We start from the raw sequence: 144,179 nt of genomic DNA on the forward strand, positions 1-144,179 counted from the left end.
TTTGACACCTTATGTTCACAAGCAGACACATTCATGGTGACAGTCCCTGCCACATGTTACTCGTTCATTCGCCATCAGGACGTTCTATCATCTCTCACTCCATTTTTTATACGGATGAACAAGACAAGTGGCTTTTTTCTCAGCAGTCACTTTGTCATGTTTTTTATACATATGTCTTACAATGTGTGAATATATAACTATGTGTTATTGTCCTTGGTGAATATGAATATTAGAGCCAGGCCTTCAGGTCAGGCCTTGGTCAAAAAACGAGAAAAAACCCTCCTCCATAATAATGCTAATTTGTGCTAACACCTCTGTGGGATTTCTATGTTAGCATTAAGCTAATGATGGAGTACATGAACATTTTTTGGCCATTCTAGATTAAATGTGGACACTTGAAGCTTGTAAGACATTCTATATGTGGTATTTTCAACCAACAACTGGTGGGATACTAGTTCTCTCTCCACAAAACTCTCCACAGCAGTTAGCTTTAATGCATGGAATATCAGGCACTATATACACACATCACTGTGTGTATCCTCCGCTGGAAGCCAATTCTGTGTTTGGTGCAGCTTCTTTCCTCTGATATTAGAATAGCTGGTAAGATGGCGTCACAAAATCACTTTCTGGTTCAAGAAGGGCACTGGATCATTTGAACGAAGTGGTAACTTTTAGGGTTTTTAGATGCAGCCACAGAGTGAACTTTTTTCTCATGAAATTGCTCCCACTCGTTGAAAATCAAAACATTACTGGTTGATTTCACTCTCGCTTCCTAAATGTGTTTTATATGTTTATATGTTAGTTCAACCTTGTTTCCAAAAAAATTGGTATGCCGTGCAAAGTGTAAATAAAAACAGAATGCAATGATGTAGAAATTAATTAAACCATATATATGATTGAAACAAGTGCAAAGACAACATATGAAATGTTGAAACTGAGAAATTTAAAGTTTTGAATTTGATGCCAGCAACATGTTTCAAAAAAGTTGAAACAAGGGCAACAAAAGATCGGTAAAGTTGTGTAATGCTAAAAAATTGGCAAAACATCTCACAATTAATTAGGTTCATTGGCAACAGTTCAGTAACACAATTAGGTATAAAAAGAGTATCACAGAGAGAGTCTTTCAGAAATAAAGATGGCAAGGAAAGTCCACCACTCTGTGAAAGACTAAGTGGACATTGCAATAATTAAAAATAACATAAAATAGCAAAGAACTTGTGGAATTCATCATCTATGGTACATAATATGATTAAAAGATGCAGAGAATTTATAGACATCTCTGTATGCAAGAGACAAGGCTGAGAACCAATACTGGCTGGCCATGGCCCTCAGGCAGCACTGCATTAAAAACACGCACAATTCTGTAAATCTGGAAATCAATGCATGGGTTCAGAGACACTTCTGAAAACCATTGTCTCTGAGCACAGTTCGTTGCTGCATCCACAAATGCAAGTTAAAACTCTACCATGCAAAAAATATATAAACAAGACCCAGAAATGCCACCACCTTCTCTGAGCTCATTTAAGATGGACTGATGCAAAATGGAAAAGTGTCCTGTGGTCTGACGAATCAAACTTTTTTTTTGGAAATCATAGACGCTATGTCCTCCAGGCTAAAGAGGAGGGGGATCATCCGGCTTGATATCAGCGCACAATTCAAAAGCCAGCATCCCTGATGGTATAGAGCGGCATTAGTGCACATGGCGTGAGTGACTTGCACATCTGTGAAGGCACCATTAATGCTGAACGATATGTACAGATTTTGGAGCAACATATGCTGCCATTCAGATGACGTCTTTTTCAGGGATGGCTTTGCTTATTTCAGCAAGACAATGACAAACTACACTCTGCACTTATTACAACAGCATTGCTCCATATTAAAACAGTCTGAGTGCTGAACTGACCTGCCTGCAGTTCAGACCCATATATGTATATATATAGGTAAGGTCTAAGGTCTTCGGTCCAGCTTCTGAAGGCCTAAACAATGGAAAAGCTTGCTAGTGCTAGGCTATATCTGCCTAGATACAATGGGGGAAAATTCCTGTTGGGATCACTTTCCATTGTGCATTTCAAGATCTTGTGGGACAAATTCTGTTTAAAATAAAGATTTGTGAAACAGATTGCTTTTTTCTCTCAATCATTTTATTTAGAAGCTTCTCTGGTTACAATCCCAGGGGAATATTCGCAATTGCGTCTACGGGCATAAGCATACACGCAAGGGGGCATTGGGACAGACAATATGTATTTCCATAAATGGTTACAAGTACATGATTGGCCAAAACAGAAATCCAAAACATGATATATAGAGACAGAGCCAGTTTGTTCTGCCAATTAATACAGTAGGGTTTTTAGGTATGAAACTAGCACATTAATGTTAGCTGCAAGTTTGTTTCCTGTTCATTCCTGGCAGTTATTCTGAACTCTTCTGTGAACTGTCCGTAACCTTATAACACTAACAGTGAGCTGAATATATGATCAATGCAAGACAGAAAACATTAAATCAATCTAGTTGCATTTATTGTATTGATCACTGAATAAATCAATTACCACAATCTAAACAATATTTATTCGAAACCAAAGCTTAATAATGAAATAACAGTATTACTTCAATACCATGCAACAGTCATGATGATTCTATAAAATAGATTCTATAGATTCTATAAAAAAGAATAGAATCAATACCTAGAAGGCCCAGGCAGTTTCCCACTGGTAACTGTGTAAATAACATTATGTGTACATACTCAGGATTCAGTGCTCTTCTGCTGCTGCAATACCCAAATTTTCATCTGTCCATCTGTCCATCTATCCATTTCTCTATTCATCTGTTTTGCTAGGTATCTGGCCTAAAATTGGTCATATTATTTGCATTGTGGCAGAACTGATTTAGAGACCATAAAGGAAAACTGTAAAGTATTTTTGCTATAGCAGATGCTAATATGCTGTACACTAATAATGAATGGCTAGTAAGGACTGTATTTCATAATTTCATTTGTTTAATGCTAACTGGCACCAATTAGCTTTCATTCTTTAACAATCATTTATCATTTTTGAGTAAAGTATTCTTCTGTGGAAGCTCTGTATTCAGCCTTAGCCATCCTGAGTTATTCCCTGGTACACCTATGGGAGCCATGTTTTAAAACTTAAATGAAGAAAGATTTTGACTGATCTTTCAGCTGAACAACTACTGATGTAAATTAGAAATGGTCAGTTTCGTGCATGCTGGAAAAAACGAACAAGATTAGTTGGCCTACAGCACATATAAAGGTTTACATTTATGAGAGGCAAGCACTCCTTTACCCATCAAATCTCTGGTAAATTCCAGTGAACTGCAGCAGAGAGCTGAAAGCGTCCATTTTGAAAATGCTAGAATCTATTCCACGCTGCCTTGTTCTGTCTCTGCTCTTCGTTTCCTCCCATTGGAGTAACTCTCCTTTGATTGCTAGCCTGCCCACTCATCCGTAGCAACATGTTGCCGTATCATGGTAACCACATTTACGCAGAGAGAAGAAATTTAGGGAGGGTTATATATGTATCTTTCTCTGACCACCATGCATATGAAGAATAAGAAGATTTGCAGTGCTTTATTTTGTGAATGTGAGGAGCAGGTTAGGAAAGACTCCACTGGAGAAAATGGACTGAATATTAATCTACATTATGAGACAGGGCAGCAGAGATTTTGCTTACTAAAAAAGGGAATAAAAAGTAATGTTCCTTTTTTGTGTGCCATTCCAGAGTGGTTGACAATTTGCAGCCTATTAACCCAAAGCAGGCAGCACTCTCAGTTTGAACTTTGCATTCTATCAAAGATTGCAATGTTCCCTTAATACAGATGCTTCTGTTAAATGTGAGGGAAAAAAAGCTTCCTCTAAGGTCACAGGCTGTTTTTTTTCCAAAACATGACTTTCTGTTCGTGGAGTCAGGTGAAGCATGGATAGGTTCCTCACAACAACCAATCAGTGACGAATAAGGTAGATGACTCTTGTTGTCAAAGTCATTGTAATTTAGACAAGGCTTTAATCAAGACACCCCTGCCCTAGTCAGAGGTCAAAGCAATTCGCTTCAGCACACGGCTCAATTATGGGTGACCAACATGTGTCCCCCCGTGTTCTCTCCCACAGGAGTGCCTCTCAGCCCCCCCGACTGCTCTGTGGTAATGAAGTTGCAAGCCTAATTAGACACATTAATAGGGGCAAACACTGTGATCTGTAATAGTCTGTTTGAATGGGTGGTTTCTTTTCACAGGCCCTGCCAGCCGCTCTGTGTTGTCTCGTAAAATAACCAGACAGGCACCTATATTTGGAGTTGCTATTTGGGATCCTCCATCAGCCCTTTTTATAAGCCCACATTGCCTTGTTTATCTGCCTTTTAAAATTTGGGGTCACATATATAAGCCAAAAATAAAAATTAGAGTTTCCTGTCTGCTAATTTTGGTGTGTTAACTCCCCCTTTTCCCCATTATGCATGCATATTTATGAAATATTTACGATCCTCATATCTCCCTTTCTGTTGTGATGTAATTAACACTGCTGATGTCACCGTTCTTGAGTGCTTGTTTTGTAATGGTCTACTGTGGAGCTGAATGAGTGGGTGGAGGGCAACAGTGTTTTATTGAGACAGAGTAGTTATTTCCACCTTTTCTTTTCATATGGAAGTGCCATGACCAGCCAGGTAAACATGCTGATATTCTACAAGTGATACCAATAGTTTTGATCAATATTGGTCACTACTGAGGGAATCATGGCACTCGTCGTCAGTTGGGATGCACAATAATATCACAATCATATCAGTATTGGCAGATAATTGATTAAAATGTATGTTTGAATTTGACCAATATTTCAAACTGATTGTGCTAAAATGTCTAGATTTTATTCATTGTACTGCATTAACTATATTATACAGCAATGTTACATTTCTATGCCATTCTTATCCAGGTAGATCTAGTTCCAATTTTTACATTTTTATAAATGTTTATGTAGTGGTATCGGCAGGTATGTCTCTGAGAAGTAGCAGATATTGACATCTACCCACAATTCCCATACCAGTGCATCTCTAGTCATCTTAGTCAGTAGTTTCTCCATCTCAATTGTTTTAATGATGACTTAAAGCCAACAATGTTCCCTCTTAGCCAAAATGTATCCCCTATCAGCCGTAACATGTTTGGTTTGATACAGATGTCCCAAGATGATACATGCTGTGAATCAAATACAGTTTGATGTTATAAAATGTGTAATGGGAATATGTTCTATAGTTCTATTTATCATAATCCATAATGCTCCTAAAAGTGATAACCATGCACAATCATGGGCAAAGAAAGATATAGATTGACCAGCGACAGTGTGCCAACATTGCTCATCTAGAGAATCAGATACCCATGCTAATACCTCAAATATGCTTACTCATTATTGAAGACAGCACCCAAATGTGTCAGTTACCAAGCAAAGAGAAAGCACAAAGCTAAAGTTTGCCAGCTTCTTATTAAAGATTTCAGGTCCATCTTAAATGGAGCAGCAGTTATATGTTACTGACAAGAAGCTGGAGAATTGGAAGCAAACTTAACATCAGCTGCTTTTCCCCTCGGGATTCAAGCAGCTGCTAAGTTACGAATCTGAACGGGCAAAACATTTAACTCATTCTACAGGGATGCTTATAGCTTCTGATCTGCACCTCTACTTGGTCGTAGAGAGTCCTGGAATCCACACTTTGTTAGGAATGCTTGAGCCACTTCAGAAAAATCCCCTCTCTCGCTCATTTCAGCCAAATGTAAGAGCCACACTTCATATACAAACACAAGATCGGCTTACTTTTTGTTGTCTTTTATATGGATACTGCCCTTTTTTTAATTCTGGGGTTTTTGTTTATTTTATGTCTTCTAAGAAAATTATGTACCCAAGCTAGTACTGTTGTCTTTTTGGGATAGCAGTGGGAATAAAAAAAAACACTTTTTTGGGGAATTATCAAAATTAGATGAATAAAAAAAATAAATGTGACAATGATGTTAGCACTTCTTTTTTTAGTTTGGTATCAAAAATCTATCTTTTCATATTGCAAAACAATAAAGCATATTGTGAAATCTGCATATTGTTACACCCCTAGTTGTTAAGTAATGGTAGTAATGGCAGCTTATAGTTAGCATCCAGCAAACTGTATGCCTAAATCATCACACACTTACGTGGTTTCTAATATGGACGTACCATATTAGAATATAGTATTATGTACTGTTTTCTAAAATTAATAAAACAATGCACTTTGTATGTGTCATGATTTAGGCTTGCAGTTTTAAACTAAACACAGTTATAAGCTGATGACAATAAGCTTCCATCCATATAAGCTATATTAGATTAGTAACTCGAGCGCTTAACTAAAGAAGCAAACTTTGGACACCAAACATGTCTTGGCTGATCAACTACATTTAGGGTAAAAGTAATCATGGCTTTAAGCCTGGAGGAAAGACTGCTCTTGCTGCATAAAGGAACTGCCTATAAAATGTTTTCTATCTGTTATCATCCCTGCACACCTGAAGGCAAAGGTGTCTGAAACACATCTTTCGGCATACTGGTCTTTTCCCACCATATACATCATCTTTGGCCTGTGTGCTGAGCAGGCCAGGCTATAAAATGTGGCCCTGATGTTGTTTCTTTGTTTGTGGGTAACAGTTGAGGTTATAGCTGAGGTCGGCAGATGCTGGTGGGTAGAAACGCTGATTCTATTGTTAAAGGCAAAGAGTAATCATATTAGCTTTTTTCTCTCACTGTTGCCCACGTAAGTGGCTCACAATTTTTATTTCATTTTCCCTGTTTTTTCCCAGTTTCATTGTAGACAATATCCAATGAATTGGTCTCCCTCCATCATCTACCTATAGCATCTGTGTATAAGCTTAAAGGCCATCACACACTACATCCAGTGAACATTAGGCCTAGCTCTGCATATTTATGAATTACCAGCCTCATAGACTTGTCAGTGACTGCGCATGGCGCAGCTAGAACGTGAACCTGAATCCTGCTTGCAGGCTACACTGATGACTGAAATGATGAACTGAGTGAAATGATGATCCATTTTAAACCACCTTCCCATGTTCTTCTCTAAAATTTCAGAGGAGGACCACCTGTTGGGTCGGAGGCCAACAGCTTAGGGTCCGTATGTTTAAGATCAGTGATTGATTGATCTTGTTTCTCAGGTTTGTTTTTTTTGTGAGTGATTTTTTAACATCTTCATTGTGGAAACGTGATCTGGCCATTATATCAAATGAACAGCATTCTGGTCACATACAGTGTTGAGCAGTGGTCACCAACCCTACTCCTGGAGATCTACCTTCCTGCAGATTTTAGCACCAACCTTAATCGACCACTGATTGACCTAATTATTGTCTTCAGATGTCCTTGGTTAGATGGATCAGGTGTATTAGATTTAGGTTGGAAGTGAAAACTGAAGGAAGGTAGATGTCCAGGACAAGGGTTGGTGACCACTAGTGTAGAGCTTGGGATAGTATCCATTTCTCATGCAACACATTGCCGCCATTCCGCAGCAGTGTGAGGTACATTCGGGTTAGTTTCAGGTTACAAATTTAGCAGTTACAGTCCGGCCTGGTCATGTTGGATCTCAAAGTCGTGGGTACAGGTTGAGAATAAATTGGATCCTTTCCGTGGTTCGGGGAGTTAAACATTTTTGCTAATATGATGTACCAGGCAGGTGTGCAGATTTGACCTGAAAAGTTAAATTAGGCTATAACTCACATAGAATGCTAGCACCAAATAAAAGTAGCACATTTCAGTCATAAAACTAGGTAAACAAAGTATGCCAAGTTACCATGTTCTTGTGATATTAATGCTTTATATGTCAATGTTAAAATGCAAAAACAAACAATATTAATAACAAAAAAAATAAATATGTGGATGCTTCATATCAAAGATAGATAATAACCATGTAATGTTACCACAAATAAAAGGTAGTGTCTTTTATATACTTTACCAAGTGCTGCTGCACACTGATCGAGACTCTTTGTAGCACAGCTCAGTTGCAGTTGTTCTCTGTTTTAGCTTGTATGAAAAAGCAATGTGACGTGAGATTTATTGGAAAATATTATCAAAAATATAAGCTGTGTACATTTTTGACAGCCATCCTGCTACCCCACATAAATTATCTTGCGTAATTTAAAAAAGTGGGAGACACATGACACATGACCCCCTAACCCCCCCACCCAAACCTTGCCCCAATAATACTAGGCCTACTACATTTTTGTATTTTGAAAAGTGCGTGGATGTCTCTCATGGACCACCTTGTTGCTCTCCGGGGACCACTAGTGGCTGCACAATCAACAGTATTGTTTCAGACCATTGGAAACTGCTTTTTAACCTCTTTCACAGTACACCTCGGGCAAGGGTCAGCAGAGTTATGTACATGAAGTGTTGCACATGTCTTGTGCCTTTAGTTATGAACTCATCTAGAAAAGTGGACACGGACAGTCAGATACAAGGAATGAACATGGGCATGGAAGCCCTATCTAATCCACTGCTGGTCTGTGGCTACTTAAGTTGACTGTGTTTCCTAGTCTTGGAGTTCTCTCCCACCCCCTCCCATTCACCCACCTACACCTACATTTTGGAGGGGGACTGGCCCAAACTTAATCTTTCTGTCTCTCTGTCTCTCTCTCTGTCTCTCTGTCTCTCCCTCTCTCTCCCCCTCTCTCTCTTTCTCACTCACTTTCTTTCACACACACACAAAACTCAGCGCACATCTTTAAATCGAATCTACACACAATTCACCGCTCACAGCCTCCTCCGCATGCGGGGGCATGCTGGCACCGCTCTTCCTGCCCACCTCTCCGCGTGCCCACTGGGCGGGTACAGCACGGCTCGCTCCTGCCGCTGCGCTCACGGTTGGGTGTGTGGTTTGTCGGAGATCCAGCAGGAAATGGCATGAGCATGTCCCGTCCTCACACATCCTCCATACACACACCCACACACACACACTCCTTCAAACTACACCTCTTTGTCATGATCCCCAGTAAGAGGTGCTGATCTAACGGCCCTGCTGGAGCCATCTGGAGTATGTATGTATGTACAGTACTGTGCAAAAGTCAGAAAACACACTTTCATTAATTCAATTTCAGTTAAAACGCCCATTAAGTACAAGTTATTAATTTTTTCAGTGTCAGGGGAAAAAGAGAAGACATATATTTAACAGAAAATTACACAGAAGTATAAGAATAAGAAATATAATTTTTTTTCAGTATTTAATGTGTCCACGCTTTGCCTTTATTACAACTTTTATTTTTTTCAGGAGGCTTTCAAAACAACCTGCAAGGATCTTTTTTACATCTACAAAGTTCAGTATTAGAAGTTGGTTGCATTTTTTGCTTCTCACTATTTAAGTAATCCCAAACACATTCAGTGATGTTGAGGTCTGGACTCGGACAGTCCATTCTTCTGAGAACACCAGCAGCTTCTTTTTTTTTGTCTAATACATTTTCTCAGTAATAGCTTCTTGACAGATATGCATACTTTCAGACCTATAGCGTTGAGTTTCTTCTCACAGTGGAAGGATGGCAAGAAACACCTGTGGATTTTTTCAGATCAAAAACAAAAGTGCAGCTCAATTTTTTTGATCTCTCTAAAATGAAAGCTTTCAGTACACACTTAAAAAAGATAGTATTCAAGGGTTCTATATAGAACTATAGACACTCAAAGAACCATTTGCATGATTAAAGGGTTCTTTGCGTAGTGCATAGTTCTTCAGATTGATGGAGAATGTGCTGTAGAAACTACATAGAACCTTTTTAAAAATGGTTCTATATAGCACCAAAACAATTTCTTCTGTTGTTACAAGCTTGACATGGTAACAATAGAAAAAACATTATTTTCAAAACAGGTTTTATATAGAACCATCTACAGACCATTCTACATCAATCTGAAGTACCCTCTCATGACGCAAAGAACCCTTTGATCATGCAAAGGGTTCTTTGAGTGTTATGGTTCTGCATAGAACAATTTTCTTTAACTGAAGAACCCTTGAAGAACCATCTTTTCAAAGAGTGTTATCTGATGGTGACACTTTTGGTGGTCTACCAGATCTTGCACGGTTGTTAGAAGTCCCACTTCTCTATATCTTTTAATCATTTTTTTGAACTCCAGTTTTAGAAACTTCTTTTTATTTTATTTATTGTCCTTTGACTTTCCCTTCCTTAAGCAAATGGATTCATTTATATCTTATCTCCTCAGAAATATCTCCTGAAAAATGATTAATTTGTTACTAATGAATGTTTTGACTGGAAATAAATGAAGAGCGGTCTCCAACACTCACTGTACTGTATAGGTGAGTGTATGTTTTTGGGGAGAAAGCCTAGTCTATGGGATCCATCAAGTGTGGTTTTCTAAGTCTGTCTGTCTGTCTTAGTATACATTAATTTATCCATGGCCAAGGTGAGCATACACAAGTCCATCTGTGCCTGTAACCAATTACTATCCACCAGCATTGTTCAGTAGTTCATGGAAAGAAGAGTGGGGAAAAATGGGTTCACTGGTCAATTAGGTTACAAAACTAGCAGCAAGATTCCATCACTTCAGTTTGTTCCTATTTTGGGCTCAGCTTTGAATCGGTGTGCCACACTGCCCCCCTGTGGCAGACAAGTGTCACAATCTCCCTGCTATAATTATGTAAGACTTTGCAGAGAATGAGTCATCATCAGTAAGAAAAGAGAATGGGGGAATGTGTGTGTGTTGGCGTATACTGGGAGGACACTGGGATGGTGCGTGGTGCTGGCAGGCCGCTGAAGCTTTGACTTACGAGCATCACCGCTTATCTTCTATCCTGGATTCGTGTTGTCTCTTTTTTAACTTAATTGACTATGTTGGTTTTTGAGACTGGCAGTCTTAAAAAGCACATGCAGTGTTCACACTTAGCCCATCTATAACTGCACTCATACACTATATGTCTATATGTAGACCTGCTCATCCCACGTTTCTTCTGAAATCAAGGGTATTAATAGAGATTCTGTCCCCCTTTGCTGCAGTAACAGTCTCTACTCTTCTTGTACTACATGTTAGAACATTGCTGTGAGGATTTGACTGCTTTTAGCCACAAGATCATTAGTGAGGGTTGGTACTGATGTTGGATGATCAGTCCTGGATCACTCCAACTCATCCCAAAGGTATGGGATGGTGCTCCATCACTCCAGGGAATGCAGGTCCACTTCTCCACAGCCCAGTGCTGGGAGTCTTTATACCCCTAACTGGCACTTGGAATTGGCCATGCTGAACTCACTGTCTCATTCTATCTGTGATGCTTTCAGAAGTGGATTAAAGGGAAATTAATACATTTTGAGATTTTCTACATAATTCAAACACTGCGATGTGATCAAAGTCATTCAGGTTGGCTTAATGTGAAATGGTTTATAGTAAATGAACTACACTAACTCAGATTTCTTTACAGTAGTGGTGAAAGGACCAAGGGTTATGACGTCTATGCAAATATAGCATTTACTTTACCTAGTCTTCATATGTAATGTTGATAATAATAGAATAGATGTAAATTTGAATAAAACAAGTTTTCTTTGGGTACTGTTTTGCCTTACAATGCCCTGCATATACCTCTCTGCTATTAAGGTATTGAAAAAGGCAACGTGTTCATAACCAGTTCGTATAATAAATTTCTGTGAGGTAGCTTTTAAATGCATTAAACTCTTTAGACGTCTGGTTCCTATCACCAGCACAGTGAACAATTCTGACTCTGACAGAGCTTGTCGCCTCAAACCACTCTGAATGTCTCTGTTTACTTCTTAACCACTTAATAATGCAGAAATCATGAATCGTTCATTTTGATGGAGGAAGATTGAATTGGTCATCCTTTAATGATTAGAACACACCCCCCTTTGTTAGGTTACACTGGTCACATGCACGCACACTTGTCTTATGAGATTATCCCACTGTCCTACTGATTATCTCATTATCCCACATTTCCAACTACAGTCATCCTATTATGATCCGGGCTCTTCCTGTCTCTTCGGCTCTGTGTCCGTAACAGCTGCCTGTTGCCAAGCAGGAAAGGATTCCCTGCTAGCAGAGTGGGATCCCCCATAAGGCATTATGCTGCTGAGGCTCCCGGGAATAGCTCTTCATGGCTCACTCGCTGCATCCGATCCAAAAAACTCTCCTAAGCTGCTTTGGCAGCTTTTGCGAAAGCAGCACTGAAAACAAATTACACTGGCGCACAAATGGTCTTTGCTTGAACGGTGCCAAGAATGTGGATCTAAAGATGAACTAAGGCTGGACCTCAAGAGCATTTTGATATCAGATTGTTTGTTTGTTTATTTGCTTGCTTGTTTATTGTGCCTGGTTCTAAACAGTGAACCCCAGGCAGTGACGCCGAAGGCCTCAGCTGTGCTGTTGCTGGTCAACAGGTTCCACATCAGAATTTTGATCTATTGTGTAGTCAGACGACTCAGGAGGGAGAAGTTGGACAGATTCAGTGTGGCACATGCATAGAGTGAGTAGGCAAAGCACAGAGATAAAAAAAGAACCAGGATTAGCGTCAGTGCTAAATTTAGATCCTGATGCAAATCAAGTCAAGGCACACACATACGGATCTGTAGCCAGATGGGTTTGGTATTATCATATTTATTACAGTAATAATTCCAGGACATAAAAAGTACAACACTGACAGCATGGTATGACAACTACAAAAAAACAATAATAATAATAATAATAAAATGAATATTAGTGATGGTTTTGGCTTGGTAGAGGATGTAGAGATGTAGATGAGGACTGAGTGGTTATTGAATAACGGCAGCGTCTCCCAATGTACACTAAGCTCAAGAGGATCGATCATGATCATGACTGAAGGACAGTATGCAGAGGCGCATATAGTATTTGTGCTTTAACACTGCTACATATATCTGAAAAAGAGGGAGGGGGAGGTGGAACGTAATGTAATTATGCTGGTCCATCAGTGAGTGCTATGGCAGAGGAACTAATCAGTGGAATGAGTTTGCACCAAGAGGCAGACATAGAATAAAAAACATCCTCGGGCAAAAGTAGCCATCTTGAAAATGAGCCTAGATGACATGAGAGGGATAAGAAAGGCCAGATGAAAGAAAACGAAAGCCTATATAGGTCGTACAGCAGATTCTGAAATCATAGTGCAGCTGCTATCTTCGCTATTTCTATAACACAACACAATATAGTAGCATCATGTGTTGTGTGAATATATCTGCAAAACATAGTGCCTGTCTTCAAGACTTTGTGATGTAGTAGTTGTGTAGTTTTGTTTGATTTCTCAGGAGACTGCTTGGCAGACCAGCAAACTTAAAGGAATACTCCAGAATTTTTTAACCTAGTCTCTATCTGCTGCATCTGTAGCATATGCTTGATTACCAGGGACAATAACTTTTAACACTTTTCTGTTTTTAGTAAAATAACTGAAAACCTGTTGACTTGAATCATACCATTGATGGAAGCCAATGGGCAGGTGCTGGCTGAAGTACAGAGAAAAGTGGGGATGCGCCTAAATGGGAATTGTGGGCCGACATCCAATATTTTTCATATTTTTATGTTGATACATAAGCTGTATAGAATACAATGTAGAAATTGGGACTAACAAGTGGGAAACCTACCTGAATTAGCATGAATAGTGAAATAAAACATTCATTTCTGTACATTCTGCAGTAAAATTTATTAAAAAAACACACATTTTAGCACAGCACCCCAGGGTCACCTAAAGACCTATAACTTTTGCTCTTCTGGAGTAGAATTAAAGCTGCACTGCGTAAGATTTTTGGTTAAAATTTAAAGAAGTAGCATTACTGGGTCAGGAGAAAGACTCTAAAATATGGGGTATGTGTGCAGTGCTGCGAGTCACTGTGAAGTCTGAAATTTGGTAATTTAAATATCAGAGGTGTCGGGTCGGATTTTGCAGGACCACATCATACATCATTAGTAATTAAAGTCACATGTTTAGGTTAACAGCTGAATGTTTAGATTGCAAATGCAAAATCAACATTATACTGTGGAAGATGACAGTAGTAGATAATTCACTCACATCGTCAGAAGACACATCCTTCACCTCGTTTTGAGTTCTCTTTGAATACTTTATGTGCGCTCACAATCATGAGATTCATCCACTCATGGAAGCACAACCAATATTACAAAATGTTCTTCCGGATGTTGTGTGCAATTACACATCACAGATAGCTCCAAATCCCCCAAACTTGTGTAGGCTTCAAATACTAGAAAAATGTGAAATTTACGTTTTTTAAAGCAAATATCAATATGATTCTGAAATCATTGTGCATCCCTATGGAAAAGTGTCAAATTTACTGTCTAAGGTAATTGTCAGTACGGTATTGATGTTCCAGATAGGTTAGGTTGAAAAAACACTGGAGTATTTAATCATGCCAATATCTCCCTCGCCTTTACTTGATATGTTAGTCGTCCTTGTGTCCACACCTCTACCACTTTTTCATTTGCTAGCCATTCACCCCCCACCCCTCCCTCTGTGGCTTTAAATGGAATCCTCTCTTAGAAAGCATAAGGCCCCACGTAGACTGTTAAGCGAAGAGCAGAACTGGTCTGGTAGCTCATGAGGGGGTTGACCGAAATCATCTCTAAGTCCAAAACGTACTCTTTGGGTCCATTCACGGCACGGGCCAGCACCAGCATGGCACTGATGTTGTTGATTTGCTGAGAGAAGAGACCACAGGGTGTGCTTAGAACATGGCATTACTGAGAAATGATTAATGGGAAATAATGGCCTGTTATGAGTGAGGTGTAATCTCTACTCCTCTGGTCATAATGGACTTTGTGAGAGGCTGCACTAAGGCTGTAATTCTTCTATGCTGGCACATGCAATCTACTTTACTCCACACACTTACAGCTCCAGCTTGGCACACACACTAACCTACAATATATCAGCAATCTTGCCTTGAAGTGCCCCCCTTCTCCTCAGGCTATTAATAGCTGTAAGCTGAAAAGCTGGCACCAAAATACGACTGCATTGTCCTCAAACATTGGCTTTCTTCCACTGTTAACAGGGCTTTTTCTTCTCTGGGCCACTTACCCTATCAGATTTTGGCTTCTGGATTTGGTTAAATGTCTGAAATTGCCAGATTGCAGGACATAATCTGATCCAAAAGCTACAATCTAATGGGGCAACTTTTGGAAATCCAACAGCAGTGAAGAGTTAAGATCAATAAAAGTGGATAATTCAAATCTCACCCTGATGTAGAAGTCTCCATTGTCATCTCCTGAGCGGATGCGGAAGGTGTTGTAGGCTCCGGGATAAACGCTGGTGGCCTGAATCTGGAAGATGTCGGAGGGGACGGAGCGCTCTGAGGTGATGCTCATGTAACGATGCACAATAGAGAATGGCAAGTCCCGACAGCCAGGTTTGGTAACAGGACACACGCACCGACTGCACAGACACGAGAAAGTTACAGTACAGTGTTTTGTAACTTGCAAATGGCTCAAAAAAGCACAGTTTTCCTAAAGAAGTGAGAGCACAGCAGAAAGCTGACCGGAATTGATATGCCTCATGGAATCCTGTGATGATTACAACAAGGCCTTGCTTATGTCTTCATTTGTCAGAAGCAAACTAATTCACACTCATACTGTTCTTCTCATCTACCGCTTCAAGATGTTCCATGACTAATGATGATTTAAGCCACGAACGTACCAAATTACAATTGAATGTGCACCGCATGCCAGACAAATTAACTTAAAATGTTGGATGCCCTCCATTTACCTCCAGACATTTCTTCAAAACGTAAATCTGCCTGGGCCACCTGTTATCAATTTCAGACTTTGTGGAAATATGCTGATTATATTGAAGTGTGCTCAAAGGCAGGGGTTGAGGAAACAGGCCAGAGATATGGAAAAACAAACAGCGCAATTTCGGAAATCATCTAAGGTATGCCTCGAACAGATGCATCTGACACACATAGATTTACAGAAGAGGCCCCAGAGAGAGTGAGTACGTGCGTGTGCATGTGTACGTTTGCTTGCTCACTTGTCCGACACTTGAACGTAGGGCTCCTGACAGCGGTTCGTGTCGACACACTGATGTCCGCCGTGAATGTTCACACAGGTCTGGCCATCAGCGCACTTGTGTGTGCCTGTCTCACACTCATTTATATCTGCATTCAGGGAACAGCAATGGAGCCAAATGACAAGATACAGTTGAGTAACTGTATTTCAGCAGTGTCCTTTTAAAGCAATTTGGCAAAAAAAATCAATTTGCACAATTTCCTCTTCTCTTAAATGTAATCCATCAGTCAAGACATGATTGTTGTCTGAAGTTTGCTTCTTAAGGTTTGCACTAGAGTTACGATGCCAATGTAGCTCACAATTTGTAACCCTAATGACTTTGTATTGTACAGAAATAGATCTTATATTTCTCTGTAATGCTAATCCAGGTGGATCTAGTACCAGATTTATACATTCTATAAATGCTGATGTATCAGCATCAGCATCAGCAGATATGTCCATCAGAATTACAGCATATCAGCAATTCTCTTATCAGTGCAATCCTACTTGCTTATCGCTGCATCTCCAAAATGTTCAAACATTCTTTGATTTTAATGTAAGTTAATGTAAAGTAATTTAGGAGCATTTATATTGGACCATTCATCATGCAAGTTTCAAACAATGTAAAGGGAAGCTGCTGTGCTCAAATTATGTAGAAAAATCAAAATAAAAAAAAATGAAAACCTTTTTTTTTTTTTTGAACAGCAATGTTACATGTTTCTGACCTTGTATAACTATAAAATAAAATGGACAAAAGTATGAGCAAAAATTGGACTGCTGCTACTGCTGTTTTAACAATGCTAAAATGTACTTTTCTATAAGACTTTGTATAAGCTTCCTTGTCTTTTTAGATACATTACGCTTGTAGATTTAGCAAAACTAAAGAAGTAAACTTCAGATACCAAACATGTCTAAGCTGATCGGCTATATTTGGCTTAAATGGAAATTTTGCAGAAAATAGAATTCCAAAGTATTCCTTCAAAAGAAGAAAGGAACGAAAGGGAGAAGAGGAGAGGTAGAGGCTGACCTTGGCAGAGGCGAGTCCCAAGTAGCTGGTAGCCCTCTGGACAGATGCAGGAGAACTTGCCAGGCTCGTTGACACATTGATACTGGCAAAGATAACTGGAGTAACTGCATTCATCTATGTCTACAGGCAGAGAGAGAGAAAGAGAAAGAGACTGAGTAAGGCTCCGTTCACATTCTAAGCCTTACTGCACCATTCGGTTTTTTGCCCAGATCCATTCTTTCTACCTAAATGGTTTGTGACTCATATTGGACATTAGTGTAAACACACCCCTGCCCAATCGGCAATTTAGCCACTGCTGTGATATGTGCACATGCAGTAAAGAAGAAAAAACACAAGAATATCAGATACGTGTCCAATCCAACCAACATATAAAAGTGGTTCAAATCTGATTTGAAAAGATCTCATTTCTGTGTTCACGCAGCTCAGTAAATAATCAGATCTTTATCACATTTATAAGAAAAATCAGATTCGTACTCTAAAAATAACGTGAAATCTGGGCTAAAGAGTAAACAGCAACTAATTGGTAAGATTTTTCATCTTACCCAAAAGAAAATGTTCTTCTTTTAATTAGAGATGGTACAATCCAATACTGGGTATCTGTATTGGGCTGAAATAAGTATAAAAAATGCTGGATCGGATAACGAAGGGGAAAAAGCATGAAAGCATGAATCCAATCCTGTAGCAAATCAGGCCTGAAATAGCACATTGTGTGATGTGATGTGATGTGATGTTTATGCTGTTTATTTCTTACTGTGGGGTAGTGGTGTGTTTTAGTAGTTTGAGCATGATAGCCTATTTTTATTTGCTTAAGTGTTTCAATTAAAATTGGTAAAGTTTAGTTTCTAAAGATGTAAAAAATATTGGATCAATATGGGAAAGGAACAAATGATATTATGACACCTCTAGTGTCAACTACTTACCTTTGCAGGCAAATCCATCAGGCCCCAGCTCATAACCTTGCTCACAGCGGCAGAGAAAAGTGCCGTAAGTGTTATAACACCTCTGACTGCAGGGGGCGCCCATGTTACACTCATCCACATCTGAATCCAAAGAGTATGACACATCAACACAGATTACAGACATGGAGGAAAAAGCACATTTTCTTGAGAATAATGCAGTCAGTGCATTCAGTAAATGCTAATACAGAACCCTGTTTATTCTTAAGACATCATTGACTAAGTAATACACAGTACCTCGGTGGTCACATGCTCTTCATACGGCCCAGCGTAAGTGTAATCATGGTACTGAGCACAGGAATAGCTCAACATAGTTTTCCACTCATTGTGTCTTCTCCAAATGCTTTAATAATGCAGATAAACCAGTAGTGGAGAAGATCTCACCCCCGTATTTCAGAATACCACAGTAACTACTCCCTTAAGCCTCTGCAGTGTCCCTTATTCACCTAATTGGAGGTGTTGCAGCAGTTTGTTTTGACTTTGGCCCTCATTCAGAGAAGCTGAGGTGTAGGATGACATTGTGCAACAGTGTGTGGGTTTGGCTTTCCGAATGATTGTATGTGCACAGCATGAGTGTGTGGAGAGTTGGGTGGGGAAGGGTGGGGGGGTACCGGCCTATGACTCAGGGTACGGCGTTATTGGCTATGTGCGGGGGTGGCTGCGCGTGGGCACACTCACCAATGCAAGAGCGATTGTTGCCAGCCAGCTGGAAGCCAGGCTCGCACTGGCAGGAGAAAGAGCCCGGAACATTAACGCAGCGGTGCTGGCAGTACCGGTACCGACACTCATCAATGTCTGACAACAGAAAGCAAAGCAAGGAGTTCACATGAAGGATGAGTACAGTGCATTCCTTTATCCTTCATCAGCATGGACAGGATCACTGCTGAATCATTTTTCTTCATTTGCCTCTTTCAGTTTGGTCAATATGTGAGACTAAGTTTAAGGACAGAGTCTCCCAGACCTGGTCCTGAGCATTTCAGTGTTTTCTTAATATAACTCACCCACATCAACTCAAAAAGGACTTGTAATTATATAATTAGTTGGACTTATAATCATGTGTGTTAGAGCAGAGAAAACTTTAAAATATGCAGAGCAAGAGGTAATCCTACAGCAGGACTGGAAAGCTTATGTGCTAATGACATAGATCAGTGGTTACCAACTCTTGTCCGAGAGATCTATCAGTCATTTCAACACTAGTTTTGACAAGCCCTCATTCACTTGGCCTCAGCACTTCCCCTCAGAGGAATCCCAACGCCATCTTAAGGGCTGTTCCCTTAAGTTTACTACATCAAGTGAAGTTTATTATTTATAATCAAAGGGGCAAAAGGGCAACACCACTGTCGACTTCGGGAGAAGCTGTTTATAAGTAATAGCAGTAAAATACTATAAAAATGCTTAATATTTCAAAACTGTGACATTTTATTTGCTGGGCTTTAGGTTGCAAACTACTTCTTCTGTTATACATGGCTGCTGTTATAATTTCAACACTTTACTCTGGTAGCTTGCTATTTAGAAAGCTAAAGGCTTTATACAGCATGTTTGTAAACTAAAGCTTTCAGCCAGAGCCATTATTCAGCTTCTCAAAAACAAAAAAAAAAAGTTTTGCATTGCAAAGTTTGCACATCTAGCTTATTATCACAATAGGCCTAAACTAGCATTCAGAATCAAAAAATCCATTCCTCTCTCCTCCTTTTCTGCTTGGAGTGGCCACTTGTGTAACGTGGGTATGACATACTTCCGAGTGGTGAGTCAAAAACTTTTTTAAAGGGCATGCTAAAAAAAAAAAAGTACTGAAACGAGGAACTACCTTCCTGCAAAGTCTAGTTCCAAGCACAATCTGCCACATCTGCTTCAGCTAATGAATTTCTTCAGAAGTCCTTAAGAAGTGCTGGATCAGATGTATTGGTGTTAGATAAGGGGGGTGGGAGGCATCATGTTAGATGCAGGTTGGAACTAAACTCTGCAGCAAGATTGATCTCCAGGACCAGGGTTTGTGATCACTGATAGATTTTCCAAACTGATGAAAAAACAAAATGTTAAATGGCTCTATACTGTGGCCTAACTGTGGCCTAACAAAACCAATTAAACACACCAATTCAACAAATGAGTTGAATCAGGTGTGTTTGAGCAATAAAATCAGCAAACTGGGCTCAACACCGGTCCTCCAGAACCAGAGCTGAAGACCCCTGATCTAAAGTCACTGATGCCCTTCTGAGCCATTGGTTAAATACAGTGGTTCCCATCACCTGGTCCTGGAGTATCCCAGCCCTGTTTTCCTTGCTCTAACACACTTAATCTAACATTCCTGAGTTTACGTTGTCATGCAGGAAATATACTCAAATGTGCATGGGTACTCCAGCACCAGGCTTGGGAACCAATGGTGAAAAATAATGCTCATTAAGGATGTGATCTACTCACATTCTATGAACATTCATCCATTCATCAACATTCATCATATATACTCAAACTAAAATAGGACTGTGTATGGAAGTTTGTTCTATTGTATGACTTTCAGTATTAAAGCTAAGAGAATAAGTTGTTTCACCAATGCATTCTGTTCCCACTTTGCGGTATCCACCCGGGCACTGGCAGGTGAAAGAGCCCTCTGTGTTGATGCAATCCTGGCTGGGTTGGCAGTCGTGCTCATCACGTTCACATTCATCCACATCTGTATGTGTGTAAGAGTTAGCAAGACATCAAGAAAACAGACCACTTTTCAGGTTATAGTATGTGAAAAATAGGGGTATATGCATCAGTGCGTCGTGAGACATCAATCTGAAGATGGCAATTCAAATTATAGTTTGCAAAATTCTGAAATGTCACACTTTGCTCAGTTACAGTTGCTATGTCCAGCAAACTTTCTGCCCAGGCTACCTGCTAGCACCCATAGCACTGGACTTAAAAGCTCAGTCGCACAAAGAAAACTTTAAAACAGTAACACAGATAGGAGTGTACCTGAGGACATTTAATTATTCAAAAATCAGCAGGCTTGCTCAGTGCAGATGTGTTTGAGAATTGCCAATATGAAAACATCTTAAGAAAAAAACATGTTTACATTAATCTGACCAGGAAAAACGTTTAGCAACGGGACATTTAAACAGCACATCTTCATTTCTAATGAAGAAAATTTTTGAGCTAAGAAAGCTCTTTAAAATCTTTTAGATGAGCTAATGCTAAAGCTAACATTGGAGCTAGTCAGAGCAGTGTTAAATACTGAGGAGGATTTGTCGTCTTGTACACAAGGTATTTTATCCAACTTTAATGAAACAATGCAAACGATGATGTACAAGTACATTTAGGTTTTTTTTACACAGAATAAATTTTTCTCAAATGTAAACACTCTACAGTTCTGTTTTATGTGGCTAATTTATTGAGCTAACTGTCAGCAGCAGAGTTAAGAAAATCTAACGTGATTAACCAGCTAATGCCCACTGCAGGTTTTTTGCAATGAGTTTGTGAGAGTTTTTCCTACTCTTGACGGAGGAAGTAAGGCTTAGAGATGGCTGTGATTGGCTGAGAGGCATGTCAGTCATTATTTTGCAACTGGCCAAATGCATTGATCTAGAGTGTTGTAATGCATCACAGCCAGTTAAAATAATAGTCAATAATGTATGCACTCACACATTATTTAGACAAAACAAAATGATCATTCTATTTTTAAATGTAAAAATAATTATTTTTATTGTCTACATTTCATTAGAATTAATCAACTTGTGTATTGAGTGTATTTTCAAAGATATTGTTGAATTGTACCAAAAGAGTAAAATCAAATTGTGTTGAAATTTGAGTTTATGATGCAGTGAATCATAATCAATTTGTCAGGTCAGAGATTTATACCCCAGAAGAGACACATTGTTGAACACTATATGTTGTGTTGCTGTGCTGGTATTTTGTTATTACAACATGAGGCCACTTACTGTTACATGGCAAATGGCTTAAAGAATCGGAATACATAGACAACTAGCTGAGTGAGCTTCCCAGTAGTGCAACTGTGGTGTGTGTTAATGAGCTCTTGACTGCTGATAGCAGCTGGGAGATGTTAGCCTTTAAATCCCCTCGACCTCCTGCAGACCAGCCCCCTGCCAACCCCCAGCAACACTCCCACGATCGTGCCCGAAAACTAGACGGCCCCTGCCCTACATACCACCTGTTTGTATCTGAATCATCCAGGCGCCCATAAACCCCTCAATAAACACTCTCTCACGCACATAACCCAAAAGCCTGGGTTAAAATTTCTGGGTCTTTTCTTAAATCCAGCTATGGATGCGAACGCCCCCACAGTGCCTTTACTCAGCAGTTCCTCAACACGACGTTTTCATAACAGCCAGCACCACACACACACACACACACACACACACACACACACACACACTCACTCACTCACTCACTCAGTCACTTACAGCCACCTGCCACCTGTTCACTAACACCCACAATCACAGTAACCCCCTCAAACACACACACTCCCACACCCACGCACTCACCCACGCAGCTGTCCCCCTGCGGCTCATAGCCGGCAGGACAGGGATTGTAAGGCTCGCTGGGCGGATTGTCCAGGCCAGGGGGGATTTGGTTGGGTGGGTCATGGGCTGGGATGACTGAGGCCGAGCGAGGCAGGCACAGGTAACCACCGTAATGGTTGAAGCACTTCATCTCACCCTTACACGCCTCTGGGATGGTTTCACATTCATTTATGTCTGAGGAGGAGAAGGAAATGTAGTCAGATTATTAGGGCTTCATTTGGAATGCATGCTGTTTTTTGGGCTCATATATTGGAAAAACAAGTTTTGTTTATGTTGTTTGATGTACTAAATAAACATTGTTATAGTTTCAAAATGTACCATCTGCTCCATAGTCCATATATAACACATACAGTTCATGTTTGGTAACTAATCTGCAAAAAAAACTGAACTCATCATGACTGTGATGTTGCAAGGGGAGGTACAATTAGGGCTCATATCATGCATTATTCTTTTATTTTTTCTCTGGGATTCACTTATAAGATTTGTGAAGTTTTGTGTATGACAGTTCATTTTTACATGACCATTTTCCAACTTTTTATTTAAGTCTTAGAATTAACAGGCTGTTTTTGTTACTGTGCCTTTAAGACTGGTGTATGTCATTGAGCTGTCTTCCTATGTTGTGCCACATTCGAAAAACATTCCAGGTTGAAACACTTTTTATAACTCCCATGTGAATGGATGGAGCTAAACTGCCATAAGCCGAAAATGTGGATATATGTAAATGTGACGCTTTGTGTGACATCACAGTGAATTCAAAACTGGCTGTTTTTGCAGCAGTTATGATATATACTGGATGGACTGGGGAGTATACAGTATCTTTTGAAATATTTAACAGTGTTTACATACACAGTTTTCCATGATATGGGCCCTTTAATTGTTGTGCCATTCATGGCTGTCAGGAAGCTATTATATCATTGCAGCCTTCCAAAGGATTCAGTACTTAATGAAGTTACCAACGTCCCTGATGTTTTCAGTCTAAGTTTAACAGCACTGTTACCTGCACTTTCTCAGTAAGGCACAACTGAAACAGTGCAGAACAGAGAAGTGCTCATGAACTGAATTATGACAGTTTTTGGTACAAAAACACACAATTGTAGCTTGTAAGTGGACTAAAAGGGAAAAATAACATACATGACAAATGTAGGATATAAGCCCTTTAAGGTGCTCGTTGAGAACTTCAAAAATGTAAGGACATGAATGTTTTGTATGCTCTGTGACGAGGAAGGATGGACATGGTTTACCTTTGCAGTGTTGAGTCTGTGGATCCCAGTGATAGCCATCTGTGCACTCCTGCAGAAGAATGTTTAGCCAGAGATACGGTGTATGAATACAAATGCTTTCTTACTGTATGATTGTAGACATACGGATGAGAGAGACAGACAGACAGACAGACAGAGAGTGGGAAACTGCTTCCTCCCTCCTTACCGTGTAGGTGTCACTTTCTGTGGGCGGCTGTGAAATAGCACGGTGGAGGAACATCGAAACACACACACAAAAAAACAAAACACACATGGAGCGCATCCTCGCACACAGACACTTTCACCTGGCTCTTTTGGAGCTCAGAGAAAACTCACACCGGGAGGGTGTTGGTTACACACACACAAAAAAACAAGCGTTCACGTACACACACACACGCACGCACGCGCTGACACACGCTGCAGGGCCTCAGGTAGGACTGAAAGCAGCTGCTGGCTTTAACAAGGGTCTAAAATCACACTTTGGGCCCTGCAAGAGAGAGAAAAAGAGAAAGATAGGAGAACCTTAGTGACAGGTTTGAATTCTTTACCAGATGTAAGCTTCTTATCACCCAAAGTTAGAGCAGATTGTCAGTATCAGAATGTTCTGTGTTAAAGGGCCAATAATCTGTTTTTTTTACCTTTTTTAACAGCCATTTCGACATTCCCAACCTCTCTTTATCCCTTAGAATTAAACAGGCAAATGCAAATGTAATGGTTTGCGTGACATCATATATGTTAATGAACTGTGTTCTTATTGGCTTCCCTGTATTGTGCCTTATTCAGAAAGCAGGCTGGGCTGAAACACTCCTTATAACTTCAATGAGAATAGGTGGGGCTGAAATGTTCTACATTGAATATTTAAATGTATTGGTCAGTTGTGACATCATGCAAACAATACATTCAAAACAGACTGTTTTTGCAGCTTAGTTTCCATATATGGACTGTATAGACAGGGGAGCCAACAGTATTGAAAGAATGTTTACATACTACATACTACTACTACAACTCCAGTTTTTCCAAAAATGGGCCCTTTTACTCAGCATACACTCAGCTTTAGTGCACTGTTTTATGTGTGTTTTTCATACTCTTTTTCATACCTGCTTGATCTCCAGGTTTGTAAGTTTTGGACTGTTTTACTGATGCATAGACACTCGGTTTGTTGAAAAGGATCAGTTTACATAGGTTTCAGCTGAGAATTAACATTTTGATTGGAGCTGTAACACAAGGCCACTGTATGTATATGGTAACCTGACTCCCCCTGGTGGCAGAATTGGAACTGCAAAAAATTAGCCTTACTCTTTAGTGACAATTGGATAACATCATAGTGGATTACATTTTACAGAAACCATACTCACTAAAACCTGCCTAGACTGTAGGTCTACATGCTTTTTGTTCCATCTGTCATTATTCTACATGGAAAAGGTTAGAGAAACAGCAGGAAGGCCTGCGTGAAAGGCCTCTTTTAGGCAGTGCTTCATTTAATGTTCTTGGTGAGAGAGAACTGAGATTTGTAAGTAGTGCCATTAGCTTGAATAAGTCCTGTCTTTCAGGTCTCTCAGCTAAAGAATAAATAGAAAACCAGCCAAACGCAACACTTATAAAACATTTCTGACTCTGGGCTGCATAGCGCAAAGCTGCTAGCCGGTTTGCACTGTGTAGAAAATAGCCATGGAGAAAGATTGTAACCACTGTCCTCCCTGAAAACACACACGTACACAAAGTCTAACACTATGTGCACGTCATACAGAAAGCAGGAGTTATCTCAACTCCAAAAATACACATATGCGCAGACATTTGCTCTGTGAGCCTCCAGGCCAAACCTCAGAGGTAGTGTGGAGAGTTCTGCGCGTCCACTTGTATTGTCATGTTGACTCAAAGTGACAAACAGCAAGCCGCAGGGCGACGTGCATATCCACACACACATTCTGCTTCTGTTACATCAGTGTCCAAATGTAATTATTGTGCTTTTTGGCCCAAACCACAAGGGGATGTTCATCATGGCTTATGGTACACATGGGGAAATGCAAGGCAGCCTCAAATACAAACATACTCCAATATCATTAAAAGGATGAATGCACTGAGAAATAAGCCTTTTGACTTTATTGCTCTGTTCCTCTGACAGAATTACAGTATTTTGGCCATCAAGCTGGATGACTCTGACATAGAAACCTCTGCACAGTCACAAAAGAGTCTCTACTTTTTCAGAACTCAAATGAAAGCCTCTGATGACTGGACAAATATCATTAAAAGGATGAATGCACAATGAATGAAAGTTTTTGACTTAATTGCTGTGTTCCACTGACTGACTTGCATTCTGTTTGTGACCTTAAAAGCTCTTCTGAGGGCCTGCAATGTAAGTAACGTCTAAAGTCATCCAGAATTACAGACAAACACATTCTTAAAGATAGAAAAATGCATACAGTATCATTGAGCCACTGACCATTTGACATTGCTCCCTCTGACTTGCAGGTGTATAAAATCAAGCACATAGCTATGCAGTCTCCATAGACAAATACTGGCAGTAGAATGGGTTGTACTGAGGAGCTCAGTGATTTTAAGGTGACACTTTCATAGGATGGCACCTTTGCCTTGTTGGTTTGTGAAATTTCTGCCTTGTCAAATGAAAGCAACTAGGAGCAACAGCAGCTGAATCAAAAGTGGTAGACCACGCAAACTCACAGAGGGGGCTGCCGAGTGCTGAAGCACATAACACATAAAAATCTGCTATTCTCTGTTGCGTCACTTACTGAAGAATTCCAAACTGCCTCTGGAAGAAACATCAGCACAAGAACTGTGCATCTGGAGCTTCATAAAGTGGGTTTCCGTGGCTGAGCAGCATAAGCCTAAGATCTCAATGCACAATGCCAGTGGTGTAAAGCACGCAACCACTGGACTCTGGAGCAGTGGAAACGTACACTGGAGTGTTGAATCACACTTCACTATCTGGCTGTCTGATGGACAAATCTGGGCTTTGCAGATGCCAGGAGAACGCTACCAACTGGAATGCATGGTGCCCACAGTAAAGTTTGGTTGAGGAGGGATATTGGCCTGGGGCTAATTTTCAGCGTTTGGACTAGGCCACTTAGTTCTAGTGAAGGGTGATATTAATTAATTAATTAATTAATTTCATTACGTGGACACTAGATACATTATCAGAAGAAGGTTTTCCTTGTCTTTAAACCAGAAAATCTGACTCACCACTTTTGAAAAAAAGATACAAAACTGTCACTGGGGTGGTACCCTCAACGGTATGTCTCAGTACCTTTAGTCAGGGAACATAATTGTACCATAATCCACTGAAATTATATTTTCTAAGATGTACTGACTCCACATACCCGTCTCATCTCCAGGCTTTTTAATGTATTGTTCTGTTTTAAACATTAGGTTATGAAAAGTCACAAATATGTACTTTTCACCTGGGAAAAACTTATTTAAGGTACAGAACTGGACCTTAAAACCACTGTTGTACCTTTGAGGGTACATTTACATTGTTCGTACCTTGAAGAACGAGAAACGCACCTTTATTTCTAACAGTGTAGTGGCACTGCAGTAGGAGGTGAATAGTATGTTTGCAACAGATGTAGCAGTGGTTAAATTCTTTATTATTTTTATTATATTCTCATTAAATATCGTAAACTAGACAGTAAAAGGCATTTTTGGATTTACATTGTGCAGCCCTAGTTGAGTATTCTGCGACTTTATAAAAGGTCTCCATGCCAGAGGGAGCAAGGTCAAAATACAGTGGTCAAGTGCTCAGTGGTCAAAATGCTAGAATCTTATTTGTAGATCGTTTGTTAAGGACATGTCCCAGTCTGCCCTCAGATCAGATGTGATCAGATTTGACCATACATGCCTTCGATAAAGAGAAAAGCCAGTGTTTTTACTGGGTGCTGTGAACAATCACAGTTCCAGATGAGTGTTTCTGTGACTGTTTCTATGAATCAAGGTCTTCATCTAATTCGACAAAACTAAATAATTTTTTGTCAAGCAGCCTAATTTACAACCATTTCACATTATTAGTTGACCACTGCATGTGTAATACATTTAAACTATAACCAAATCACAGTATGTAGCAATGTAATCGCAATACCACTTTGTTGCCCATATCACGCAGCCTACTTTTCTCAGAGCTCAAATGAAAGTCTGTGACTCTGATGACTAGACTGCTGTTCCCACATGCCAGTTGCCAAGTGTCCCCACTGTGGCCTTATTCACAGGAATCTGCACGGAGTGTTTACTGTCTCCCTTATTCACTCTCATAGCTTCCCAGGCCAGACTGCCACTGTGGCAGACACATGACTCGGGAAAGCCCGAAATCAACCACCATAGCAAACCCAAGGCCAGGGCAGGTCCGTGCCGGACACTAGGCCAGGGTATGGGCAGTGTGGAGGCGAGGCTAATTTAGGCAGCCATGGTGCTCCAAGTGGCGGCTGGCTTTCTGGAATGCCAGTGGCGAGGATGTGGGCGCCGCTCTATGGACAGGTCATCTGGACTATAGCTGTTTCCCAGAGTATAACATTCCCAGGAAACCCCCTCATAATTTACCAGACAGGGCAACTGAGTCCACCTGGAGTGGCCCTGACCAAGGCCTTCTGTCTTTATACACCACCAATTCAAAGGTTTGGAATCAGCTGTAATATTAATAATCGTTAATATTTTATTCAACATTCAAGTGATGTTGAGGCTAATAAGTATAGACATACACAAATATAGACAAGATATTCAGCTTCCTAACAGTACAGTTAGCTATCTGCATTAGCCAGCTAGTGGGAAACAAACACAAAAAAACATATTTCAAACAGACTGCCTTCATGTATCCACCGCAAAGCAGCTGCAGTTTTTCAAAAGTTCCTTCCACCTTCAAGATACATCATTAGGGGTAAACCAGAAAATCTAATTCGCAAGTTTACAATGGATGTAACAGTGGTTATGTTTTTCAATTTGGACAGAGTGCTCCTTTAAATAACGTTTGGACTTTTATTAAACAATTGAAAAGTTTTTGGGAAAGTTGTTTGAAGAGTATGATAAATAATGTATTGTCAAGTTATCTGCCTTGAGATTTGCTCACCTGGTTTTAAATACTGGTTTCAAAAATTTGGTTTGCAACATTCTGGATATTACTTTTATTATAATATCATTCTTGATGTTATACAGCTTTTATTTTATTTTTTTAGTTATAGGGAATCACACACTGGACACATCTAAAGTTTTAGATCTTATAACAAAATAACTGAAACAAAGTTTTCAACAGCAGTGTGTGTTCTCAATGTCAGTGGCTCTTATTTCATCATAAAATTTTGTTTTGTACTATTATCTATTAGTTATAAAACTCTAAAGTAGTGTATTTGGTGCAATATGGCAGATGACAGTGAAATTGCAATGTACTCATTTGATGTGCAGTCAGCATCATGACAGTGCAGCCACTTTTTTGTCGAACTCTCATCATCTGCTCTCCACTTGATGAGTATACTGCCACCAATCAGACAGGTCATAAAGTCCTGCCCTCATGGTAACACTGTGGATGGACCACACACATAAAGACACAAATGCTTCCCACCTCTCACTCACAAGCACATACACACTAACGAGTGATGTGCCCATGCTCTGTTCAGTTCTGCTCAGCTAGGCATGAAGCTGACATTCTGTCATGGTGGTCAAAACATCTCTGCTCTGGACAAGCTGGACTACACAGCCCCTCAAAGATGTGCCTGCCATCGCAGCACCACTGACCGCTGACCAGTGTAAACTAAAGTGGTCTGTTTATGTTTTACCACACTGAGATCCAGCACTCAGCAACATGGGTGCAGTTGACCTTGCCTTTTCACATAAACATATGCTTGCACATGAGGATATTTCTTCAACACTGTACAGATAAAAAAAATTCAAGTGTTTAAAGAGTAATTTTGCAGATTTTTTAACATTTTTGCATAATTAAATGATTAAGCCCCCACTATGAACGACTGTTTACATCTCAACTGTTGAAATACGCTGAAATTTTGCAAAATCACTGGAATTCCCCTTTAAGCCTTCTAACTCTATGCATATTATTCAGTGACTACTATGAAACTAATATGTTATTAAAGTAATTGAAGTGTGGATCCACATACAGTCTCCAAGATTTGGAGAGATTAACTATTGCACGTTTATTACATTAGGTATGAATAACATAGCTAGATCTTCTAGCGCCGCTGAGCCTGCAGACGTGACGAGCTGGCATGCTTCTTTGCCATTAAATGAATGCTCAACTCAGCACCAAGCCATATAAAATAATGCAGCCAAATGTCAGTAATTACAAAAATATACAAACAAAAGTGATGAAACTTCAGTCAGTATAGACGTGGCCTGTGTTCGTATAGTAGGCCACTGTTCTCAGCTGTGATGTCATGCTGGGCATTTAATTGTGTGTGCTTTCTCTCCCTGTTATGGCACCTGTGTTTCCTCAGCAGGCCAAAAGGTTTCTTTTTCTTTCTAGCAACACTAATCACCAAAAAGTAGCTTTCATGTGCTAAAATGTTTAAAAAAAAGGATTAATATGTCGAAAACAGTCCCATGCTAAAACAAAAGACAGTCAGAAATCATTGGAAGCCAGCATTAAAAAAATGAAGGTTTTCTAAAGGTTGCCCGAAGTTGCTGTAGTGGGGGTCGAAGAAGAAGTGAATGACATTTAGACTAGTTGTGAAATAGTAGCTGGAAGCGAGGTTGGAAAGTTTTGCAACAGTATAGTGTAAATGAAGCATGATGTGTAACAGCATCCTGATGGTTGAGTAACCGTCACTGAAGGAATAAACTCACGCCTGTCTGGGCCCTCTCAGGGGGGGATTGACTGTAAGAGATGGTATTGCGTGAAGGTTGCACAGTAAGGGTATTCTGGGTCATTCGAGCGCTTTGTGGCTGGACTGAAGTAGCACCAGGGCGCTGAGGCTGTGCACGTTTGGAGGGGTGCAACAGAGCAAGCGTGACGTACAGAACTCTTCAAAGAGCCTGAGTAGAACTGCCCTCAGTCTGTCTCTCTCTCTCACTCTCTCCACATCTCTCTGCCTTCTCCTTACAGCCTTCACTTCATTCTGTTGCTCTTGCCTGATGGTCACCTCATTCTAACAGTCTACATAGATTCAAATGAGTCAGAACATTATATCCAGCACTGTTTTATCTTCCTCTCTTTTCAAATGAATGTGAAATCCAAAGAATGCTATACTCACTGGTCACTCCTTGGGTACTTTTTCTTCCTGTTATGGCCTTGGATTCCTCTGGAGTGTCTGTCTGTCTCTTTCTCTCTCTCTCTTCCTCTGCACTCCTCTTCTCTTCCGGTGGAAGCTTCTCCCTCTTTTTTTCTCTCTGTCTCTCAGTTAAGTGGCCCCTTTTTCTTCTTCTTCCTTGTTCTGCCTCCTCGTCCTGAGTGAGTGGAGTGTGGAGACGGACAGCTGGAGTATGAATGTATTCAGAGGAGGGCGAGACGGAAGAGAGGGACAGCCCATTCCGACCCCCCCTCTAGGCCCCCTGCGCTGCTGTCCTCCGCCCCTAGACACCCCTCCGAACACCCCCCACCCCCTCTCCTCACCCCCCAGGATGAAAATTCCTGGTCTGCGGCCCAAATTCCAAAATTCCAAATCTGTCCGGTTTGCCGGCAGAACAACAGTGCACAGATTCACACAGTCACACACACACATTCGACCAGCCCCCCACCCCTTCCTCACACACCACCACCAGAAGACCCCGTCCATACACTCTTACACATACACACACACAAAGCTGCAACGCACCTGGTTTCATTTAAACAACTCACAACTTTCTCTCCATTTTTGTTTCCCTCCCACCTCAATTCACCCTTCATCTCACCCATCTTTTTCACTCCCGTCCACAGCCAGATATTTATATCTTGGGAGAGAAGCTGGTGGAATGCGGACAAAAAGTAGCATGAGAAGGAACAAGAGGGAGAGAAAGAAGGAGAATGAGAAAAATAGAGAGAGAGAAGGCGAGAAAGAGTTAAAGAGGGAGGGAAAGATGCACGTCTGCTTGGAAAAGTTGTCCTCTTTTTTTCCCCCCTGTCCAAATATTTAAACTGGAGGTCCTCACTGGATGATATAAAGACAGAAATGTTTAGATGTGAGGCGGTGCAAAGAGTGACACTGATTACACCTTTATTTCATTAACTCCACTACAGTGCATTCATTCGATCCCAGCTTTCTCACTGAATCAAGTTCCTCCTTCAGAGTGGCGACACAGTAACAGTGCAGGGTTTTGTTCTGGTGCATTTTTGCCTCACAAGATGTAAAACAATAAAATTGCTTGTGTACGTTTATGAAATATATACAAGCGTAATTATAGTTTTGAGGTACTTAATCCTTAACAAGATGCAAAACCTTTTAAATGGTGCTCCATTCCAGAATTTCTCAACTCCATTTCAGAAAGCATATTCGTTTAATAGGCCATGTCGGAGGTCTGTAACAAGTCTGTAATCGTCAGAACACCCACAGACCCTCTGTACCTCCCATAAAGTAGTGACAAATTGTGCCCCCCCTACTGCTAGTGGACCCTCCCAGGTGGCCACACACACAGACTCATCACACACATCAGGACTCTGACACCCACACTTATTGGTTCAACTGTTCAAATGAGAAGCCAGGAATAAATATCTTCATCCGGTGTGGACTGTAAATTTGTATTAGGCCCACACATTGAGCCACAACCTTCTCTAGTCTGCCATCTTTATTTCATCCATTATTGATAATATGCTCAAATACCACAATCCAGGACACGTTAACTTGCAAATATCTTGGTAGGTTTATAAGTATTTATTTTAAATATCCTCAAACATTTCAAGTCAGAGCACACAAAGCATGCAAATAGTCCAGTACATGTGTGCGTGAATTGATTTGTCCTGTTGTAAAATAAAATGCAAAATACATACATCATCAGATCATCATGTGAATGCCTGAACAATTTACTGCAAAGTCAATGAGAACACAATGTAGAGATCATGCTCAGTTTATTTACAAATCATCCTGGGATTGACAGCAGCCAAGGGGTGAAAGAATGAACTGAGGATAAAGGAGAATGGGGGAGGGAGGCCTGGAGATGGCCAGCTGTTGGCGGGAGATATTTGGGTAAGGATTAAAGGAGGAAAATGATAAACAGGGGATTTAAATAAAGATAGGGCCAAAAGGTGAGCAGGCTGGGCTGAATCCAAAGCAGTTTTGATTAAGGGAGAAGAACAGCAAAAAAAAGAATGGAAAAATGCTATTCTTCACTCGTGATACATTCTGAGGATGCAGCTTTTGATAACTCCCATATACCTAGTCCAGACAGTCTGGTGCCTGAGAAAGAGAAATAGAAACAGATAGGCACAAATGTCATAGAGGAGCTATGTTAGAATAAACAGAAAAACATTTTGACTAAAGCTGTATAAGCACGCATGTATCCTTTAATGAGAAGTTATAGATGGTTTGAGGTGAATGCATCATTGCTTAGTGTATCAGAACATGTTGTGATTTGAGTTGTGTAAACAGAAATCCGCATTCCACAGCAGTTTGAGTGTATAAATGACTAGGCAGGAAACAAGGCAACTACATTCACCACACAGTATATGAGATACAGTGACCCCCACTGGTAGAACAATAGATTTCCACAGACCAGAGAGCTGCACATATCGGAGATCTTTAAGATCTGGACCTTGAATCCAGCTTCCAGTCCTAAATTTAAAGCATAGCTAACCTAACTGACCTGTTGCTATAACTGATTGGCCATCTAGTGTGATAGCAAGGTGGGCAACCACAGCAACAGGTTAGTTAACTAACTGCCAGAACCAGAAACTGGATTCAAGATCTAGATTTGAAGACCTCTGTCTCTCTCTTATGTGCTGCAATGCACTTACTTGAAAGTATCCAATATGTGTGCTGAGTTTGTGTAGTGGGTGAGGTAGAGGTTAACATCTGTAGCGGTCCATTTGTCTGACTTGCAAGGCTCAATAAACTGTAAAGGGGACAAAAGTAAGGTCTGAAGGCAACATCATGAGTGATACAGACATTTGGAGATTTCACTACTTAATTATACATACCTTTTCTACAAGATCGATGAAGAAATCACGGACATCCTTTGTGTTTGTTAATTTGGCAGCAATATTGACAAGGCCTCGGGAGAGATTCTGCAAAGGCAGACATTTTCTTTCAAGCATTTCAAATGAAATTCTCAAAGTCCATTTTACATCTTTGAGGCCATAACAAGAATTCCCTTATGAGTGTATCCTATTATATTTCCCTTAATTTTTTTTATAAATATGTAGATTATAAAATATAACGTAATACAAAGAGCAGTGGGCAAAGTGGTCTTTTATCATTACTGTAATGAAGTACATCACAATAAGCTTTTATGAGTAGATTGCGGACCTCATCAGTACTTAAGGAATTCCACCGTTTTTTCAAAATTCTGTACAATTTAGTCTTTGGATGTAAGCAAAACTGCACTGTTCCAGAAAAACTTACCTAAATTTTTCACAGTGGTGATAACAAGAACCAGATGTTCAAAGTATCTCATGCTTCTTAAAGCTACATCACAATGTTATTTCCTGATGTATGAGACACTGTTTTATGAAAGTTTTGCTTTAAGGATTTGGCCTAAAATGTATTTTAAAATCCGTTCATGGTGCAAGCAGGGTGTTCTAAGGCAAAATAGTGTGAAAAGAACACCTGTTTTATTTTACACCATTTCTTATCATTTATCAAAATTACATATAATTTTGCACTGGTCATTTTGGATAATAAATAAAATGGCTAAATAACTGAGTTGTACACATCATGACACCTGGTTGCTATCACCACCATTATACAGATACATGAGTTAGTAAGATTCTCTACAATGAGTCATTTCACATTTAGCCACTGTCAATTACTTTGTTTACATTTCAATGAATGAAATATGCAACACTTGAAAAACTGGTGGACTTCCCTTTTAAAGAACACTGACCTACTGTATGTGTTATATATAAAGAGAAAATAATTAATCCTCTTTAAATGCATTTACTATAACACAGTATGTATACTGTTAAACAAGTTACTGTATTCATAGTTTTTTTACAGTATTTTTAATGTGGCACTGCTTGGATTCTTTTTGTCTGTTCCAATTTATCAAACCTAAAAACTAAATATTGTGATGCATATTGCATATTGTAAAAATATCTTTAAGTATCATGTTATATTTTTGCTAAATTGCAGCCACCAAATACAAATCAGCTGACGTGACATTACAAAAATGTGCATCCTCACCTTAAAATTGGCTTCCATCTCATTGAAGACTTTGGTCTTTCCCCGCAGAGCGACACATACTAGACTGAGAATGATAGGAAATTGTTTTCATTACTCAAACATTAGAGGGTGTCGCAACATAATATTCTGACTATTACAATAAGTCCTCTTTGGATTAATGCCCCATTCCTCTCCATCCACAATCCCTCACTCCAACTCACGCCCTGTTGTGATCTTATACCTTTTGTGCTGGTCCAAAAGATCCTTGTCTGTAATTAAAATTTTGAGATCTTTGAGGTCTTGAAGAAACTCTTTGTCTAGATCCACGTCCATGTCTTCCACCATGTTATCTTAGGGAATCAGCAGAAGTTGAAAAAGCAGAGAAATACACGAGAACTGTTAATTCTACAGCTTGCTTAAAAAGAATCATTAGAGCAATGGTTTGAAGTCTGATTGGTTCTAATAAATAAAGATATGCTAGAATGAAGCCAACTGCAGACCAAAATCTTCAAATGAATTATAACTCAAATAAAAAAATTTACAACAATCTCTTACCAACAGCTCCAACAGTCCAATTGTTGATCAGCTGCCCGGCACAAAAGGCGAAGTCCTGAAAGGTGAGATACTGAAGCTTCTTCTTCCCTGTCTCGAAGCGATTGTTGGCAAAGAACACAATGGCAGCATAATCCCTGTTTAAAAAAAAAAGCATTGGCAGGACTTTCAAGACAAAATGAGGGAAAGCTGGGAAGAAAAGGCACAATCAGCAGCTCTGTTGAGGGCCAAGTTCATTCCATAAATGTCCTATCATAGTTGTGAATTGATCAACAAAAAAATTAATTCATCCAAAAAAATTTTATTACTGTATTATAATTATATTATTTTCTTAGAAATTACATCCTCCAGCTCAGTAGAGGATTCTAAACTCATGCTTAAGTAAAAGTATTGTTACTTCAATGAAATAATGAATCAAGCAAAAGTACTTTTCCAAAAGAAAAACAACTTCTGGAAGTACCAGATCAAAAAAACTTCTAAAATAACTTACAAAACTGCAGTTTACTTTGAATATCCATCAACTATCAACATAAGAACTTGCTATGCTCTATTCTTCTTTTTTAATGCACTCTTGGTGTAAAATAAACTCAAACCTCAAAAGTCAGATGTTGTAACCAAAGTAAAATAATGAAATTTTAACACACAAAAAGGAATGTGTAACTACATGATAATGGATAAAATGTAACTGAGTAAAAAGTAGATTCCTTTCCTCGCAAATATATTTGAGTAGAAATAAAAGTATTATCATTTGAAAATACTCAGGAAAAACAACGCTGTAGAGTCCCTGTTACTGAGTAAATGTAGCTAGTTAATACATACCTCTGGTTTTCAGACCTGGTACAGCACTGAAATAACTTAACCTTCCATGCAAAGGTTTAGGAACCATTTAAATATTCATATGGTTGTATAACCGTTGCAATAATTGCTATTAGGATTTCTCCATGGAAAACTGATCCAGGCAGTGCAGTTGGAGCAACAACATGCATTAACATATTTCTCTCTCACCTTGCTAGCTGGTCAGGGAGCAGAAAGTGTTGCTTTATGTTTTCCACCAGGGGGCCCTTGAGCTCTTCCACCACTTTGAATACTCGCTTGAAATTGTCAAACTATGTGAGAAAGAATGGGTCAAATATCACCAAAAACTGTCCAAGTTGATTAAAGGTTCTTAAATGACATTTTACTGTTGTACTCACCTGTCGTCTGCAGCTCTTCAGTGTAATGCCAGTCTTTGCACTAACATCATCCAGATCTTTTTTTGTCCCTTTGGAGAGTTTCTTTCCAAGGACTTCACGAACAACATCATCATCAAAAGCATAATATCTGGTCACAAGCCAGAGAGAAGGTAAAGATGTGATTTGTCAGGAAATCATGGCTGAAATGATTAAATAAACAACTTGAGAGATAAGGCAAATCACAGTACCTCTCAATCAGCATGGCTTGTCGATCTGGTGGAATCTGGAAGAGAAGCTGGTTAGCTAGTTTGGCTGGATTTTGCAGAAGCCTCTCACACATCTGGAAGGTTCGGAACTGGTCCATAGTGTCACTGAGAAGGACTTCAGCACTGGCCTCACACTCCTCCATCACGCCTCCCTCGATCCGCACTTTTACGGCATCATTCACTAAAGGAGGAAAACAATCATACATCTATTGATCACCACCTCAGCTTCATGGTTAAAGTCATGAATAATTAATTGTCAGATATATTAGGCAATTTGCAATCCTTGAAATTACTCCAAATGCTTATACTTTTTTGGTTCTAAGGACGTTATGCTAGTATGAGTGTTCTGGGGTAAGTTACCCCCTTCCTTATTTTCTCTCCTGATCAAATGATTGTGCCAAATCTAACCTCAACATATTGATAGAAAGAATATAGTTTAATAAACTCTGAATTTTCATCTGGATGATGGAATTCCTGCGATCAATACATTTCAATACATACTAGCTATAGCTATCTGTACCTAGAATTAGACACTTTTTAAGCTATCTAGCTAAAGATGCCTTTCCATGTTAGTTTTACAGCTAGGCAGTGTTAAAGATGTATGCAAAGGTTTGAAAGACCCTGGTCAAATTACTTGTATCGTTAATATTTTTACGTAAAAATAATTTAACATATCCTCTACAGAAATCACAGTTAAACCTGGCATTTTCCAGCAAACAATTTAGTGCACAATTTCTGAATATAGTATTTTCTGCAAAATAATGTGCACAATTTATATTTATTTGCTGATTTTAACATATTGGGGGGAATAAAAACATAAAATATAAATTGTGCAATAACTTTTGCACAGGTCACTTTTTTGTTTTTTGTTAAGCTTGTTTTTTTTTGTTTTTGTTCCAACATCTTAAATTCAGCAAATAAACAGTATCTGTGCATTAAAATGTGTTCTCGGTAGAGAATGTGTACTTTTTTCATTTAGACAATCAACAAAAATTTTACCAGGGGTAAAAAAACTTTTGAATACAACTACATCTCTGTTCTGTCATAATCATTTTCATTTGCCAGCTGAATGCTGAATGCTATTGCTTTGTTTAAATTATTATTGATTTTAATTGTTGCTGTTGCAACCATTTAATTAGTAAACAAAACTCACCTTTCAAGTCTTTCAAGCTATTCTATTGTCTTTTGTAAGACATAAACTGGTGGAGACCCTCTAACGTTCAACTACAGCACGTTTTCATTAAAAATGCAAAGACTAGAAATGGTCTAACATTGGTCTGAATTACACATTCTAAAAATATCAAATGATAAGATTCACCAGCAGGGCTTCTTATCTTAGGGTAAGATTTTCTTGTTTTGTGCTATAAAACAACACTGCCTTCTGTTTCAAATGATTTCTACATCTGTGTGTAGATTTATGCATCATCCTTTACATCCCAAACTCATGCACAGATTAGGTTTATCCATACAGTAAATGGGCATTGTTCTTAAGGGGGGCGGTTCTTCCCCTACACACTTAAAAAGTTGGTTCTTCAAGGGTTCTTTAGTAAGTAAGGGGAATGGTTCTATAAAGAAGCATGAGTTCTACATATAACCATTGCATGTTTGAACTGTTCTTTGCATGGTGAAAATGGTTCTATAGAGCACCAAAAAGGGTTCTTCTATTTTGTTGCAAGCTTGACAACATAACAATAGCAGAACACTTTTTGGTGCTCTATAGAACCATTTCCAAAATACATAACTTTCAATCAATCTAAAGAACCATTTCACCATATAAAGAACCATATAAGCATGAAATATATCTATATAGAACTATTCCCTTTACTAAAGAACACTTGAAGAACCATCTTTTTAAGTGTGTACTTACTTCTCCAAGGTGTCTTACCTGTATATCCATTCAGCCATAGCTGGTATACCTCCTTGTCCATGATGGTGGTGTTTCCCACAAACACGTCAAGCTCCACTGACATTTTGACTTCAGATCTGTAAGTATTTAGGAAGCATAACAAACGTTTTAAGCTTTGAGAAAGACACAAAAAAACCCTGCCTAGTAAAAAATCTCGTCACTTCTAATGACCCACACCACCAACACAAGAGGCGCTAATGAACTTTTGCTTCGCTTATTAACTATCAACTAGTTCCAATTTTAATCTTTCAAGATGCAACTAAATGTCCACTTACTTGTCAAAACGAACATATGAATTTGTTTGTATGACTATTTTTGAAACATACAGAGAGGCGTGTTGTTACTATACTCTCTCTGCCATTAGTCCGTGGTTAGCTAGTCTGCTAGCAGCACCAGATAGCGTTGGAGAGGCACTGAGTACAACGCTAGCGAATGACCAATAAACGGTCCATTGGTAATATTACATTTAACACACTCAGCATGACATATAAATTCATCTCACAAGCACAAAACTCAACAACAAACTCTCCTAGCAGTTGTTGTTAAACGTGACTGAGCACTTCCGGCTCTGTTAACAACCAGCGCGCCGTAGTTAAACGTCACATCGAAGAGCGCCGATCTTCACCTCATGGTTTAAGACCCGTGTTTGACAACATGATGTGTAGATCGCAGGATCTGCGCAAGGTCCGCGTTACTCACAGGCACCCGTGATGTTAGTGGATGCGGCTGCTTCTGAACTGAGGCTGGTTAACCATTTTCCTTTTTTGTGAATTGTACTTCACTGCATTTCTTCCACAAAACAAACAGCAAACATATTTACGACAAAAATGTGAAAATGAGACAAGGAAAAAAGTGAGGGCGGGAAACGGTGAGATAAATCGTTGAGACGAGGTTATGGCTTCTTCACAAATCCTATGCAATCCAACGACAGAACATTTTTCAGTCCACTTAGTGAATGCAGATATTTTCCCCATTTCTGATATAATTTGCCCCTTTCCTCCCATATCCATACCAGCAAGCCATTCCCGAATGAAACGATTAACTTTCATCCTGTAAGCATAACTTGTTTTTCCGTCACTCTGTGAATCCAATTCAACTGTGGAATTATAGCAGCGATCCAAACGTTTCCAAGAAACAAAGGTTTTGAATTTCTATTATTTATGGTGGATCATGAACCCTAACCCAAAATTAGACCTGAAGACATCTACCAGATTCCTCTCTGCATTGTGACTGTTTAAGATCAAATTGATGTAATCTATAAAGTGTTCAGTAGAATCAATGAAGGATCCTAAATTTTATAATTGAAATATTAATTAAAATAAAACACTAAGATCTTTAGACATTCTTTAAGATTCACACTCACCCGATTCTCATCATTTTCTTTAAAGGAAAGGGTAATATGGATACTTTGTGACTTTTACCATAATTAGACTTACTCAGTGCCTCACACAGTCATTCTTCCAGTTGTACAGCGTGTTGGCTTAGTCCAACATTATTGTTGGCTGTAACAATAATGCTATAATTGCAAAACTGAGACTTGAGTAATGCAAAATTCCAGGTTTTAACATGTCCTGACCTACATGCACATATGTCTTCTATAGTTAGTATTCTTCTTTCAAACTGTCTTTCCACAGAGAAAGGCGGTTTTCTTTTTTTTTCCTTTTTTTAAAGTTTTTGTAAACAATAGCATAGCCTTCACTTGGATCTGAATGCAAGCGCTAGTTCCCTCATTCCATATTTGGACTAAAACACTAAATCCTTCTTAAAATACAATACAGTATTAATTCAAAAAGTTAACATGGCTTTGATCAAGATGCAGGCGAGTCCATTAGTTTTTACTGAGCAATTGTTTAAGACAAGGACTACCACCTTAGTCATCTTGAATATACAACCCCATTTCCAAAAAAGTTGGGATGCTGTGCAAAATGTAAATGAAAACAAAATTCAATGAAGTGCAAATCATTTAAACCCTATATTTAATTGAAAATAGTACAAAGACAACATATCAGATGTTGAAACTGATAAATTGTATTGTTTCTTGAAAACTATTTGCCCATTTATAATTTGATGCCAACAACACGTTCCAAAAAAAGTTGGGACGGGGCAACAAAAGGCTGGCAAAATGGTGTAATGCAAAAAAAAACACCTGGTGGTTTATTGGCAACAGGTCAGTAACATGAATGGGTATAAAAAGCATCCCAGAGAGGCTGAGTCTTTCAGAAGTAAAGATGAGGAGGGGTTCACCACTCTGTGAAAGACTGGGCAGGCAAATAGTGCAACAATTCAAGAATAACGTTTCTCAACGTAAAATAGCAAAGAACTTTTGCTTTTCATCATCTACGGTACATAATAACATTAAAAATCTGAATCTCTGTAGGCAAGGGGCAAGGCCAAAAATCAATATTTGCTGGCCATGATCTTTGGGCCCTCAGGCAACACTGCATTAAAAACAGATATGATTCTCTAGTGGAAATCACTGTATAGGCTCAGGAACACATCTGAAAATGTCTGTGAAAACAGTTAGTCGCTGCATCCACAAATGCAAGTTAAAACTCTAAAACACAAAGAAGAAACCAAATATAAACAGGATCCAGAAATGCTGCCACCTTCTCTGGGCCCAAGCTCATATAAAATGGACTGAGTGGAAAAGTGGCCTGTGGTCTGACAAATCAACATTTGAAATTCTTTTTGGAAATCATGGACACTGTGTCCTCTGGGCTAAAGACCACTCAGCTTCTTATCAGTGCACAGTTCAAAAGCCAGTATTCATGATGGTATAGGGGTGCATTAGTACACATGGCATGGGTGACATGCACATCTGTGAAGGCACCATTAATGCTGAACAATATATACATGTTTTGGCAACATATGCTGCCATCCAGGTTATGTTTTTTTCAGGGAAGGTCTTGTTTATTTCAGCAAGACAATGCCAAACCATATTCTGCATGTATTACAACAGAATGGCTCTGCAGTAAAAGAGTTTGGGTGCTAAATTGGCCTGCCTGCAGTCCAGATCTGTCACCACTGTTAACATTTGGCGCATTATTATAATGAAAATGAGGCCCCAAACTGTTGAGCAGCGGAAATCCTGTATCAAACAAGAACAGGAAAACATTTCACATTTAAAACTACAGCAACTGCACTCCTCAGTTCCCAAACGCTTACAGAGTGTTATTAAAAGAAGAGGTGATGAAACACAGTGGTAAACATGCCCCCGTCCCAACTTTTTTGGAACGTATTGCTGGCATCAAATTCAAAAAGGGCATTAATTTTTCAAAACCGATAAAATTTCTCAGTTTCAACATTTGATATGTTGTCTTTATAGTATTTTCCTTTAAAAATAGGGTTTACATGATTTGCATATCATTGCATTCTATTTTTATTTACATTCTGCACAGCGTCCAAACTTTTTTGGAAATGGGGTTGTATAATTTTCTAACAGCCTCCCAAATAGAGAAGAGCAGGAAACTATCTCTTTCCCTACTGAGATGTTAGAATGATGTGGACGTTGCTCAACCAACAATAAACTTGCATTTGTTTGTTTTGCAGTATATGTGGATGATTTTAAGAAGGTGAGAGACGATCTTTAAAAGACAGAATAATTGTGATCTGAGAGCAGAGAGTAATCTTGAGAAAACTGGTAAATCAATATAAATGGAACACTTACTCTGACATGACTACTACTCCAAACTTATTAAACCTGTGAAGGGCTGATATATACACAGAACGGCCACTTCATTAAGTGCGCCTACAGTTTTTGTCCATTTTATCAGGTCCATTTACTATATAATTGCACTTTGTACTTCTACAATTACAGATTGTCGTCCATCTGTTTCTCTGCATAAATTGTTAGCCCCCTTTTACCCTGTACTTCAATGGTCAGGACCACCACAGGTATCATCTGTGTGGTGGGTCATTCTCAGCACTGCACTGTCACTGAGCTGGTGGTGGTGGCGCGTTAATGTGTGTTGCACTGGTACAAGTGGATCAGACGCAGTGCTCCTGGAGTGTACTTAACAGAGGTGTACTCAATGAAGCGGCCGGTTGGCATATGTACATGTCTATGTTGAACAAAAGACAATTTTAAAATTCTTTTGAGGACTTATATCCTATGTTTTAGTAAAAATTACAAGCTATGACACATGGAAGCAACACAGATGTCAGCCATATAACCGTATCCTCACCGTGCCTTTCACCCTTTTTCACTCCAGTTCTTGCTCTAATCTTAGCAGTGTAATCTTACAAGTAATCCTTGACTGTGAAATTACATTGTGGTCAAGTATATCCCGCTTAAGTCATCCTAAGGCTGCTCCTCTCTGCAAAGATCGTAACGTCCAGTCTGTACAAAATTAACTTGTGCAGTTTCACAAGATCAGTTGTGATGGAGGGGCCATCCAAACTTAGTGAATAGTGCTTTTTTTTATAACAAGTTGGGTAAGTACGCTTTCCTCTAACTCCAATTAATCAAAATAAATCCTCTCCAAATCCCAAATCCCTCTCCCCTCCCAATTCTCGGCGTCACTCAAAATCTGTTGAAACAGCACAAAATTGTCAGCTGGCTTTTTGTTTAGCACTTCGGTGTCTCACATGCTGCTGCTCACCCCACCCCGTTTATTTTACCTCACAGTGGCCTGTTTCCATGCCCGCCCCTCTCACCCTCCACTAACACCCCACATTGTTATGGTCTCGTGGTAACAATAGTGTGGGGGGGAGCAGGGCGGAAGGATATGGCTGAATACCATGGATTAAAGTACAGAAAAGTCTATTGTAACTCTTTCCGTCATTATGTGTGTGTGTGTGTGTGTGTGTGTGTGTGTGTGTGCTTTGTCCAGGCACATTTGGGTAGAGCCAGTGTAAGGGAAAGAGAAGGGGGCTGGGGTTACAGGGGTCAACTGGGGATCTCAACAAACAGCAAGCTGTGTTTGTGACTTCTTGTGAGTGCAGTTATCTAATCTCATGAGCATGCAGTTGAGGACATTTTGAATACTGATTAGTGGGGACTTTTATGGAATTATGTCATTTTGACAGGGGCAGTGGGGGGGCTGGGGGGTAACAAAAGCAACACACATTCTTACGGTAAGGGAAGACCAAAGGGAAGGAAGGGTGAGGAAGAGTGGGGGAGGAGAGAGAGAGAGAGAGATACCAGAGAGCAAGAGAGAGAGAGAGATAACAACGGCCACTACCATGACTGCATGAAGCGAAGGGGCAGTTCATCTTCAAAGAAAACATATAAAATTCTCCATCTTACAACTCGCGGATAAAACCAACTTGCACTGAAAATTAAGCCTCGCCAAAGCCAGCGGATTATCAGACATCTTTTTTTATGATGCTGAACCGCAATCTCCAGCACGAGGCTGTCCTACATTTTTTCCTCACTCTGTTTTCTCCGTTTATTCCTCACGTTTGCAACGCATCGTTGAAATATCTACGTTCGGATGTTTTTTTCGTCTGAAAAACGTGGGAAAGACGTTTTTTGGTGCTAGCACATTTCCCCACAGAGCAGTGGAATGAGGTGGGGAGGCAGGGCGGGGAGAGACGGATGCGTGTGAGGAGAGAGAGAGATAGAGGGAGAGAGAGAGGCGACAGAAGCGCGGACGTTGTGGTGATTTCCTGCTAGAAGATATGAAGATAAAGATGCACATTCGCCTTTAATCTAAACCTCTGCTTCCACTTCTCGACCTCTCAGGACCCCGTCGGATAGAGTGAGCTATGCTGGGTAACAGCGCCGTTCACTACCGTTAGCCTACAGCGGCCAAAGGCACGATGCTAATACAGGCTAGTTCATAACCGCTGCATTGTAAACAAAACAAGCCAGCAAACCCCAGGTGGAAATTACTTGTTCAGGTTTCATATAGCTCAGAGCAGGCTTAAATGAGGATGAGGATGCTCCGTTGGGATTATGCAACGCCCGTGTAGGGAAGAGGTCGAAAGACGTGGAGGAAATGCGCCGTATCTTGAGTCTTGAAGGCCTGGGAACGAGGTGTATTGAGAGAGATCCATGTTGGAGGAGCCTGACTGACATTACATGTGCCTCTTCAACGTGAGAGCTGAGGAGTTCCTAGCTGCTCTGCTGTGTCCAGCCTAATATGCAACAAACTTTACTGGTTAACTGACTTCAACATTTTATTTTTAATCAGGACAATCAAATCTGTAATCTGTCTTTCAGGACATCAATTGACAGTTGAAGCAAGATGGGGAGCGACGGTGAAATCCTGAACCAAGAGTTAGCAAAGTTATCTGATGAGGATTTGCTGTCTTGCTCTAAAGAAGAGCTCATAAACAGGCTACGGAAAGAGGAATCGGACAAGATGTCAGCGCTCATACAACGTGGTCGCCTCATTAAAGAAGTGAACAAACAGCTTCAGGGACATTTGCTTGAAATCAGGGAGCTCAAAGCCATCAACCAGCGGCTTCAAGAGGAGAACCAAGAGCTGCGGGATCTGTGCTGTTTTCTGGATGATGACCGGCTGAAGGTGAAGAAGCTGGCCCGAGAGTGGCAGCTGTTTGGCCACCATGCCGCCAAGGTGATGAGGGAGGACCTGGGCGGCTACCTGAAGAAGCTGGCTGACCTGGAGCGCATGCAGGACGGCTTGGTGAAGGAGAACTTGGATCTGAAGGAACTGTGTCTAGTGCTGGAGGAGGAGTGCGTTAGCAGGAGTGATTCTAGCCCAGGTGGGTCGACGGAGCTAAACCTCCCATGTATGGTGGCCCGGGACCTGGGGGATGGCAGCTCGAGCACGGGAAGCGTGGGTAGTCCAGACCAGCTCCACCTGGTGTGCTCACCAGATGACTGAAGAGCCATAGCACTTTTTCTGCTTCTCAGAGAACAACAGAAAAGGAACTGATGTGGGCAAACCAGAGGAGCAAGGCAGTTTTGTGATTTTTGTTGTCATTAGGCCCACATCTTGACTACTTCAGCTGGACAGATGTGAAAGAATTTGTTCATTCTGACATTGACGGTGGCTATTAGGCACCATTCTTTTCTCTTTTATTTCCTCTTTTCTCTTTAGGGTGTTGTTGATTTTCTCCCGATGTAGATGGACTTTTTAAATGTGAATGAAATTTCTTTACCATTGGTATCAGACATGATAGGAATAGTTTAAAGTGTTGAAGTTATTCTTTATTTTAACTGTTTCACATTGTATTTTTATCCATTATTTAAATGTAAGTATTGAAATCACTGGGATGTTCCCCTCTCCTCTCTAACGGGGTTGTATATAGGTGATAAGAGTGTTCAGAAGGAGGTGGACTTTTGAAAAAAAAAATGGGAAGAACCAATCAAACTGCTGACTCACACCAGGTTTTACTGTGCACTGAACTGTATTTCAAGTGGGCTGATGTTTTAATGATGCACTAGACAGGGCTGTAATGAATCTCGGAAAGATTCATGTTTTTAAACTGCTTAGAGCCATAAAATGATCTGTTTGAGATCATGCACAAACAGCACTGAATCATTTCCAAGGGTGACTCAAGACAAACAACATAAAGTGCTGGTCAAAACGAGGCCTCCGGTTTAAAGTTTATTGGATTGCTCAATAGGGTCTGGCTTCGGGACCCTTCTCCATGACGTGGCTGTATTGTTGGAGGCCTCGCAATGCCTCACTGAAACTGCACATTCAGAAACAGTATACTTTTTCCACGTTATGATGTACTGGTTGGTGTAGTAAGGTTTATTACACTAAACTGTCTTATTGAGTACTGCACTGGATCTCAGCTGAACTTTCCTGCATTGACCCAGCTTTATGATTTAACTGCACACACTTGCTATGCCAGGCTTTTTTGTGTTTGGTGGTTGCTTTGATTGGATTTTACTAGACTACACACTGCATTTACACACTGGCAACTGGTGGACAATACAGAGACGTATGTGAATTTGTAATATTGTCACATCTATTATTACTATGATTATTTTTTTCTTCAATTCATTGTATTTTTGCCTACCACAAGGTCATCATGCATATAAATGTTTTGGTTTAGACCTACTTTTTGATCAGTATATTATAATCAGTATTACTTTGATGACTGGATTTTTTCTGTTTATAGCATCAATCTTTGATTAGTGGCTTTGTTTCTGGCTGTAGTTTTGGGCCATGATCATTGTGAGTGGGAGAGCTTTAAAATACACTTGACTGAGACACCCAATTCTGTGATGGTCTTTTTTGTGCAGTGGGCATTTACATTGCATACATGTCAAAGGTTGTGTTGATCTGTGTATTCACAAGCCAGGTAAAGACTGTTGATTGACATGTACGAAAAGTCTCTGGTCATGTTTGAGGCCTGAAGACATAAGTGTTCCATGTTATATTTTTGGCTTGCTGTTTGCACAGCAGCAAGGTCAGAACAGTAATACTCTAAGTGGAGTGTACAGAGGTCCTTTTATCAACGCATGCACTCACTCGCTCAGCACAAACTCGCTCTTCACTATCTCAATCATATGTTCACCAAGCTTTGAGTAAGAGCCTCTCTTTAGTTTAGAGGGCTAACAGAAGACTGTGTGTCTGAATCAGGGTCACCAGGTTTATTCAATTTGCTTTCTGTGCTAGTAAATATTGCCCTTGTCACACTGGATCTTGTTCTATTCTAGCTCTGTTTCCATTTATTCCTTTTTCATTTCCAGGTTATTTGTATTTTATTTACTCTGTACCCTCTATTTGTTGACATTGCTCAACATGGTCTTATATGCTAGGTTGAAGTAGGGGTGGGTGATATGGCAAAAACATAATACCATGATACATGATGTTTTCATTTATGTTTACAATATTTGTTTTTTTAAACACTAAAGAACTAAGAATACAACCATTTTCTTTAGCATTTTACATACAGTTCTACAGTAAATCCTGTTAATAAGGACTAATTATGCTGTCTTGCAATTAATCAAGCAGTTGTTGTGTTCTGTGAATTTTGTTCTCAGCATATCATCTCTGTCCAAAGAAAAAGCATCTCCAAAATAGTAACTTTACATGAAAAGGCAAAAACATCAGTGTAAGTCAATGTAAAGAGGTGTTATTCCAAGTAATCTTGGAGCATTTCTAAGGGTTTATTCAACATGACATTTTCACACAATGTAAAGAGCAGCTGTTGTGTTCAAATGATGTAGCAAAAATACTTGCTTTTCTTTGGACAGTGATGATATTGTGACATAATTTATCATAACACAATAAAATATTATATTGCTCACCCCTAGGTAGAACACAGCTCTCACAGCAGCCCTCTAACAAACAAAAGTCTTTACTAACTAACATTTAGTAATCCTTACCATGCTGAATTCATTGTGTGTGTACTTTTATTTTATTACTATTTAGTGTATAGTTGAGGATGTGGTCAGAACACTTTCTAATGACTCGCTTTAGGTCTACCTCGAGTATGAGTCAGGGAATTTCTCTTTTCTTTCAGCCAGGACATCCTAAAAGGAAACAGGGTTGACTCCTCCTTTCCCCCTTCCCATCCCCCCAGTGTGCTCCAATGTGGCTTGGTAACAGTACTCTGCTTCTGTTTTCAATCAACAGCAACATTTTTCTTTCTTTTTTCCCTTTTTTATTAGTGCAACCAGAGAAGTCTGCATATCAAATGAAATACACTCAGCAGTTACAAACAGTATCACACAGAGTATTGTTTTAAGGCACAAAATGAAATGACTGATTGATTGAAATGAACAAACTTTAGAGTTTTTTCAACCAGTACCCCCCAAAAAAACAAACAACTTAAACCATTGTTTATTATTACTCCCTTAAATGTCGTACAGCGTGCAACACTTTTCTTCGGTTTTCAAAGATGTCAAAAATATAGTTTGCTCTCAAAAATAAATACAAATCTGTTAAAATTCTATGGTCCATCCCTAGTAGTGCATCAAATATATTGTAATAATGCTCACATTATAGATTTCAGCATATTAACTACAACTAGATAGTCAACAGGATAAAGTTTTATAGAAAAGGAACACACATAGCTAGCATCTAATAAAAATATTTAAGTGCATGTTTGTCTAAGTCTCTGTTCATAATCTGTAAATAGAACATTGTAACCAGTGTAACTGTTATTGAAATGCATGTTTCTGGCCCTCAATGTTTATTTGTAGGCATAATGTAGAAGGCACAGAACATGCTGTAACCTCCATCAAGATGTAGCTTAATACACTGTACTCTATAAAAATATCACTAATATATTCATAGCTTTGGATTGCATAAAGAAAGGTATAAAATGCATAAATAACAGTAATAATGTGCATCCAAACACAGTGATAGGCCTACATGAGTCAGAAAGTCCTAGATACATGGTTATAATGCAACGTTATATATCTGTCCAACCATCCATATTTCTATATGTCTAGTTGTCATGCAAACATTTATCAATAATGCACATCTCTATGAGAAAGAAAATTATACTATTAAATAATTTTCATAGTATAGAACCATAGTTTGTAGTTACACCTTTAGTAATATAGATATTAAAACTATATACAATAATATATAAACTATTAAGTATATGTAAGTGTATATTCTGTAAACTTTATTTCTCTATTATTATTTCTTTCTATAATTCTGCATTGTTCATCTCATATTACATAAGAATAACCATCAGTAATGCCAGTTGAAGACAGAATGAAGGCACTGTGCATCCATAGCTACAAGTGTTCTCTACAGTAAACTTACAATGTACCTGTGTTCTTCTGACCTAGTATTAAAGACACCTGTGAAAGTTCAAAGCACTTGTTTCCCATTGAGAGAAGTGTAAATTAAAGGGTCAGGATGGTTGGTGAGTTAAGAGATTGATCTGACTGGTCTCCACTGCTGCTGCTGCGGCGATGGGCGATACCACATGGCTCTGGGTTTCGGGCGGGATGGGACGTACCATGCTGAGATGTGGCGGCTGAAGAATGGCTGATTGTTTGAGACAATGCACTGGCGCTTGCTTCAAGCGAGGGAGTGGGATAGGTGAAGACCAGGCTGGCTGTGAACGGGGTCAGAGACGGGGTAGAGATGAGGATGGGAGTGTGGAGAGATTCTGACTCTGGATTGACGGTACTGGCAGCACAGGTTGAAGGTGGAGGTGGAATGGTTATTTTAGGCTTGGGTTTCTCCTGCTTGGCGTGGCCCTTGTGTTCCCCAGAGGGTCCGGGTAGCTCAGAATCCGCAGGTTCAAGTTTGATTCCACCCAGTGAAGGAAAACCAGAGCTTGTGTCGGAGTCTGAATCAGAGTCTTGGACTTTGCAGATGGGTCGGTGAGCCTCAAGAACCAGTTCCAGCTTCTCTTTCTCCTTCTGCAGATCAGCAATCTCCTTCTGCAGACGAGACTTTTCGTCTTCTAACTGGTCTGTCTCCTGTGAAAGAAGTTTTGTGGTGAATTTTGGTCTGCATCAGTTAAGAAGCACATAAAGCTGTTAAAGCTGTCATGATGAGTGCATGTGTAAAAAAAATCAGCTTACGCTTTGAAGCGTGTCTGTCAGTTCGCGGCGGCGATTCCGACACTTGGCTGCAGCAAGTTTGTTTCGTTCCCTTCTAATCCTTCGCCGTTCGAGTTCCTCTGGGGACAACTAGAGATAGAAAATAAAAGTATTGTGAGAAAATAAATTTTACTGTTCAAAAGTTTGTTTTCAACAGTATAAAACCAACCACTTGAAGACACAGATTTGTCCTAATATGATGATACTACTCTACAACTTCATTGGTTCCAAATAATGTGTAGGAAGCTGTGAAAAATTCAGAAACTCGAGGTGTCTGATTCCCAGACAGGGCTTGAGCCTAGACCTGGACTCCATTTTCCTTTCAACAGAGAGTCTCCATTGAGAATTCTGTGTAGTCCAGAACTAGGCTTAATCCCTGTCTAGGAAACCAACCATTTTGTGTCCAGAATGATAAACAGAGCTGAATATGATTCCAAAAAGCTCTATAACACTGAGATTAAGTTCAATTAAAACAACATAAAGAATGCCTCATTTTTGAAAAGTGGTGATCAAATCTTGAGGCATAATTTACCTGGAAATTTCTTAAAAATGACTGTTCATAGATAATAATAGTATACTATCATTTAATAACTTCTTGTTGTTCCCAAAAAACTTGAAATATTGAATAATTCATCTTATAAGATGAATACATTCTGGTGTCAAGCTTACAGTACTTCAATCTATATTGAAAGCTATAATTGAATAAAATAACAGCAATTATGAATGACAACTGGTTCCAAATTTTACAGTATATTATATGCAGTATGCAGTATAAAAGTAACCCCTTTACAGCTTTCTATCATTATATAAAGTCATACAGGGAACTAACCTTGACGAAAAGTATGAAACGTGCAGTACTGTTATCACTGAGATGATGTGCTGATCATAGCAATACTGCCATCTAGGGGTCATTTCCATCTTTAGAGGATATGACCCCTACTTGCCACTACTTTGCATCAGCATCCTTGTAGCCTAACATCTCTCATTTCAGCATCTGCTCATGTATAATTTATTCACATGCTCTCTTTCCTTCTGATTGTATACAACATGTATAGTATCCCGCCTATTATTTTTGATGAATCATCTTCAGACCCCTCAGTGACTCAGGTGTGAGTCATATGATTTGCCCCAATGAGTCACATGATTTCCTGTCTCATTATTTCACTTGTCTCACACCATCATATTCGAGATCGAGGCTTTGGGGCAATGAATCAAATTGCCATGAATTAAAATTGAAATGGAATCTGTTATAGACATTATCAGATTTCTCTGGGAAAGATATTGCTGTCGTCTGCTGATGATTAGGAAGTGTAAACAGTCTGTACTCTGATATAAACAAATTATGTAGCCCACGCAGTTGATAAAAACAGCTGAACAATTGGAGCTGAAAAAAAACACAGACAGCTCACTTTCCCACAGAAGGCCATTTGGATACGCTGTTCCTTTTCCACACCTGGTGAGCCTCAGTGGTGAGCTTGTAGAGCCATGTCGCATGCACACCCATCAGACTCACTACAGGATATTACACATCGCCTGATTCTACATCCGTCAGGCTTTTTTTTTCAGAATTTACAGGGGGAGGAGCATGACGAGATCATGGTCATTCAGGAACAGAGCGCGCCATGTGAGTCAAGTCTTTTCAAAGACTTCTTGGAGCGTTAAGAGATGAGTACATCATTCAGCCACAGCTTTAATGGCTAACTATTATTTATACAGAGATTAGGAGATACTTACATGTTCATCGTTTCTTCGTCTCGTAGAGGTTCCAGGGCCTGGTATGGATCTGATGACCCCTGGTCTAAGTAGGTGTGGCTGGGTTGGGTGGGGGTTCATGGATCCCATTCTTGGTGGCAGGTGGTAAGGGTGACGAATTGGCCTGGATGGGCCTGGTGTAGGTAGAAGTGAAGGCTGGACCAACCACTGCAGGTCTTGGTTTGAAGTAATAGCATTGAGACTGGGCACAAACTGACTGGATCCTGCCACTGAATATTTCTGCTGGGGTGGGCGGTGGGTGAATTGACAAAAGTAAGTGTTGTTATTAATAAAGCCATAAAAGACCATCATGGATATTTTATAAGGAAAATACACAGAGGAATCAAATTAAAAACCTGTCAATTTAACACATCCCTCATGGAAAAGGTACATAGTTACAGAAATTATGCCTTTAAGAATCTTACAGTAAATTTGGACATTTACTATAGTTTATAACACTGTACTAAATAGGTATTACAGTATTACTGTAAGACAGCACTGAAGGAAGAAGTATAGAAATTCTACTGTTTCTTATTGTATTTCTACAGCTTTTTACTGGTAATGACTCATCAGTCTTCATCACAAGCATACTGACACTGAGCTTCGATTACTAGACTACTACATTATTACTACTACGCTGTTACTACTACATTATTACTACTTTCTCCAATCGAAACTATTTCTCTAATTGAAACAACTTAAGTTTAGCTTTAAGTTACTGTCCCCGAAGAGTCATTCAAAGAAGCAAGTTCGTTAGCTGACTCACCTCTTGGAGCTGAGTGGTGTTGGTGCTGGTGGTGAGAGTAACGTTAGCAGAGCTGGATCCAGAACTGCTACCGGAGAAGTTCTGGTCGGTCCCTCTACCAAGACCGCGGTAGTTTGGATACATGTATGCCGTTTACTGTTCAATAATCCAACGAAAGAGAACTTGAAGAAGAACCCGTGTTGCTCCTCGGAGCGCTCTCACTTGTAGTAACGTTACCACGACGATTCAAAAGTTAAATATCCACCTTGTTGCGGGAAAACGGTCGAATCCATCCGAGACTGGCGGGGGGTAGTGCGGAAATGATCGCAGTGTTCAGACTGTTGACGGCGTTTGAATAGAAACAAACGATATTCTGGTATAATCTGTACTGGTTTCCTGGTGCCTCGACCAAACCAGTATGTCAGAATGTTCCAGCATTTATAGTCATTGGACTGGTTATTGTGTTGTTTACGCCCCTCCCAGTTTACGGGAAGTGGTGTTGTCGGCTAGCTGGATGACGATGGGTCACGTGTGAGGTGACGTATATGACCATATTTAGAGTTTTTCCGGGAATCCCGTTTTAGTTTTTTTTCTAGAGCTGTTTAATGAGGGTTTACCTCTGAAAGCGATCTAATATAAACTTATTTCTATAGTCTGTCTGTGTTCCGCCTTTTCCCAGTAGAACAACAGTATATTAGGTTTAATCACTGAGCCGTTTCAGTGAGCGCCGGTTTGTCCGTGTACAGCTGTGCTAGAAGAGCGAAATCAAGAATAAATCCGTGCAGATTTGCATGTAGTGAGGCGGGAAGTGGAGGAACCACAGCGGGGAAACAGAAAGTGGCACACAGGCCGTGATTCAGCGAAATGGCGCGAAAATGATTAATTATCCTCCACTTTCCCACATTCTTTGTTAATCATCGAGCTGATTAAAACCACCTGTGACAGTTCAGGGATTTTGATGAAGTACAAACCGCAATAAACATATTTGAAAAATCGAGTTTTTTTTTTAAATGATGCCGTTTCAAGCTTTGTTTATTGTGTGGTGTGATTTCTTTGTGTACTGTGTGACTGTGCTGAGGAGAGAGATATGATTATCAACAGCTGCGTGTTTCTGCCATTCATTTGCAGAACGGCTTCCCGTTAACTGTGAGTCATCAGTGGGGTCCTAGATAAACGTGGTGGCCTTTGACTAAAATGAGAGGACAATGTATTCTTTCTAGCTTTCTTAAAAAAAACCCTAAACATGAAATAGATACTAAATTTGGTAATTATTGTGTATCAACAACATCACGTGCTTTTTTATTGGGGTCAACAATTACATATACTTCCATTCTGGATATGAACAGAAATACTTTTTTCTGCCGTAGTTTTAGAATAAACACGATACAAAACAAAACGAAACACACACATACACACACGCCAGCAGGCTGATTTAACTACATTCAAACTACTAGGTCAGTTCCAGTGTTGTCAATTAGGTAAAACGAGAGATCCACCGTGACAAAGACTGGTTGCCATGTTGTAATAAATCACTCGACATTGTCATGAAGGGTGTAGGTCAGTTTTATCAGAGAGAGTATTCTCAGCATCTCCTTATACCAACCGTCCAGTGCACGGATGGCCCTAGAAATACAGAATTTCAACATTTTTTTTTATTTTCGTGTATGTTGTACTGCTTTGTACTGCAGTTTTGGGGGTTCACTGAAGACGGTGTTTGCACTGCTTTTTTGCATCATTTCTCTTTATAAAGCCGTTTTCAGCCTTTTTGTTAGTGAGCGGGCTTTTCCAAAGAAAAGCTGAGACTATTTTTATTGATTATCTACACTGTTGTAGTTTAATCAGGTTTTTCCGGCGCAGCCAGTTTGCTCTGGTCTTTACTCTGGATTTTTTTTCTATAAACATATGTCAGTTTTCCTCTGTTTTGCTTGTCAGCGTAAAGTGAGTGTGAGAAATTAGGTGACAGGTGAATGTGACGTAATTCGTGTGAAATGCCTGCCTGAGACCAGACCGAGGCAGATGCGTCCGTGAAAAAAAGGAAAAGAAAAGCAGGGCAGTGACACGCCCTCCAGCAGCCTGAGATGCCGGTACACGCCTCGACTTATCTCAGGTGCTTGGCATGTGGTTTCCACTGCAGACTCTGCTTCCTTACCAGCGGCGCTCATGCTGGAACACACCGCTGACGTCACGTTAAGTTTTATGGCACTCCCCTTTATTTAACACACCCCGCTTACAAAACAAAATATCAGATTATCTAACCACTGAGGACTGAAATACTCCGGTTCTGTCTGGGTCTGACCTGGAATCGCGTGTTCTTGTTAAACTCTAGATTTGATCAGTTCAGAGAACTGACGATTTACACTAGAAACACACACTCCAGTGGTGGACAGTGACGAATGTACTGTATTACTGAACCTTTACAGGTATCTGTACTTTAGTCTTTCCATTTTTTAAGACTTAAGGTTTACTTAAGGTTTACTTTTTCTCCTGCAAGATGCAAAAACTAGATTTTTTATGATATACAAAAGTGCCCCAAATACTGAATGTCCACTCAGAGGCAGTGTTTTAAAACTCCAGCAGCACTGCTGTGTCTGATCCACTCCGACCAGTACAATATACACAAACACATCAACTCCAGATCAGTGTCACTGCAGTGCTAAGAATGATCCACCACCCAAATAATACCTGCTCTGTGGTGGTGCTATGGGGGTCTTGAGAACACAGTAAAATGGGGCTAACAAAGTATGCAGAGAAACAGACAGACTATATTCTGTAATTATAGAACTACAACTTGTTCCTGTATGTGTTTCATCTGTGTTTCAGTCAGAAGTAGCGTCAAACCCAGGCTGAATCCCAAACGGCACCAAACTGCCTAAATAATTGGGTGTGTTATGAAAGTTAATAAATTCTAGCCTCTACAGCCAAGTAATGCACTGTCGGGTATGGATGTGGCTGAATCCCAAATGACTATTTTTTTAGCTATATTATGCACCATTTGGGTGCACTATCCAGTATTTAAATTCCTATGTAGCGCACCATGTAGGGAGCAGGGCCACTTGAGATTTACCCCAGTGTGAGAAGAGGGGCACCGTTGGATTGGTGCTATATAAGACTTGTAGTGGTATTCTGGTGACAGCAAAGATATTTGCATTAAACAGAGCTGTGTTATCATATCCTCATTGTCATACAGATAAAAGTTAAAAAGCTCATGAAATGACCGCAATATATAGTAATGAGTGACCGAACATTCTTCTCTGCATTCAGCAGTCCATGGTTGCTTGGCAACAATACCAGTAAAGCACAGCCTCTAATGGCTTATTGTTTTATTTTACCATGGTTATCTCCACTTTTATTCAAGTACTGGATTTGTGTACTTTTTAAGTATTAGATTGTGTACTGACACACACACACACACACACACACACACAAACACAGAGCTGTTTCTTGCTACATAAGGCTTTTAGTGCACCTGAGCCACCGGGGAGCCATGAGGAAAAAAACTAAAAATCTCAGCTTGTTTGTAGAAAAAAATCCCATTGAATCCAAAGATTCTTATTTTCTTTGATCAAAATTAATATACTTCAGGTGGGTGGGAGTGATGCATAGAGCCCCCCAAATGTTCAGAAAAAGCTCTACACGCACAGACAGAGTAGGACACTGAATGTAGCGTATATTAAAAATAAAAAGGTGCTTTCATGAACAAATGCTGCCAGATTCCAGTCAGTTAGGCCAGGGCTTCCTAAAGTCATGTAAGGGACTATGACTATGCACATGTTTTTCCCTCGTCTAGCACACTCGATTCAATGAATTAACATGTTCCTCATATGCTGGAAGTGTACAAATAGTATTTTATGCAATTAGGTCTGTTGTTTTATGATATTCACATATGTGGACAGGTAAATTTTAAGTTAAAATTACATTTTAAACCATTTCCTTTTTTTCTAATCATGTTCATCTGACACCATTTTTTTCTGATTAGCATGTTTGAGTGTAAAGTTTTGACAGGTGTGCCAGAGAAACTGGATTCAGATTGAAGAAATAAACTGAATTCATGATGATGATTAATGTTATGTTGTGGCAATAGGTCTCGAAAATGGCCTCAGATCAGCTCTGCATGGATGTGAACACTATTCATGAAAGGGTTAAAAGCAACGCACCAATTGCTTTTCACTTTCAGAAAGTCACGTGGACTCTCTTTCATCCAATCCTACTTTTATTTTCTGCCACGTGGGTAAAGTATTTGGTTACTAAGGCAACAAAAACAAGGAATGCTAGCTTGTGCAACATGTGGCAGAAGCACAGCATGGGAAGCCTATGAAGTAGGTACCACAACATCAGTTTTAAGAAATAGTGTGTGCTTCTTCAGGATGTTTTGGGTAAATTAAATACACATGATTTAAATTAAACTTAAATTAAATCTAAAATTTTGACCACCAGATGGATTAAAAATAGTGTGTTATATATGACATTGGCCAAAGATGAACGATATATCCAGTCCATGTTCTAGCTCAATGATTCTCAGCTTCATTCCCTTTAGAGGTGACCCCCTGGTCCACATAGTTTCAGCTCCTTCTGTTCTCTGCCCCAACACACCTGACCCAGCTCATCAGGTAAATATCAGGCCCATCAGGAGTTGGATCAGGTGTGCTGGGGAGGTGGAATGTCTTATCTAGGTTACAGCGAACAGGACTGATGTTGACATTTTTAGGTAGACCACAACCAGTTCCATGGAAGGAGGAAAGCTGTAACTGTTTCAGTTTCTGATAACAGTGATGAAAACCCCAGTCTAAAAACAAAAGCAGCACTCTCAGAGTGAGAGAGGAACATTTACTCCATTGTTATATTCACCAAATACTGACCACTTATTTCCAGCAGATTACTCGTTTAAAAAAAGCAAACAAAGAAATGTATACATTTTCATCTAAACTGCTCAGTTAAAGAAGCTAAAGAGTTCATTGGGACTTCCAGCCACCTAATTTGGAAAAAAGTGTCAATAAGATTGTGTGCATCACATCCAGGAAAAGATGACTGATTAATTTTATTATTTGATTAATAAATATAAAAATATGACTTTGTCAGGTAACTGACTATAGAGCACAGAGAATGAATTTTAGGATAGTTTACAGTACATTTGTGAGGTTTTCATAATAGAAAAAGGCATTTTTGAAAATGCCTTGTATTGACAGAAAATGTTTGTGGCCCTTTGTCTTACATAGTTTACTGTGTACGTGGAAGGCTAAGAGCTATATATTAACAAACAAACTTACAAAGCTGGTTTTTGACTGTGGCTGACCCAGATAGCAATCATATATTGGTCCGTTGGCTTCATAAGGTCGGCACCCCGCTGACTGTATGCCACTGCCATCCACCCTCGGACCACCCAGATTACAGTCTAACTACTGAAAGAAAAAACAGCAACTAGGTCTAATGTAAAATGATTTTGTTGAAAACGTTGCTGACACTGTGCTAAATTAAATTAATTTATTAAACTAATTTACAAAGGATAACGGAAGAAAGAAAAGGAGGAAAAATAAGGAAATGAGTGAAAAATGAGCGCTGAAAAGTAGCATTTGTCTAACACTCTGCTTAAACACCAGTGAGCCACCCAGAAAAGCCATTGGGCCACCAGCTTTGCCAGCAACCGGTCCACAGTGGCCTGCTATACTCTTGCCATCTGGGGGGCTGTATAACACATTAGTTGATTATTATTCAGGGACATAGAGAGCTACACAGCGTTGACAAATAAACAATGTTTTTTTCATCACAAGAAAAAGGATGCTTTTTAAACGGTTTTCTGAACGAATCTTAAATTAAAACATGACCATTGTGAAACGTAGCATTAGAGGGTAAGGTTGTGCTGTCTAACGGTTACAGTCCTTTCATCAACATTGGTTCAATCAGCGGCCACAAGATGCACGTTTCCAAACGCCATGCGCCTTTTTTGACTGGCCTGCGTAACAGCCAATCAGCATTCAGAATAACGTTCCACCGAGTCACGATTTGACCATTGAGATTTCGAGGATGTGCGTCGCTGCCACGCAGGCACATTTCTATCAACCAATGAGAATCAAGTGAGGCGGGTCTACGGGTGTATACGTAGCTGTAAGTACAGGTTGTCTCACGAACTTAGCTAGCTACGCTTTAAACCGTTGCGTTTATTTTAGTAACGTGCCTGAAATTGGTTGAATCTGACACTGTCGGTCATTTTACATGCACCATGTAACTGTAATTTGTAGAAAGTGTCATCTTTGGAAACAGAAATGCCAGCTAGTAGTCTACGTTGCTAGTCCGCTAACTCTGTACCTAGCCTAGCCAGCTAGCTAGAACAACATCAGTTAGAACGGAGTCAGAACTGAGCGGAAACCCAACTTGACGCTGTCTACAAATTTAATTCATAGTAACACTAGTTAGTACAAGTGTGCAGACTTCTTTTTGACAAACCGTATTGTTTTCATATTTAAAGGAACAAACGATGGCCCTTCCACACCATGGATACCGGGCTAGTAAGTATGGGAACTTTGCAATCTCACGTTGGCTATCTACTCTGCTCTGAATGTGAAATGGCAATAGTGTTGAAACATAATACGCATTAACGTATAATTGGTCATAAATCTCAGTGTCAGAGGTTTTACATCAGCTAGTATCGCTAATGAAAGATAAAACTACACGACACACGTAGCCAAAGCTGTTTTTTTTTATTTCTGATAATCGTTGAAACAATAAATGCGTCTAAAACACGTATTAGGGATTGCTGTTTGTTATTCATTTATGTAAATGTACGTTTCCTCATATAGCAAAACCCAGAGCCCGTGCAGCCCCTCCTTCAGGGGACCCCCTTCTTTTTGAGGACACCAGCTCTGGGGTGCCACCCGTGAACAGCCAGAACTACTACGAATCAGGTTATAATATAGGAGGTGGAGCAGCAGGAGGCCAAGGAGCTGGTGGAGTGAACACCCTCTTTACCGATCCAATGGCTAATGCAGCTATGATGTATGGCTCCTCACTTGCCAACCAAGGCAAGGATATGGTGAACAAAGAGGTGAGCTGTACAGATGATGGTTTCTGTAGCTTTTGCAGATCACACATTATGTCAGTGCTTCCTCTCTTTATTTGTTCCTCTTTGAATTTTCAACACTGGTCCAACTAGAAGTGAATTTCTGTGCTCAACAGATCAGTCGATTCATGTCGGTGAACAAGCTGAAGTATTTCTTTGCAGTAGACACCAAATATGTCATGAAGAAATTGATGCTTCTGATGTTCCCTTACACGCATCAGGTAACAAAATTAACTGGTACATCTAAATAGGAAATTATCATGACAAGGAGTTATCCCCAGTCTCAAGTGTGGCAATGATATCATTCCAAAGATAATATAGATACAATAGGATATTTTCATTGACACAATCTTAATGTGTTTTTGCTATCAATGTAAGTAGTTGCGTGTATTTCAAGCCTTTCTTTAACTCACATGTTTTCACATAATCTGTTGTGCATTAATGTGGAAAAAGCTTTATCTTGCCTTGCTTAGTTTAATATTTATCTCTAGAAAGGGCATATATTGACCTAATAAATGTCAGATATGGTATGTACCGTAACAACGTGTCTCTCTTAATCTCAGGACTGGGAGGTCCGGTATCACAGAGACACACCACTTACCCCTCGGCATGACGTCAATGCTCCAGATCTCTACATCCCCAGTAAATAATGTCCACTGGTTATTTATTCTGAAGATGTAATGGCTATAGGTTAAAGTTCTTTGCTTATCACATAACCTGAAGTGACGTGGTTTGTCATAAGCTGTATCAGGTTTTGGATGAGTTGCATTACAAGATACTGAGTGAGGCAAAAGATGCCATATGGACCGTTATTCGTTCTAGCTGAGCTAAAAGACCAGATTAAAATGTCATAGAAAAGACTGAACGCAGAATGAATATGTTTATCAAAAAAAAATTCAACAAAATCTTGAAGATTCCTTCATACTGTCTTGTAATGACTCCAAAATCTGTGACCAGCAGTCATGCTGTAGTAATTTAACATGGTATGACCATACAGCTATAGAATATTACTATGTAATACTGTCATATGCAAAAGTTTGAACACTGTTTTGTTGATTTTGTAGGTGAAAGTAAGTTAACACATCCTCTACAGAGAACAAATTTACATATGGCAATTTTTCTGCAAATTTGAGGGTGCAATTTGAATTTATTTAGGTCTAACATATTAGAAAAAACATTACAGTACATAACTTTTGCACAAGCCACATTTTCTGATTTATTTTTCCCAATATGTTAAATTCAGCAGATGAATAGTAATTGTATGTTAAAATGTGCAGAAGTGTGTTCTCTGTAGAGGATGTGTGCTTATTGTCACTTAGAAAATCAACAAAACATGTTGTTTGACTGGGGTGCCCAAATTTTAGCCTATGTTTGTATATAGTGTGACATGTCATTTTGTCATGTTTTTCAGTTTTTTGACGCAGTAGATTCTCTGTACATTTCGGTTGTCCAGTCCTCGTTTTATATTCTTTTGTTCTGTATTAAGACTGACATGAGAACAATGAAATATAATGTCATTGTATATAGATCTATTGGCCTATTGACTGCATTGATATAATGGAGCATGAAAACAGGTTTATTATTAAACTTCAGCGCTACTATATATCAGCACCAGGTACTCAGACTGTAGGCTACGACTATCAAATCAACTTAACTACAAGGCTTCATACAAAGCTTACTGGCCAGCTATCGGTTCAGTGCATAGCAGCATTAGCTTGAATGTGTTGTTAGTATTATTATTATTATTATTATTATTATTATTATTATTATTTCAGTGACCTCTAATTCAAAAGACCCGAATGATAAATGAAAGAATTATGTACTTTGGGCAAAATATATCCACTTTGGAACATTTTTGTTTATTACAGGGAGCAAGAGCAGTGATTTCCAAAAACACCATTAATTTTTTTTAAGGAGCAAAACATTGTAGACCCAGAGCTCCTAATATGGACTTGATGCCGCTTCCTGCGGAATGATGATGTGTTGTACAATAGACCAGTAAGACAGTAGACAATAGACCAATACAATAGGTTTACTGTTGTTTTTCTTGCAGCAATGGCTTTCATCACCTATATTCTGCTCGCAGGAATGGCTTTAGGAATACAGAAACGGTAAGTGGTTGTGCATCAGCGACTCAGACACAGAAATAACTTGAATAGGCATGCACCAAAACGTGAAATTTCTAATACTGCAGTTTTCTGTCTGCTCTGTTTCTACATTCATAGGTTCAGTCCAGAGGTCCTGGGTTTGTGTGCGAGCACAGCTCTGGTTTGGGTTGTCATTGAGGTTCTTGTAATGTTGCTGAGTCTCTACTTGCTCACAGTGCACACAGATCTCTCAACCTTTGACCTTGTTGCCTACAGCGGATACAAATATGTTGGGTATGTTTTTTTGTTTTTTTTTTTGTTTTTTTTTTTCCCCAGTTGAATCTGAAAAATCAGTTAACTTGTCATTTTACTCATGGCATTTTCCATTACTCTGCATATACACATCACAAATGTCTTTTTTTTTCCTCAGGATGATCTTCACTGTGCTATGTGGGCTACTCTTTGGCAGTGATGGCTACTATGTTGCTCTTGCCTGGTCCTCTTGTGCCCTCATGTTTTTCATTGTGAGTACAGGAGCCTGCTAGTTTCACATTACTGTCTGCTTAAAAATTGAGATCTCCAGATCGTGCCCTTAATGCAGTGACTACTGTAGTAAGTATGAACTTGGCTGTGTAAGTCAAAAAAACTATGGGCACTATGCCTGGCTAATATAATAAAATAATATCTTTTTTTTGTAGCCTGTTTGGCCCTTTGTTTTGGAGTATGAATGATTTGGTACTTTTTGGTACGTTTCAAAATGTACTGTTCACTCCCTGGTACCTACAGTCCATACAGGGAAACTAAAGCTGCAAAAACATCCCATTTTGAATTAACTGTTTTTATGATGTCATGAAAACAAACACAGTTACTTTTTTTTTATAAACTTTGAGTTTTCATCACGATACAAGAAGCAAAAAAGAACATATAGAAAATCACAATAGTACATTATCATTTTTAAATACATTCTATAAATTAAGAGTCCCACAAGTCGGAATCCTTAAACAAGGTGTTCATCATCTTCAGTCTTTTCAGTTCTGTTTTTATTTTTTAAAAACGTTCTTGCTTGTAACAAAAAGTTGATTGATAGTCATCCTGCGTCTCGATTTTAAGAGTTTTGACTTCACTATACAGATTACTAACCAGAAGAAATCATGTTTGTCCTTTGTCATCATTTCATTAAAAATCCCATAAAATGCAGATGTTCCACACTTCTCGAGAACAGTAACAGTTTAAAATAAAGTGCTCTAAAGTTTCCACCTCTCAGCAGTTCGGCATGGGGCACAAGGTTGTCTTAACGAAACAGCTCCACCACAGCTCTCACCGGAAGTCTCCTCACTGCTATTAACCAAGAGGAATCTCTCAGCTTTTATTCAGTCTAGAAGTACTTAGGCTCTGCCCATTCAAATAGAAGTTATAAGGAGTGTTTCAGCCTGGACTGATTTTTGAATGAACAATACAGGAAAGTCAATCAGAACAAAGCTTATTTACATGTATCGGTCTTAAAGTCACTGTACCTAAAACAGCCTGTTTAATTTTAAGGGATAAAAAGAGGTTGGTTAACTGTTTTTAGTACATAAAAACTACACAAACATCAAAAATAATAAAATGGCAATAATGATAAATGAGATGTTTAAATATCTTAACTATAAACATTCAAGTCTGTAAACGTCAGTGGTATTTTTGAAGAGAATGTTCCAACTTTACATCATATTTAAAAACTTCTCAGTAACAGTTTAATAAAATGTATATTTCTGTTCATGTTTAGGAGAGGAAAATATGACGATGTTTATTGTTATCATAAATCATGTCTCGTGTTGATAGTATGTAGCACACTTGGGACTTTTTCATCTGTTCTAACGAATCGAACCTAAAAAATAAAAATATTGTGATCGAGAAAATGTCTTGAAGTATTATTATATTTTTGCCCTATTGCCCACCCTTATTATTGATGTAGAAATCTAAAGGAATGTTAGTGATCACACACAAATTAAAATTCTCTGATGTTTCTCTGTTTCCAGGTCCGTTCTCTCAAAATGAAGATCCTTTCTTCACTATCTGCTGATTCCATGGGTGCTGGAGCAAGTGCTAAGCCCCGCTTCCGCTTGTACATTACTGTAGCCTCTGCTGCCTTTCAACCAATCATCATTTACTGGCTGACTGCTCATTTGGTCAGATGACCAGGAGCAAAGACTGACCTGAAAGAAAAGAACTTTAAAACGATGCAGAAAGCAGCGTTGGGCGTAAATAGGATCACTCCCTAATTTTTGCCAATACAAAACAAAATGTGGCCTGCCAACAGCGATCATTACATTGTGCCCAACTTTGAGGACTTACCATTGAATTCATTCTCTCACTTTCATGCAGAGTGGTTGATTATGATCCAACACCTCTTCTGAAAGAATGACTGTACATACCCATCTTTCAACCAAAGATTCAGATTTGAGTTTTTTTTCCCTTTTTGTTTTTTCCCTTTTTGCTTTAGTGTTATTGAATCCTTTTTCTGCCACTGCCTTCTAAGTCACAGGGAAGAAGTAGTACAAAACTTTCTGACGAAAAGTTGCGACGATTTGGAGCCCCTCCTAAAGGCAACACAATGTCTAGCTTAAACTTCCCCAAAGACAAAAATGTGTAATGCAAGAAAATCTGTAATTTTACATTTTCACCCTGGAACTTTGTGCTTTATGCCCAGTGTGACTTTGTGTGGTATATGGTTATAGTGTTAAACACATTGATTGCTGAACCTGTGTCCCTCTTTTCTATTTATCTGTGCATGAACAACAGTACTTTTCTTATAGTAAAATAAATGGTCAGAATTTTAATTTGCAGTCTTGTTTTTGTATTAGTATGCTGTATTTGTGTTACTATTTTTAATATGTTCTCAGCGTGCTACAGATTTTGGTGGCTTCAAGAAAAATAATCATATGCAGCATCAAGACCACTCTGTAGCATTTTCATATGCTGTTTGACCGTACCATCTTAATCCTGACCTCTGAACTGGGGGACATTCCGCAAAGCAAGAATTGCATGACCAGGGCCCACCCGCAGGCCCAAAGTTGTATTACACACTTCTATAACACAAGAATAACCAGTTTGCACTGAAGTCACTGTAGTTACTGAATAATTAGCCTTATTATGTAATAGTACTGGGATTTTAAGTTGTTAAACAGATAACTTTAAGCATTGAAATGTAAACAAAGTCATGCTGAGTGTTTTAAAGAAAAATGACCCATTCTAGAAAAAATCATGGAAATTAAACTACCAGAAGAGGCGTTATTAGCATTACACATAAACTCAGAAGGCACATGTATCTTCTCTGGTTGTTTGAATAACAAAAGAAATAGCTGTCTTTGTATTAATGTTTAAAGAAATCTTGAGTTAGTACTTTTCTTCAGAATGGTACATTTTTCTTCAAAACACACATAAGCGTTTCTCAACAAGGTGCTCAACGAGGCCTACTGAAATATGGAAAAGTCGGTGGAATTCTCCTTTAAGCTAAAAGTTAACCCTGACTGATAGGAGAGGAGTTTAGGTCTGTTAGTTTTGAGCAGTCCTCACTTATGTTTACATTATCTTTACAGAAAAATCCTGCTTTGTGAAATACATCTCTGATCGATCCACATTCAACACCATGTTAGAGTTGTTAAAATATCTTGTCTTTGTTTTGTAAAAACGTCAATGCATGTAGGCGTTGCTGAAAAACAGGTGTTTTGCTTTTTTAAAAGTCCATTTGAAGTAAAATGGGTGCTGGTCTCTTTAAGAAAGGGTCTCACTTGAGGCGCGCCGGCTGCAAAGCGTCTTTTTGGTTTCCAAGGAAACGTGAGAAAGGACAGGACGGAGAGAGAGAGCGTAATTCGATGAGTGGCACTTCTTTTGCTCTAATTTTAACAAAACTCCTGTTTTTGCTGCTTAATCTTATCCGTTAGGACGCAAAGTGGTCGTGTCTTCATTGCAGGCTCAAAGTTAGCAGGTGAGGTAAGTTTCTCATGTACAGCGCTGTTTATTCCTCACATGAAAGGCTCGGGACTGCAGGGCTAATTGTTGTAAATGTAACTTAATATTCTAGCGCCATTTTCTCAGGTGCATGTACCATGCGGCTTCACTTTTCTAACTAGCCTTAGACAGAGTAGCATTAGTCTGTAGAGGCGCGTAATATTCCACCTTTCCCTTTTTATAATTGTTAATATCTATGATATTTAGGTAGCTCACACTCTCTCCCTCCATTTCTCCTCAGACTGTGTCTGTGAGATTTTTTTGCTTGACTAGCTTGTTCAATAATTTACTAGCTTGCTGATTGCTAGCAGTCAGTCACGGATCAAAAATTTAGCCTTGGTATTGGTAAACACGTCCAAATTTACTTTACTGTGGGTTTAACTTACTTTGATATTAAGATAATAGAATTACAGATATCTTAAGTTAGTTAAATTTTTAATTTTTAATGTATGTTTAGTTAAAGGGGGACTTTAGCTAAAATGAAAAATGTAAACACTGCTACATCTGTTGTAAACATGCCTACTCGCCTCAATACGATGGTACTGAAATAGTCTAAAGAGTGAGATTTCCTGGTTTAAAGACTTGGACAATCCCCTTCAGATGATGTATCTAGAAGGTGGGCGGAACTACCAGCACTTTGGCACGGATACATGAAGGTGGACTGTTGTAATTATTATTTTTCCCCCACCAGCTAGCTAATGCAGAAGAAGGCCAGAAAGCCTACATTACTGCTAGGAAGCTGAATACAACATCTGAATAAATGACAAATAACATATTACATGCTAGTTTTAGGCCACAGTGGATCTCTGATCAGTTCTCTTTATGCCCCAACAGGCCAGCAGCTGAATGTGTGTTCCTGTGCCCCAGAGATTGGAGAGAGATGGAGAACGACACACACACACTGCCATCGCTTTCCCCTATACATTCCCCGACAAACCCCTCTAAAACCCTTTCTCTATCACCATCTCTTCCTCAGCCCTCTGCTACTATCCTTGATTCAACTCTTTCATCCCCAGCTCCATCTCCCTTTCACCCCCTGTCACCCCTTAGGTCTTCTGGAGGGCTTAACTCACACTGCCTCAGTCCCACAACTCCGTCAGACCAAGATGACCTGACCTGCCTCAACTGGCTGCATCAGAGGAACTTACTGGCCTTGCAACCGCTGCCTAAGATGCCTACACTGCCTCAATTAGAGTCACTGAACCCCCTGCCCACCCCAAATCTACCTTCTTCACCTACCAAGCCTCCATATTCTTTCAGCAGTCTCATCTTCATGGCGATTGAAGATTCCCCAGACAAAAGGCTTCCTGTGAAAGGCATCTATGAGTGGATCGTCAACAACTTCCCCTACTACAAGACAGCCCCAAGTGGCTGGAGAAACTCGGTCCGACACAACCTGTCCTTGAGCAAGAGCTTTCGGAGGATACACCGGGACAAGAGTCAAGTGTGTCTCAGTCTTCAGATTTACTTCACAAAAATTTGCTGTTGTGCTCACGTTGAGGTTCTCTTAAAACACTGTTAACTGTAAATCTTGTGTTTTTTTTGTTTTTTTTATCATAGTCTGTTGGAAAAGGCTCACTGTGGTGTGTTTGCCCAGAATATCGGCCTGCTCTTTTGGAGGTGCTTAAGAAAACTCATTATTGCCACAGCAACAGCAGCAGTTTGCTGAACAATCGCACATTGTGAGTATTGCGTTTTGTATTACCTTTTTGAAAGCAATAAACATTACATGTCAGTGTAGGAAAGAAATACTGCTTTTTTTTTAAACTAATCTAGTCTCATGACTGTTTATCTTTGGGACAGGTTGGAGGCAGCTGCGTATGGACAGACTGCTGTAGGTGACACTGCAGAGATTTCAGGTTAAGCATTTTGAGGAGATTCAATTTGGAATAAAACAAATCTGTAAAATTAATTAAAACATTTATTTAAATTATTAAAATGGCTTCTCTTAAAATGAAATTACATTTGGGGTTAGTAAAGCAAATTTGCACAAATAGCTAAAGGTTAAAATGTAGTTTTTCCTTTTTTCCTTATCTTGTGCTTCGGCTCCTCTTTTTCACTTCTTGCAAAGCTGGCGTGTGTGCTGTTGTCCTGACAACAACCTGGCATTACCGTGGCAACCTATAGCCACGACATGATGGCTGGCCTTTTTTTATCTGTCTTTTTCAGTGCACCAGTATGTAAAGTGATTTTCAAGCCTGAGCTGTGTTTGGATTCCTCTTTCATCCAACTATTACTCTATAGAAACAACTAGCTGTATTGTGACTCATGCTTCGGAAAGTCTTTTTCATGGTCATTTGCCTTTATTCAAGCCTGATGTCAACAGAGAAAAAAGTGAAAATGATAAGAGAGTAGTAATGCAAACAGGGAAATGTGTAAAAATCAGAGCATGAGTTGCAGTTTTGGTGTTGCCCCCATATTCATCTTCTGCTCTGTTCCGTATTACAGATTTGGATTCAAATAACCCACCTCTGTCCTCAAACCCGCCATGCTCTTTGATCCCTGACCATGAGGAGCTGGTTGCCATAGAGTCTGTAGAACTCTCAGAAGAGGCTTGTGAGGAGTCAGAGAAAGACCCCCTCTCTGACAGCGGCTACATCGAGTTCCACTATTATCAGTATCAGCAATACCAATACCTGGTTCTACCAGGGGATACCGAACTGGACCTGGAAACTGTTGAGATCCTACAACTTGATGCAGAGGCCCAAGAGGCTGCAGGATCACTGCTTGACTTAGCAGGAGGAAGCCACTGATCCTATGCGTTCAGCTAAGTACAAACATCTTGATGGAAAGATAATAGCCACTTTCATCTTATAATTTCCACTGCTTTATTTACTTTATATTTTTCGAAAGAAACTGCCTGAAATTTTACACTACCAGTCAAAAGTCTGGACACGGCTACCCGTTTTTTCTTATTTTTACTATTTACCACGTCTTTACGTAATTGTGAAGACATCAAAACTTATATATGTCGGGACCAAAAGAAATAGTCTCGCTGGGGTTTATAAATTCTTTTAGAAATTAGCCCTCATTTGCCTTGATGCAGTTTTACATACATTTAGCATTTTCTCAAGCAGCTTCATTAGGACCCTCTTGAGATGCTCTTCTAGGAAGATACATACATACTGAGACCTTGTTGTTGCCGAAAAACATCTGCGGGGGGTGTTTTTAAAAAATATGTGTTTTAAATTAACTTTTAACTTTAAATTAAAAATTTTTGTTTTGGAAATAATTTTGTACAGAGGCGTCAACTTCATTATTTAGATGGGTCTTAGAAAGCATTAAGCAGAAGTCTTTAGATTATAATTATAAAAAATACATATTCAGTTAGGTGTGTCCAAACTTTTGACAGGTGGTGTACATGCTACAATAGTGTTGTATGCACTGCATTCGCAGCTGTAACTGAACAATAATGGAATGAGAAAAAGAAATTTATGGATTTGGCCATACAGTTTTTATAGGCAGCATGCAAACCTGCGTGAATGGAAAATAAATGGGAGACCAAAATTGCTTTGGGAACAGCGAGATTGATGCAGGGAAGGTTTTATATACAGTACTGTGCTTTAATTCATTGTGTTTTTGCGCAATAAAATGTGCAAGAGTAAAGCAACATTATATATTTTGTCATATTTAACATTCAAGGAACAACTGTAGTAAACCATAGCCTTGTACTCTCCTTATAGTGTTTTTATTAAACAGACTGATGCATAGTTACCATTAAAATTTTGAATTATGTAACTCCCTTTAAAACAAACAGCACTGTTAATTGTCAGAGTGCACTTCCAAGACCTGGCTCATCAATACAGGTTAGAAAAACATGAGTTCTTAATTCTTGATTCTTTATTTTGGTATATGTGATGCACATAATGGTTTATTATGATACTCTGTATTTGAAACAAACTGCCATTGGATTCACATCTTGTTTACGATGTGCATAGGAAGTGTAATGTGTAACTTTTGTTCTTTGTTGATTATTAACATGGTTTCTTTTAAACACAGTGCACCACAATTCCTTCTGTTCATTTGTATAAACTGTTTAGAAATGTGTTGAGCAGTTTGAATCAAAATGCCCCCACTTTGTGTTTATGTGTAATGCACTTGGCAATAAACTTATGAAGTGATGACTACCCTTGCTCCCAATTCAAAGCCATATTTGAACTGAAAGTATGCTGAACGTGCTGGGTCTCCGATCTAGATTCGAATAACTCTGTGTGTGTGTGTTTTGGGGCATAACCAGTCATTTGCTCCATGAATGACTCACTCTGGCATGTTCAGTAGACACTCCCTACGGGTCTGGCAGAAGTTATTTACGGGTAGAAAAAAAATACAGCCTGTACACTGACGCTTAATTACATCCACCAATATGAATCTTCTTATTTTAACAGAAAAAAAACGATTCAGTATGTGAAACTCTTCTCCGACAAAGTGGAGAAAAGGCTTAGCCCTCTCAAACATGTTGCACTCACTCTGTCGTCGGACCGTACACATGGCTAGTCGGTACCTTGGGAGCTGTAGTTCTTTGGTGGTTTTCGAACAGCGTATGGGTGTGGCCTGGGAATGCAAGCAGAGCGCATGCAAATAAACTACAACTCCCACAAAGCGCATCAGCTCGGAGACATTGGCAGTTGAAGAAGTTCTTTTTTATTATTTCCAGACCAGGGCTGAGTCTTCTGTCCAGAAACAGCAGTTGTGGTAAGTTTAGCATCCTGACAAAAAAGATAAATAAAGGGTAAGTTAGACGAATCAAACGTTTGGTTCTAAAAGAGTTTAGCAACGTATTTAGTTTACGTTATGCACTGTTGGAGGCTTAGTGTATTTCTGAGAATATTAAAAAGGTTTAACCTTTTGTTGTGAAGCGAGCTCACAGTACATCGCTAGCGTTAACTAACTTACAGCTTAAGGCGACTTTCACCATGATTTGGGATCAGGTATCGAGAGTAGCTAGCCTGCTAAACGATTTAAGTTATGCGCTGTTACGTTTCCGTATGTGTGTATATAAGTTAAACACATGTGCCGTTAAGGCAGTAAATTGATGTCATATGGACCCAGACTAATAATATGTGGACATTAATCGCAATTAATGAAACGTCAGATCCTCCGGAGTGAGCAGAATAGGTTAACGTTAGACGTCTGACAACAACACAGCAACACTAGCGTTAGCCACGTTACTAATCATAGCTTTGCGAGGGAGCTGGCTAACTTTTACGTTTGACTTTGAGCTCGTACCGTAGCTCACACATGACACGTTGCTGTTTAGCAATGAAAATTTTCAAGTAGTATCTCGCAACTCTTATGCAAACTTGACACGTATCAGCTAGTTAGCAAGGATGCGTAGCTCCACTCCAGCTTTTCTGGGTTCACTGTGGAAAAAACTGTCAGGAAGCAACGGCAAACTTACAAAGGACGTGTAGCTTTGGGCGTAGCTTCAGGTGACACACCAAAATACTTGTCATTTTTTTCTCCGCAGTAACTTAGATTAACCGCTTTTTGCCCCTGGGGTGGATAAATTATTAACTGCTTTACAGCATCTCTTATACACGAGGATGAAGTTGGTTTCATATTAGCCCGCTTCGTGTTCGCATTTTCCCGTTCCACCTTAAATTTGAAGTGGGACGGGAAAATTCGAAAAGAAGCTGACCTCAGCTTCGTGTCTTACATGCAGCCTCTCAAGTTACTCTTGTTAGTTTTATTCCATGTATGGCCAAAAAGCAAAACCACCACGTGTACTTTACGGATATAAAATTATACAATAATATATTTCATATATTTCTCATAATATTTCACTGAAGACTAATACCACCTATGCAAGAACACGTTGGTAGGTTACCATTTTTGTCCTCTCTTGTGTGCTCATGCAAAAGAGTCTCATAAGTCTCATCAGTGAGACATTCGTGGCATGTTACCACTTGTGTTTTTATGTACCACACCTCACTCTGCTACTGTCATTTAGAGGCATGCAACAAAAAGGTAGGCTATTACAGGTTAGCCTGAATTTCTAGTTGAATCTTCATTCTTAGCTGATAACTTGCGTCTAGGCAATTTTTTTTTTACAGAATTATTGCATGGCAGTGTTGATTGTACTCATTTGCCCACGGATGAGGGTGGTCTGAATGGCAGAAACAAAGACGCTCATTCAGTAGAGTGCAGAAGCAGAGCTTGCTTTTAACCTCTGAGCTACTACATCACACATTACCAAAGAAACTAACAGACCCAACATTGTCCCAGATGGTGCTTTCCAGAAAGATTTTATAACTTCTACGCTTGTGATATGACAAAATCAGTTAGAATACACATTATCTGTGTTTACCAGATTCATCAGTTCACAAGTCATAAGTCACACTGCGTTTGTTTTTCCACAGTCAGAGTGCTGCAGAAGAGAACCAAGAATGGGTACCGAACCTGGTGCGGTCCAAATAGTGACCGTTAATAAGGAGGATCACTCTTTTGGCTTGGACACAGAAGCACTTGAGCGGATACTGCTAGCGCCTAAGGTCCGAGACATGGACGTGGTGGTGTTGTCTGTTGCCGGAGCCTTTCGAAAGGGCAAGAGTTTCCTCCTGGACTTCATGCTTCGATACATGTATAGGAAGGTTAGTTTCCCTGCCAGTGCACTTACAAACAAACACGTCATTTAACTGTGTGTGGCGTGATTGAAAGTGATCCAAAACACCATCACTTACCCTAAATGAAATTGATCAGTCAAGACAGCAGCCCCCTTGAAGCTTGAATTTTGCCTTTTCTTTTGTCTGTCTTTATAGAGAACAGTCTGTCATACGGTGACAGAAACAACATTAGAAAGTGTGTTTAAAATTACTTAACAACATGGTGTCGTTTGAGGCTAGGGTGTGATGATTTTAGTATGCAGTGTGCATACTGGTAAGGCTAAGAGCTTCCATTACTTCATAGCTATGTTAGCCTTATAGCTTGAGGGCAAAACTGAAGAAGCAAACTTTAGACACCAATCATGTCTTGGCTGATCGACTACATTTGGGCTAAGTTGAAAATTGTGTAAATTATTAGATTTTTTTTGTTATTATTTGAAGAAAAGCAGCCTATAAATGTGCATGTTAAACTGCCCTGTTTCTGTCTCTAACATCACTGCATAATAGCACTATGCAGGACAAGGATAATGTTTCATGTTACTATCATCATTTTATAGATGGTCTAATCTGAACCAAGTTATAATTTCTTCATACAATTCTTCCATCTTTTCGTTCGGTTTGGTAGTCCAGTGAGGACTGGCTTGGGCGGGAGGATGAGCCCCTGACTGGATTCTCTTGGAGAGGCGGCTCAGAACCAGAGACCACTGGCATCCAGCTGTGGAGTGAAGTCTTCATCGTGAGGAAAAGCAATGGCAGAGAGGTACAATGCATACAGATAGATTAGATAGTCATAACGCTCCCAAATAGCTGCATGTTCACAGAGCGTCAACAGAGTTAATCATGACTCAGGCTTTTCTGGCTCAAGATTTAGATTTTTTTTTCACTCACTGTCAGAATGATTGAGCAATCTGAATTTGTGTAAGCTCTGATATCAGGGTTCGTGCAGTCGTGAATCAGTGCAGTGGGGAAAGGGTTTTTCTGTCTATGTAGTGCTGCAATGAAAGATTTTGCCCTATTTGGCTAACTGACCCAAAGTTAACATCATTTGTATTTTATTTAGTAGTCAAATGTTACACCTGATTGTGAACAATAAGGGTATAAACAGTTTATAACTTTTTTTTTTTTGGTCTCAAGGTGGCAGTGTTGCTTATGGACACCCAGGGAGCCTTTGATCACCAGTCCACCGTGAAAGACTGTGCTACAATCTTTGCCCTCAGTACCATGACCAGCTCGATACAGGTACAACCATAACTCTCAGATTTCTTCATATCAGAGCATTTTTGGTATTGATTGATATAAATATTGTTTTTTTTTTTTGTAGATTTATAACTTATCACAGAATATTCAAGAAGACGACCTACAGCAGCTTCAGGTCAGCCCGCTATTCAACATCCAGCCGTAAATTACACAAAGCCTCGAGTATTGTTGGCACCCTTGGTAAAAAAAATACCTTGAAAAAATATGTTGTTTAACAACAGTGCACTGAAAATATGATAAAAATAAGGCAACACACACATATATGTATACACACAGACCAGAAATCTAAAACAGCAGGCTTATACATTTTTTGCATGTCACACTGCGTGAGATGCTGCAAAGACAATCTGGGCCATATTCCATTGCAGACTGTGTGACTTCAGTCAAGCTGCAGGTCAGATTATACCAGTGGTTATCAAACTAGTCCTCAGGGTTGCTGAGACGGTCCACATTTTGCCTTGTTTGCCCTATGCGTTGTGTTGCAAGTTAGGGTCCAGCAAAAAATCTGGCTTGTCTTGCAGTCCCTGAGGACTGGATTATACAATAAAGATTTTATGACGATAGGTGTGCGATGCAAGTAAATGAGGGCCTCCTGTGTGCACCTTCTTCGAAGAATAAAGTAGCGCAACTAAAAAAAGGCCTCGGCGTTGTTTTGCCTCAAAAAACCCACATTAAACAGTGAGGAGGGAGAATTGGGAGCCGTTCATAGCTGGTAAAGAGAGCAATATGGAAAGTTCATTCTCCAAAGGGAAATAGGCCCATTTTTCTGCCCGTTACATGGTAGTTAGCTCTGCCATTCCAGGGCGGATCACACTATATTACTATATGTGAGCTGAGCGCTGGGCCATGCTAATTTACGTAATCTAACATGTAACACGTCAGTAGCATGTCCTCTTTCTCTCTCTCTCTCCCTCTCTCTCTCACACACACACACACACACACACCCACACACACAAACACACATCATTCTAAGCCACTCGTTTTGGATGTTTTTCACTTCTTGTTCACAATTCCTTTATATTTTTTGTTTGCGACAGCATTATTGTGACGAAATCGCCTCCAAAGCTGGAAATTGATGTTATTTGTTGGAGTCTATCTCCTAACAAGTCCCCAGCACTTTTGAAATTAAAACAGTCCTACAACATGACAGATTCACTATCGTACTTCACAGTGGGGTTCTTTACTGCATGATCTTGACTCTTTTTGTGACAAGCCCACCTCTTTTGGGTTTTTCTTTTGGCCAGTAAGCTGTATCTGACCATAGGACCCAGTTTAAACCAAAGTTTTTTTTACTTTCACTCTAAATTTGTTACTAAAATAAATTCTTAGCATTGGCGTACAATTGATTTGTAACATAATGGTACTGCTGTTCATCCATGGCAATCGTCCACTGCGTTCGTCTACGCACTTTTTCACATCAAATTCACATTCTACAAATCTCTACCTAAGTGTCAATGTTCACATATGATGATTTTAAGAAAAAATCTGTGTGTATGAATGATGTTTACCTTTGTAGTTTGACAACAGCAGTGGCTCTCTTCTGGCTAGCCATCCAAAGCTTTTGGGGTTGGAGGTGGTGTCTAATTGTAGTTTTGGAGACTTGGTGATCCTGCAATTATCTAAGCCTGAAACTTCAGAAAGTTTAGTCTCTTGAATCATCCTTACTGGGTGGGGGAAAAATACACCTACGTCCTCTTTCAGACAGGTTCATCACAGCTCCAGCTGCTTGAAACTCATAACATATTTTCTTAATAGTGGAGTTTGGTGTCTCAAGTGTGAAGGTAATTTTTTTAATAGCTGTTGTTTGATTTATGAAGGACTCGCTTGTGGGTGCCCTCTGCCATTTTGCATTCATGTTTTTGATATAATGGGAGAAATAGGAAATGGCCAGGCTCCCCTGCACTGGCCCTGTTTTAATAGCATCAACTATTTTCATTACACTAAGGCTAGCTTTGCCTCAGTGTACTTTAGTGGTTCTCAAAAGCCATTAATGTCCACCATGTCCTCACACTGTCATGCTCCACACTTTCTCTCTGAGAACATGGATGAAACAGCTGTTTTTATCAGGCCTGTTCAGTGGACCCAGTTGCCTGTTGTGCCCTCATGCGTTCAATTCAAAATCATTCTTCAACTTGAATGATAAACCTGTCTGTTCAAATAGGAACTTTTGTTCATTGGTAATGAAAGATTGATATTTTTTTAACTGATAGCAGTGGTTAACAATTGCTTGTGTTGAGTAATGGTTAAATGATTAGTCATTTGCATCCCACACACATCCCACATAATCACAATACTTAGCAAATCTTTAAATATATCAGTAGAATTGTATTGTAGCTCAAGTGTCATGAATATATTGTATGGTGAGGCCTGTAGAGATTTCAACCCAGGTGGTGCTATTGAGGCAGTTTAGTGTAGTCTTTGTGCATTAATTTATATAATTATTTTGTCTTTTATATAGCTGTTTACAGAGTATGGCAGGCTGGCAATGGATGAAATCTTTTTAAAGCCTTTTCAGGTAAGAAAAACCTCTTTGGTGATACTAATGCATGACATAATAAGAAAGAGGAGACACACAATTTAAAGAACAGGAAGGGTGGTTGTTTTCCAACATTTCAAAATGATACCATTTATTTCTATGAATCACATCACATTATAGGGTCAGGGATTTAAACAGGAAGAGCTGAGGGCTTGGTGTGCAGGTAATGAGGGACAGGAGGCACATGACTCACTTGCAATGCCCTGTCTTGAAGTTTTTGACCATTAAAAAATGTTTAGCATGGTTTAATAAATCTGTGCAATAGGTTACGCTAAACTACAGCACAGAAAGAGAATGGGAGGAGTTTAGGAGAAGAGGAAGGAACTACTAAGTCATTCTGGTCCACAGAAGCAGTATCTTGTCCACAGAATCTAGGTGGCACAGCATGAGATATTTTTTCCATGATAAAATGACCCCCCCCCCATCCCCCCGTTCCACTTCCCACAAGAACAAACACTTTTACTTTGACCTTAATATAGAAGTTATTGAATCACAGAAAGGGGGAATTCCACTGATTTTTCACAACGTTTGCATAATTCAGTCGCTGAGATGTAAGCAAAGTCATTCCAAGTGGTTTGATGTGAAATGGTTCAGAGAAAATTACTGACTTGAATTTCTCTGCAGTGGTGTTGATACGAACCAGGAACCATGATGTCTACAGTGCAAATATAGCCAATCCGAAACCACCACGCGTGTTCTGAGTTTTTATATGTAATGTTGATAATGGTAAAAAAGTTCTGAAAGAAACACTTGTAATTTTGTTTGAGTACAATTTTGCCTTACAACACCCTGCATGTGCCTCTCCACCTTGAATGGCTTTTTAACAAAGTTTTAGTCCAAATCCTTATCTCAGAACTATCATGAAGTAAAGTCCTGAAATAACCTGAGGATATTTCTCTGCTTCGTTTATAGTAGGTAAAAGCTGCAGGGACTTTTTACAGACATAAAAAGTAACTGGCATGACAGATTAGAATAAGACTAAAATCATAGAGATACATACATGTATACTATAATAATTACATTACCGCACCTCTCCATGGGAAAAAATGTATCCTGTCCGAATAGCGCTTATATCTGTGAAGTCGCATTCAACAGTCTCTCACATTCACTTTTATTATCTCTCTCCGGCATGTGTCCTGGCTTCTTCACAGTCACTCATGTTTCTGATCAGAGACTGGAGCTTCCCCTACGAGTATGACTATGGATTGAAAGGAGGCAGTGAATTCTTGGATAAACGGCTTCAGGTAGGTGCAGTTCATAACTGTGGTTTGGATCATTGACAAAACAAACTAGTAAAAGGCTAGTAAATGTTATGAATTACATAATGTGGATTTTTTTTTTTGCTGATTTTCTTATGTATTTCATTATTTATAGTGCAATTATATTATATATAATAAGCTGTACTGGGGCTGCATGATATAGACATAAAAGATGATGTCTGATAAAGTTGTTGGATATCATGTTGACAATATGAGAAGCGATTAAGGCATTATGAGAAGTGCATGTTTGTTGTGACGGTAGCCATTACTACTTTATATTGTTCTACCATGCAGTCTGCGCATTCTACACTCAACACTGTGAGTGAGAATAGTCATCACGCTTTAAGCATTTTTACAGGTTAGTACTTAAGGATAGAGTAATTTTATAAGCTGTGCATATGCATGTTTTGTAATTGGCCATTAGCCGTATGGTTAAGTCCAAGTGGGAGAGGAGGGTGGGTTTCTAATGCTACACTCTGCCATTCTAATTGTCACCTTGGCACTGCTTGTGTGAGGTAATGTGTGATGTGTTTATCACAGAAACTCAAATTGTGCTAACGATAAAAATGCTATTTATTGTGCAGCCCTAATCTATGCTATATGTCCAGTAGTTTGTAGACACCATACAGTGTTTCTTCTGAAATCAAGGGTATTAATAAGGAGTTTGTCCCCACTTTGCTGCAGTAACAGCTCTACTCTTCTGGGAAGACTTAACATTAGATGTTGCAACATTGCTGCAAGGATTTGATTGCATTCAGCCACAGGAGCATTAGTGAGATCAGCTTCTGATGTTAGACGATTTTTTTTTGGATAATAAACGCTTATCCTAAAGGTATTGGGTGGAGCTCACCACTCCAGAGAACACAGTTCCACTGCTCCACAGCCCAGTGCTGGGAAGCTGTATACCCCTCTAGTGAACGCTTGGCATTGGGCCTGTAGACCTTAGGCCCATGTGCAGCTGCTAGAGTGCCCAATTCTATTGGCAGTGCTTTTTCTTTGGAGAATTTGAACACCTGTGTCAAATTCACACTTTAACTGCACCTTAAAGTAACTGAAATCACTAATTACAGGGGGTGTTTGCATACTTTTGGACATACTGTCTTAATTCAGTAACCTGCCAGTATTCGAAATATTACGCTTGGTTGTCTAAAAACTATTACAACAGCAGTTTTTGAGTTTGACTCAGTGGAGTCTGCATTAATTTCTGTACATACAATAAGTCCTTTACTTGTCCACTTGTCATTCAGGTGAAGAATTCTCAGCATGAGGAGCTGCAAACAGTGAGACAGCACATTCATTCCTGCTTCACCTCCATCTCCTGCTTCCTGTTACCTCACCCTGGCCTGAAAGTTGCTACAAGCCCTTCCTTCCAGGGCCAACTCTGTGGTACCTATTGCTTACATGTTACTTACTAGTTAGCAGTTCCACATCCATGTTTTTTTTCTCATGGATTTGTTTTAACTCCTTTTTGCTTTTTGATCATTTTTGTTCACTTCCAAAGGCAGCTCAAGTCCTGGAATACCACTGCACAGTTTTGTTTATTTGTTTGTTTTTTTAACCCTACACCAACTGGGACATCTGGTTGAAAGTACTTGACGGTTGGTGATTTAAGTTAGGTGTGCATGAACAAAGTTTAAAAATTGTTTACAAAAAATGACTAGCCCTCTGTGTCTGTAGCTGAGATCCCTGTTATGAGTACACAGAAGAATGAGGTAGTGACTTGCTAACAGTTTGGTCCCTTTAAAGGTGTGAGAACAAAAATTTGCAAAATGTCATCAGTGCTGTTCCAAGTATTTGAATTAATATTTTAATTTTGGGACTCCGAATGTCTTTAAGTAAAGGAATAGGAAATTGGGACATTTTTTGAGCATTCCTTTTAAGAACATTACGTTTTTTCAATAAGCTCTGTGTCTTTTTCAGATATCAGGGATAATTGCATTCAGAATGATGCTCTGTCTCAGCTGGTCCACCACCCACTCTGATTTTGTTGCAAGCATCTCTCTCTGTGTTAAACTTCACTTGCGGGTGGTTTTAATTACATAACATATGAGATACCTTTACACTACCATTCCACCCATCATTGCAAGTTAGCATAAGACAGTAGAAATATTCTTGAGCTTGTTTTCTCAATAGGCAGCAGTTGCATATATATATATATATATATATATATATATATATATATATATATATATGAACCTTGATGCTGGTTTCCTTTCCAAAGACTCTGATTATATATATATATATATATATATATATATATATATATATATATATATATATATATATATATATATATATATATATATAATGTGTGTGTGTGTGTGTATTTAGATTGTTTTGATTGTTGATTATTTTTTTTGGGTCTCCACTTTTGAAGAATGATTGATTAATTCTGCATATTCATTTTATTGTAACTTATGCCTTTAAGTTATACATCTTTCTCAGTCATTTTCGGACAAAATATCTTCATTTTTATTTAAAGCTTCCTATTGTCTTACTAATTATTTGAAACCTGTGATGTCGGGCTAGCATATTAGAATCATTTTATACACTTGTCTGCAATCAAATCAGTTTAATATTGTTGAAAACATTGATTCCAAACCTTTAATCAGCGATTTCAATCTTTTCAGCTCTAGTGTACATTTTGTAGGCTGTAGATGTGTTGTATATTTTTTTTGTGTGTTCGAAATGGTAAACAATCATTTTGCTGCTCAGTAGCACTTGAGTGGACTGTGAGATGCATCAGTGGAAACAAGGTTTCACAGTTCACAGTAAGCAAAAGTGTGAATGCCCCCAGTCAAATGACGTGTTTTCTTGATTTTTAAGTGAAAAGAAGTTAACACATGCTACTAAAATATGCAAATTTTAGAGTATAATTTCTACTTATTTGAGTTGAACATGGAAAAAATCAGACATAAAATATAAAATATGACAGAACTTTTGCACGGACCAATTTTTATTTTTTAATATTTAGTATAAATTGTACAGTAATTATACATTGAAATGTACAGAAGTGTGTTCTCTGTACAGGATATGTACTTATTTTTGCTTAGACAATCAACAAAACCTGATTTGACCAGGGGCACCCAAACCTTTGCACACAACTGTAAGTGCTGACTCATTTCTTAAGGGTTTTATGATCCACTTCCCCTCACTGCTAACCATTTTGGGACACACTTTAATGAGGTGCAGGAACATGCAAACGGAAGTAGCGTGGTGAGGGTGAGGCCTTAGGAAGGGACAGGGCTGAGGACTGTCCGCTTAGGCACTCCTCGAAATTTTACAAGAAATGGAAGGTGGCCATTAGCACTCAGTCCATACAAATTAGTGTTTTGCTCTCCTGTCTGTCTCTTAGATGTGGCTCCAGAGTTTAAAAAAGAGCTCTGCAGCCTGATTCCAACCCTGCTGGATCCTGACAAACTGGCAGTGAAAGAGATCAATGGCAACAAAGTGACCTGCAGGGGCCTGCTAGAGTACTTCAAGGTAAGCACCCATGTAGTACCCCTGGCCTGTTCAGGCATTTGCACCACTATGCAGTTTTCACTTGTGCTATGTTTTTATTTTAGTCATACATCAAGATATACCAAGGAGAAGACCTACCACACCCAAAGTCCATGCTACTGGTAATTATTATGCCTGACATCTCTTTGGACATATCTTTGGCACCTCTTCAAACTGGCTCTGAAATGGTTCCTGTGACTCTGTGACTCAGTTTGTGTTGTTCTGACATCTGTTATTCTGAGAAACAGACCCTGTACATGTACACAGATTTAACATAAATGCAGTAACCCAAATTTTAGCTGCATGAGAACTGCATTTTTATGATAATATCAAAAACAATGGTCTACTTTAATTTTGATCACCCACTGACTGAAAGAATGAATATGCAACTACATACAGGCTCAAGTCTTCCCACACGTTACCAGTTTCTATTTTATAGTCATATCCCAGTCTTCAGAAAAGTTACAATTGTTATGTGTTGACTCATTCAGGCTACAGCAGAAGCTAACAACTTGGCAGCTGTGGCATCCGCAAAAGACCAGTACTACAAGGATATGGAGAAGGTTTGTATGTGGCCTGGAATTGACTGACTGCACAGAGTTAGTGTTACAGTGTTACATTTTTCCCAATATATTACACTCAGTAAATAAATAGAAATTGTGTGCTAAAATTTGCAGATAAATGCTATAATAAGTTTGTTCCCCATAGAGGATACGTACTTATTTTCACTTAGAAAATCTACAAAACATGTCATTTGACTAGGGGTGTTCAAACTTTTGTAATTTGCATGTTAAAGATCATGTTAGAAATTTGTATGAAATGTCTTACTGTCAACTGTTGAAGCTTTAAGCTCATTCTTATTTCTGATTTACAGTTGCATTTATAAGTTCCCTTTGTAAACTTTAATTATTTAAGATAAAGGAAAAAAGAAATATAAAACTTCTTACTCCTTTTCTCTGCTAGGTGTGTGGTGGAGACCTTCCCTATGTAGCGCCTGACTCTCTGGAAGAAAAAAATAAATTCTTTTTGCGTGAGTCTCTCCATCACTTTGCCAGCATAAAAAAGATGGGTGGGCAGGACTTCTGCAACCGCTACCAGGCTCAGTTGGAATCAGAGCTAAATGAGTTATGGGAGTCTTTCAGCAAACACAACGAGGTGAGAAACATGAAAAGAAAAAGTACATTTGAACATGAGAAATGATTTATGTTATAGCAATGATAAATTTTCTCCCTCTTTCTCCCCCCCGTTTTCAGTCAAAGAATGTTTTCAGTGCTTTTCGCACACCAGCCGTGCTTTTTGTCCTGGTTTGCCTTCTGTATGTGCTCTCCGGACTCTTACTTTTCATTGGCCTGGGCAGTGTTTCCTTTGTGTGTGACTGTATGCTGGGGCTGGCCATGATCGCTATGCTCACCTGGGCCTTCATTCGCTACTCTGGCCAGTACCGAAGTGTCGGCTCTGCCATAGACCAGGGTGCTGGAGTGTTACTGGAGCAGGTATGTAAAAAAACAACACAAGGTAAACCTAGTTTTGCTGGACCACCATCACCTGAAGGAATTTGTCACACAGGTGTCTGTGGTATAGGATATAAAAAAAACTTTGCATTATGTGCAGGGTGGTCCACCTGCCCACAGTGTTTGGTGGATGCCCAAATGTTACCAGCCTCTCAGATTTTTTTACACTTTTTATTCAATAAATGTATTATTATTATTATTATTATTATAGTAATAATAATAAAAAATATAATAATTATAATAAAAATGACAAAGAATTTAAATAAGTAGGATATTTAGTAAATAATTCAAGAGTAAGAGTATCAGTGGAGTTTGTGCCTGAAAGAGCCACTGATACAAACAATAAAAATAACAATACAAAAAATTTGCCTTTTTGTGGATTATAATTTGAACCACAAAATAATTTGATAATTTGATTCTTTTTTTATTGTGACATGCTGTGTCTACTGCTGTTTCAAGAATTATTCCATAAAGACATGTATTGCTCTGTATCAAACTTAATTTGCACAGTAACAGATTTTAGGATTGTTAAAAGCATAATAAGACTATCTGATTCAAAGGTGATTTCTGCTCACACTGCACTCATACAAGTGTCTGCAGTTATTCAGAATCATGTGTTAAGTCAGGCAAATTTACATTTTTTCTTTTGGGAGTGTAAAAATATGAGCAAAATCCATGTTCTCAAGTTGATGGCTAGCATGCTAATAGTGCTAGTATTATAATTTTATTATTCCAAGTTAGCTGATGTTACATTGGAAAATGTTTACATTGAGCCCATTTTAAAAACAATGATCAACACATGATGATACTATTCCAGTTTACATTCTGGTGAATTTAATACTAATACTTGAAGGTGAGAATTTCGATCTGATACGATCTCAGACATACAGTACTCAGCATTGTGGTATTGCAACTTTTTGTCTATCACATTTGGTCATCAACTATTTCCTTTCTTTCCTCTAGGCTACAGGCATGCTGAACAAGACAAGAGGCCAGGTGGTTACACAAGAGAAGAAATCAAGATAGCTTTTCAGACAAATCCAAGATTCCAGAATGAGATGCAAACTGCACATATTTTGACACCAAATATTGGTAACACACTTCTCTAAACATGGCACTTAAACTTGGCTTCTTCTACAGCTTCTCATTAAAAGGTGCAATCAGTGTGTTTTAGCATAGCAAACAGGATGCCAGATTTGATCTGCTCAATCCAAACGGATAATGATCTGCTTTTTTTATAAACAGCTGGGTTTATTATCCATTTTTCTACATGTTTAAGTTTGTAGTAACATTTTCTAAGTGGTGCTGTTGCTTGTGGAAATGTATTGATTGTATCTTTTAATTGTGAAAACCATTGTGTTGTTTCTGAACATCAGCACAAACACATAAGTACAAAATCACCTGCCAGCATATCAGGCACAAGTGTGGTTTGCCACAAGGGCTTTTCTCCTTAAAGGAGCTGAAATGATTAGTTTACAGTGTCTTATTTTAATACTACCAAAGACTTTGCCCTTTGTAGTGAGACTCGCAGGCACCTTCAATGGCAGTTTGGGATGCTTAGTATTGTTGTACTGCACTTGTCACAAAAGGCTTTTCCAAATATATATATATATATATATATATATATATATATATATATATATATATATATATATATATATCCCTGCTCATCTTTGTACATGATTAGCCATGACTTTATCAAGACTTGAGCTTATACTGTGTAAAAAATGTAACCGCACTACAATACGTGGCATTTACAGAGCTTTGTTATCTTGGCACCAGCATGGGACCATGTATACACATTCCATCTTTCTGTCTTACATGTATTTTTCTGGGGTTTTTCCCTCTTTTTTCTGTGATTCTTTTTTTTTTGTATGGAGTTAGTATGGCAGTCTCTGCACTGTGTTCAATATACCCATGTAACTCCCAAACAATATTCCCCAACAAACCCAAGTATAAGATTCCGATATCCCTTTTGTGGTTGTGTGTTTGCAGTGTTCTCATATTCCTGTGTTTTGGGAACCATACTTGTCAGAGAATGTGTGGTCATTGTAGCATTGAAAGTTAGATGAAGGATTACTTTTTGTTTTGTGTTCACAAAATCGCATTTGACCATATGTATGACATGCTGTCATTTGGCCATCACTGAATATTTTACAGCCTCGATAAGCAATAATTTCACTATAATGTGAAGGCTTGTCTTCTTGAGTTCTGTGTCGCCTCATTGTAGTTTTCTGGATCACTCAGGGATGATCAGCAGCATGTCATAGATGTGCTGAAAAGTGATTTAGGTTTTGGATTTGGGTCTTTAGTACCATGTCTATTAGTCTCCATCTTTCTCTGTTGCTGGTTGAGTTTTATGAGGGTGAACAGGTCATGTTCTTCTTTTTTTCTTTTTTTTCTTCCAAAAGGTTATTTTGTCCGCTTCCCTGTTGTATTGTTTATTGTAATCAGTTTAAACATCGGGAGCTGGCCGAGTACTGTTAAAGCACATTCTAAACACATTCCAATATACCTTTGCCTTTAAATTCATGAATGCATCTTAATTGAACACTCCTCAGTTCTTGTGGAGTTTACACCTTTAACAACCAAGGAAATGTTCCAAAAATGGACTGCTTGCCCAAAAGACAATATATTTAAGAAAAATATACAGTTTGTGCACTTGAGAAAGAACAGGGCTGAGAACCTTGTTTTTGTTTGAATACAAGCAACTCTTAAACCAAATACAAAGGCGCAGTTATGGACAATGAGGATCCGAGTACTGATATCTCGGTCACCTGTCCATCACTCACATTTCCCTGATGTTTTTCCGCACAGATTCCATGTCTTTGAAGCCTCAGTTGGGGCCTCTGCTTTGTGTGTTGTACTTCATTTATTCTGTCAATAAAAAGGACAATGCTTAAACTGCTCTAATGATTTGGGGTTTAATACATGCACCCCATTCATACAGCATTTTATTGTTACATTACCTTATGCATTCCATTAATAAAGTTACAAGCATGCCATATCCTTGTGTTTTGTTGTGTTTATATGTGCCATAGATCAGCATAAACAACTGCAATGTAAGCATAGCATTGCATGATTCAGTAATATAGGTCAAGTTTTGCACACTAGGTGTCAGCATTGACTCGTGCATGTCTTTAACACGGTAGTGGTGCCATGCCTTCATTTACATAAGCACAAGCATTCATTTGTGACCGCAATATTACAGACGGATGCCAAATCTCACCGTGTTGGACGGATGTTGAGCACGAACCATTTAAAAGCAGAAAGAATCTGTACGGTTTTTTCAGTGTCTTCGGTTTTACTCACTGCATCAGTCATGATGCGTCAGTTAGGGGTTTCAAACGGAGAGGCATTTAACAAAACGACAGGTTTTCTCTTGTTTTGTCTTTTCTCCCCCTCCGTCCATCACACATTAGTGATTTCTCCGGTTTCGCCGCGCGCCCCCTGCCGCGTGCTGCGCGCGCTACCGCCGTGCGAATCAGAGCCCTCCTCGTGTCCTTATATGGCGATCGGAGTCGCGAGGTGCCGGGAGCGCGCGGCATTGGCTGCTGCTGCTGCTGCGCGCTCACGGCTGTCACCGTTCGCTTCCTTATTTGGAAGCGAGTTAAGCGAACCTTAAAAAAAGGGGGCAGAGACAGACAAAAGGGTTTTAGAGCCGGGCGGCCGCATGCCTCGAGAATCGATGCTGAATGGAGATTTCACTTGTTAGCATTTGCTTCTTTCAGTGCGGCAAAAAATATCGCAAAAATCGCTTCTACCTGGTGGTTTAGGAGACGTGGTCTGCTTTAGCGAGCCTCGCTCCTGCTCCGCCATATGTCTCATCAGGGCCCCTCCAGCTCATTGATATTATTAGTACAGCTGATTTAAGCTTGAACACGCTGCATAGTTTGAAATTTGTGGCTGCTGTAAACTGCATCCCTGTCTTTTACGAAACTGCATCCCATAATAGTATCCAGGCATTTAATACCTTTTATTGTGCATATATTTTACAGTAATGGCCTCCAGCCTTATCAAAAGCGCCCCAATTACAAATGTACTTGTTAGATAGCAGTGCTGCCAGCCCAGTACCAGCTGATACCTCGCACCATGTTAGATGGGTTCATGACTACCACACAACATGTTTAATGGGAGTAAAAGTTAATACAGTTACTCAGATTTTCACTCATGATTCGTCTATTTTTTTATCTGAGGTCTCTTTAGCCAGCAAGCCAACTCTTAAGTAGCTACGTTTGTTATTTTTGTTTGTTTGTTTTACCGCTGGCGCGTATTTATTGACTGTCGGCTGACTAACTTTAATTTCTCTGCGTTAAATCAAAATACAGTATCGTTCGTGGAGGTAGCAGACAGGACTCCATGTCCCATGATGCTTGCCCGAAGCACGTGACCGCCCGTGACGCGCTCGCTCCCTCCGCCGTGGCGGGGCGCGCGCGCTGAAGGGCGCGTCCGTGCGCTGAATCAAGAGAGCGAGGAGCAGCAGACTGCAGCACAGCTCATTCAATTCACACCCAGACGCCGACTCACTCAGAGACACAGCCATGGTATGTCTGCATTCGTCTATTATTCATCCTCACTGTCAATAACAGCTTTTTTTGAGTGTTTGCATGTTAGTGGGCAACGAGTTTTGTCTTTAAGCTGAACACGATCTGATTTTCTCCGGATTTCTCTCTCCAGCTGTCCGACTGACGCCTTTCTCCGCTCCGGCAGCGCGGCTAACTGCTGCTTAGCCTGCTAGCTAGTTCACTCGGTCTAACGTTAGCTGGCTACCGCTGGTCTGAAATGTGGAAAATTAAAACCTCCGCTACAAAATATACGGACATCTTCATTGTCTGGCGCTTAAATATAACACACTCGCCTGTTCCCGATTGTCGAAAGTTTGCTCATGAGTCGCAGATCTGTGGATGCGGTGAAAATGACTAAAATCGACCCAAAAACAACTGGCGCCATTTCCTCACTCACCCTTTTATTTCCGTTAGTTTAGGCCCAGCAAATGCCGATCTTGCGTTTTTTAGTGGATCATTTTTCCCTTTTTGGCTAAGCAAGTGTGGGCCTTACAATTCAAGCACGATATCAGTCTCATGGTTTTGTCTGGATAGTGTGCCTCCAGAATCCGCCCGGTTTCAGGGTTTTCGCCGAGCCGGTGAAGCATCGTCTTCATCGGCCGACGCTAACGGCTAACGGGCTAACGGGTTCCATCCTTTGTCTCAGTATGGCCATCCGGAGCATCCCGAGGCGGTAAGCGTGTGTTTTTCCTCGCCGATTAGCGAGCGCATGTATACGCAGTTAGTAGACGTCTTATTTTGTAGAAGCAGCGGTGTATTTTTTTAAAAAACGTCTCTTTTGTGGATTTGAGTGGCTAGCACATGGGGAGCGCTGCATTGGCCCGTGGCCCCACCCTAACTTTCCTGAATGCACTGACCAGCTCGGTTTATTCCGTCCACTCGCGAAATCGGGAACAGATTGTCGATCGTGAACGGCTCGTGTATGTCGAGAAGCCTTAAACCGCGAATACTGCCTGTGTGCTAATAGTAAGGCGTAAAATCGTCATTTAAAGAGGAAAAAAGTGCGTTTTTCTTATCGGCGGCTGCGACGTCGTTCTTCCTGGTTGTTCGCAGCTCAGCCGAGCGCCGCGTTTATTTATTTTTATTTTTGGAGTAGCAGTATTATTAAAACCAGCGAAAATACTCGGAGGTTTTATGAAGACTGCGACGTTTCCACAGAAAACCGCTCGGGCCTGATCGTCTCCTTGCCGTATAAAGTGAGTCGTAGTCGTGCAGTTGAAATGAGGGAGGCCCGAACTTCCTCACCGTTTTATATACGCGGGCGAGCAGTATCGTCTGCTGCACTCACGCTGTGGTCTTGGTACAAACCAGCTCTGTTTATGGTAACCGCATCATCACTAAGATTGCAGATAAAAAAAAAAAACCTGAAGTAGTCATTTGCAGTGAGGGCTCACTCTTTTTCCGGCCGTGTGAAGGAAATGCCGGTTCCGGTTTGAGAAGTCGCCCCTTTTCTCCTGTTTCTAAACCCTGCACATGTGTGGAAGGCCCACAGTAGTAAGTTAGGCCTCTGGTGTTTTTTCACCATTGCCTTTCTTTGGCTGGGAATCGTAATTCCTTTGGTTATTCGAGTGCTCTCTCTTTTGCCAACATGCAGCTGGTTTAGTCTAATCTCAGGTGGAGAATACTGCACTGTTACTTGAACCTTGGCTTTTGATCACGGCCTTTGGTATTTTATGACAGGAAGAGAGACGTCGTCTAGTGTGGCCCTTTTTCTTTTTCAGCATTCTGACATACTCTCTGACCTGCCGTTGTACTTAAAACGTTATTTTAAAAGAACTGTTAAAGTATTTAAAGTATTAAATAGTTTAATCAGTATTTTTCTAAGGCTTTTGATGCTTCTTTGTGAGTAAAGAAGTCTGAACATGTTTTCTCTGCTGATATCGGTCATTCACACCCCTGAGCAAATCCATCCACACCCTTTGTACACACATTTCCTTAAAGTGGCTCACTGATGCAGCCTGGCCCTGTAGAATTCAGTCTAGTCTAGTCCTTCTTGAGTCCCGTCTCCACAATGAGTTCTAATATGATACGCTGGTTATTCAGTGGCTGAACTGACACCCACTTGTGGAGTCGGGTTACTTGTTGGTTGTCTCAGGGGTTTGAGGTTTGAATAGTTTTATGGGTTGCAGTGTTTAACAGGACAGGAGAGGTTTGACGTCCAAGATGTAGTTTGAAATCTCTGTTCTGGAGCTCATCTGTTCCTCTTAGTTGTTGTAATGGAAATCAGAAGACCTGAGTAGGTTTATAGGGCTGATGTGACTCAGGCCGTTTTGATTTTGACAGTAGCGCCATTGTGTGTGCGGTTAGCCTGTGCTTAGGAGCTGCAGGACTAGCCCCTCCTTTCTCTGCACTCCTGCTGTCACAGCTATATGGTCGTGCCTTGTTCACGTACTTTCGTGGGGAAACGTAAGGCTCACTTTTTTTTTTGCGTAACATAAGAGAGACCCACCTTGAAACACTGCAGCTTATCGCTCTTAACAACCAATGTGTTGTATATTTAGCGAACAGCCAAACACTCCCATCTCTATATACTGATTCTGTCACAGGCTTTATGAGGAAGTGTAGTTCCTTTTCTCAGTGTTCATGTGAAATAGCATTCGCTTAGGGTTGTAGTGTCATGTGACTTGAAAAGAATCATACTTCAAAGGTACAGAGTTGAGCCTCTCCTTACTTCTTATTCATGTGATTTTTATGTAAGTGTAGGGTTTCTTTCTTAATTCTAGTTTGTTTTAATTGTCTTTGTGGCACCATAACCACAGCTAACTGATGTCACCTAACTAACTAACTTTTAAACCAGCTGTCCTTGAAACACGCGTTCATGCTGAAAGGTTTAGGCCTCCACGGGTCTCCTCATGTTTCCCACGCGTCAGTGTTTTCCTACGTCTTACTGCAAAGTCTGCCATCCAGGTAGTTCCAGTTCAAGTTGTTTCTGATCAAGCATGTCAGTAATGTAATTTGGATTGGCTTTTCTGGTTGTCATGTCGATTTAATCCTAGTCTCACCCTCACACAAACGTGTTTGTGCACAAATACCCATTAGCTCATTTACTTCCCTTTCCGCATAGAGAATCATTGGGCAGGTGCCATAGTGATACCATGTGACCATCTCTTTTCTCTTTGTGTGTGCCTGCAGGCCTCCGGAGTTACAGTGGAAGAGAATGTGCTGACAGTCTTCAATGAGATGAAGGTCCGCAAAGCGCAGGCCAATGAAGAGGAGAGGAGGAAGAGGAAGAAGGCTGTCCTGTTCTGCCTGAGCGAGGACAAGAAGAAAATCATCATGGAGGAGGGCCGTGAGATCCTCCAGGGAGATGAGGGAGATCCCTACCTCACCTTTGTCAAGATGCTCCCCCCTGATGACTGCCGCTACGCCCTGTATGATGCCACATATGAGACCAAGGAGACCAAGAAGGAGGACCTGGTTTTCATCTTCTGGTAAGGGATGCTCACAATAACTTGCAGCACTGATGGAGACTGTAGTTAATGTTTTAGAATAGGTTTACACTGTCCTGATGCAGCAGCTGAAGCATTTTTATTTTTTTAAATATGCTCTCAGGGCCCCTGAAAATGCTCCACTTAAGAGCAAGATGATCTATGCTAGCTCCAAGGATGCCATCAAGAAGAAGTTCACAGGTGAGAATCTTGGACGATAGTAATTAATTTTGGTTAAATAAGATTCTTAAAAGGTGTGACTTGTACTACAGTTTTGAGTGACGTTTTCTGCCTATGTGATGCAGGTATCAAGCACGAGTGGCAAGTGAACGGTTTGGATGACATCAAAGACCGAAAGACCCTTGCTGAGAAGCTCGGGGGATCATCAGTGATCACTCTTGAAGGGAAGCCTCTGAATGATTGAGGCCAACGCTTTTGAGGGGTATAGCTGTTCATTCCGACATTGGTGGGGCAGGGGGGCTTAGCAGGATTGTTTGCAGGGCTGGTGGGTGGGTTCTTGTGGGTGGGGAGGGTTGGTTGAAAGTGACAGTTTCCAAACTCCACAAAAAGTAGGCTGTCATTCCAGTTCACACATACAAAGAACAAAACACAAAAGAAAAAAGATCTTAAAAAAATAATTTAAAAAATGATGAAGGATGATGATTATAAAAACAAAATATAATTGTAAATGTGCAGACAGGTTTTTGTTCTTTCCGGGTTCCGCTTGACTGAAGGGAAAGGATGAGACTGAACAGCAACCGTTACTATTCAACTATCAAATCTACAGAATACTGTTCATACCTTAATTATACAATGAAGGTTTTTTGTTTTGGTTTTTTTTTGTTTTTTGTTTTGGTTTTTTTTGCCAAACTTCTGGTTAAGTTTAAGTATGTGTAGAGTTGAGACTAGGTGTAGTACAAAACAGTTTACTTCAGGAGTGGATGCACAATAAGTATCAATAATAGCATTTTGGGGTCACAATTACTCTCCTTCCCCCTTTTTTTCCTTTCTTTCTTATTTTGAAATTCCAAGTGGCTTTTAATGATTCCAGCTCTTATTTGCAAACATTTCCAAAACCATGGCACTTGTGTCAAGAAATTTAAACACATTCCTTACACATGTAAAAATTCTGGATCTGGTGGCTCGGATGCCTGCTGATGAATTGGTTTGATTGAAGGCAGAATGGGATGAAGGAAAGATGGGCAGCGACGTATTTGAACAGCCTGTGTACAGAGCTTTGAAGGATATTGGATAGTGGATGTTTTGTATCGTCTCCTTATCTCTAATAAAAAAGGCACTAAACTACTCCCCTGTTATGACTGGTTTTATATGAAGTTTGTCCATACTGAACTATTTTATTTCATGAAGTGGCCACTGGTTCCCTTGCTCTTTAAGGTCTGCCTATTAAATTTGAAGTTTCACATTGAAGTAATGTATGTAAAATACAGTATATGCATGTGTTCCTTCACTTTTTCCACATTTTGCTTTATATTTCATTCAAAAGGAATTCTTAAACAAAATAATCTTTGTTGGTATTCGTCTTATGCTGTCACTTTCTACTCTGGTAATTTAAATTCATATGATTTATTGAATGTGTGAGAAGTAGTTAATTGCACTTGTTGCAAATTCAATTGAATGGACATTTGGAAAGGTCACTCCTTAACTTTTTCGTAGGTTCTACAGTCCACTGTGCACATAAGAGCAAAAAACACAGGGCCATGGCTTGTGTAGACCTTGTGCGTTATGCCAAGTCAGAGAGAGTTGCTCAAACATTCAAAGTTCCTAGGAGCACAGTGAATAGGAAAAATCTGGAACCTAAAGTCTTTCAAAGCTGCTTGTCATAGCTAGCCAAGAAGGATTGTGGTCACTTTACCAGAGGTGGGAAAACCTGCCAGTATGGCAGCCATCTCTGCAATAATATGTCTGTCATATCTTTTGATGGAGTGGCTAAATGGGAATTAAAATGATCTGATTTAGACTTTAAAGATTCTAACAGTATGCAGACACTGATTTCAGCACTGTATCTGGCAAAAACCAGGTACTGTGCTCATGTGGTTAATACCACCCATATGGTGAAGCATGGTACTACCATCATGCTAAGACGATGTTTCACATAGAAATGTTTGGAAGACTGTCATTGAGAGAATGTAGAAAGCAACCAAATACTGAGAGGATCAAGACTGAATGCCAAAGGACAGATCAGAGCCCCACTGAAAATATGGGAAAAGACCTGAAGATGGCCGTTCAGATGCTCCCCAGTCAGTCTAATAAAGATTCAAAGGAAACAGGAAATGCAAATTAGCATAACTTCTGGGTCTTTAGAGCAAATTATCTGAATAGTTATGTAACCTTTTTTGTTTGGATTACTAAAATGTGTTCAGTATGTCATGGGCATTACAGTGTAGACTAAGGTAAACAAAAAAAAAATGGAAATTTTTTCACATTAGAAGAAGTGAAGTGGTCTGAATGTTTCATAAAGCCATTGTGAACAGTCTTATGACTGTTATTGGATCTTTACCTAAAAGGTCTGAACAGCAGTTGCAGCTGACCATGGTTTCACTTCCCAAAATCGTTCTTGTGTAATTGCCCGAATGGCTCACTGCAGGCTTTTAGTTAAAGCAGCCCAGACCTTTAATTATTGCAATATAAATCCCAATCATATCCCTAATAATCCTGCCACTGCTGTATACTGTATTGTTGATCTGCTGCTCCTGTCACTTCCTTATTTATGTACCTGAAGCATAATACAGTGTTCCTAAGAAGTAATCCATGGATTGTTTAGGTAGGTCAGCGTTACCGAACGCTGCCACTACGACTAGATTTGGCCTTCAAACTACTGACCTGTGCCATAAAGCCATAAAGAATCAGATTGAGGTGTAAAAGTGATGATATTGTTTCACTGTACTCCATTTACCTTTATTGATCCATCATAATTGAGACTGAATTCCTGTTGCACTCCTATTGACCACCTAAGCGTTTTCTCGATCACCCATCGCCATGTTGTGGTATGTTCTCAAAAATATGAATGTGTTCTTGGGAAGGCCACTAGAGGGCAGCCAACATCTGTGCACAAAACATGGAAAAGTACTTTCATTGCAGAGACTACCCCTTTCTGCTTTCAGTCCTACTACAGTTAGTATCAAGCTATAATGGGCCTTAGTCTCATATAAACGTCTTCACCTTATTTGAAGTTGTAGCTGAGTTACTCAGGCTGAAGGCTGTGGTTAGGTAAAATCAACTCCATTCAGACTTTTGTAAAAACTTATGTTTTCAGCAAAACTTCTTGAGACACAAAGGCTGTGTTTCAGTTAATCACATGACTCACATGGACTGCTTTGCTGTGTGGACCGCGAATCTTTACAGTGACCACACATCTGGATGATTGGTTGCTGTCTGCTCTCGAGCTGGTGCTAAACTTGCATGCTTACTCACTACAGTCATTACTTGAGCTAATCCTAGAATAGATTTAGAGGTATAATCAGGACATTTTAAACTACCAAAACACAGGAACACTGTACATTACCCTACTTTTCTATAAGAGGTTAGTTGACCAGCTGTGTTGAAAGAAAAGATCAAGTGCATTCACAGAGAACAGCCATCAAGAATGTGTACCAAATCCAAGATATGTGTTGCTTATACTAGGGGTTCTCAAACACTTCCACCTTAAGGTCCACTTGTTTGTCATTAGTATTAATGAAGGCTTACAGGAAAACAAAACTCAGATCTAATTGTTCGTATATCTTTTAACACAATACATCCACTCTTGCAATATGTGATGTGGATCAGTGAATGTAAAATATCCAAAGAATGGTAGCACATTAGGTAGAATATTTCTACAATGTTGTGAGTGGACAACTGAAACATAGAGGGGAGAATATTTTGTGTTTAGAGTCAAGGGTCAAAAATTGATGAACCTTTTTGTCACTGTTTTTGCAGGCCTCATATTATTTTGTTCACCATTTAAGAACATTTTATATTTCTTTTTGTGTCAAAAAGAAATATAAAATGTGCCATCGCAAACCCATTACAGACGACTGGCACCCCCTCGGTATTGGCCTAAGGACCGCCAGAGGGTGTTTCAGTGGTTGGGCCCAGTGGTTGAGAAACCCTGGTTTAGGCATCACATGTTCAACTGTACTGTGGGAACTATAACTCATTCAGAATTTGCTTCCAAATTCAAGGTATGAAGGTCATTGGAGTAGAATTAAGTCCCATAAAAGAAAGACATACAAGACAATACCCAACCTTAAAATGAGCAAACGTTCACATTCACCCAGGCATGCGCTCTTGCAGTCAGAAATCTGCCAAGAAGTCGTATATAAATTATGAATTATGGTTTATGCTCAAAGACTGCAATTCAGGTTCACAGGCAGCAAAGCAGCCCACATGCTTCACAGCAGTTTCTGCTTAATTTAACAGTTTCAATAGAGGCTAGTTTGACTCATCTCGCCAAAGCATGTCATGAATCCTGAGAATGACACCAGAATTTAGAATAGGTTTACCATGATGACTGACTTTAAACAAAACACTTTTCAACAGAGGAACCTCAACCCAAAAAGGCGGCGGTGGGAGTGTGGTGTGATTTGAGACCACGAAATCAGAAATGCACAACCAAAGCTATAAAAATGCATGTGTAAGATATCATTATGCACTGCATTGTACAGTAGACTAGTCTGGACCTAAACCTCTATGAAATCATGTGGCCTGGAGACTGGAGTTTGGCAGGGAGGAAAAATATATTCCTCCAAAATTGAAACTGATCAACAGTTATGGGATACACTTTTTTGTCTCTAAAGAGGGGTCACAATCGTTTTTGTTTCAGGTAGTGTCTTTGACTGTGAAACGTTTCAGGCTAAACTAAATGCCAGTTATTGAAACACTGAAAAAGATTTGAATGTGTTTCACAGTGTTATTTTAGGGTAAATTTTAAGTGATTAGACGCTTGAGAAAATCACACAGCGTTCACAAACATCTAGGTGCTATATTTACATTATCAGTTGAATTGGCCTGATAACTGCATGTACAAAATTCTACATCATGCATATGGTATAGAGCAATTTCATAATTGGGTTTTACTACTTGAGTTGTGACTTATTTGACTTATAATGATAGTAAATTTTAGACATGTCGATATTCAATAATAAGGTACTACAATCTCCAACACAATGTTGTTATCGTGGACCCTGAAATACCATGCATTTTTGTTGAACAAGTTGCAGTTTCACCAGACATTTATTTACAGAGTAGCTTTTGCTTTCACAAGCTCCCACTACACTGTCACATTGTGATCTCAAGCTTTATTTGGTGTTTGTACAACTGCTATATGTGATATTGGTTTGAGCATCTTGCCAGCTCACAGCAAAAGTTCCAGTGTTATCCTTTCATACTCAATATGTTAGCTAGAGTGCCAAGAGCCTACCACCCTCAAAATATCAAGTGGAATCTAAAGACATAATGGGCCTGTTAAAAAACAAGATTCCACACTGCCAAGCCATTATAAGAACCATCAGCAAAGTTAAATGTAAAATCATCATTATTTAAAAAAAAAAAAACATTCAGAGCACTACATGTATGTTCGTGTCTTATACATGTACCCTGCTGAAAAAATCATAGAAACGATTCAGAGTTTCTGTTGGTTCCTGGTGGTGTCCAATAGCCACTAATGGTATTTAGTGATTTCCTGATGGGTTTACATCACCATGTAAAAGATTCTAATGGTGTAACAGGTGTTCCAGGACTGATTCCAGATGTATTTGATGGTTTCCTAAAGGGGTCTAAAGGTGACCCGCAGGAAGCTTGTGATTTATGATGAGAACCATTAAGCCAATTCTCATTAAAAAGCAAAGCCATCAGGTTTTAATCCTTATATATATATATATATATATATATATATATATATATATATATATAAGGATTATACATAAATCATGATAAAAAATTTATCATGATGTTCAATTTTCATATAATGGCATACGGATATTTTTAGATGTACAAGTAAATATATAAATTTTGAAATATTGACCTTTCCATAAATTAGCTCTGGATCTGCAGCACAAAATTGGTGGTGATTTTTTTCTCTCAAAATATGAAATGATGGTCTCCTCTGATTGACATTAAAGACTCCCAACGAGTGGTCCATAAAGGACACTTCCCAGAGGAACAATGTCTTTATTAATACTGTCTCGAAGTAATAAAGCAAATCTCAATGTTGTATTAATGATCACTGATTTCTGAATTCTAAACCCCCTTAGGAGAAAAGAGGAGATTAACATCAGCATTTCATTATGAGAATTTCTGGTGATCTGGTGAGTTCTTCTACACTGACAGACTGCTGAGAGAGTTGTGTGATATATAATAGAGCTCTATAAAAAACGATGAGATCTTACACTTTTCTTATGGACATGTTATTCAGCTAAGACTGGGGTGAGATGAGTCACACACTAAAGAGTTAAGCCACATCTGTGACAATATTTTGATCAAACTGAGAAAAAGAGTTATTTTTCAGGATCCAAATTTCAGAAGCAGAAGAAAATGGCTTAAGCGTCTCTCAATTCAAACTCTGTGTCTAGAAGAAGTACCTGAGATCAAGAAGAGATCTCATTTAGAATATTCCTTTTCTCTGGGTCAGAAAACTCACCGGAATGTCATTTTCCCTTAAAGAGAGAAACAAACCTGTAGTCTAAGCTAACCTAAGTCTACAGAAGAGGTGCCCAAGGCTGGTCCTGGTGATGTACTCCTCTGCACAGTTTAACTCCACGCCTAATCTAACACACCTGATCAGATAACGAAGGCTTTCTGAACTCTCCAGGGCAGTGACTCACTCAGGACTAGCACTGGGCACACCTGGGCTCCGTCTCAGTGCAGCTTCCATATGCCCTTGCCAGCTTGACTCACCACTCAGAAGTGCGTCACACCAACATTACAAAAGTGTCCCACTTGCAGGACAGTAGGCGATGGATTTTTCAGTCTGAATGCACTTGGCTAGGTTAGCCTCAGGGAGCTAATTAGCTAGCCATACAAACTTTGTAATGCAAAATATTTTTGGAGAAGTCAGAACATACACACTAAATTTGTGAATAATTATGTTGTCTGATGTCTTTGTTGTCTTTGTCCTAAAAATAAAATGTTTATTGCCTTTCTTGTTGCAGCCTTTAGCTTGCTAACTAGCATGCTAGCCGAGAAGTAATGAAATTGTATCAACAGTTAAGAAATGGAGTAGTTTTGCTATATAAATCCCAGTTTTAACATGGACAATTGAATGTTATAGTTATTTTATAATATTGCTATGGCTTATTAACGGTATTGTCTGTCTTTTCTGGGGGATTTGAAAAGAGAATTACAGGAGATTGAACTGAAGTGTCCTGCTGCTCGGTTCACACCTCCAAGGGCTCATCTAACAAACGTCACTTGACTAATAATGTAATAGAACCGCTCTTAAGATGGCGTCCATCGTTCCCTCAAGGAAGAATGGCGAGACCAGTTTGACGAGGGCTTGTGAAAATGAGTTCAGGTGGTCCAGTCTACTGCAGTTCTATCTGGAGTTCATCTCGAGATCATTTATCCTCTGAGCCACAAGGTGGAGCTACACTTCCATTATAACAACCGATAACAACACATCAAAATGTTCCTACCAAAGACGTACACCATTTTGAATTTTGGTGGGCCTCTAATCTGTTTATCCCAGAACATAGTTAGGACACCTTTAACGGCAAAAAGAAAATAAAACAAACATAATATACATCTTTTTGTTTATTAAAATAGAAGCATTTTCAAAAAAATAAAATATATTCAATTTATTTTATCCCTCATCCCTTGTATAGTCATGGTTACTAAGAAATAATTCATGTTTTTATTTTTTTTTTCGTGCTATGTATTATCTTGCTAAAGCTGCTGCAGTCACTACTTTTTGTAGCTGTTTAATGTCTCTATAAGATTTACCAGAACAATTTACCAGGTTATCCTTTGATTTATCTATCACAGTCATCTAGTTTCTACATCCTTAAATAAGAATATGAGACAACAAACATAGTTAACTGACTCTCTTCTTTCTTTACACAACTCAGCATTATCAATTTAATTCACTATCGTGACAAGCAGTAGTACATTCAAAGAACTGACCAGGTTTGTGTTCTTGCCAATGGATGAAAAAAAAATCACCACTATATTAGAAACAGGTAAATATATCTAACAAAGATTATACATCATCCATCTAAACATCACAGTCTAAAAATGAATCCATGCCAGGCATTTTAATCGTTTTCTGGGAAATATGATGAAATCATAACAAGAAAAAAAAGAAAGTAACTGGTATTTTCTTTTTTATAGATACATAATGGGTACTGACTTGGCATGAAATAGGTGCAAGCTAGCCTTCAGTCATGTGATACAGGCCTCAGCAGTGTTGGGTAACCCATGGATATTTTACAATGGCAAAGTAGTGGTTTTTACTTATTTAAATAAAGGTCCAATTCAAAGACAAAGGTGGTATCAGATCCAATTTGGATTAAATAACCTAGATAATTAAGTCCAGAATCTTGTGGTAACCTCTTGCCAAGGACTTTTGAATACAGTTGCCTTGCCCTGTGGAAAGATTGACCATAAAGTGCAGGTTCATGGGTCAGTTTGTCTTTCATCTCCTTCAATCCTTCTCGCATTTCCAACTTTGTTCTTTTCATCATCTAGATCAGTCCTGACTGCAATCTGCTCTGTTGCCATGTACCCAGTAACAGATTTGAGCAAATTTCAACGGGGTAAAGCGCACAGCCACATTGTAGTCACGGTTCTCGCCATTGATTTCCAGCCACTGGTGTCCAGAAAAGATGCCGATAACTTTGCGCTCCCAGCGCTCCAGAGCGTTGTCCCACACACGGCCATAGACTCCAGAGCCACTGGCCCCAGGCCGGGCATCACAATGCTGGTAAATCAAGTCGTTGGATTCATCCTCAATGGGGCAGAAACGATACACAAGCTCTCCTGGACGGTCACTGTCAAACCCAGAGAAGTGAATACGTTTCCCAGCCAGGTCGTCAGAAGAGGGAGCCACAGAAAGGCGCATGAAGGGCCGCCGATGGGCCCAGCGCAGCTCCAGGAGAGCATAGTCATAATCCATGCTGACATCCTGCTGTCCCTGGATCCAACCTTTAGGCACCCGTGTCCTCTTGACTCTCACCCAGCGCACCAAAGGCTTCTTCAAGGAGGTCTGGCCTTGCTTGGTGCTGTTAGTAGAAGGTGGGATAAGGAAGCCGACCCTGAGCTTGCGTGCACCTTTGACATAATCTTTCCCATCATGTACGCAGTGGGCAGCAGTCAGAACATGCTGCTGGGACACCAGAACCCCAGTGCAGCCTGTCGAGATGCGCACTGCTGTGGAGAAGGGGTAGTCCAGCAGGAAGTGGTCACCACGGATGTTAAAGCGTCCGTCTGGCCCATAGATTTGCCTTCTCATCCTCTTGTGAAGGGAAGGTGGGGCTTTGTGCTTCTTTCTGATAGAAGGCGTGGGAATGATATCATTAACAATATCATCGTCATCATCCAGGTCCACAGTGGTTAGTGTACGAGAGCCATCCGCATAGAGCGTCTCGAAAGCTAGCTGCTCAGTTAGGTGCTCTTTGTCGATGTCCTCTCCCTTGTGGTAGCAGCTGGCGTTGCAGTGGGTGGTGAGGTCCAACTGGGCTTTTGCGCTGAAATGGGAGCGGGACAGCGGCAAGGGGGTGTGAGGCACAAGGGAGGGGACGTGAGGATGCTGGGACAGGTGGCGTGGTGTTCTCACTGACAGAGAGCTGGATAAGAGAAGTAAGAGGAGAAGACCAGTAAGGCAGCAGTGAGCCAAGCCCAACACCCGGCACCATTCCATGGTTGAGATTTGAGGAACCTGAAATTAGATAGAGACACTTAATTTATATGATTGTAGCAGTTTAACACTGAGAAAAGCTATTCAGAAGCTATATCATATCCAGACAAAGCTTTGATGATAAGGTCAAAGTATACTATATGGACAAAAGTATGTGGACACAAATCATCATGCCTATATGAGATTGTTGGATATTCCATTCCAAAACTGTGGTCATTAACATGAAGTTTGTCCCAAAGGTATTCAGTGAGGTTGAGGTCACTTCCAGTCCCTCGTCAAACCATGTCTTTATGGACCTTGCTTCTTGTACAGGAGAACTGTCACGCTGGAACAAGAAAGGGCCTTCTGCAAACTGTTGCCATGATGTTGGAAGCATATAATTGTCTAAAATATCTTTGTATGCTGTTGTATTAATATTATCTTTCACCTAAAATAAGGGGCCAAGCCCAAACCATGAAAAACTGCCCCTGACCATTAACCCCCTCCACGAAACTGTATTGCTGGCACTATGCATTCTAGTAGGTAGGGTTCTCTTGGCATCCATCAATCCCAGATTTGTCTATCAGACTGCCAGACAGTGCTCCGTGACACTATTCCATGATTCATCACTTCAGAGAACAGTTTCCACTGCTCCAGAGTCCAGTAGTGGCATGCTTTTACCACTCCAGATGACGCTTAGCATTGTGCAAAGTGATCTTAGGCCTGTGTGCAGCTGGTCAGCCTCGGAAACCCATTTCATGAAGCTCCCAATGCACAGTTCTTGTGCAGATGTTGCTTCCAGAGGCAGTTTGGAACTGTGTAGTAAGTGATGCAACAGAGAATAGGTGTTTTTTATGTGTTACACACCTCAACACTGAGACCTTCAGTAAGACCCATTCTACTGCCATTGTTTGTCTATGGAGATTGCACGGCTATGTGCTTGATTTCACACATCTGTTAGCAGTGGGTGTGGCTGAAACACCTGAACTCTAATTATGAAGAATGTCCACACACTTTTGACCATATATGTGTGTTTGATATATAAGTGACTTCTAGTAGCATAATTACTGCAACGTAATTAGTGTGGTACATCATTACATGAATACTACAACACCATAGTCCCACATTTTTTTCTCTGGACCTTTTAAAAAGGTTTATTTCATTTTAATTTCCTTTAGTTTAATAAACACCATTTTAATACTAACATACATATTTGCCTTTTTATTTCTTGCATAGTTGGTTTTTTAACTATTTTCAGTGAACAACAAGTAGTCTCTTCACTATGTGCTCATGTGAGTCATGCACAGACAGAAAATGTAACAAATCATGTTGGGACAAGACTGCAGGCCTCTTAGCGGGTGTAATACAGTGAGGAGTCAAGACTTTACATTGCTTCAGAAGACAGATTCATCATTTTAAAACTGTTAAATATGTGTGATAAATATTTATTACTTAAGCCACTGGGGCAGATTTTCTGCATTTAAAGTTGATGACATCAAGAGCACTTTCTCAGTACAGTACAAGAGAAATGCTGGGAAAGTGTTCATAGCTAAAGAAAGTCAAGCAACATGCTTGACTTTATGCTTTATCTAGCTAAGTCCCACTGAGATTAAAAATGAATAGTTAGTATTAAGTTAGTTAGTATTAAGTATTGTCCTTGTCTTATTTTTTCCACTGACACTGCTAAAGCTGGCTCCGAGTCTATTAAGTCTATTACCTGACTGGCCACAATCTCTGAAACCACCTTAAAATGTATAACAAATTAACAGAAATAGGCCTGCTTATTGTCAACCTGTCAGATAATATTCATTAATCTATTTAAATAGACGAGGAATGAGCAACTTAGTAAGCTTCCCCTGACTTGGTCTAATTCTGTATCTGACCCCTTTGTGAAACGAAGAAGCTTTTCTGGAATTCACTGCAAACAACCTGTTTCCCAGCACGAACGCCCAGCTCGCCTTTTGTTGTCCTCCCATCATGAATAGATGGCCTAGCCTTGTCCTTCAATTCAGAGAACACACCCAGTGTTTACCTTCCCTCACTTGCATTGAAGCTGGACAAACTTAACAAGTGGCGATGTGCAGATGCGCAGGCAGCAGCTCGGGTTACGACGTTTCAACACCAGACAAACATTTGCACTTCCCGCATTTACAGCCGTTACAGCCGCTCACTAACGCGATCATTTAAACATTAATAGGCTACAGTATTATATGGATGCGCTGCTTTTACGCATACAAATAGCTTACGATGACATTCATTCAAAACATTTAATAAAGTTTTAAACAATCAGGAATTAAGAGGAAATACTCCACCTTGTAGACGAGTAAAGTGCCTTTCTAAATCCAAATCCAGTTTTTCTGTCCAAGTGCACCGGCTCTCCCAGCTGTGAGCTTCCCTCCCATGCTGTCTGCGCTGCTGTGTGACAGGTTTTGCCCTGAACTTCCACACTAACCCTCACACCGACCACCGGACCTTCACATCGCCTGAGACTCCATCACTTCCTTCACTCTCCTCAGTGCCTGAATACTCGCTCACACTCGCTTAATGACTCTTCCTTTCAGGCTCGACTGCAGTTGTGTTGTGCTGAAGTATCTCCAGTCAGATAGCCGAGGCTGAATGTTGGTTGCTGAGCCCACCTTCGCGGTCCCAGCACCGCTGCACAGTTATTTTTTCCCCACCCGTATTCCGACAAACCCCGCCTCGGGGGCTCGCGCTAGGCAGTAGTTTATACGCTCAGACTAGGACTGGCTAGTACTGGTGCATACTTAAGTTGTAGTTTATGAGTAAGAAATACTATAATAAATCTAACCATAAACTGTCATAGCACCAGAATATGAACTGCTAATATTAACTACTTGTAAATCATGGTCTAAGAATACAAAGTACTGGGCAATTTTAGCACACAAGAATGAACGTCTGGCTAATCCAAACACAAGAAAACGAATTAATTGCCATGAACAACAAATACAGGAGAATAAACTACTAGCTTGTCATAGCATACATGTACAATCATAGTAGAGGCCTAAGGGTACAAACTACTAGCCAAACATTGCATAAGTATATGTCTAGCCATTCATCACATAACAGTACAAACTACTAGCCAGTTATAGCATAAATATACAAACCACTAGCTGTCATAATATATGTACAAACTACTAGCTAATCATATAAGTGAACAGAATTCTACCCATATCATAGTATAAGTGTATTAATTACTACCCAGTCATGGTATAAGTAAAAAATGGTATAACTTATAGTAAGTTAAATCAAATGTTCCAGTGATGGATTTGAACAAATCTATGTGATGGCTGAAGGCATCGAGGAGAATTCTGAAAAATCTGGAAATCTGGAAATGTTCTAACTACCTCACAAGAGCTACTTTTTTAACACCAAGAAATTCTTGTTACTTTTTTAGAGGCAAAAACACACATATTGCCCAGATAAATGGGTTTAAACAGTATGCTTAGGTCCTTAAAACTTTTGCGTGCTACTGCATGCGAATAGGAAATGTGGTAAAGTTCACTGGCTAATTAAATTCTTGACAGGAGAAGATGATCTGAGAGGATGACCTTTTTCAGTCTAAAAGCGCTAAAATCTGAAAATGGCTATAATTTAATACTCAGTCCTGATTATTTTGTGGTCTACAGTGTGCAAAGAGTAAAGTCTCTGCCTGAGACTGAAGAAAATTCTACTGTGTCTTAAGAAGAATGACAGCCAAGGAAAGATGGCTGAAGGCTGTGTTTTTCCCTTACTGCAGCTAAATCGCACTATGTATCAGAGATCAGAGCAAAGATATTGGGTATGCATTCCATTTTTTTTGGCATTAAGCTTGACTCTCTAAGGTGAGAAAAGAAAAAATTAGCCTGCAGTGACTACAACACCTTGGCTACTGTTTTGGAAAGACATATTACAAAAATATCTGGGCACGCTGCAGTTACAATTGCATCTTGAGTCCATTTTTGAGTCCTCAGGCCGCTTGCCCTGACCTGTGTAGACAGGCTACTTGACGGAAGAATGCAAAAATGTCATTGTGTCTAGAAAATGGGTTTCTACTTCTCAGATCTGTGAAAGAAAGTAAGGGTCTTTTCTCACTGTCAAGTTCTGCACCAAGTCATTTGCTCAGGAATTCCAAGCTCTTTCCAACAAAAGGTTTCTATTATGCAGATTTCTTGGTTTTTGTTCTGCGCTTGCTGAAAAACATAACAAGGAGCCCAACAGATGTGGTTATTGTCAGTACAGCAATACCAAGTGATCAAGCTAATCAGTGTGTGTTCAGACAGACTGTCTTATCTAATGCAAGATCTGGGTAACACATGCCTACATTACATGCTCAAAGCAGAGTTCAGCTACATTAAAAAAAAAGGAATGGACTGAAATGACTTGATGAAAATGTGTACATCATTTTAAGAAAAAAATACAACACAGTTATCACCAAAACTATGTAAATGAGAGATAAAATTATGTTGATTTAAATGTAAAATACTCCACTGTGCAAAAGTCTTAGGCATCTCAGAAAATGTAAATAATTAAATAGGCAAAGACTTTAACCTGGGCAGTAGGCATTTCGTCACTGTCCAAAGAAAAATGTGCATCTCCCAAATGGTAACTTCACAGGAGAAAGCAAAATGTTCATTACTTTCTAATGTAAAACACGTAAGGAGATCCAGTCAATTCCGGAGTGTTGTGAAATTTTCACACAATGTAAAGGGCAGCAGCTTTACATTTATACATCGCTGCTGTTGGAAGAAAACCTCCTATCTCCATTTTTGTTGTTTTTCAGTTTTTGGCATAATTTGAAAATGCCTGTTGTCCTTTACATTGTGTGTAAATTTCATGAAGAATGGACAAAAAGAAATGGCCCAAAATGACATGCGAAAAATTCTGGTTCCATTTTCTTACATTAAAAGTAAAGTAGGTTTTTCCTTTCTCCTGTAAAGTTATCATTTGGAGATACCAGGTTTTGCATAATCAATGCAAATAAACAAATCAATCCTTCATTAAAGAAAAATGAAAAATGTAACCGTCACTATATTTGTTGTATACATGCCTACTCACATCCTACAGTGGTGCACAGTAGTCATAGAAATTAGATTTTCTGGTTTAAAAAATAGGAAAACGCCTGTTAGATGAGGTGTCTTGAAGGTGGGAGGAACTTTTAAAAAGCTACAAGCACTTTGGGGCAGATATTTGAGAGTTACATTTTTTTTCTTTTTCTGCTAGCTGGCTAATGAATAAAGAAGCAAGATAACTAACGTTTTTGCTAAGAAACCAAATATAATATCTGTATTTATTAGCCTCTACATCAGTGGTACATTAATGGATTTCTCTTTATCACTGAGGGAGAGTCCCAAAGGCTGTATGAACGATTTGCGCAATGCATGTTGGGTTTTGTAGTGAGAGAACACTGATGGATGAAAACATAAAAAAGATACAAAATTTTATCCAAGATAGCATTAACTTTAATACATTTTTGTCACATTTTACTGTGTTCCAAACTACTTGTTTGGTTTGTGGAGGTTTTTTCACATTTACAAAAATGGTTCTTTAAAGAACCCTCACTCAAAGTTATTTGGGTGATTCTACGATCGGGGTGCCATTTGTGTGTCACCTTTAGTACATTATATATATATATATGTATGTAAAATAAAGATAAAAGACATTTTAAAAACAGGTGAACATATGTAAACAACCTAGATTTTAGACAACTTAAACATAACCTTTAAACCTTTTTAAATAAATAACATTAATATTTAGAGCAACAAGAAAATGGTACTATAACTACACTTTACTTCAATTTCTAATCATCAAAATACTTTGAAATATTATTTTTTACATGTGTGAATCCATGTAACGTTATGCTTGAAACATCTTTTTTCATGACTCATCTACTGTAATTTATGAAAACATACATTTTAGTGTCCAACAACATTTAGTCAACCAGACTTGGGTGGTATGATGGTAATATGGTATATCACAGTATGTAACAGAAAGAGGGAGAGATCAGAGCCAGAAAACCTTTAGAAAAACTAAGCATAATACCAGCTCAGCCACAGCAAAGAACTACATGTATCAGAACCAGAACCTCACATTCTCTGTACACACCACAGAACAGGTTTGACTTCAGCTTTCACTCCAACACCAGTCACTCAACTTTGCACTCTCCCCTAAAAGGAAGCGCTCTGCTGGAATACCTTCAGGTATCACTGTGGCAGCAGAGAACAGAAAACAAACAAAGCTGGAGTCTGAAATTTTTGGTTCCACCTTAACCCTGATACTTGACCACATCCACCCCTGGAATAAGTTGTATGTTCAACAGGAAGTTTACCCAGTTTCCTGAAGATCATGAGAAGAAGAAAAGTAAATATTTTGTATTATTTTATTGATTATTTATATTATTATTTAGTGATATTGTGATATTGACTGACAAGGTCACTTTGAAAACTCAATCCTGTTATAGACTCAAAGTAAATAATTCAGTTAAAGCTACACTATGTAAGTTTTAAGGATTTGGAGACCTCTCTGGTGGAAATACGTAATTGCACATAACATGTGGAAGAAAAATTTGTAATGTTGGTTGTGCCTCAGAGTACTTCCCCGATGGGATGGATCTGAAGATAGCAAGCACACTGAAAGAGAACTCAGTCAAAACTTGTTCAAGGACCTGTCTTGGTGAAGTATGTGACTAAACTATCTACTATTGTCACCATATCTTTATCAGTAGAATGCTGATTTTGCATTTGAGACCTAAACAATTGAGCCAGACGTTCTTCTTGAGCCTGTGCTGTGATGTTAATACCCAAAGACGTATGATGTGGTCCAAAATACTCTTGCGAAATCTGACCCCACACATCTGACTTTTAAATTATTATTTCAGGCTTCAGCGAGCTCATGCCATATTTTAGTGTGTGTTTTTTCCTCCTTATAAAAAAATCTTACAAAGTGCTTAATTTAAAAAAAAAACTACTTTTAAATAAATCCTTAGAATGTCCTTAATGTCCTCATAGTATAACATGGATGCTAGTTAACCACATTTTGTTTATTTGCTAATTTAATGCTAAAAACTAAAACCTCTCACTTTTTAACTCTGTTATTCATTTAAGCCACTGTCAGAGAAGAAGCCTTGTAAAAAATAAGATTTTGTTCCTAACACATTCTCGAACGGATACATGCATGTTTTCTTTGATTCAGTATTGAAATATGGTGAAAAATGAAGTCTAAATTTTAAGAGTTACTATGTGCTAAATGGCACCTCAATTGTAAATTCACCTGCATAAGCATTTCAAGGTGGTTCTTCTATGGCATCACTCCAAAAACCCTTTATTTTAAAAAGTGTAGCACAAAAGTGCTAAAATCTTGGAGATATTTGAGTAAGCCAAGTGCAAATGTGCAATACCACAGCACAACATGGTCCGTGATAGTATCATTCACCAGCCTCTGGGTCACTGTGGGTGAACAAGATTCTGTTGGTTTGTTTTGGCAGTGACGCGATTCATTCTCTTCTTTCCCCCTCAGTCTGAACTTTACTCTTTCTCATGCTCAGATATTCCCAATCTCACTTCTTATCTAACATCCAGACATTTTTTCCATTTTGCAGTACAAGTCATTCTAACCCACTGATATTTACCGTGCTCTTTCGCAGTTTGCGATAAGGGACCGGGGTGCACTGGAAGCAGCCTACAACTCTTTCAACCGTCAGGAATCCACCGCCTTGGATGGTCCCCAGCTCAGTGTACAGTGGGGCTCTTGTTCTTGACCTGTCCTGGCTTCACATCTCTCAGGGGAGGGAGGGGGTAAGAGAGAAGAGAACGAGCTCACCGTAAGCAGGGGGCTTTGTCAGTGAGCCCCCTATTTTCCCAAAAGCCGCTCTTTTATCACCTCCAGCTTCAGACGGCAGCCCTCGGCCACGGTGGCCTTTCCCTATCTCAGCTCTCGGCTCACTTCTAATAGCTCTCTCTCCTCCACTGTTAACTCAGGCAGACAGAGAGGAGCTTTCAGAGAGAGACAGTGGAGAGTGTTGGTGTTTAGAATGGAAGAGTCTGCTTTTACAAATCACTTCACACCTCAGAAATTTGAAACTGCCCTTGTTGCACAAAAGGTAGACAGCCGTTGATTTAGTTTCAAAGCATTTGAGAAAAAATGCTTATGTTGCAGGTGCTAATATTTTAAATGCTTGCCAATTGCAGATCCTTCTTTGCTTTGTTGGTCTGCTTGTTTTTTAAAAACGTGCATATCAATTTAAGCAATGCATTAAACTGCAATGAAATGCTGATCAATTCAGAACTCATGAAGAGATCATTTAAAGGGGAAATTCTACAAATTTCTCAAAATCTCTTTAGAATTCAGTCTTTATGATGTTAACAAAGCCATTCAAGAGTGATTTGAAGCCAATGACATGACAGAAGTTGTGGGGTGGCCAATCAGATTTCAGGGAAGGTACTGGCCACCCCTTTAAAACTGCGCATGAACCAGACATCTGAAGCATTTAATGCCTCTAAAAGCTACTTCACAGACAGTTATTAAGTGAAATGGTTATAAATACTTTCCCTGATGCCTGAGACATTGTTTTACAATAGTTTTACTTAAAAAGTAAGTTTTTGGCCCAAAGCGTATTTTTAAAATACATGAAGGGCAGAAAAGTACATGCAGGTGGTTATGGGGCAAAAAAGTGTCCAATGCAAACTTATTTTTTCTGCATTTTCCATTTTTTTACTATTATTAACAGTATATATAAGATTGAAGTCATGTAGGTTCACTGGTCATTTTGGACAATAAGTGTTGAAGACTTTGAGACCCCTGGTTCCTAACACCACTGCTGTAAAGAACCCTCTAATATCCTCAATGTCACACCAAAACATTCAGAATGACTCTGAATGTGTACATCCAACAATTGAATTATGCCGAAATTCCCCTTCAGCTTGCCAGAAGTTGCACACGTTGCATGAGCGAGTTAGCTCAGGATATGCGTGAGCAAGCATACCTTAAATTGCCATGGAAATTCTTGGGTTACGGAGCACAAGCCCAAGCCTGTGAGACTGAGCCTCAGAAACATTCCCAAGTCAATATGCACCATTACAGGTGACCCAGGCCTCATGGATTATGTGCACGCAGGACAGATGACAGCAGAGGTTTTTGTCTCGCGTTGTAAGATGAGAAGGATAATGGACTCTCAGCTTTTCTATACCACCCTGTCTTTCAGAGCGCTTCAGAGAATTAGGATGCATGTCTGTTCACAGTGCAGGTATGAATAAGCTATCAAGTGCGCATGTACAAAGGGTGTACATGTTTGACCGCTCAACGATTCAATATAACTCAAGTATGATTCTTTATGAAATGATTCAGTGTATCATGAAACCCCAGATCTTATCACAATTTGATTTAGTTTATTTACAATTCAGGCTTATGTCTTACAAGAACACAAATTGTGATCAGTTATGTTTCCAGCCGCTTTCTGTGCAAACTGCAAGTGACAAAAGTGTCACTTTTAGTGACAAAAATGCTTTATGTAATTACATCGCGTTCACATGAGTGTTGGTTTCTTAATAAAAAGCAGCTTTGACAGGTTTCCGTCTCTAATTTCATGTAAGTCACTACTTGTGTACCGTTGGCTTTCCTTGCTTCCCCATAACCATTTTGTTTATTATTATTATTATTGTTATTATGATCAGAACTGTTATGTGAGAGGTCATGTTTCTCTGCCATACAGAGCTGTTTCAGCACTTTCCATTTAGAAAGGCTGTAGCCTTTTTTGGATATCACTCTGTAAGAGCTAAAAAAGGAACAGCATTTCTTTAAAAAACTCTGTCACCTCCTCTTCAGTCTAGCCATACCTCTCCACCATTCTGTTTTGTTTTTTTGTGTTTATTTCCATGAAGGAAATTTGTCACATGATGCTAAATTTATGCGTAATTGCATTCTTTTTTCAGAAAAAAAAAATCTAAAGTAAGTTTTTGTAATATTCAGGTATTGAAAGAAAGTTGAAAGACACAGTTTTGCTGAAAATCACAAAATATTACCACCAATTTCTGTTTGCATTAGCCAACATTGACAAACATTTTGAGGCATTAAAAACATCTTTTGGATGGAAGCATAGCTATTGATGTGAAGCACCACTTTTATGAAGCGCCAATAGCTATTTAAGTGCTAATACCTCCACCTTGTGGAGAATCTTCAGCTTGCTAAAAGTGAGTGAGTGAGTGAGTAACTTATAAGCAAGGTCAGTGAGGTACTTCACATCTGAAAATATGCTGTATACACAGCATTTAAACAAGCCAACTATTTACACAGCATTTAAACAGGCTTCATATTTTCAGTACATACTTTTGAACTAAATTCTTCTTTATTTTGGCAAAAATACAACAAACGAACACTTTATTTAACAATATTATAATCAGCCATTATCCGTTTTAACATTTCAAAACTGATGCAGTCAAATCACCACCATGAGATATACAGTTCTCAAAAATACCCAACAATAACACATTAAGAACATCCTCTTTGCTTTCCATCTCTCTTTCATTTGATACCCTCTCAGAACAGCCTACAGTCTACTGTCAGCCTCTCTCCAGGTGCAGAGTGCCACTGTGGTGGGCCAGAGCATTCTGCGCTGTGAATAACTCAGCTGACAGTGAGGCTTGCTCTGCCCCAGTCTTCAGAGCAAAGTGGGGATTATTAACAAGATCAGAGGGCTCCCTCTGTACTCTTTAATCTGTTAATTGGCCTCAGATTCAAGTGAGTGACTTGGACTCCCAACAGTAGAAGGAACCTTTCATAACAATAGCTGCTGTGCTTGACCCTCTCCCACCATACGCTGTCACTCAGAACTGAACGTGGCCTCTGGAATGTGCGGCTTCCAGTTACGGCATGAGACCTGAGCCGTGAACCCAAACAATGTCCCCTTTCTGCACCCTTCCATTTTATGCCTCCTTTTATCGTCCCCTTAATTTTTATTAGTTCCCTCCCTGTGCTCTACAATGAAGGGCCCCTTGTCCGCCCATAAGGCCCTGCACTCTGTACTCTGACTCTTTTCATCTCCTACTGTTACCTCCTTCCGAATGTCTTACCCCTCCAACTTCATCACAATGCAGCTGTCTACCTTGAATCTTGCTGACTACTTGGCCATTCTTGTTATTATGACTACACTGTTACTCTGAAAAACATGAAGCCTTAGCAAGTAAAATCAATGTAGATCCAGCCAATATGTCTAATATTTCCTATAATGAGATTGTTGTAAATAAATTATGAGATTATTTTACTTATGTCTGGACAGTTTTAATTGTTTTAAGTCATTTGCCAATGACATCAATCACATTAGATAAAATAAAAAGTAAAATGTCTAGAAATAGGTAGAATAATTTTATAATATTCTTAGAACAATCTAATTTGATATATTATATGAAATATAGAAATGTTAAATAAAAATATTGAGAAGATTATTAGGATCATTTCATTTGCTATACATTATTTTGCAGGATAGAAATTTCTGGTGCCAAAAGTGTTCTTTGTAATGATGCCACAGAACCACGTTTGTACCTTTTTGAAGCCCCATATACATTTTATTTTCATAACAAATCATTTTCTTAAAGTTCTTCCATGAGGTCCACTTGTGACATTTATGCAGTTTTATGTGCCAATTTTGCACATTTAGTAACATTTTAATAACACTTTCCCCTCAGTTTTTAACTTTTACCTTCAATTTGGATTGATCCTTTAAAATTACTGTTCAATCCAAAAGCAGTCCAAGCCGAAACACTCCTTATAACTCCATTGTGAATGGGCGGAGCTAACCTACTGTGGACTGAAAGGGTGGATATATGTAAATGTGTTGGTCTTCGTGACATCACAAATCACATAACATTTTTGGCAGTTTAGTTTCCATACATGAAACTTCAACATGCTGCATCAAACTCCTTATAAAAGTTACAAAAAGTCAAAAAAGTGAGGACATTTATTCAAGACATCAGCACTTTAAAGAATCTCCATATTATGTAAAAGTTATAAGTGGGGCACACAGGTCAAACTTAGCTTGGACATCTAATTTGGCCCACAGAATGTGGCCCCTTAATCCTTCATCCAGTAAGACAACAGATACATTTTTATAAATTTTTAACTTTTTATTTTTCTTCTTGATACAGATTTAACAGGTAGTATGTTATGCACTCATAACTCGATTTGAAACCTTCTTTATTTGTATGCGCAGTGGAAAAATCAGAAAGAAAACACAGAGTGTACAAACAAGACCAGATGAGACATTCTCATCACTAACAGTGTTCGAAGGACAACTTTTAGAACAGATTCTAGGTGACAGCCTGACAGCCGCTGAGCTCGTCAAACGCTGCAGACAATAAGAATCACTCTTAAACAGCCTCTATCCACATCCACTGTGTTTGCTCAGGCCTTGAATGAATTTTTTGAAATTAAGTCTCTTTAAGAGCTGCTATAGCTGACCGTAGGTAATTACAAAGTTATCTCAAGCATGAAATCACTTCCAGATGTTAAATGAGAACTGTTGGTAGTAATGATACTAAAATGCCATTGTTCATTCAGTAACACACTGAAGAAAGGACAACAATGTCATACCCACAAGCCTGACACAGTGGAAATGAAAACATAATTATTCTGTTGGAAAATGTATTATTCTCACATCGAGACATGCAGCCAAGAAAAAGAGACCCCGTTGGCTTTGCAAATCCACTGTCCACAGCTAAACGTTGAATGGAACACACAGGGCTATATAAACGTTTATTTTTCCCGTTACAGTAGCAGCGGGGTGAAAACACATTGCCACTGCTGGGTGATTCACTATTAAAGGACTTTTATTGCCCAGCCAGCAAGCATTGAATGCTTAACATTAGCCTGTATGATATATGGAAAAGAAAAAGATATGAGTTTTTCCATAAAGCACTTGTTGGATCGTTGTAGCAGGCAGTACTGCAACAAAAGTCAGAAATATTCCACCATTAACAGTAAAATTGTTATTCCACTATGCCTAGTCTGTACATCTTTTAACAGTAATCTGAGATCATCTTGTTCATTGCTGTTCTCACACTAGTGCTTCTGTTTGTAAGCAAAGTTCTGCTATGGGCCAGCTCCAGAAACTTGACACGTCTAGTTCTGTCAGTCATGGACACCACAGCAAGATAAATAATGCAGTAAAAAGTCAAGATCATAAATAACCAGTGATTTGATTAGCTCTGATATGCTCGGCGGAACATTCACAATGTGGTTTTGAGTGTGGTCTAATAGCACACTGGACGGACAGAGCAGTGGACACAGTGGAACTGTGCTCTGCTGTTTGGGAGTGCTCTCAGGGGGAGGCTAACAGGCCCAGCTGGTGTGGAGGTGATGGAGAGATTCTGCATTTCACCACAGATGTTACCACAGAACCTCACAGGCTGTAGATGCACTGGTACTAATCCACACACGCAGCCGAGCAAAAGCCCTCAAATAACCCTGGAGTCCTGTTTTTATATCCCTGTTTATCTGAGCAACACCAGCGCATGAGAGCATTTAAAGCTATAGTTTGAAAAAAAATATGTAATCAATCAAATCAAACCCTTTCCCCCAGTGACACAGATTTTCCAAGACATGTTTAGCACCCGAAGTTTACTCCTATAGCTTTGCACTGGAGCAATAGGACTAATATGGACCATTCTACTGAATTAGTTCAAGCTGTGGTCCCACAGTAAAATAAATAAAGAAAAATAAATAAATACATACATACATCATCTAAACCGCTTGTCCTTCTGGGTCGCGGTGGGGTGCTGGAGCCTATCCCAGCTGTCATTGGGCGGAAGGCAGGATACACCCTGGACAGGTCGCCAGTCCATCGCAGGGCAGACAGACAGACAGACATACACATTCACACACACACACACTCACTCCTAGGGGCATTTTAGAGTGTCCAATCAGCCTGACTGCATGTTTTTGGACTGTGGGTGGAAACTGGAGTACCCGGAGGAAACCCACACAGACACGGGGAGAACATGCAAACTCCACACAGAAAGGACCCTGGTCGCCCGGCCGGGAATCAAACCCAGGCCATTTTTGCTTTGAGGCAACAGCGCTACCCACTGTGCCACTGTGCCGCCCCTAAATAAATACATTTAAATTTAAATTTAAAAAATAACATGAAATATTCAGATTTTCAATATTTACAAGGATTATGTTCTGACCTTAAACTCAAGGCATTAATTGAGATAGTAATAAGCTAAATATTTACAAAAGCATAATTTATAGGGTACTTTCTACACCTAAATATCAACTTCAGAAAATGGGAAAATAATACTAATAATACTAATAATATTTTTTTTGTTGTATTTTTTCAATATTGTTTTTTGAGATGTTTGAAAATGAAGTTGAAAGATTTAGATCTATCATGAGTATCAGTTTTAATAAAAAAAAACTTGATTTAAAAAATACTGTCCTGTGTTTTCATGTCATTCCTGAAACACAGAGTTTTAGTCCATAGCTGGAGCCTTATTTTAGCCACACCCCTGCATTTTAGAGCAGGAAGTGAGACTGCATCCCTGTCCCTCATGGCCACATGGTGAGCAGTTTGATCCCATTGGTTTGAAGTAAATGTATGATTTTCCTTCAAAGCTGTGTTTACTAGTCACGTACTAACTAGCATTTTTAAGTTATGCTCAAACTTAGCTAAAATTATCACTTAAAATTTCAGTAGTGTTATGATTGTTTTGGTAGTGACAAAATGGAATGTTCAATCTTTTACGTAAAATGATTTTAGTTTAAAATCTAAGTCAGTCAAAAGCCCGGAATGGGTTTTGAGCTCTGACTTTGAACCAGTTCAGCAGAATGATCCATATAGCTAACAATCAGCGATCAAAGAAGGCCCAATAATTTCTGTCTAATGTCTCTAAATTATAATTAAGTTTTATCATCATGGTTGTATTTAACCTCTGCAAGTATTGTAGTACTCTTATTTCATTGTTAAGTAATGACTGGAAACAACAACACACTCCTCTCCCTATTGTTTTCTTTCGGCTGACATTTCCATGGTTCACAAATTTGTGCGATTAAGTCTACCATAATGAACTTTTACACAAGTAAAATTTAACATTACTGGAAGCTAATTCAATTTTCACATTCTCGCATCCTTTCCCATTCAATTTTATTGGCTTTTTCACCAGGCAGATTTTACTCATATTCAGTGTGACCACAGCTTAATGCAAGAGCACACCTCGTACAACAAATCACTTGTTTGAAGACTGAAACCAACAGATTATGCAAGTGGAATCAGGTGTGCTTCTGCTTGGCTGGAATGAAAACTTGCAGACAAGAACTCTGGAGGTACTAGATATGTCACTGACTGCAGAAATAAGCCACAGTCTAACCAGGTTTCAGTCAGTTGTTGGAAATGGGAAACAGCAGCCGCATGTCTCTTCCAGGGCTCTTTAAGAGCCGCTGTAAAACTACAAAAAGGTAAAATACATGTTAATGTCTTTCATGAGGTTCACACGTCTGTAGTTAACCTTGTTAGTGTTAGTGTTAGCATGTTAGTGCTAATATACAATAAGAAATATTAGAATTAGCTTGAGGAAGGTTATTTTTTTCTGCTTTTTGATTGAGTTGTCAAAATAATGGCTTGAAGGCTTAGCTGTAATAATCACAGTTGCTACTGCTAAGAAGCAATGTTGTAATTATATACCCAGTTAGCATCATGCATCTCCATGCATAAGTCATTATGCACTCGCCTTAAGCCACTTTGAGTTGTTAAGTATTCAAATAGACATTTTTATGTAGTTTCCGACGCTGTCATTCTGTCGTCTGTAGAAAGAGGGTAAAAAGGCACACTGCATAGTAAAAACAGTAGCCAACTTGAAGCCCATATTTTGTCTGTAGATACCAGATAATATTTCTAACATACAGTGTCAGAAACCACATAAGCAAGTTTATTTGAGATTACTTAGTTCAATTTAATTTACTTAACTAAGGGTTTAAAGCCTTAATAGTGTGATGATTTAGGCATCATGCATCAAGCTACCTCATGGCTATAAGCTTCCATTACTTGTTAGCTACATTAGCTTTGCAGCTTCAGTGCAAAACTAAAGCAAACCCTTAGACATTGCCAAACAAATACATTAGAAAATTAGGGAAAATTAGATTTTTCAACCCAAAGTATTGCTTTAAACTTTGCTAAGTTACATCTGCTTCACCTTGCTCTTTATATGAGAGGCAGAAGGTCATTGTTTATACAGGAATGAGAGGAGTTTGCTCCAGCATGTTGAATTATTGGAGTCAATAGGGAAAGAGGCTTCACAAGCAGCTGTGCAAACAAAAATTACAAGTTCAATGATGGCAGATTAATGAACATAGTGGGGATAATAGTGCTGCTCATAGCAGGTATGTGTGTGTGTGGTGGTGGTGGTGGGGAGGGTGGGGGGATCCAGAAAGCAGATATAGTGGACTTTCAGGTTGACTGTAACTGGTCTTGCAGTCTTGCAATGGAATCTTTTTCAGCTTCACCACAAAGGCCTGAAACAAATTTGTCTGGATTATTGTGCAGACGACTATGAAAATACTTTTCCATTGTGTGTGTGTGGGACAGCTGTGTAAAACCACTTTAAAACATTTGGGTCATCGACAGCAATATAACAAACTGAAAAGTAAAGCACTGTGATGGAAGTCTCTCTTTCATGTCTTCTGTTAGCACTGAGTCTAGAGCTTGTTTACTTCAGATATTCTAAGTGTTCAGAAAAGCAGAGCAGTACAGCTGCAAAATAAGACTTCTTACTTGAACACAAAAACCTCAGGAGCTGATGAGACATTGAAAAGCCATCATCTGCGATCATTGCTTAAACAGACCCCTCAAGGTATAGCCACGTGGGGAAGGGATGAGAGCTCGTGCTGTGTAGCACAGGCCTGTATCTGGTAATGACAGTGAGAAACCACCTAAGTAAAGGAACAGACAGAGGAGACTGCACAGGCTTTCTGTGTAAACAATCCAAAATATTTACGGCAGACCTCTGGGTGAACCACAGAGTTTTTCTGTGCAGAGCTCTCAGAGCGTGCACAGGTGAGTTTCACAGGCCTGGGGTTAAACTCACACTGCCAAGATGACTCAATCTCCTGCAATGCTAATGAAAGGCCTTAAACCCATGTGTTGGCTGCTTTCACCAAGACTGCAGTGGTTCTGAACAGTGGAGAGATCACTCACTGAACTGCTTTGTATCCAAAAGGTCATACCAAATTTCTTTTCCAAATACGACACAGAGAAAAGCTGGTGCTGGATTTACTTACTCAATTATGGATTTAGTTTACTCAAAGGATTTTATTAGGACAACTTTTATTTGAGGTAGATTGGGTGGAAAATAAATCCAGTTTAAGAACTGAAGCCCTTAATTACAGGGAGGATTTATAAATCAGCAACAGGTGAGGTAAAAGCATTATTTGAGCTGGATTAGTTTTACTATGGGACGCTCGGTAATGCGGGAGTGGAATAAGCCTTGGCATTACCAAGGCCCTGCAAGTCATTGTTCACAAAAGAGTACATGAGTATTCATTTTCTTATTGGATATGTTGGTTGGTTTTCTCTGGTATAAAACCAATCAGTGCCATTGATTCAAGACAAAACCCACCCTCTTCATGTGTGAAGAGATCTGACTGGCCTATGCAGAGCAAAGCTATCAAGGCCCTGCCCCCTCCTCTCCCCTTCAAATGCGCAAATATTAGCAGGAACAGTTATGAACAGCTGCAAAATGATAAAGTAAGAACATCTGAACAAAACACAAATTTTTAATAGTCATATTACTAAGTGTAATTTCATTTTCATTTATCTGCAGTTTCTTGCATTAGCTGCCTCAACAACAATTTGCTGTAATAGTGCAGTTCGTCTAATCATGTCTAATCATCATGTTCCACTGTTTAGTGTTTAGTGTTTGTAAAGAAAGTGAGGCTACATAATTCCTTGACAAATGTGGGGTCTGTTTTCTAAACAATGACTGCAGTATAAATGGTGGAATTGATATTACATTCATTCCATCAGTAAGTACCCGCAGAAACAAACAATGCAGAAAACCCTTCATTAGCAATGTTTTCCTTCGAGACCAGATCCAAACACTGATCGAGTATAGGGATTCGCTTTGGCTGCCAAGCACACTCCTCTGCATGTGTGCTCTTCGCTTCGCCGCCGTCGCATCTAGAATTAATTACCAGAGATTTATCATGAGTAAACAAACTACGGTCTGCAGTATGTGTCTGATACTCTATAATAAGACATTTCCCCTTTGATGCTTAACAATACACCATGACTTACACTGCTGCGTGTTCCAGACTGTCCTGCAGTTTAAATGTGCACCACGCCTTTTTGTACAGAAGACAGTATAAACAAATCAAAACTAGCCAACAATGAAGTGTAGACAGTGAGTGGATGTGGACAAGCTGGGCTGTTTTAACTGATTTTGGCACTCGCCATGCAAAAAGACTAAGTTCTTTTGTAGCGCAACCTGCCAGCTCTCTGCTTGAGGCCTTTTATAGAGCTTGTTTCATCTGCCAAAGCTGCACAAGTGGAAAAGGGTAAAGAAGGACTGAGTAAAGGAAAGGACAAGACAGTTTTTATGTTTTTGACAGACAAAAAAAAAAGAAAAGAAAAGGAGAAAAGAGAAAAGAGGGCAAACGTGGCTTCTTTTCCTGCTGCATTCTTTCCTTCATCAGGAATTCGCTGAGGTTTTGGCAGGCGGCTTTTATTACTGGCTCTTTTTCCTCCTCACTTGGGAAGGACAAGAGAGTCTGTTTGGTCCCTGCGAGGCCTGGAGCAGCATGCTGGAGAGTGTGCGCCTAAAAGCAATCCACGGCCTGAAAGCAACCACGACAAACTCAAACCCCCTTTAATGCCGTAAATACCAGCAATCAGACTGAGACTAAGCACACTCTTACTTTCGCTACTTGTAAAAAAAAAAAACTGTAAGCCACTTACTGCACAGTATACAAAGCATGTGGGCTCCATTAAAACAATAGAACACTGTTTTAGTCCTTAGGGAGGCCACGTGATGGTATTAGCACTAGCAGTAGCCATCTGTGGAAAACAGCTGATAGAATTAGCAGTATTTGGGTAGTAACTCAAAATAGGAATCCATTACAGATTACTAATGACTTCATTTAAACTGTAGTATGGTTACTGTACTTATTACTTTATAATAAAAATAATTTTATTACTTAACTTCTGCTTTACTCCCTAAAACCCATACACATCTGCAGGGGTGCAAATTTGGTCTGACAAGTGGGGGGGGGCAACATCAGGAGATTATATCTTACATACAGCAGTTTAACTGCAAAGTACACCTACAACTAGAGTTGTCTTATTGCTATCTCACACTTTACATATAACTATTAAAACACATATAACATTATTAACAGGAATGTCATATCTATTCAGTATAGAGATGAAATTTTATTGCCAATTGCAATGATAGTGTTTTTCTTGCCTTTGTGCCTCAATTCTTAGTCTGATTTGCATGAATATTTTAGCAAAATACATCAACAATGATAAATCTGATAATATTATATAGGCTATGGGTTTTATAGGGTGTCTCTTGCTATGAACCCACATCCTCATGTCTCGGTTGTCTTGCTTGTATGTCAGACAAGGTCTGACAAAGATAGCTAGCTAGCTAAGGTGAAGAGAGCTAGCTAAGGCTTACTAGTTAAGGCTCACTTTACCTTAGCTGGGCGGCACAGAAAAAGGGGCTAAGAAACAAAACACAAAGACATTGGTTCATAGCAGGAAACACTCTATAAAACGCATAGCCTATATCATGGGTATCCGTAAATGGCTAGTTAGCTAGGTGGGCTAGTTAAGGTCAAACTTTGTTTTTCTTCATTTGTTTAAGGAAAGCAGTAAAATGACAATTAAGGGACACACTGTGCATGTTGGAAAGAGGAGAGTCTCAGCCAAACAACTATTTAAAAAAAATAGATATTTACAAAGACGATCTTATGATATATTTAAACCGAAGGCATTATTTGTAATAGCAATAAACTAAATATATACAAAATCATCATTTATAGGGTATTTGTATTGAGAGTTGTCTGTCCCTAAACTGAACCCTTTAAATTTTATCTTATGAAAATAATTTTTTAAAGATCTTTTTGTTTTCATTTAAAATGAAGTTGAGAAACGTGGAGGGTAATTTTTAAATGTAATTTTTTCAACGTTTTCATATCACTACTGAAATGTAGTTTTAGTCCATAGGCGGAGCCTTATTTTAGCCACACCCCTGCATTTTAGAGCAGGAAATGAGACCGCATCCCTGTCCCTCAAGGCCACATGGTGAGCAGTTAGATTCCATTGTTTTGAAATAAATGTGTCCCAAAGTCTGAAATCATTAAGAATGATCACTACCGAAACATATTTTCTGCAATTAAGTTTCAGTGAAAAATATTATGATTTTATGTGTGTACAGTTCTTCAAAGCTGTGTTTGCTGGTCATATACTGGCTAGCATTTTTGAGTTATGCTCAAAACATGCCTGATGTGTAATTAACATTGCTGTAATAGAGATAATGTGATACCAGGAATTTAAACTGTAATGTGTTTTATTGCTTCACTATAGGAAAAAGTAGTCGTGCTGCTTTAAAGTGTTACTTTGTACAGTGTTACTCCCAACACTCTTGCACTATTATTTGTTGACAGTGCTTGTACTGACAAGCATTTAATCCTCTGCTGATTTGGAGAAAGATATGAATGCAGTCTACTAGGAAAGGGTTTAGCACAACACTTTGAAGTTGAGCTCATGGAAAACAACCACATATGACAACTGCTTAATTGTGGCCTTATCTGGATGAGTGTTATCCATTGTGCACCACTCCTCCAGGGTATTAGCACCAGCAAGGCCGTACTCGGTGCAGAGACATTGCTAATGCATGCCTGTATATGTAGAGATCTAAGCATGATCTGAAACATCCACCGCTGAGCCAAAGAAAACAGAGTGGAGAAAACATCATCCCCATCCCTGCCAGCAGGAATCTATTTGAGAGAAGCTTAGAAAAACAGAGCAAACGCTCTGTAAAAGAGTGGATTTTGACAGCGGGCCTATACTAGCACCAAAAAACCAACACTCCATACATATCTTAATCTGCGCAGAGCGGTCAGTGTCTGACATCAGTCCCCCGTACCATTCACCACACTGGGAACAGAGTAGAGTCGTTATGAAACAGCTACACTTGAGTGACAGATTTTAAGTGTGCTTTAGACATCAGCTGACCTGAACTGGGTCATGATTCATGAGAAAGAGGTGAAGTGAAATTACATCTACATGGCCTTTTATTCCGAGACAAAAGATGTCATTGCTTTTAGTTCACCACCTCCTTTTGGCCTTTTTCCTCCATGTTAATTCACAATAAAAGCATGATCACACTCCCTAAAATGGGATGTAAATAGAGTAATTCAATCATTCATCAAAAAATAGAAAAAAAAATAGTGGTAAATCAGAAAAAAGTCTTATTAAACTATTTTGCTTTACACTTCCCTGCATGTACCTCTCTGCCATGAATGTGTTTTTTTTTAAAAAGTGTTTAGGCCAAAAACTTTTCATAAAACTGTCATAAACCAATGTATCAGGCATCAGGCAGTGTATTAATTACTAATTAATGTAATAACTTTCTGTGAGAGAGATTTTAGCAGCATTAAACACTTCAAAAGTCTGGTTCCTATCACCACCATTCTGAGTTTTCTATAATGGAACACTTCACATCTAATCACTTTAAATAACATTGTTTACATCCTATCCATTTAATAATGTAGAAATAACACAACAACCCAGCTCCACTGCTCCACAGTCCAGTGTTTGGGGCTTTATACCTCTCTAGCCAACATTTAGCACCGAGCAGGGTGACCTTTGACATATTGTCAGGGCTTTTCTATTCAGTTAGCTTAAAGTAGCTGAATTCGCTAATTAGAAGGGATGTCAGGATTCTTTTGGGCATATAATATAGCTAGGACTGTCACGATTAATCAATTAAACATGAGTAGCTGATTAAAAATATATATTATAATATTATATCACATTTTCTTTCTCAGTGAACCAGCAGTGATTAGTCGCAAATTTGCTTCATGACAACGCATGTCATCACTGTCATATCAATACCAAGTATCTTCTACATCATTTGAGCACAGCAGCTGCTTTTTACATTTTTTCTTAATGAATGGACAAATTAAACTTCTTCTGTAATGTTACCATTTTGGAGATTCAGTTTAGTCAATTTTATTGTTTGACCTTTGAATTTGAAAACTCAGATTATTCAACAAATTGTCATCATAAGTGTTTCTTAATTTTGCAGTTGCTAATATAACTGCCACCATGTGTGACAGTTCTACACACAGTCCTCCCAGATGATTTTGATCTCTAGAAAACTTACCAGTCAAATTTGCTCCATCCAGTCCACATCTGTAAATGTATTTACCATTATATGGCTTGAAGTCTCACTCCAAATACTTTTCAAGCATGGGTCCTCATTGTTGGAACAAGCTACCTACATCTATTCAATTCATCTTACAACTTTTAAGAAGCTCCTCAAGACCAGGTTCACCTATCAACATATAATCAAATGATCATATTTGACTTACTTTAAAATGTCTAAAACATTATAGCTTGCACTGCACAATATTATTATTTCTCTTATAACATAAACATGTCCACTACTGAGGAGATTATTCAGTTCAGTCACCCCTTAAAAGAGCTCAGTAACACTGAGCATTAATAACTGGTCATCACATTGATTTATCAGTCTACTCAGACTTTAGCAGAGCTCAGTAATGCTGAGATTAATAAATGATCATCACATTGATTTATCAGTCTAGTCAGACTTTAGCAGAGCTCATAACACTGAGATTAATAACTGATCATCACATTGATTTATCAATCTACTGAAGCTTCATACACACTAAAAATATCAATGCTATGTTATAATACCACCATTATTAGAGAACTAAAACTATGTTTTCCATTAATATTAATTGTTATGTTTTTCAAAACCTCAATATATCCAAAATCATTACAAATGTATATACAGCATTTTGGAATGACACTCTTCAATTATGCTTTAACTCATGTGCTTAATATATCATGTAGATGTTTACTATTCTCTCTCATACTCCGCAACTGTCTTTCTGGAAGAAAAACATGTAGTCATGTAGCACCTGCAGTTGGATCTTGTCACAGCTATACACTTGGATCATATTTGCCTCAGTGATGAGTTTTAATACAAGCATCTGCAATTGAATAAATGTTATATAATGTTATGTAACTAAACTGCAATGAGATCAGCCTTCTCTTTTGAGAATAGAGGATCATGGATCAACTGCAAGTCTGTCATTTTCCCCTCAAATAAATTCATTATAAAGAGAGATGTGATGTGGCATGCATTGTCTTCTTGCTTTCCACAAGATAACTGTAGAGTCCAAGCAGCATTGCAGGACTCATAACAACTGGAGCTGTTGCGATGAGTCGCATAACTAGGATCTCTGTGCAAAGAAGCTAATCAGACTGCCATACAAAAATTACTTGAAATTAATTAAAAAAACCCAACATTTATCAAACTTTAACCCAAATCTTTACATTAGACAACTTATTCAAAATTTGAAATTATAAATAATGAATATATCTTGTTACAGATTGTGAAGGACCAATTTGAGAATGTTTACCATGGATGATGGTGGATGATGAATAAGATGGAGACAGACATCAGAGTAGACATCAGTGCTGTCTGCAGAATGTGGATGAAAGCTATTGATGGGATCCTTCTGTGAGTCATAAGTGTACAATTAAGGGGCCCAATAGAGATTTTTGTGCCGTGGGCCACTGTTGCGATTACCCCTCCCCTCCCCCACCTGCTCAGTAGTTACACCACTGGTTGATACTGCTGCACATATTATGGTTCCTAAAAATAGCTTCATCTGTACTGTGCTTGTGACATGAGCAACCTGAAGCTGTTGCCCTTTTAGAGGCCTTATGTGTTTTTCACTGCAGACAAACAACACATCCAACAAGCCACACATAAACCGGTGAGATTATATGATGCAAAGACGTGCAACAAAAGCCTAACACTGTCTTTGTGGTTTTCTGATTGGCTTTAAAGTCGCAAGTTCACATCTGGTTGGCTCGTAGAGGGTGTACAGAGTCGAAGATCTGTCACACTGCTCTTTAATTACGAAAACGAGGAAGACTCCCCTCTCAGCAATTGGAAGCGATGGAGAAAGACTGGGCTGCAGCTGCTTGTCCTCTCGTTCAACCTCTAGCCCACTATTTTGTTTTGGCTGAGCTGAAAATCCTCCCTCTCGAGAGGGAGATAGTCTTCCTAATACGTTGGCCGAGCGCAGTCTGATAGACGGCCCTCCGCACGCATTTCCACAACTGACTATCAAAATGTACAGGGAACAGGAGCTGGAGAAAGTCTTTGCAGAAAAGATCTCCAACTTCTCCCAGACAGCGTCAGTTCATCCTCCTACACCTTAACGATGAGTAACGAGGAGGAATAAATCACCTCCTTAGGTTCGGCAACTGAGGACCACAGCCAAGACCACGTCAGAAGCTGTGATAAAGCTTCAGAGCTGCTGAGCCTGTCCAGCTCCGAGGCCGTTTTTCTTCGGGTAGAGCTGAAAATCAGAACCAGCTGCCATTGTGCAATACTTACTAAATGACCCATAACAATGGCCTCAGGGTGGTTGGCTTAACCTGGCCAGATTATAAACCTCTGACCTTGCAGGTACCATCTCAGCTGAGGACTGCCCGAGCCCATCATGCCTGAAGGTGTTGCAGATTTATGGGCATAGTTTGGCAGGGCGTTGAGTAAAGTGTGTGCTTAAGACTGTCAAACCAAACCACTTCTTCAAAAGTGTTGGAGCGTGGAGGTTAAACTTCTGCCCACCTGGACTTCCTCATGGTTAGCACTGGGTCTGACCTACACACAAAGAAAGCTGGTGTGCTATCCTGCTTCAGTGCCTATAACAACAGTGAAAAACTGTGCATGACTCTCCAAGAGATTTATAATTTACAAAAACAGTATGCTGATGTGAGCTAGCATATTAGCATTTTCTCTAAGGGTGGTTTATAACAAGGTAGACTGTGTGCAGTTGTGCTCTTTACATTACAAGCTTCAAGTGCCGTATTCATACTGCACAAGCATGATATCTGCATCTTTTTTTAAGTTTCAACTATGTATCTCTGCTACAAACATATAGGCAAAAGTTACATATAAATACATACATATATATATATATATATATATATATATATATATATATATATATATATATACACACAGTGGTGTGAAAAAGTGTTTGCCCCCTTCCTGATTTCTTATTCTTTTGCATGTTTGTCACACTTAAATGTCTCAGATCACCATACAAATTTAAATATTAGACAAAGATAACATGAGTAAACACAAAATGCAGTTTATAAATGAAGTTCTTTATTATTAAGGCAAAAAGAAATCAAAACCTACAGGGCCCTGTGTGAAAAAGCCCCCCCCTCCCCCGTTAATACATAAATTAACTGTGGTTTATCACATCTTTGGAAAGCTGAGTTCAATTTCCCTAGCCACACCCAGGCCTGATTACTGCCACACCTGTTCTCAATCAAGAAAACACTTAAATAGGACCTGCCTGACAAAGTGAAGTAAACCAAAAGATCCTCAAAAGCTAGACATCATATTGCGATCCAAAGAAATTCAGGAACAAATGAGAAACAAAGTAATTGAGATCTATCAGTCTGGAAAAGGTTATAAAGCCATTTCTAAAGCTTTGGGACTCCAGCAAACCACAGGAGAGCCATTATCCAAAAATGGCGAAAACATGGAACAGTGGTGAACCTTCCCAGGAGTGGCCAGCCGACCAAAATTACCCCAAGAGCGCAGCGACGACGCATATAAGAGGTCACAAAAGACCCCACAACAACATCCAAAGAACTGCAGGCCTCACTTGCCTCAGTTAAGGTCAGTGTTCATGACTCCACCGTAAGAAAGAGACTTGAGTTCCAAGACGAAAACCACTGCTGAGCAAAAAGAGCATAAAGTCTTGTCTCAGGTTTGCCAGAAAACATCTTGATGATCCCCAAGACTTTTGGGAGAATACTCTGTGGACTGACGAGACAAAAGTTGAACTTTTTGGAAGGTGTATGTCCCATTACATCTGGCGTAGAAGTAACACAGCATTTCAGAAAAGGAACATCATACCAACAGTAAAATATGGTGGTGGTAGTGTGATGGTCTGGGGCTGTTTTGCTGCTTCAGGACCTGGAAGACTTGCTGTGGTAAATGGAACCATGAATTCTGCTGTCTACCAAAAAATCCCGAAAGAGAATGTCCGGCCATCTGTTCGTGACCTCAAGCTGAAGCGCACTTGGGTTCTGCAGCAGGACAATGATCCAAAGCACACCAGCAAGTCCACTTCTGAATGGCCTAAGAAAAACAAAATTAAGACTTTGGAGTGGCCTAGTCAAAGTCCTGACCTGAATCCGATTGAGATGCTGTGGCATAACCTTAAAAGGCGGTTCATGCTCGGAAACCCTCCAATGTGGCCGAATTACAACAATTCCGCACAGACGAGTGAGCCAAAATTCCTCCACAGCGCTGTAAAAGACTCATTGCCAGTTATCGCAAACGCTTGATTGCAGTTGTTGCTGCTAAGGGTGGCCCAACCAGTTAGTAGGTTTAGGGGGCAATCACTTTTTCACACAGGGCCCTGTAGGTTTTGATTTCTTTTTGCCTTAATAATAAAGATCTTCATTTATAAACTGCATTTTGTGTTTACTTGTGTTATCTTTGTCTAATATTTAAATTTGTTTGGTGATCTGAAACATTTAAGTGTGACAAACATGCAAAAGAATAAGAAATCAGGAAGGGGCAAACACTTTTTCACACCACTGTGTGTGTGTGTGTGTGTGTGTGTGTGTATATATTATATATATATATATATGCACACACACACACACACACACACACACACATACATATATATAAAATTGTGGAAGTTCTGGACTGTGTACGCACATTCATACATTTTGACTCTTGATAATAGAAACGCATATAGAAACGTAGCTGTGTCTGTGGCTATAGTGGGGCCCAAGCACAAATAAACACACTAATGACCTAAAGCACCAGTATGAAGCCTTTTCACAGACAGATTAATAATAGGAAGTCAGAGTTTATAAAAATGTCTTTTTGTGTCATGATTGTTGGTCAAGGGCCTTCATTAAAGATGTTTTTCAGGTTCTGTACAGACTGACCTTTTGACCTTGGTATAGTATGCTGTATACTTTAAACAAATAAGTGAAAAGACCTAACAATTTCTGACAACACAAAGTTATTCAGCTCAAAGAACTGAATCACATGACACCATTTACTTATCATTTGGACACAGAAAATAACAGTATTAACATTCATCATTTTAAATCTATTTGTGCACTGTAGCACCTCCTAAAAGCCAATCTGTGTCAAATTTGACATGCCTCCTGTAGTGCCACCACTCAGGCAGGCTCATCCCATGTGCCTCAGTAGCAGGAGGAAGTACTATGTATTGACAAAGTTTCATGTCTGTACGACTTATGGGTTGGTCTGCACACTTTAATTTAAAGAAGTTTTTTTTTTTTATCTTAGCAAAAATAGGAATCCAGCAAATTCAATACTTGGGCCCCTGAAAATCACATGATTTTCACTTTCAGTTTTTGTGCAGTAGTGCAAGAAACAAAAATGTTACAAGTTTACTTGGTCTACACTGGTCAAAGAATGCAGGACAACTGAACACATGCAATTAACAAGTGTATCGGGTCAGGAAACAGCAAGTGGAAAAATACAGAGCATTTGGAGTCTAAAGTAGAGCAGGTGTGTGGAGACCTGACAGTAACACGGATTTATTGCAGCTTCTCATCTTTGCACAGGCACAACAGAACGGCTTCCTCCTCGGTTTTAATAGGAGCTACCACCTGTGCAGGAACACTGAACACCTGTCTAAGGTTGCACACACAGCTTCAGGGGTGATATTAAGAATGAATGCATTTTCTACAGCTCCAAAAGGGAGGACGAATCCTATATTCTTGAACTTTTCGAACCTTTCAAGACATACAGGGCGTCCATGCCACCCTGAAATGCAAGCTGGAAGGCAAAACATCAAAAGGCCATTTGATTCAGCAACGATGAACCTTCCCTCACATTTTTTGAGCAGGGGGATTCTTGACTGTTCTGTCAGCAAAGGATTAAGTGAACTCATTCATGACTCCACTGCAGTCAAGCCCAGTCTTGACATGTTTCACAGCACCACACAGCAGAATGCTCAGACAGCAGATGTGTGAAGGGATTCATAAACTCTGCCTGAACAATGGAGAAAGTGGGGCAGAACATAAGTATACATTTTGTTTATTCTGCCAAGCTAAAATGACACTGCAGAAGAGTAACTGTGGGAAAATAGACGCACACTTGCCTCATTGAAAATAAACCAAAAAAGGGGGGGCAGAAGCAGCTCCAAGAAAAAATCTAAAAGCAGCTGCATAACACATACCAAGGGAATGAGTATGGTGGATATTAACTGGAAGACTTTGATTGTGATGACAGACAGTTTCATTAATATCAGCTGGTTTCTTTTTTCTAATTCAGCATGTCTTTTTAAGAGCCGTCCGTGTGCCATATGAAACACAGAGAGACGTCTACATCTGAGCCAAAGACTGGACCGAGGCACTTTCAGAACCAGCTCTGAAATCCTCATGTATCATCCTCAGTCTAGTGTGTGGGACTCCCCCCTCTCTGAACTGTTAAAACACTTTTGATTCAAGAGTTTGAAGGGCTTCTTTTCTTCACCTCCTCCATCTCTTTATTCATCCTCCAAATCGTGCGTTTCCTGTTTAGCTGGAAGAGCAGGTATGGAGCATCCCGTGAGGCCATGTTAAACCTCAGTGAGGCCAGTGTGCGCTCAACACTTTCTAATCCTTCAGCACTCTCTCTAATGAGTGACCTGGCTGCTATGTGAGGGACCCCAGGCTGTGTTAAGCAGGCCAAGCTGCAACTCTCATTAGCACAAAAGGGCCATTTCTGCAGCCATTTGGGACATTAGTAATTTTACAAATTCATCGCCTGTTTGGTGAACCAGCAACAGCCTGTGATTGGATAATGTTGTTTTGGATGTGGACTTCACACAACCTGCAGTATATAGTAAAGAGGGAAGTAACGATACAATGTATCTTACAGAACTGTATTGCAGCGCATCATATTGTATCACAGCGTATTGTACAGTATCGTCATACTAGCATGCTAACTATGTTAATTTGGGGCTAACATATTAGCTTGCAGCTAGAGCTTTAGATCAGGACACCGGTTTTGATTCAAATATTGTACTTTTACAATGTTTAATGCTCTCAGAAACTTAAAGTGGAATAATGTAAGGCACATATTCAGCCATTCTTCAGGGTAGTGCTGTAGTGAAGACCACTGGAGGCGAGTCCGAGTCAAGAGTAAGACTTTGTAGTAGTGAAGCCCAAGTCAAGACCGAGACCAGGAGTGGCAAGACCGAAATAAGACCAGAGACCATATTAGGATTTCAGATTTAGTTTTTATAATATAAAAATAAAAAGAAATGGGACGAAACATAATAATATGTTATAATGTATTTTGTAAAATATATCGACAAAGCCTAAAAATGTTAGATTATAGTCTTTGTCCAACTTTGCATTGTAACTTTTGGAAGCAAATGATGGTGAGGTTCTTCTCTGCCCTTTCTTCTCCAAAACCTATTTAGAATCACCACCTAAAGGCAACTGAATATAAACCAAACAGCATACATCTATTTTTACTATTAAATGGAAACATACTAATAATAATGTTCTGATCTGCCCTTAAGGGATATTTGAATTTTGGAACCAAAGACTATACAGATCAGTCATCAGGGAAAGAATCAATTAGATCCTCAACTGGCAGCAAATAGGTTTAGAGATAGTAGAGATCATAGATAGATAAAATGTGCATTTTATTTTGTTTGAAGGTGGTGTTTGTATTCAATAATGATAGTTCACAGTTACCTCAGATGGAGGCTCTGTACTCAGCTGGTGTCGAGAACAAATATCCATTTCCATTTTCCTCACCCCGAGACAAGGATGAGTCAAGATGATGTGGAGACGAGTGAGGCCGTTAATTAACGTTCTTGAGACGGAGACTGGACTCAAGTACAGCAACACTACCTCAGAGATGGATTATCATTTCGGAGATACGAGGTTTTCTTCCAAAAATAGTGATATGCATGGATGCCTGCATGTGTAGTTATTTGCAGAGGGCACTAGGGCTTGCTTTCCACTTTTTATTTATGGCAGAGTGTGGGCTGAGGGGCCTTTATTTTATTCATTTTATTTATTTTATTTATTTAGTCAATACATTTTTAAGGGCTATTCAGTCATCTAATTTTTGCATCTGCAGGGGTCTGTCCCAAGTCTTTGAGTTACCTCTATTTGCGGTCTATGGGCTCTGAAAGGCCTTTGGCACTTTGAAGCCCTTGGACACTGGGCCCACTGGCCAGGTCAGTAATCCATCCCTGCCATTCCTTATTTTGGATTATTTATCTTTGAGTATAAAGCAGCGATAAAATACAATATTAAAAAAAAAAGTGTTCAATAAATGTCATTTATTATTAATAATCACAAACAATTCTGGCCAAGCAGTGTAGGTGGTTTACAGTAGGCTATGGTCGCCAGGCAACACAGCAGTCAAAGATTATTCTGTGAACAGAACAATCTTTAACAACATACAATGGCATTAATACAGAATGAAGCTGAAGTGTGTGGTCTTACATGGCTATTTTACAATGGCTTTGAACACTGCCCAGCCAATCAGATTTTAAAACCAGAACGGGTGTTGTATAACCCACAGATTTAACACAGTGTAGCCTTACACAGTGTGATGCCTTAAAGTTTGAGCAACTAAGCAAAGAATAGAGATATATCCTTTGGCTGAACCACTCCTGGGAGCTGCATGCTATTGACCCACACAGATGACTAACATTAGCAGAACTAATTGTTCTTACGTATAGCATAGCACATGCCGGGATCAAGCTTTCAACTGCCTGTGCTGGCAAACATACTGAAAAAGATCTCTAACTTACTGGAACTGCAAGTCAGGAAAGAAATCAATGGGCTGCACTGTTGGATGCCTTAATGGGCAACATACAGTAACGAAATCCGAACTCAGGCAGTCAATCAAAACAAATCCCAAAGCGGCAATATTTTGCCACATGCAGAACACTTGTTTCTGACGGGTCATAACACACAAAGACACACAGTACGAAGACATAGGCCTCTAGTTTAGGATGATGTAATGACATGCTGGACTCTGGGGGGTAACAGGGCGGTGGACCAGCAGAGTCTCAAGGACTGATCCAATGGTGCTGGACAGCTCAGAGCTAAGTCAGAATACACCGATTCCAAAACACAATGCAATAAATCTGCCAGCCAAACTCGATTAGTGCATCCACAAAGAATAAGCCTTAATGTACCACCTCTAATAGCACTGTCACTATATCATACTTCACTTTGGATGCATGCATGGCTGACTACGGAAGTCCATTATACAGAAAGAGAATTGAGGAGAGAGGATAGAAACAAACCGCGTCCCTGACAAACACAGAGATTGAGTCATGTTCATGGTTCATGCAGAACGAATTAGCAATTGTCTCAGAGTCTCACAAAAAACAGATGATTTGTGAAGGGAGAGGAATGTTTCTTGTATGCAGTATTTAAATTATGTACGCTGAGGGTACTTGTCTGTAAATACAAAGCTGGATTGAACACAATTCCCTCAACGCATTCCAATAGTTTCAGATTTGGATGGCAATTCAACAATTCAAATGTGTTTTAGATGGTATTGCTGGGACACAATCAGGTTATGGAAAAATCTACTGGAGCGGTTTTCTCAGATTTCTCATATGTTTCAGCAGACTAGGTTTAATTCAATTCAATGTGAATTTATTATATGGATCATTCTACTGAATTGGTTCAAAACACATTTCAGCTTTGGTACCACTTTGAAATAAGACATGAACGGTTTAAATGTATTTATTAAGAGTTAGTAATTAGGTCATAAAGACCTTAAAATCATAAAAAAGCGTTTACAACTCACAAATAAAAAGGGCAACAGCGACCTTTTGTTTGCCTAATAGTGAACAAACATTCATTCATTCAGTTAAACCTCAGATTTTGATGTTTACTGATGTTACTTTGTCTTCTTTATCAGTCAGCATTTAAACTATGAGCTTCACCACGTATTCATCAGATATAACAGCTTACTTTTGCCATGTTCATCAATGTGTTATAACTGCTTATTAATGATTAATGGAGTGTTTATGACCTGACTAATAACCATTAACAAACTATTTTTAAAAAATTCATAGACCATATAATTGTAGCCTTATTTTAAAGTGGCACCCAGACTTTTGACTGATTTGGACTTTAGACTAAAATCTTTTTGCTTTGAGTGACCCTATAGCTCAATTACATTTTTTTTATATTAAAACAAATGATTGAACATTCCATTTAATCACTACCTAAAAAATCACTACCAAAACTTTACCAAATGTTTCGGTAGTGATGATTTGAGTTAATTTTGAGCATAACTCAAAAACACTAGCCAGTACACTTGCAATCACATTTAGGATTCAGCCTGGGTTTGACACAACTTCTGACTGAAACACAGACATTTGAAGCATGTAAGTCATTCAAGTGACATTTGTTAGTGTTTTATATTGCCCTTTTACACTGAATCATACCATATTTTAATTAAAGCCTGTGATATTAATGATGGAGTTGTTTAGGGTGTTAGCTACTAAGCTACTGTTAGCTATTACTATTACTATTTTAAGTACTACCTAAAAAAAACACTACCACAACTTTACCAAATGTTTCAGTAGTGACTGTTTCGGTAGTGACGATTTGAGCTCATTTTGAACATAACTCAAAAACGCTAGCCAGTACATGACTAGCAAACACAGCTTTGAGCAGGTGTACACACATGAAATCATATTTTTCATTAAAACAAAATAAAATTGACTAATTCTAACTGCTCACCATTTGGCCATGAAGGACAGGGATACAGTCTCACTTCCTGCTCTAAAATGCAGGGATGTGGCTAAAATAAGGCTCTGCCCAAGCACTAAAACTTTTTTAATTATAGGGTAGGATAGTACCCTATACTAAAAGTACTCTATACTAATAAATTATAAATTATTTTATGTTGTTAGTTTATTACTATCTCAATTAATGCCTTAGGTTTACATAGATCATAAGATAATTCCTAAATATCTTAGGTCTAAATACTATAATTGTTTTTTTATATAGTGTTTTTACTGTGTGACTGCAGTTGGAACTAACTCAGTAGAATAGTCCATATATCGCTTTTTACAACAGCCGTTGTCACAAACTAGCTTTATAGTAATCTGAATCCAAGCCCATAATGAGCAAGCCAAGGGTGACAGTGACAAGGATAACTCCCAAAGCGCAAGAGAAAGAAACCTTTTGAAGAACCAAGACTCAAAGGGGAACTCAACCTCATTTGGTCAACACCAGATAGCAACAACAGCATTATGAATGGAGAATAAGAATTGAGTACCACTTTACAGAAAGACTACCCTTACAAAGGTTTATGAATGGTTTAATATTAGTTCACTAATTATTATTAATTTGGTTCTAAACACCTTTAAAAATCGTTAATAAATATAATAACATAAAAAAGGCAATAGTGACCTATTATATCAGATGAATATGAATATCTGATGAAAATATAATGCTGACTGATGGACAAGACAAAGTGATACAAGTAACCAGCAATCAGGCAATTTACAGTATACAGATGAATGCAGGCTCACAATTTGGCAAGCAACAAGTGACTGCTGCCCTTTTTATATATGTGTTATAACCATTAATAAATGAAATTTACACCATTCATAAACTCTTTATAACAGTCTGATTATTAAGTGGTACCTACCATGGATCATATTTTTATTTATATATATATATATATATATATATATATATATATATATATATATATATATATATATATATATATATATAATTAAAATACAGTAGTGAATATTGAATAAAGTAGAGAAATGAGCCTGTCATTGGAGAGAAGATTTAAGTTAACTAAAGATAACTGATGACTGTTATCAGAATAAAAGTGAGAATGAAATCCATGAAAACCAATGACTACAGAAGGGTTCTGTATTAATGTATTCAATAGCAAATCCAATAGCTGAATAATTTCCTGCTTATTCCCACCTGTCAGCTGTCAACTTTTAATGATACTGACGGTTATTCACTGGGCCTTTGCTGCATTTTGAATGTCGCATTTTTTCAACACCACCTCTTCATGGAGAATTTGTCCAAAAGAGCTGTTTTAGCACAAACAGTTCCTTCAATTGTCCACTCACACTTATTCAGCAAAGAAAGCACAGCCAAGCCAAACAATCTGAAGAATACGTCTGGCACAATCTTCCAATAGCAAATGCCTGGCATGAGGTTCACGCATCATCTGTGAGTGATTTGCATTGTAATAAGAAAGAATAATTGTATCCTGATCCACTGCAGTAGTAATATACATTGCTCTCCCCTCTCTAGCTATACCCCCAACTGGCTGACAGCAGTTTCTGCAGGTACTCAAAAAGATTTTTCAGCTGACTGTTCCATTATGTACCCCCCAAGAAAAGAACAGTATTCATTCTGTGAAGCCATAAATCCAAAAAACAATTATTTTCATCTTTTTTCCAAGAAAATACTGCCATAGCTGGTATGCGCACAATGCACTAACCAAAGCAAGGAGCAAGATTTGACAATTTGAGAAACTATTTCATGATCTGGATTCAATGACTCCACAAATATTTAGTGCTAAATTATAATGTGATAAATTTTGCACTTGTGGAGTGACTTTGAAGCTTCTTAAGAGTCTTAGATAAAAGAAGTGAAACGCTGGCGTTTACCACTTTCAGCAACACACTTGGGAGTGTGGCTCATCACCAGTGACAGTGAGATGAATAATAGTGTGGGCAAAGTATTCTGCAAACTATTAGACCAGAGAATTTTGTTAAACTTGGTAGATGAAAGTACATGAGCCAAAACACATCCTTAATTACAAACTGTAATGATGCTGGTGTGTGAAGACAGCATGAATACAAAAAGAAAGATAACTAGTTTAAAGATGTGTACTGATTTAAGGGGAGGGGATTTCAAAGACTTAAAAAAAAAATGATAATTCAATGGTTGAGATTGAACAAAATCATTCAGGGTGATTTGATGTGAAATGATAAACTACAGGGAAACTTACAGCGTCTGATTTCCATACAGTAGTGGTGCAATGTCAACAACACAAATATTGCTGTTTATTGCTGGATTGCCCCATGAGCCAGCCTACAAGAGTTAATGTATCTTACTGAGTCACTGACTGACTGACTGATACCCATTGTTGAAATGCCTGTGTAAGCATGACCTGTAAGCAGCAGGTCATGCTTTTTGGGTCCTGTTTTGCCTTACAACACCCTGCATGTACCTCTCCACCATAAAGATATAGATTTTAAAAACTATGTTAATTCAAAACAATTATTAAAAGCATCTCAGACAATGTATTAAAGCCATTTCACATGATCGCTTTCTGTGAGGTAGGCTTTAAAATCTTTAACACTTCAGATGTCTGGTTCCTATCAGAACCAATTCTGACTCAGTACACTGTGAAAAAAATGGAACTGTGTAGGTTCATTTTACATTTGTCAAGGCACAAACAATGTAAATGTACAACAATGGTTTTATTGTCCAACAATGTTTTTCCCCAAGGCATATGGCACAATTATGTTCCCTGACTGAAGGTACTGAAGACATTCCCTTGAGGGTACCACCCCAGTGACACTTCAGTACTCAGTTTCTCTAGGTTGGCACATTTAACATCAAACCACTCAATTACTTTTACATCTTAATTTAATTATGCAGATGTTTAAATTGGTGGAATTCCTCTTTAACTGTGAGCTAAAGGTGAAAAGAACACCCAGCAACTGGCGTTCAAACAGTCATAAAGGCCATGAAGAAAGAGGCGAGAGTGACCTGTACGCCTGAGGAGGTGAGACAGTGAGCAGGGTGACAGAACAACCACGGCTTACATTCATCCACACTGTCCTTCGCACGTCCCTTTTCCAAACAGTGTGAGACATTCTTTCATGAATAACGCCTGGAGGCACACGGGCTGTAAAAGCTCTTCAGCTAGCCATGGCAAGCTAGCTTCTCTTTTCCATGAGGTAACTACAGAGCTCACATTGTTGAAGGCAGAAGCCCTGCCGTCTAGCTACAATTTACAGCAGCAGGTTATGGAACTCGGGGGACCACCTTTTAAAATAAACAAGCAAATAAAACGTGAGATGTAACAAAGCTCGGCTGCCTGACTTGGCCCTCCGAGGCCTCCAGTCCTTATGTTAGTGGGAGGAAAATAGAGTAAGCATGAGTGTAGTCACAGAAGCTAACCAGCTTCACATTACACCTCATGTTTTACATAGACTTTCCTATGGAAAACCGCAGCCTCTTGAACTCGTGTGGGTCTTTTTTTTTCTGATCAGGAGCAGAAGGGCCGGCTGGAGCCTTGGAGGAGCTAAGCTGAACGACAAGCAGTCACACTTTGGCGGGAGTGTGACCTTTGCTGCTCTTGGAAAATGGATTCACACATCCCAAGGCTCGCAGACCTGCTGAACTCTCCCATGACTAGACCATGGGTGCCAGGGGGGAAGAAGGTGCTAAAGCATGCAAACCTAATGACAACACTCTCACACAGTTGTAGGCACTTTTTCTTGCCAAGACATCACTCTGAAACCCAAAACCTTTTCAAAGACTAACATATTTATGGACTCCCACTGGATTCTTTCGTACCACCTCATGGTTCCTAGATAAGCAACGGCATGAGCTGAACAGACAGAAGCAACAGACACTCAGACCGGCCAGTAGAGAAGCTGGGCAAGTAGAGAAGCTGGGCAATCTGTAGTCATACTCTGTGTTTGTACTGTGTACAGGCACACAGCTGGTTTTAATATCAGCAGAACTGACAGCATATGATTGCTCAGCCTGTCCACAGACAGGAAGAAGAAAAGAGAAAATCTGGCAAGCTTAAAAATCAGCATTGTCAAGACAGAAGCCTCTGCTGGTGTCAAATCCCACACATCTATGACCTTTATTGAGTGTATATGTACAGTACTCTGCAAAAGTGAGAGCATCCAAATTGGGTGAATGGTGTAGGAACAACAGCTCATTTTTAGGGACTCAAAAATAATTGGACAATTGGCTGCTCAGCTATTTCACGGCCAGACTTGTGTTCTTTCTTCATTATTTCACTTACAAGTAAGCAGATTAATGATATACAGTTGATTTCAAGTCAAGCATTTGCATTTGAAATTGTTACTGCTAGTGAAGCAAGTCATCATTAGACTGAAAAACCAAAACAAACACATCAGAGAGATAGCAAAAACATTAAATGTGGTAAAATAAACCATTTAGTACACTCTCAAAAAAATGAAAGACCACACTTCTGGCTAGCTTAGAAAACAATTGTGGTGGATGACAGAAGAATTTTTTCCCTGGTAAGAAAAACTCCTTCACAACAGTTGGCCAGATCAAGAACACCCTCCAGGAGGTGGACGTATCTATGTCAAAGTCAACAATCAAAAGAAGTCCTCACCAGAGCAAATACAAAAGGTTTTACCACAAGATGTAAACCACTGGTAAGACTTAAAAACAGGAAGACCAGATTAAAGTTTCCTCAACAACAACAAAAAAAAATTTCTTAAAGTCTGCACAGTTCTGGAACAACATCTTATGGACAAATGAGACCAAGGTCAGCTTGTACCAGAATTATGCGGATGAAGGGAAATCACACCATTAGCGTACCATTCATGAGCCAAAAAAGTCAAAAAAGAGTTTAGTTAGTGAGAGTGAAGAACGGCGTACTGAATGTCCGCTGTCATGGAAAATTAAATCAAAGGTTGAAACTGACTTTTGCACAGTACTGTATAGGTTTTCTGTCAGGTGGGTAGAATGGAAGCTCCTTAAGAATGAAAGGAATATAACTCCTACGTAAGGTCTTCAAGGGTTAAAGAAATTATACCATGACAGGCCACCGCCGCTAATGCACCCCTCCTCTGCATTGCACAGTTGGCCTTTGCCTTAAGGAATCCCCAAGCCAAAACACAAAGTCATAGAGGAAGCTGAGCTGTGAGGCAGCTGCCCCATCACTCCCACAACTCTGATGCAAATCCCCCCATGAACCTCTCAGCAAAAGCACTGGTGGCTCATTCTTTTTAAGTTAACCCTGGATGCCCTTCCTTCACACATAACAAGCAACAGAGACCTGACCCTAACCAGGTTACGCACACCAACATTTCAACAGAGGCTCAGAGGATTGTCAGCTCACACTGGCCAAGCTGAAACCGATCATGAGGTTAAAGGCTCTAACCAAAGACCTAATTGAATTCCAGCGTTTGTGCAGTAACACTAAGGCAGTTAATCAGTGACACTTATATAATAACAGCAAAGATATTCCTTAATTCAGATATTATTCTGCTGTTCATGTAGGTGACCAGAGGTTACATGTTCTTTTCAAAACACTATTTGGTTTTACTTGCTGAATGTCCCCTGGCAGCCAGGGATTTGGTCAGGCACTCGCAGTTCACTATGAAGAGATTTGGGTTTGAATAGACTGCCTGGACCGTTCTTCTTCCTTAAGTTCTTTGCCAGTGTCAACTGGAAACCTGGATCTCTCTCAGCTATACGTCATGAAAGGATCTTTCAAAACAGGGAAAAATTTATTAAACCAGGAAAGCGCTACACAAAAAAAAAAAAAAGAGAAAACATTTTTCACCTCTACCAATACTGTTATCAGTGTCTCAGGCTGCCTTGCTACTGGAAAACATGCATGGATACCAAGAGCCAGCTTCTCTTAGACAGATTAAACAGTCAACAAACATTCTTTACTTGGAAATCCATTACAGGCTAGTTTTATGCTTGTTCTGTGTCCAGGAAACAAGCCCATAAATTTTCCACCAGCTCTCCAAAACTTCTCTCTAACCTCTATAACAACCTCACTAAGAACTAAACGTAAAATCATTCATTTCACCATGTTAGATAAGTAACATATGTTATGTTTGGCCCCTAATTCTGGTCCACTGATGAGAATATTAACCAGCCTGTAGGCACTAACCATAAAGACTTCAGAGACATAGATGTGGCCATGCACTTGGAGAACTGAATCAACACTGCCATCTAGTGCCTAAAGCTGAAAACCCAGTGAAGACACTGCACAAGGTAACATTTCAGTTTCTTCAACCTTAACGTGGTCATTTGTCATTAGTTAACATGTGAGGATCACTGAGCATGCTGTGGCTAAGAACTAAAAGACAGTGAGATTACTTGAAAGATTTTTTTTATTAATTTATAATACAGGCTTTTAGGCAGATTGTAATTTTTTTTTTTTACATTTAATATTCTGAAGCTAATTTCATAGCAGTGATGATTAATACACATTCACTGAGGGATGGTCACTCAAAGGAAGATCAGAAACAGTGTCCTTGGGCACTGCAGTCACCAATGTCTGATCTGTTCTCCCCCTATCATTTGTGCCATCCCTCCCCAAACTCGCACACATCAGCCATTAAATGTGTACCAATTTAAACCTGAACTACACAGACACAAGATTACAAAGGACTTTTTTTTTTAGAATTCTATTATTAATAATATTAATTTGCCACGGTCAGAAGGCAAATGGAAAAACAAACAAACAAACAAACAAACAAACAAAAAAAAGCATACAAACATTAGGAAATAAAACACCCATATTTTCTCCTGGCCCAGTAGGGGGGGCCCATTAAGGGGATGCAATCCCCTGTTCACTCTGCTTTGCCCTTGCCAGTGCAGCTCAGCAGGGGGTCCAGGAATCCATCGTGCTTACAATGCAGCCCTTATAGCTGAGGCTTTCAAGCAGGAGCCCTCTGACAATTCCCTTATTCTTATTCCTTGCGTCAGACGGTGGCAGGCGGTCATCCCTCGGGATGCACTAGCAGATAAGAGGTGGCTGAGGAGATGGGAATGAGTTCCTGACAAGGCAAAAGGAGCAGTTCATGTTTTCCCCTCAAAAAAACAAGCATATTTGGCAACCTTTTCACTCACTTCTCAGCGGGAGGGACCTTCACTATTCAAGCACATAACAGGTGAACAGTCCCAAGAAGGCAGGTACACACCCAGGGCGAGAAAACACTAGACTAGGGCATGCACATGTTGACACAGCTGTTTAGAATAAAAAAAAAAAAAAAAAGAGAGCTGCATGACTAAGTTCAAATTCTCGCTTGGTCCTGCTGCAAAGGCAAACATATGGGTGGTCATGGCTTGTGTTAAATCAGTCCATCGACGCTAAAGCTAACTCTGTTGTACTCGTTCTATACAAAGCAACAGGTTGTGATGGATGTCATACCTTGCCAGTGGTGAGGCAAGCTATTGTCTGGGGTGAGATGATTAAGACCATGAAGCGCAACGACTTAAGGATCCAAGTTAAGTGCGAGTCCAGGTCAAGGGCTTGTGACAAGTGTGTGCTTCAGCTGATGAGCAGAAGAGTAAGTCTAAGTGGCAGCCAGCATTAAAGAGCAGAGCCATGTCCAAATCTGCACTTCCAGTCAGAAAGCAGTCCAAATACGTGAAGGAAGGGACCTCCAAGTTTCTCTCCTGAGTACACCAAATCCCCCAACGACTCTTCGCTCTCCGAGTCCTGGGTACTTAATCTTACCACCGTTTATTACTGTTTGGATTTTTAAAAGAAACCTATGTACAGATTGTTATCATGGTTTCACTAAGCAAAGAGTAATCTGGCAACAAAAAGGGCAGACAAAACATTTGGGTACTTGGCACAGAAAGTTCCCAGCTACTGTACAGGAATAAATCAACTGAATGAAAAATCAATCCGACCCTCCAAGCTGTTCAGTAATCATTCAGAATACATCATGGATTGGCAAGCAGAGAAATGTAGCAGGGGCTGAGGAAGAGAGGGATGTTGGGGGGGAAGCAGGGAGTTGTTCAGTCTTCTGTTTTACAGCAGTAGGCAGCAGCTGCTTTCTGTAGTCTTCTCCCGGTTTCTTTGGCCTAAAAAAAATAAAAATAAAATAATAATAATAATAATAATAATAATAATAATAATAAAACAAAAAGAATAAATAAAAATAAATAAAAGATTAAGCAAAAACAGAGTGATGTGATAAATCTAATCTATCAACACAATGCTGCTTTAGAACTTAATGTACAATGTGAAAGACATTAGGAAAAGCAGTCCCTTTTAGGTGTAATAAAGGATGCAAGGACAAGTACACAGGAAAGGACAAGGACACACTAACATATACATTCACTGAGAAATCATAAGCATCAGTAAACAGATCAACTGGTTTGCTACCATTTCTTTCCTGTTAGCTTCTTCTTGACCCTAAAGGCATATGGTTTAAGAACACAGTTTGCAACGAAAAGATATTTACTGGTAGATAATGGGAAGTTGCTATCAAGTGAACTCTAGACACCCTATACAAACAAACCTTTTGAGTCACATTACATGTAATAACTCAACCATTCTTTGTTAAACACTTTAGAAAGCAGCTCTGCTCTTTCACTATCAGGCAACAGTATTGTTGGTTTAGATTAAGTTAAGAGCATATCATTTAAGAGGGACAACCCCAATTCATGCTTAGGCCTCAATTTGGAGTTTTAAAATCCACTTAGTTACATTAAACTTGGCATTTATATTAATACCTCCCTGTACATTCATCTTGTATAATCACTGAACTGTAAGTATCATAACCTTTATTTATAGAGCACTTTTCACACACATTGCAGCTCAAAGTGTGCTGCAATCAAATAGTAAAGTTGAGCAATAAGAGCAAAGTACACAACTGCAATAAAATAGAACATAAGACAATGAAAAATTGAATTACATTACAGTAGTATTTAGTATTACGGCTGCTAAATTAGAAACATTTTCATTTGTGTTTTAAAAAACTTGTACCTAACTGCCTAACAAGTTCCACAGCTTAGAATCACACAAACAGAAAGAGGTCTCTATTTTTTCTGCAACTTACACATGGTATTCTGAGAGGCCCAGTACATACAGGTCTAAGGTCATATGTTGGAACATAAACAGACATTCAGTGAGATTTGCAGGGTCTAAATCATAAAAAGTTGAAAAAAAGCAGTAAAAGAAGCCATTGCAGTTCTTTCAAAACAGGGGTGATACGTGTGCTCTCATGTTTTTATTAGGATCAGTGATGCTGCATTTTGAACATGTTATAGGCAGTGATGGATTATTGATCAGGTCAGTACCCAGGAGCCTCCAACTGCCAGGAGCCTCAGGGGGCCAACGGGCCTGAGGTGGTTCAAATACTTCGGGCAATCCTCTGCAGATACAGGCTAAGCATTAGATGAACTATTAGCCACTGAATATATAAAAATTATAAATTACATGGAAAGAAAAAAAAAAAAAACGTTTTCTATTCTCAGGCCCCTCAGGTTTTATATTATCATTTACTTTGCTGCTGCCGCCATTCAAATGTGATGATTCAGCTCATCTTTAGGTTCACAAATCTTACACAAAAAGTATGAAGGCTAAGTTGGTTTATTCTCAGAAAAAAAAAAAAAACACCACATGAACTGTTGTTTAATCTCACTTGTACAATTTTTTTTCCAAGTTATTCATTCAGTGTTACTGTTAGAGTTTGAGGGGGCTCCTAAGGGGCTTTGCAAGACTGCCCATTACATATAACCAAGATTATCTGTAATAGATGCATGTACAAATTTTTCCTGTTTTGCTCTGGGATGTAAAAGGCTTTTTCTTTTTTAAATGAAGGATAAAACCTCCCTCCCTCCCTCCCTCCCTCACTCACAAAAATATACTTTAAAAAAAAATTCCAAGAAAACACTGTCTATTCGTATGATCAGCCATATCAAAATATGGCAATTCTGCTAATTTAATGCACTCTTCATGTATGTTAAGACTAACATAGTTGGGGGAAAAAAAGTTTTGCACAGACCACATTGTCTTTTTTTTGCTCCCCATATTAAATTCAGCAAATAAATAGTAACTGTGCATTAAAATGTGTAGACGTGTGTTCTCTGTAGACAACGTGCAATTACTTTCACTTAGAAATTCACCAAAACAAATAATTTTACGAGGGGCAACCAATATGTTGCATATGAATCAGCGCTAAGCATCAGGTCGTTCACAACACGGACCAATACCGTCTCTGCTATGGTTGGAACGAAAACCTGACTAAATTATTAGATACCAAGTGTGAATTGAATTGTTTAAAAACATTTTCACTACCATTTTACATAAAGACAAGGTTTAAAATCTGTCTAAAACCTCAAATTACAGTGGGATTCATGCTACTCTTTTTTTGTTCTTTTTAGCGTGGAAAGAAAAACTAACAATGATCATTAGTTCTCGCATTCTAAGCAATGTTAGTTTTTTGGAATGCAAGCGATTTTTAGGAGGCAATGTTAAAGGGGAACTCCACAGATCTTGCAAAATTACTTAAACATGCAATGGTTTAGATGTGAACAAAATCATTGCAAGGTTTGGTGTGAAATGCACCTTTCCAAAGAAATTCACAGGTTGCAAATTGTTCACTATTATAGTAGCCAGTTGTCCGACACGTTTAATGGCTCTGAACGCTACATCCCATCAAGTTATTACATAAAATATTTATGAATGCATGGCT

General features: G+C 39.3%; 10 protein-coding genes across 13 annotated transcripts in view; 5 read left to right on the plus strand and 5 right to left on the minus strand.

The window, feature by feature from the left end:
- Nucleotides 1-12,577: 12,577 nt before the first annotated feature.
- On the minus strand, nt 12,578-31,244 carry efemp2a (EGF containing fibulin extracellular matrix protein 2a). The gene is made up of 11 exons (XM_036568694.1): nt 30,950-31,244; nt 23,938-24,237; nt 23,754-23,802; nt 22,474-22,686; nt 20,538-20,660; nt 18,671-18,787; nt 17,957-18,076; nt 17,037-17,156; nt 15,993-16,119; nt 15,203-15,398; nt 12,578-14,668 (listed from the first exon to the last, which is right to left on the minus strand). Exons 2-11 carry the CDS (start codon nt 24,031-24,033, stop codon nt 14,507-14,509), a joined length of 1,323 nt encoding a protein of 440 aa, XP_036424587.1. The 5' UTR covers nt 24,034-24,237; nt 30,950-31,244; the 3' UTR covers nt 12,578-14,506.
- Nucleotides 31,245-32,719: 1,475 nt separating this feature from the next.
- Nucleotides 32,720-39,493, minus strand: fibpa (fibroblast growth factor (acidic) intracellular binding protein a). The gene is made up of 11 exons (XM_036568696.1): nt 39,159-39,493; nt 38,863-38,960; nt 36,960-37,158; nt 36,733-36,859; nt 36,545-36,645; nt 35,543-35,676; nt 35,229-35,337; nt 35,009-35,072; nt 33,805-33,891; nt 33,622-33,719; nt 32,720-33,064 (listed from the first exon to the last, which is right to left on the minus strand). Exons 2-11 carry the CDS (start codon nt 38,945-38,947, stop codon nt 32,995-32,997), a joined length of 1,074 nt encoding a protein of 357 aa, XP_036424589.1. The 5' UTR covers nt 38,948-38,960; nt 39,159-39,493; the 3' UTR covers nt 32,720-32,994.
- Nucleotides 39,494-43,839: 4,346 nt separating this feature from the next.
- Nucleotides 43,840-47,025, plus strand: ccdc85b (coiled-coil domain containing 85B). Its single transcript, XM_036568697.1, has 2 exons — nt 43,840-44,923; nt 45,050-47,025. The coding sequence occupies exon 2, from the start codon at nt 45,075-45,077 to the stop codon at nt 45,675-45,677; it is 603 nt and encodes a 200-aa protein (XP_036424590.1). The 5' UTR covers nt 43,840-44,923; nt 45,050-45,074; the 3' UTR covers nt 45,678-47,025.
- A 1,355-nt stretch (nt 47,026-48,380) lies between these two features.
- fosl1a (FOS like 1, AP-1 transcription factor subunit a) lies at nt 48,381-53,183 on the minus strand. 2 transcript variants are annotated; one of them, XM_036568698.1, is made up of 4 exons: nt 52,842-53,183; nt 52,058-52,318; nt 50,306-50,413; nt 48,381-50,200 (listed from the first exon to the last, which is right to left on the minus strand). In XM_036568698.1, the coding sequence occupies exons 1-4, from the start codon at nt 52,962-52,964 to the stop codon at nt 49,616-49,618; spliced, it is 1,077 nt and encodes a 358-aa protein (XP_036424591.1). In that variant the 5' UTR covers nt 52,965-53,183; the 3' UTR covers nt 48,381-49,615. The 2 variants fall into 2 exon arrangements, with proteins under 2 accessions (XP_036424591.1, XP_036424592.1); XM_036568699.1 differs by having other exon boundaries at nt 52,058-52,315; nt 52,842-53,182.
- Nucleotides 53,184-58,878: 5,695 nt separating this feature from the next.
- On the plus strand, nt 58,879-64,777 carry yif1a (Yip1 interacting factor homolog A (S. cerevisiae)). Its single transcript, XM_036568700.1, has 9 exons — nt 58,879-58,919; nt 59,281-59,320; nt 59,612-59,856; nt 59,988-60,092; nt 60,435-60,513; nt 61,925-61,982; nt 62,097-62,252; nt 62,389-62,482; nt 63,977-64,777. The coding sequence occupies exons 2-9, from the start codon at nt 59,290-59,292 to the stop codon at nt 64,133-64,135; spliced, it is 927 nt and encodes a 308-aa protein (XP_036424593.1). The 5' UTR covers nt 58,879-58,919; nt 59,281-59,289; the 3' UTR covers nt 64,136-64,777.
- A 1,005-nt stretch (nt 64,778-65,782) lies between these two features.
- si:ch211-145o7.3 (forkhead box protein N2) lies at nt 65,783-69,512 on the plus strand. 2 transcript variants are annotated; one of them, XM_036568703.1, is made up of 5 exons: nt 65,783-65,930; nt 66,783-67,392; nt 67,509-67,630; nt 67,752-67,807; nt 68,397-69,512. In XM_036568703.1, the coding sequence occupies exons 2-5, from the start codon at nt 66,829-66,831 to the stop codon at nt 68,699-68,701; spliced, it is 1,047 nt and encodes a 348-aa protein (XP_036424596.1). In that variant the 5' UTR covers nt 65,783-65,930; nt 66,783-66,828; the 3' UTR covers nt 68,702-69,512. The 2 variants fall into 2 exon arrangements, with proteins under 2 accessions (XP_036424596.1, XP_036424597.1); XM_036568704.1 differs by having other exon boundaries at nt 65,783-65,925.
- Nucleotides 69,513-70,535: 1,023 nt separating this feature from the next.
- On the plus strand, nt 70,536-85,621 carry atl3 (atlastin 3). 2 transcript variants are annotated; one of them, XM_036568701.1, is made up of 14 exons: nt 70,536-70,640; nt 72,308-72,538; nt 73,176-73,310; nt 73,685-73,789; nt 73,872-73,922; nt 76,266-76,322; nt 77,495-77,587; nt 78,850-78,988; nt 80,958-81,085; nt 81,169-81,225; nt 81,595-81,666; nt 82,067-82,258; nt 82,357-82,596; nt 83,578-85,621. In XM_036568701.1, the coding sequence occupies exons 2-14, from the start codon at nt 72,335-72,337 to the stop codon at nt 83,638-83,640; spliced, it is 1,536 nt and encodes a 511-aa protein (XP_036424594.1). In that variant the 5' UTR covers nt 70,536-70,640; nt 72,308-72,334; the 3' UTR covers nt 83,641-85,621. The 2 variants fall into 2 exon arrangements, with proteins under 2 accessions (XP_036424594.1, XP_036424595.1); XM_036568702.1 differs by having other exon boundaries at nt 70,568-70,677.
- A 1,412-nt stretch (nt 85,622-87,033) lies between these two features.
- On the plus strand, nt 87,034-91,913 carry cfl1 (cofilin 1). Its single transcript, XM_036568705.1, has 4 exons — nt 87,034-87,158; nt 90,312-90,610; nt 90,732-90,808; nt 90,913-91,913. Exons 1-4 carry the CDS (start codon nt 87,156-87,158, stop codon nt 91,029-91,031), a joined length of 498 nt encoding a protein of 165 aa, XP_036424598.1. The 5' UTR covers nt 87,034-87,155; the 3' UTR covers nt 91,032-91,913.
- A 6,362-nt stretch (nt 91,914-98,275) lies between these two features.
- On the minus strand, nt 98,276-103,104 carry LOC118806970 (serine protease 23). The gene is made up of 2 exons (XM_036568706.1): nt 102,749-103,104; nt 98,276-100,478 (listed from the first exon to the last, which is right to left on the minus strand). Exon 2 carries the CDS (start codon nt 100,458-100,460, stop codon nt 99,291-99,293), a length of 1,170 nt encoding a protein of 389 aa, XP_036424599.1. The 5' UTR covers nt 100,461-100,478; nt 102,749-103,104; the 3' UTR covers nt 98,276-99,290.
- Nucleotides 103,105-139,838: 36,734 nt separating this feature from the next.
- Nucleotides 139,839-144,179, minus strand: part of LOC118806531 (ubiquitin-like protein 3) — a 15,043-nt gene continuing 10,702 nt past the window's right edge. Inside the window, exon 4 of the mRNA XM_036567960.1 lies at nt 139,839-141,561. Within this exon, the coding sequence (XP_036423853.1) occupies nt 141,509-141,561 (53 nt within the window). The 3' untranslated portion in view covers nt 139,839-141,508. The remainder of the gene's footprint in view (nt 141,562-144,179) is intronic.

The sequence above is a fragment of the Colossoma macropomum genome, unplaced genomic scaffold (assembly GCF_904425465.1).
Source record: "Colossoma macropomum unplaced genomic scaffold, Colossoma_macropomum, whole genome shotgun sequence".
NCBI lineage: Eukaryota > Metazoa > Chordata > Actinopteri > Characiformes > Serrasalmidae > Colossoma > Colossoma macropomum.

Coding starts and splice junctions, on each gene's coding strand:
- efemp2a (XM_036568694.1), bottom strand. CDS start 24,033: ATGCGCTCCATGTGTGTTTTGTTTTTTTGTGTGTGTGTTTCGATGTTC. Junction 18,788..20,537: donor AGTGGGAACAGAATGCATTG/GTGAAACAACTT, acceptor TTCTGTTGTCAG/ACATTGATGAGTGTCGGTAC. Junction 16,120..17,036: donor TGGGACTCGCCTCTGCCAAG/GTCAGCCTCTAC, acceptor CCCTGAATGCAG/ATATAAATGAGTGTGAGACA.
- fibpa (XM_036568696.1), bottom strand. CDS start 38,947: ATGTCAGTGGAGCTTGACGTGTTTGTGGGAAACACCACCATCATGGAC. Junction 37,159..38,862: donor ATGGCTGAATGGATATACAG/GTAAGACACCTT, acceptor TTCCTCCTTTAG/TGAATGATGCCGTAAAAGTG. Junction 35,073..35,228: donor CTTTTGGACCAGCACAAAAG/GTATAAGATCAC, acceptor TATCATTCTCAG/TCTAGTATGTGTCGCTCTGC.
- ccdc85b (XM_036568697.1), top strand. CDS start 45,075: ATGGGGAGCGACGGTGAAATCCTGAACCAAGAGTTAGCAAAGTTATCT.
- fosl1a (XM_036568698.1), bottom strand. CDS start 52,964: ATGTATCCAAACTACCGCGGTCTTGGTAGAGGGACCGACCAGAACTTC. Junction 52,319..52,841: donor ACACCACTCAGCTCCAAGAG/GTGAGTCAGCTA, acceptor CGCCCACCCCAG/CAGAAATATTCAGTGGCAGG. Junction 50,414..52,057: donor GACGAAGAAACGATGAACAT/GTAAGTATCTCC, acceptor TTCTATCTCTAG/TTGTCCCCAGAGGAACTCGA.
- yif1a (XM_036568700.1), top strand. CDS start 59,290: ATGGCCCTTCCACACCATGGATACCGGGCTA. Junction 62,253..62,388: donor AGCGGATACAAATATGTTGG/GTATGTTTTTTT, acceptor TTTTTTCCTCAG/GATGATCTTCACTGTGCTAT. Junction 62,483..63,976: donor GTGCCCTCATGTTTTTCATT/GTGAGTACAGGA, acceptor CTCTGTTTCCAG/GTCCGTTCTCTCAAAATGAA.
- si:ch211-145o7.3 (XM_036568703.1), top strand. CDS start 66,829: ATGGAGAACGACACACACACACTGCCATCGCTTTCCCCTATACATTCC. Junction 67,393..67,508: donor TACACCGGGACAAGAGTCAA/GTGTGTCTCAGT, acceptor TTTTTATCATAG/TCTGTTGGAAAAGGCTCACT. Junction 67,631..67,751: donor TTGCTGAACAATCGCACATT/GTGAGTATTGCG, acceptor TCTTTGGGACAG/GTTGGAGGCAGCTGCGTATG.
- atl3 (XM_036568701.1), top strand. CDS start 72,335: ATGGGTACCGAACCTGGTGCGGTCCAAATAGTGACCGTTAATAAGGAG. Junction 73,311..73,684: donor GGAAAAGCAATGGCAGAGAG/GTACAATGCATA, acceptor TTTGGTCTCAAG/GTGGCAGTGTTGCTTATGGA. Junction 81,667..82,066: donor ACTACAAGGATATGGAGAAG/GTTTGTATGTGG, acceptor TTTCTCTGCTAG/GTGTGTGGTGGAGACCTTCC.
- cfl1 (XM_036568705.1), top strand. Junction 90,611..90,731: donor GACCTGGTTTTCATCTTCTG/GTAAGGGATGCT, acceptor ATATGCTCTCAG/GGCCCCTGAAAATGCTCCAC. Junction 90,809..90,912: donor CATCAAGAAGAAGTTCACAG/GTGAGAATCTTG, acceptor TATGTGATGCAG/GTATCAAGCACGAGTGGCAA.
- LOC118806970 (XM_036568706.1), bottom strand. CDS start 100,460: ATGGAATGGTGCCGGGTGTTGGGCTTGGCTCACTGCTGCCTTACTGGT.